A 143720-nucleotide genomic window follows, 5' to 3' on the forward strand; every position below is an offset into this window, starting at 1 on the left:
TCGTCTGCCTCAGCCATCTACACTCCACTGGGTAATCTGCCTCAGCCATCTACACTCCACTGGGTAATCTGCCTCAGCCATCTGTCCTCTTTAAGGTCATCTTTTTCAGCAATCTATGCTCCAAAGAGAAATCTGCCAGAGCCGTCTACCCTCCATAGGGTCGTCTGCCAGAGCCGTCTACCCTCCATAGGGTCGTCTGTCTGAGCCATCTACACTCCCTAGGATAATCTGCCTCAGCAATCTAGATTTACATTTTACATTTTAGTCATTTAGCAGACGCTCTTATCCAGAGCGACTTACAGTAGTGAATGCATACATTTCATACAATTTCATACATTTTTTTTTCTGTGCTGGCCCCCCGTGGGAATCGAACCCACAACCTTGGCGTTGCAAACACCATGCTCTACCAACTGAGCTACAGGGAATGCCCCATCTACCCTCCATAGAGTCATCTGCCTCAGCCATCTACACTCCACTGGGTAATCTCCTTGAGCCATCTACTCTCCAAAGGGTCGTCTGACTGAGCCGTCTACCCTCCATTGGGTCATCTTCCTTAGCCGTCTACCCTTCATAGGGTTGACTGCCTCAGCCATCTACCCTCCATAGGGTCATCAGACTCAGCCATCTACCCTTCATAGGGTTGACTGCCTCAGCCATCTACCCTTAATAGGGTCATCAGCCTCAGCCATCTACCCTTAATAGGGTGGTCTGCCTCAGCCTTCTTCCCTCCATAAGATCATCTGCCTGAGCCGTCTACCATCCATATAGTCGTCTGACCGAGCCGTCAACCCTCCAAAGGGTCATCTTCCTGAGCGTCTACCCTCCATAGGGTTGTCTCACTGAGCCATCTACCCTCCATAAGGTCATCAAACTGAGCCATCTAACCTCCATTGGGTCATCTGCCTTGAGCCATCTACCCTTAATAGGGTGGTCTGCCTCAGCCTTCTTCCCTCCATAGGGTCGTCTGGCTGAGCAGTCTATCCTCCATAGGGTCGTCTGGCTGAGCAGTCTATCCTCCATAGGGTCGTCTGGCTGAGCAGTCTATCCTCCATAGGGTCGTCTGGCTGAGCAGTCTATCCTCCATAGGGTCGTCTGGCTGAGCAGTCTACCCTCCATAGGGTCGTCTGGCTGAGCAGTCTATCCTCCATAGGGTCGTCTGGCTGAGCAGTCTATCCTCCATAGGGTCGTCTGGCTGAGCAGTCTATCCTCCATAAGATCATCTGCCTGACAAATCTACCCTCCATCAGGTCGTCTTACTTAGGTGTCTACCCTCCAAAGGGTCATCTGCTTCAGCTATCTACCCTCCATAGGGTCATCAGCCTCAGCCATCTACCCTTAATAGGGTGGTCTGCCTCAGCCTTCTTCCCTCCATAAGATCATCTGCCTGAGCCGTCAACCCTCCAGAAGGTCAACTGTCTGAGCTTTCAACCCTCCAAAGGAAGGTCTGCCTGAGCAGTTTACCCTCTATAGTGTTGTCTGCCTCAGCAATTTACCCTACATAGTGTCATCTAACTGAGCCATCTACCCTCCATATTGTCGTCTGCCTCAGCCATCTAGCCTCCATAAGATAATCTGCCTCAGCCATCTTCCTTCCACAGGGTAATATGTCTGAATCATCTACCCTCCATAGGCTCATCAGACTGAGCCGCCTACCCTTCATAGGGGCATCTGCCTCAGCCATCTACCTTCCATTGGATAATTTGTCTGAGCCATCAACCCTCCATGGGGTCGTCTGTCTGAGCCATCTACCCTCCACAGGGTTGTCTGCCTCAGCCATCTACCCTCCACAGGGTTGTCTGCTTCAGCCATCTACCCTCCATAGAGTCATCTGCCTCAGCCTTCTACCCTCGATTGGATCATCTGCCTCAGCCATCCATCCTCAATAGGGTCTTCTTCCTGAGCCATCTAATCCACAAGTTATGGAAATCTGCTTTTGTACTGCCTCTCCTGAAAGGTGGAGATCCCTCGCTACTTGCCAACTATCGACCCATATCAACGCTGTCTGTACTGTCAAAGGTACTGGAGTCCTTAGTTAGTAGGCAGCTAAAGGCCTACTTCCAAGAAAACATAATCTTAAATGGAATGTAATCAGGTTTTAGGTCTGGCCACAGCTCTGCTTCAGCAACATTGAAGTGTTTAAATGACATCCACTGTGCTCTTGATAAGAAGTTACATTGTGTGTCTGCCTTTATTGATTTGTCGAAGGCTTTTGACACCGTGGACCATGCTGTGTTAGTGCAAAGGTTAAAATGTTGTGGAATTACTGGTCATACTCTAGATTGGTTTATAAATTACCTATCAAATCGTACATAATGTGTAATGGCGGATGGTTGTAAATCTGAGTCCATAGAGGTGTGCTCAGGTGTTCCGCAAGGTTCTACTTTGGGCCCACTGTTGTTCATTTTGTATATCAACAACATTGGGGGATCTTATTGAAACAGAGGATGTTCATTTTTATGCAGATGATACTGTTCTTTATTCAAGTGGTAGTAGTTTATCTTTTGAAAATGCCCAAAGAGCATTTAACATCATACAACAGAATCTGTATGATTTAAAGCTGATTCTAAATTTGGGTAAAACAAAATGCATGGTATTTCAAATGCCAGGCATGTTACTAATCATGTCATTGCTACATTGGCTGGACAAACTATAGAGCAAGTTAAAGTGTACAAATATTTGGGTTGATGTGGGTTGATGATAAGCTGAGCTTCACTGTGCATGTAGAGAACTTGATAAGGAAGCTCAAGCTGAAAATAGGATTTTATTACCGGAATAAGGCTTGTTTTTCTTTGAGGCCAGGAAGGAGCTGGTACGATGTACATTACTGGTGGTTTTAGATTTTAGTGATGTTATATATATGCAGGCCTCAGCCACTACCCTGAGAGCACTTGATGCAGTGCATCATGCAGCCCACAGGTTCATTACAAATCAGAAACGTCTAACACATCATTGTGATCTCTACAGCGCTGTTGGCTGGTCGTCATTGACCTTGCGTAGGCTTAAACACTGGTATACACTGATTTATTAGGCCATATTGGGTAAAATGCCATTTCATCTCTGTTCTTTTTTAGTCAGGTCGGTAAATAAATATCAATTACGGTCCCATTCTGATTTGCTTTATAACAGTACCTAAAATTAGACCAGGTCATGGTAGGAATAGTTTTAGTTACTCGGCTCCGTGGTCCTGGAATTCTCTCCTGAACATTTTAAAATGTGATGATCTAGTATCATTGGTGGAGTTTAAACACTTGATCGATGTTTATATTCATAGAAGAGTGGAACTGTCTTTAGGACAACTGTGTTTAGTCAAGATGTTTGTGTTTTTAATGTAATACTGTATGTAATTGTTGAACTGTATGTGTGTTTATAGTTGTGTTTAATGTTGTGTTAGTGTACGTAAGTTGTTTTGTCTGAAACGTTGTTCCCCTTGCTGCTATTGGACCAGGTCTCTCTTGGAAAAGAGATATTATCTCAATGAGAAAAAACCTGTACAAATAAAGGTAAAATAAATAAATAAAATAAAATAAAAACTACCCTACATAGTGTCATCTAACTGAGCCATCTACCCTCCATATTGTCGTCTCCCTCAGCCATATACACTTCATAGGGTTGTCTGCCAGAGCCATCTTCCTTCCACAGGGTAATATGTCTGAGCCATCTACCCTCCATAAGATCATCTTCCTCAGCCATCTACCCTCCATAGGGTGATCTGCCTCAGCCATCTACCCTCCATAGGGTGATCTGCCTCAGCCATCTACCCTCCACTGGGTCATCTTCCTCAGCCATCTACCCTCCATAGGGTGATCTGCCTCAGCCATCTACCCTCCACTGGGTCATCTGCCTCAGCCATCTACCCTCCATAGGGTGATCTGCCTCAGCCATCTACCCTCCATAGGGTCGTCTGCCTCATCCATCTACCCTCCATAGGGTCGTTTCCTTCAGCCATCTACCCTCCATAGGGTCGTCTGCCTCATCCATCTACCCTCCATAGGGTCGTTTCCTTCAGCCATCTACCCTCCATAGGGTGATCTGCCTCATCCATCTACCCTCCATAGGGTCGTCTGCCTCAGCCATCTACCCTCCATAGGGTCGTCTGCCTCATCCATCTACCCTCCATAGGGTCGTCTGCCTCAGCCATCTACCCTCCATAGGGTCGTCTGCCTCATCCATCTACCCTCCATAGGGTGATCTGCCTCATCCATCTACCCTCCATAGGGTCGTCTGCCTGATCCTACAGGTACAGAATGAATTAACTGCCATGGCTTCTCCTCTCCAATGGGGATACAAGCCACTGGGAATAAGACTGATCCCCCAAGCCCTGATGGTGGGTATTCTGGGTAACAGCCTCCTCTACTGTGAAACCCTCCAGTCCATCTACTAACAGACACTGTTGAGTCATAGACTGATCCCCCAAGCCCTGATGGTGGGTATTCTGGGTCAAACACTGTTGAGTCATAGACTGATCCCCCAAGCTCTAATGGTGGGTATTCTGGGTAACAGCCTCCTCTACTGTGAAACCCTCCAGTCCATCTACTAAACAGGAAGAGAGTACTATCACTGTAGATCAGAAACAGTTCCTCAGAAACAGTATAGTGATACAGAAGGTGTCATACAGTAATGTAGGGCTGCCATGTAGTATCTCCATCTCTTCTGCTTCTCCTCCAGACACAGAACAGCAGGGGTCCCAGGGTGGAGTGGAGCAGGCTCAGTGTGCTATTGCCAAGGTACAACCAGTAGGTGGACATAAAGTGGTGATGAGTGGAACTCCTAAAAGCCAATGTTCTCTGAGTGATTCCCAATCTGAGTCCCATACTAACATTTTAAAGACATGTCTACCGCATGCATCTTCTCTTACTCCACACCTTGAACCCATAAGGCACCCTGGGTTAGAGAGGGAGATTCAGGTCTATAAGGCACCCTGGGTCAGAGAGGGAGATTCAGGGAACCCATAAGGCACCCTGGGTCAGAGAGGGAGATTCAGGGAACCCATAAGGCACCCTGGGTCAGAGAGGGAGATTCAGGTCTATAAGGCGCCCTGGGTCAGAGAGGGAGATTCAGGGAACCCATAAGGCACCCTGGGTCAGAGAGGGAGATTCAGGTCTATAAGGCACCCTGGGTCAGAGAGGGAGATTCAGGGAACCCATAAGGCACCCTGGGTCAGAGAGGGAGATTCAGGTCTATAAGGCACCCTGGGTCATAGAGGGAGAATCAGGTCTATAAGGCACCCTGGGTCAGAGAGGGAGAATCAGGTCTATAAGGCACCCTGGGTCAGAGTGGGAGATTCAGGTCTATAAGGCACCCTGGGTCAGAGAGGGAGATTCAGGTCTATAAGGCACCCTGGGTCAGAGAGGGAGATTCAGGGAACCCATAAGGCACCCTGGGTCAGAGAGGGAGATTCAGGTCTATAAGGCACCCTGGGTCATAGAGGGAGAATCAGGTCTATAAGGCACCCTGGGTCAGAGAGGGAGAATCAGGTCTATAAGGCACCCTGGGTCAGAGTGGGAGATTCAGGTCTATAAGGCACCCTGGGTCAGAGAGGGAGATTCAGGTCTATAAGGCACCCTGGGTCAGAGAGGGAGATTCAGGTCTATAAGGCACCCTGGGTCAGAGAGGGAGATTCAGGTCTATAAGGCACCCTGGGTCAGAGTGGGAGATTCAGGTCTATAAGGCGCCCTGGGTCAGAGAGGGAGATTCAGGTCTATAAGGCACCCTGGGTCAGAGTGGGAGATTCAGGGAACCCATAAGGCACCCTGGGTCAGAGAGGGAGATTCAGGGAACCCATAAGGCACCCTGGGTCAGAGAGGGAGATTCAGGGAACCCATAAGGCACCCTGGGTCAGAGAGGGAGATTCAGGTCTATAAGGCACCCTGGGTCAGAGAGGGAGATTCAGGGAACCCATAAGGCACCCTGGGTCAGAGAGGGAGATTCAGGGAACCCATAAGGCACCCTGGGTCAGAGAGGGAGATTCAGGTCTATAAGGCACCCTGGGTCAGAGAGGGAGATTCAGGGAACCCATAAGGCACCCTGGGTCAGAGAGGGAGATTCAGGTCTATAAGGCACCCTGGGTCAGAGAGGGAGATTCAGGTCTATAAGGCGCCCTGGGTCAGAGAAGGAGATTCAGGGAACCCATAATGCACCCTGGGTCAGAGAGGGAGATTCAGGGAACCCATAAGGCACCCTGGGTCAGAGAGGGAGATTCAGGGAACCCATAAGGCACCCTGGGTCAGAGAGGGAGATTCAGGTCTATAAGGCACCCTGGGTCAGAGAGGGAGATTCAGGGAACCCATAAGGCACCCTGGGTCAGAGAGGGAGATTCAGGTCTATAAGGCGCCCTGGGTCAGAGAGGGAGATTCAGGGAACCCATAAGGCACCCTGGGTCAGAGAGGGAGATTCAGGTCTATAAGGCGCCCTGGGTCAGAGAGGGAGATTCAGGGAACCCATAAGGCACCCTGGGTCAGAGAGGGAGATTCAGGGAACCCATAAGGCACCCTGGGTCAGAGAGGGAGATTCAGGTCTATAAGGCACCCTGGGTCAGAGAGGGAGATTCAGGGAACCCATAAGGCACCCTGGGTCAGAGAGGGAGATTCAGGTCTATAAGGCACCCTGGGTCAGAGAGGGAGATTCAGGGAACCCATAAGGCACCCTGGGTCAGAGAGGGAGATTCAGGGAACCCATAAGGCACCCTGGGTCAGAGAGGGAGATTCAGTAGTGGGAAATACAGATCGATAAACCAACAGTCAATGTTGAAGATTCTAATCTAGCACCCATTCCTCATTCCTCATGCTTCCCTGGGGCCACCTTCTATCATATTCATGGTGTCGTGTCTTTGGCTATGCCGGATTAAGTGATATGACATGCTAACCTATAAAATCCTTTCTCTGTAATTAATATTACCTGATTAAGCTAATCATGTAAATGTAATTAACTAGAAAGTCGGGGCACCACGGAAGAACGTTTATAGAGCCGTTATCTTCCGAATAAACTCTTAAAATACTTAGTCATATTTTACATCGATAGCAGTCAATATTAACCCTTATCTTATTTTCAGTCTCATAATGAAAGTTGTAAATTCTTGGCTATCTTCACGAACCCTGGCTAACAAGTTGAATCAGCAATACAAAATTGGGTTTAATTATTTATTTACTAAATACCTAAACTAATCACACAGAATTACAAATACACCGAATACAAATGATGTCATACATGATGGCTGGTTACACAAAGGAAAGGGGGTTGGGCTTGAATGAAAGAGCGGGAAGACTTAGGAACAAAGAAACAGCAGCTATGCTATCGTAAATACATTATCTTATGCATTCTAAATTACCGCCCATTTGGAAAAGGAAAATCCAATAAATATTTACTCTGAGCTGCGCTTCGGTAGATTGGTCGTAGATGCTGGCCGGGTTGGCCAACAGATCTTCCTGTCCTCGGAAGAATGTCTCTGGTGGTAAATTGGATACGTGGTGGTATCTTTGTCTGTCTGTTAGACTGGATCCGTCGTCCGTCCTTTCCTAGCCCCCGTCTACAGCGGCCGCTGCTAACTCAACGGCTAGGAAGTATCACTTCTGTAGTGAATAAGATCAAAGTTCATACCATTCGCCACCAAAGCTCACGCCGAGGTTGGCTTAGTTCTGTACTTGACGTGTGTCCTTCTAACGTAGAGGCTGCAGACCTCACGTACTGGAACATTGGTTATCTTTTCGTCAAAGGCTTATATAGTGGAGAGGAGGGAAGGATGTGTTTCATCGTTTATAACCCCTGTCTCTTCACAGGGGCGGGCCACTGATCAAGCAGGGCACTTTCCTTATGAAAACCCAATTCTCTCATTTGGAAGCTAAAATTACATTTAATCTCCTAACAAACAATTTCAATATCAAACATTTCAATTGCATAACAATTCCATGTGACTCTGATAACTAGAGGGTGTATACCTTCTCAGGTACAGTTTATGTCGTCCTGTCATCAGTCATAATGTCTCAGATGACAACCGAACTGACATCCATACTCATTACGTTCCCAAGCATATTTCCAACTGGTTTTATTACCAAAATATGGTTCCTTTCCCCCCACTTGTTTGATGTTCCCAGACTCTCTATATTTAACACAGGCTATTCAAGTCCTTCAGTAGGGTCAGAAAGAGAGGGGAAGGGAGAAAGGTATTTATGGGGGGGGGTCATAAACCTTACCCACAGGCCAACGTCATGACAACGGTGTTTTCAAGAAGCTCCAATCAAACCCAATGACAGAGGAGATAGTGTTGTCTGCTGTCCTGTTTGGGGAGGCGAGCGCCGACTTCATCTTGGAAGCAGTTAGAGCAACTGTTGAGGATTAGTAAGGAGGCCTTCCCCAATGCAATAGTCTATGTACCATTCTTGCATTACTCAGAAAGACTAGCTATCGATCAGCAGTGTCTGGTACAGAAGCTGAATAAGTCCATAGGGGAGAGATTAGATGTTTTAAATTACCTTAACAAACTCAGGTTTCGCACAGACCCCTGGGAACCGGTTCACTGGAGTAGGGATACTGCCTCTGTCCGGGTTAGGGTTTGGCCGGGGTAGACCGTCAATGTAAATAATCATTTGTTCTTTACTGACTTGCCTAGTTAAATAAAGGTAAAACTGAATGCTCTTACAAGTCCCCAACATTCTAACATTAAAAACCTCTCTTCCTCCTTCATGCTCAACCAAGCAGAGAGGTTCTAGAAAGAGGACTGACTTATGCCAACTCCTAAACTGGTGGACCGCGGGGAGCTCTGGAGGGGTCTTCACGTCTATCACAGAAGACTGAAATGATTAGACCATTTTGATTCCCAATACACCATTTCCAAACCCCTCACATTGGGAACCTCAGTTGGAGTCAGTGTCATACAGACCCTTATACGTAGGGATGTGGCTTCCTTTTCACAACTCAAACCCAGACCTGTAAATAAATGTAACCTTGCAAAGCAACAGAATCATGATCTAAAAACATTGAGCAGCAATCAGAATATTGTGATTAAACCAGCAGATAAGTGGGCACATATTGTTATAATGGATAATAGACAATTAGATAATGTCAAACACTATGTCCCATTGCTCCACTCAACACAACTGGAAACACAAAGATGAATCCAGGAGATAGTCAATAAACTGTATGAGGATAAGTATATTACGGATAAACAGATGGGCTACCTTTTTGGGACAGATTCTCCAAGACCAAGGCAGTTTTTCTTACTTCCTAAAATCCATAAATCTCCTGAGACGTGGACGGCTCCCTGCCGGTTCCCTGCGGGAGACCCATAGTAAGTGACTGTGACTCAGAATCTTATTGTATTGCTTAATATATAGATTTTATATCAATCCTCTATCTCAGAAACACTCCAGCTATGTTAAGGATACTAAGGAATTTGTCAACAGGCTGAATGGTTTCCAAGATGCCAGAAAATGCTTTTTTATTCTCCATTGATATTAATTCTCTGTACGTAAACATTGATAACGAATTAGATCTACAGGAAGTTGCAAATGCCTTTCAGATGTATCCTGACCCCAGTCGACCGGGGAGAGTAATCCTGAACCTGTTGGAGTTGAGCCTCACTAGAAACGACTTTGAGTTCAATGGGAAGTACTATCTCCAGATACATGGTACAGCTATGGGACAGAATGTTTTGCAAATGTGTATACACGTCTTTGGGAAGAAACTGCTTTCATCAAATGTAAGGCCGTACCATTGCTGTACCTTAGGTATCTTGATGATATTTTTGGACTGTGGGGAGGCTCCACCTCTGAATTCAGGGAAATCTTCAACATTTTAAACTCACGTCACTTATCAATATCCATTACACATCATTTGCACCAAAAAAATGAATTTATAGGTACACAGGTCTTTTTCATTCACAAGGAGGGAGAAACAAAAAAATGTGCAACTAAAGTTTTCTTTAAGTAAACAGAAACCTCCCTCACAAATGTAGTTTCCATCCAAAACACACATATAGGGGGGTCCTGATCAAATCACAACTTCTACGCTTCCACAGAATCTGTAGTTATAGAGGAGGTCACAAGAACACTCTTCTGAATGTGGTATAGATGTCGTTTAAGTCTGCATTCTAGTGTGTTTTGTGTCTCTTCAATATTGAGTTTATGATCAACAAGAACACTCTTCTCAGCCTTAAGGCCCAGCGGCGACTCCAGGCGGTTCCTGAGAGAGGTTAAGGCTGAGGTCAATCGGACCTTCCAGACCCACGGAACAGACTGTATCAGGTACAGAGGGATAACCCTGTGGTTCTGAGGCTCTGGTGTGGTTCAACTCTGAACTTAAATCTCCTTTTCAACAGGCTCAGAATGATTGTGAGGCCTTGAAAAATGTCAGGGTAATCTCAGGCTACAGGAGAAATAAGAACCTTAAGGACACTCTAGTCCATTCAAGCCTGAAAAATAAGAAACTGATATAGAATAAATATTTTACTCAAACAAAGTTTCTGTCCAATATATTTGGGCTTGGGGGCTCCAATCAGGCATAAAATCCAACTGGATACTGGAAATGTGGTTTTTGTGATTGAGTGCCTTGTTGATCATAAACTCAATATTGAAGAGACACAAAACACACTAGAATGCAGACTTAAACGACATCTATACCACATTCAGAAGGGTGATAGATCCACTATGTTGTATGTCCACTTTTGGCCTCATACAGAGAAGAACCTTATAATTCTTGGCCTGGAGACCAATATGGGGTGGAGGAAAACTCAAAGACAGATGCATTAGAACAGTAGGAACCATGAATCCTCTCTAGGCCTCATAGGGGGAACACTAAGTCATCCAGTAATTTGTCTCCATCTTGTGGCTGTTTTAGACAAGTGGAGTCTGGGATTTGTGAATTGGTTTAGGATAAAGCTGCAGATCCTATCGTGATGATTATTATCATCATTATTAATGAGCTGGATCCTTGTATAATTATGTATTATAAATGGTGTGATGGAAACCATTCTTTATATACCTTTTTTTAGTTTAAATGTGAATATTTATAGGAATTGAAATGTTCTGCCTCTTTTAGGGATTGAAAGCACTTCTGATTCATCATTCTTATTTAATACATGTTGGTGTGTTTCTAAATATACATGTATAGGTATTGTAGCTATCACCTGCCTAGTATATAGACCTTTCCTTTTGATGGACTGTTGTCTTGGAACTATTCTAACCCTACTCATTCCTGAGGCCTGAGTCCTAACCTGCCCGGCAACCTGCCCGGCAACTATACCGAACCCTACTCATTCCTGAGGCCTGAGTCCTAACCTGCCCGGCAACCTGCCCGGCAACTATACCGAACCCTACTCATTCCTGAGGCCTGAGTCCTAACCTGCCCGGCAACCTGCCCGGCAACTATACCGAACCCTACTCATTCCTGAGGCCTGAGTCCTAACCTTACCCTGCCTGGCTACTATACCGAACCCTACTCATTCCTGAGGCCTGAGTCCTAACCTGCCCGGCAACCTGCCCGGCTACTATACCGAACCCTACTCATTCCTGAGGCCTGAGTCCTAACCTGCCCGGCAACCTGCCTGGCTACTATACCGAACCCTACTCATTCCTGAGGACTGAGTCTTAACCTGCCCGGCAACCTGCCCGGCAACTATACCGAACCCTACTCATTCCTGAGGCCTGAGTCCTAACCTGCCCGGCAACCTGCCCGGCAACTATACCGAACCCTACTCATTCCTGAGGCCTGAGTCCTAACCTGCCCGGCAACCTGCCCGGCTACTATACCGAACCCTACTCATTCCTGAGGCCTGAGTCCTAACCTGCCCGGCAACCTGCCCGGCAACTATACCGAACCTTTGGGGGTAGAAGCTGCTGAGGAGCCTTTTGGTCCTAGACTTGGCGCTCCGGTACCGCTTGCCGTGCAGTAGCAGAGAAGACAGTCTATAACTTGGGTGACTGGAGTCTCTGACAATTTTATGGGCTTTCCTCTGACACCGCCTATTGTATAGGTCCTGGATGGCAGGATGCTTGGGCCCAGTGATGTACTGGGCCGTACGCACTACCCTCTGTAGCGCCTTACAGTCAGATGGCGAGCAGTTGCCATACCAGGCGGTGATGCAACTGGTCAGGATGCTCTTGATGGTGCAGCTGTAGAACCTTTTCAGGATCTGGGGACGCATGACGAATCTTTTCAGTCTCCAGAGGGGGAAAAGGTTTTGTCGTGCCCCCTTCAGGACTGTCTTGGTATGTTTGGACCATGATAGTTTGTTGGTGATGTGGACACCAATGGAACTTGAAGCTCTCGACCCGCTCCACTACAGCCCCGTCAATGTTAATGGGGGCCTGTTCGGACTGCCTTTTCCTGTAGTCCACGATCAGCTCCTTTGCTGTGTGTGTGTGTGTGTGTGTGTGTGTGTGTGTGTGTGTGTGTGTGTGTGCTCAGTGAACCAATGAAACCCAACTGAAGATTACCTCTTCACTTAAACCTAACCCTCTACTCATCAGCCTTAAACCTAACCCTCTACCCATCAGCCTTAAACCTAACCCTCCACTCATCAGCCTTAAAACTAACCCTCTACTCATCAGCCTTAAACCTAACCCTCTACCCATCAGCCTTAAACCTAACCCTCCACTCATCAGCCTTAAAACTAACCCTCTACTCATCAGCCTTAAACCTAACCCTCTACCCATCAGCCTTAAACCTAACCCTCCACTCATCAGCCTTAAACCTAACCCTCTACTCATCAGCCTTAAACCTAACCCTCTACCCATCAGCCTTAAACCTAGCCCTTCACTCATCAGCCTTAAAACTAACCCTCTACTCATCAGCCTTAAACCTAACCCTCTACCCATCAGCCTTAAACCTAACCCTCCACTCATCAGCCTTAAAACTAACCCTCCACTCATCAGCCTTTAACCTAACCCTCTACACATCAGCCTTAAACCTAACCCTCTACTCATCAGCCTTAAACCTAACCCTCCACTCATCAGCCTTAAACCTAACCCTCTACTCATCAGCCTTAAACCTAACCCTCTACTCATCAGCCTTAAACCTAACCCTCTACTCATCAGCCTTAAACCTAACCCTCTACTCATCAGCCTTAAACCTAACCCTCCACTCATCAGCCTTAAACCTAACCCTCCACTCATCAGCCTTAAACCTAACCCTCTACTCATCAGCCTTAAACCTAACCCTCCACTCATCAGCCTTAAACCTAACCCTCCACTCATCAGCCTTAAACCTAACCCTCTACTCATCAGCCTTAAACCTAACCCTCCACTCATCAGCCTTAAACCTAACCCTCCACTCATCAGCCTTAAACCTAACCCTCTACTCATCAGCCTTAAACCTAACCCTCCACTCATCAGCCTTAAACCTAACCCTCCACTCATCAGCCTTAAACCTAACCCTCCACTTATGAGCCTTAAACCTAACCCTCCACTCATCAGCCTTAAACCTAACCCTCCACTCATCAGCCTTAAACCCAACCCTCTACTCATCAGCCTTAAACCTAACCCTCCACTCATCAGCCTTAAACCTAACCCTCCACTCATCAGCCTTAAACCTAACCCTCCACTCATCAGCCTTAAACCCAACCCTCTACTCAAATTTTAAAAACAAGAATATGGTCTGCTTTGCTTAATATAAGATATTTTAAATGATTTATACATTTACTTTTGATACTTAAGTATATTTAAAAACAAATACTTTTAGACTTTTACTCAAGTAGTATTTTACTGTCTGACTTTCACTTTTATTTGAGTAACTTTCTATTAAGGTATCTATACTTTTACTCAAGTATGACATTGCGTACTTTTCCCACGACTGTCTGATGGTATAGCATAGGACATATACACTTTTATCAAATAAAATACACATTATTCAAGTACATATTACTGTACCCGTGCAGTATAACGTCTGAAAGCTAAAGACATGTTGTGTGTTGATGGGCAACATTTTAAAACATTAATTAACTTTCTTCCAAGCACGATGACAAACTACAAAGAGAGGAGGACACTGATAACATTTACAGACGGTACTTTGCGGGAGTTGTATATCTATTTCTGCAGAAAGGTTCATCTTAGCGACGCGGCTAAAAATAGGCGACCGCCAGAGTCCCCTTTCAGACACAAATAATATCTCCCTCATTCTTTTATTTTAAGACTTTTATTGGAACTTTTAATGAAGGTATAAATAAATATGGAAGTTTATTTTTGTCAAATCTTATAAATATATTTAAAATGTTGACTTCTATTGCAGTACAACAATATTTTTATTCAGGCATCTGATAACGCATCAACATCGACGCCATCTATGTTCTTAAAGGCCCATTTCCAGCTTGCAAGAAGCGAAAGTAAATGGGAATTTCTTACAACCAAAATACTCTGAGAGTGGTTGACTGAACAGTAATTAAGTTGTTTAACTCTCAACACACATGATGTTTGTCGCGGCAGAAAACACCCCAACGTCTTTTAAAGACTTTACCCTGATTATGGTGAGTCGGCGGACATGCTTCCTCTGTATTTATGCTCTATCATTGTGTCTAATTGGGTTCAACGTGTGCTGCACGCTTCTACTACAGTGTCTATTCTACTGTATTGTATCTAACCAGATGTCACATTGTCTGTCTACAGCCAGCAATCTCTGTTGGAAATGTGGGGCAACTGGCAGTGGACCTGATTGTTTCTACGCTCAACATGTGTCGAGTCGGATACATCCACACTGACTGTCTCATCCCTATGGCAGGGAACAACCCTTATGCTACATTCACCCCCGAGAACGCCAACGACCTCAGTACCAATGCAGAAGGTACACTAAATATACAAAACAGTGGAGGCTGGTGGGAGGAGATATAGGAGGACAGGCATATTGTTATGGCTGGAATGGAATAGATATTAAACATGGAAACCACATGTTGACTCTGTTCCATTCCAGCCAAAACAATGTGCCTGTCCTCCTATAGCTCCTCCCACCAGCCTCCGCTGATTCAAAAATATGTGGACACCCCTTCGAATTGTAGATTTGGCCATTTCAGGCACTATAAAATTGGGCACACAGCCATGCAATCTCCATAGACAAACATTGGCAGTAAACTGGCCTTACTGAAGAGCTCAGTGACTTTCAATGTGGCACCGTCATAGGATGCCACCTTTCCAACAAGTCAGTTAATCACATTTCTGCCCTGCTACATCTGCCCTGTCCCGGAGCGTAGTGGCCAACCTGTCCCGGAGCGTCCCGGAGCGTAGTGACTATCTGTCCCGGAGCGTAGTGACTATCTGTCCCGGAGCGTAGTGACCATCTGTCCCGGAGCGTAGTGACCATCTGTCCCGGAGCGTAGTGACCATCTGTCCTGGAGCGTAGTGACCATCTGTCCCGGAGCGTAGTTGGCACCTGTCCCGGAGCGTAGTGGCCACCTGTCCCGGAGCGTAGTGGGCACCTGTCCCGGAGCGTAGTGGGCACCTGTCCCGGAGCGTAGTGGCTTACCTGTCCCGGAGCGTAGTGGGCACCTGTCCCGGAGCGTAGTGGCCAACCTGTCCCGGAGCGTCCCGGAGCGTAGTGGCCCACTGTCCCGGAGCGTAGTGGCCCACTGTCCCGGAGCGTAGTGTCCCACTGTCCCGGAGCGTAGTGGCCCACTGTCCCGGAGCGTAGTGGGCACCTGTCCCGGAGCGTAGTGGGCACCTGTCCCGGAGCGTAGTGGGCACCTGTCCCGGAGCGTAGTGGCTTACCTGTCCCGGAGCGTAGTGGCCATTTCAGGCACTATAAAATCGGGCACACAGCCATGCAATCTCCATAGACAAACATTGGCAGTAAACTGGCCTTACTGAAGAGCTCAGTGACTTTCAATGTGGCACCGTCATAGGATGCCACCTTTCCAACAAGTCAGTTAATCACATTTCTGCCCTGCTACATCTGCCCTGGTCAACTGCATCCCACTGCTGGCTTGCTTCTGAAGCTAAGCAGGGTTGGTCCTGGTCAGGCCCTGGATGGGAGACCAGATGCTGCTGGTGTTGGAGGGCCAGTAGGAGGCACCCTTTCCTCTGGTCTAAAGAAATATCCCAGTGCCCCAGGGCAGTGATTGGGGACATTGCCCTGTGTAGGGTGCCGTCTTTTAGATGGTATGTTAAACGGGTGTCCTGACTCTCTGTGGTCACGGAAGATCCCTTAGCACTTATCGTAAGAGCCCGGTGTCCTGGCTAAATTCCCAATCTGGCCCTCATACCATCATGACCACCTAATCATCCCCAGTTTACAATTGGCTCCTTCATCCCCCTCCTCTCCCCTGTAACTATTCCTCAGGTTGTTGCTGTAAATGAAAATGTGTTCTCAGTCAACTTACCTGGTAAAATAACGGTTAAATAAATAAAAAGTGCTATTATTGTGAAGTGGAAATGTCTAGGAGCAACAACGGCTCAGCGGCGATGTGGTAGGCCACAACTTCCACCGAGTGGTGAAGCCGGTAAAAATTGTCTGTCATCGGTTGCAAACCTCCCTACCGAGTTCCAAACTGCCTCTGAAAGCAACGGCAGCACAATAACTTTTCATCAGGAAAAGTGTCCCGGAGCGTCCCGGAGCGTAGTGCACCTGTCCCGGAGCGTAGTGCCACCTGTCCCGGAGCGTCCCGGAGTGTAGTGCTACCTGTCCCGGAGCGTCCCGGAGCGTAGTGCCACCTGTCCCGGAGCGTAGTGTCCCCCTGTCCCGGAGCGTAGTGTCCACCTGTCCCGGAGCGTAGTGTCTCCCGGAGCGTAGTGTCCCCCTGTCCCGGAGTGTAGTGTCCCGGAGCGTAGTGTCCCCCTGTCCCGGAGCGTAGTGCCACCTGTCCCGGAGCGTAGTGTCCTACCTGTCCCGGAGCGTAGTGTCTCCCGGAGCGTAGTGGTCCACCTGTCCCGGAGCGTAGTGGTCCACCTGTCCCGGAGCGTAGTGGTACACCTGTCCCGGAGCGTAGTGGTCCACCTGTCCCGGAGCGTAGTGTCCCCCTATCCCGGAGCGTAGTGTCCCCCTGTCCCGGAGCGTAGTGTCCCCCTGTCCCGGAGCGTAGTGTCCCCCTGTCCCGGAGCGTAGTGTCCCCCTGTCCCGGAGCGTAGTGTCCCCCTGTCCCGGAGCGTAGTGGTTGCCTGTCCCGGAGCGTAGTGGGCACCTGTCCCGGAGCGTAGTGGGCACCTGTCCCGGAGCGTAGTGGGCACCTGTCCCGGAGCGTAGTGGCTTACCTGTCCCGGAGCGTAGTGGCTTACCTGTCCCGGAGCGTAGTGGCTTACCTGTCCCGGAGCGTAGTGGCTTACCTGTCCCGGAGCGTAGTGGGCACCTGTCCCGGAGCGTAGTGGCACCTGTCCCGGGCGTAGTGGCTTACCTGTCCCGGAGCGTAGTGGGTACCTGTCCCGGAGCGTAGTGGCCAACCTGTCCCGGAGCGTCCCGGAGCGTAGTGGCCCACTGTCCCGGAGCGTAGTGGCTCACCTGTCCCGGAGCGTAGTGGCTCACCTGTCCCGGAGCGTAGTGACTATCTGTCCCGGAGCGTAGTGGCCACCTGTCCCGGAGCGTAGTGGCCCACCTGTCCCGGAGCGTAGTGTCCCCCTGTCCCGGAGCGTAGTGTCCCCCTGTCCCGGAGCGTAGTGTCCCCCTGTCCCGGAGCGTAGTGTCTCCCTGTCCCGGAGCGTAGTGTCCCCCTGTCCCGGAGCGTAGTGTCCCCCTGTCCCGGAGCGTAGTGTCCCCCTGTCCCGGAGCGTAGTGTCCCCCTGTCCCGGAGCGTAGTGGCCCCTCTGTCCCGGAGCGTAGTGGCCCCTCTGTCCCGGAGCGTAGTGGCCCCTCTGTCCCGGAGCGTAGTGTCTCACCTGTCCCGGAGCGTAGTGGGCCACCTGTCCCGGAGCTTTAGGGGGCCCACCTGTCCCGGAGCGTAGTGTCCCCCTGTCCCGGAGCGTAGTGTTTACCTGTCCCGGGCGTAGTGTCTCCCGGAGCGTAGTGTCCCCCCTGTCCCGGAGTGTAGTGTCCCGGAGCGTAGTGTCCCCCTGTCCCGGAGCGTAGTGCCACCTGTCCCGGAGCGTAGTGTCCTACCTGTCCCGGAGCGTAGTGGTACACCTGTCCCGGAGCGTAGTGGTACACCTGTCCCGGAGCGTAGTGGTCCACCTGTCCCGGAGCGTAGTGGTCCACCTGTCCCGGAGCGTAGTGGCCCCCTGTCCCGGAGCGTAGTGTCCCCCTGTCCCGGAGCGTAGTGTCCCCCTGTCCCGGAGCGTAGTGTCCCCCTGTCCCGGAGCGTAGTGTCCCCCTGTCCCGGAGCGTAGTGTCCCCCTGTCCCGGAGCGTAGTGTCCCCCTGTCCCGGAGCGTAGTGTCCCCCTGTCCCGGAGCGTAGTGTCACCCTGTCCCGGAGCGTAGTGTCCCCTGTCCCGGAGCGTAGTGGCTTACCTGTCGCGGAGCGTAGTGGCTTACCTGTCGCGGAGCCGTAGTGGCTTACCTGTCGCGGAGCGTAGTGGGCACCTGTCCCGGAGCGTAGTGGGCACCTGTCCCGGAGCGTAGTGGCTTACCTGTCCCGGAGCGTAGTGGCTTACCTGTCCCGGGCGTAGTGGCACCTGTCCCGGAGCGTAGTGGCCAACCTGTCCCGGAGCGTCCCGGAGCGTAGTGGCCCACTGTCCCGGAGCGTAGTGGTTGCCTGTCCCGGAGCGTAGTGGTTGCCTGTCCCGGAGCGTAGTGGGCACCTGTCCCGGAGCGTAGTGGGCACCTGTCCCGGAGCGTAGTGGCTTACCTGTCCCGGAGCGTAGTGGCCACCTGTCCCGGAGCGTAGTGGCCAACCTGTCCCGGAGCGTCCCGGAGCGTAGTGGCCCACTGTCCCGGAGCGTAGTGGCTCACCTTTCTCGGAGCGTAGTGACTATCTGTCCCGGAGCGTAGTGGCCACCTGTCCCGGAGCGTAGTGGCCACCTGTCCCGGAGCGTAGTGGCTTACCTGTCCCGGAGCGTAGTGGGCACCTGTCCCGGAGCGTAGTGGGCACCTGTCCCGAGCGTAGTGGGCACCTGTCCCGGAGCGTAGTGGCTTACCTGTCCCGGAGCGTAGTGGCCAACCTGTCCCGGAGCGTCCCGGAGCGTAGTGGCCCACTGTCCCGGGCGTAGTGGCTCACCTGTCCCGGGCGTAGTGGCTCACCTGTCCCGGAGCGTAGTGACCATCTGTCCCGGAGCGTAGTGGCCCCCTGTCCCGGAGCGTAGTGGCCCACCTGTCCCGGAGCGTAGTTTGTCCCTGTCCCGGAGCGTAGTTTGTCCCTGTCCCGGAGCGTAGTGTCTCCCTGTCCCGGAGCGTAGTGTCTCCCTGTCCCGGAGCGTAGTGTCCCCCTGTCCCGAGCGTAGTGTCCCCTGTCCCGGAGCGTAGTGTCCCCCTGTCCCGGAGCGTAGTGTCTCCCTGTCCCGGAGCGTAGTGTTCCCCCCTGTCCCGGAGCGTAGTGGCCCCTCTGTCCCGGAGCGTAGTGGCCCCCCTGTCCCGGAGCGTAGTGTCTCACCTGTCCCGGAGCGTAGTGTCTCACCTGTCCCGGAGCGTAGTGGGCCACCTGTCCCGGAGCTTTAGGGGTCCACCTGTCCCGGGCGTAGTGGGCCACCTGTCCCGGAGCGTAGTGGCCAACCTGTCCCGGAGATTAGTGGCCAACCTGTCCCGGAGCGTAGTGGGCCACCTGTCCCGGAGCGTAGTGGCCAACCTGTCCCGGAGCGTAGTGGCCAACCTGTCCCGGAGCGTAGTGGCCAACCTGTCCCGGAGCGTAGTGGCCTACCTGTCCCGGAGCGTAGTGGCTTACCTGTCCCGGAGCGTAGTGGCTTACCTTTCCTGGAGCGTAGTGGCCACCTGTCCCGGAGCGTAGTGGCCAACCTGTCCCGGAGCGTCCCGGAGCGTAGTGGCCAACCTGTCCCGGGCGTCCCGGAGCGTAGTGGCCAACCTGTCCCGGAGCGTCCCGTAGCGTAGTGGCCAACCTGTCCCGAGCGTCCCGGAGCGTAGTGGCCTACCTGTCCCGGAGCGTAGTGGGCACCTGTCCCGGAGCGTAGTGGGCACCTGTCCCGGAGCGTAGTGGCCAACCTGTCCCGGGCGTAGTGGCCAACCTGTCCCGGAGCGTAGTGGCCACCTGTCCCGGAGCGTAGTGGCCAACCTGTCCCGGAGCGTAGTGGCCAACCTGTCCCGGAGCGTAGTGGCCAACCTGTCCCGGAGCGTAGTGGCCAACCTGTCCCGGAGCGTAGTGGCCAACCTGTCCCGGAGCGTAGTGGCCAACCTGTCCCGGAGCGTAGTGGGCCAACCTGTCCCGGAGCGTCCGGCAGTGGCTTACCTGTCCCGGGCGTAGTGGGCACCTGTCCCGGAGCGTAGTGGCTTACCTGTCCCGGAGCGTAGTGGCTTACCTGTCCCGGAGCGTAGTGGCCACCTGTCCCGGAGCGTAGTGGCCAACCTGTCCCGGAGCGTCCCGGAGCGTAGTGGCCAACCTGTCCCGGGCGTAGTGGCCAACCTGTCCCGGAGCGTAGTGGCCAACCTGTCCCGGAGCGTAGTGGCCAACCTGTCCCGGAGCGTAGTGGCCAACCTGTCCCGGAGCGTAGTGGCCAACCTGTCCCGGAGCGTAGTGGGTAACCTGTCCCGGAGCGTAGTGGGCCAACCTGTCCCGGCGCGTCCCGGAGCGTAGTGGGCCAACCTGTCCCGGAGCGTAGTGGGCCAACCTGTCCCGGAGCGTAGTGGCCTACCTGTCCCGGAGCGTAGTGGCCTACCTGTCCCAGAGCGTAGTGGCCCACTGTCCCGGAGCGTAGTTTTCCTGTCCCGGAGCGTAGTGTCTCCCTGTCCCGAAGCGTAGTGCTACCTGTAAAGGTGGGAATAACGGTCTGGGGCTGTTTTTCATGGTTTGGGCCGTTAGTTCCAGTGAAGGGAAATATTAACGCTACAGCATTTAATTTACATTGTAGGTGATTCGGTTCTTCCAACTTTGTGGCAACAATTTGGAGAAGGCCCTTTCCTGTTTCAGCATGACAATGCCCCCATGCACAAAGCGAGGTCCATACAGAAATGGTTTGTCAAGATTGGTGTGGAAGAACTTGACTGGCCTGCAGATAGCCCTGACCTCAACCCCATCAAACATCTTTGTGATGACTTGGAATGCTGTCTGCGAGCCAGTCCTAATCACCCAACATCAGTGCCCGACCTCAGTAATGCTCTTGTGGCTGAGTGAAAGTAAGTCCCCGCAGCAATATTCCAAAGTCTAGTGGAAAGCCTTCCCAGAAGAGTGGAGACTGTTATAGACGCAAAGGGTGGACCAACTCTCTATTGGGGCTCCCGAGTGGCGCAGCGGTCTAAGGCACTGCATCTCAGTGTTAGAGGCGTCACTACAGATCCTGGTTCGATTTCAGGCTGTATCACATCCGGCTGTGATTGGGAGTCCCGTAGGGCGGCGCACAATTGGCCCAGCGTTGTCCGGGTTTGGCCGGAGCAGGCCGTCCATTATAAATAAGAATTTGTTCTTAACTGACTAGTTAAATTAAAAACAAGCAGGTGTCCACATACTTTTGGTCTTGTAGTGAAATAGGGTAGTTGTCTATGTAACACTGTACTGTTAATGATCATAATATACAATAGTCATCGCTTCAGTCACATTGACATGGAATGAGATTCTCTCCTCTCTTGAACAGTGTACTCTTCTCCAGAGTTGAGGTTGGCAGTTCTTCAGATCAGAACCCCAATTATCCAGGTAACGTAACAGGTTGGCTTCATTTAACCCATTCTATTTGTAACAGAGTTAAGAATGTACCATAATCCTTAAAGGGGAAGCTCAACCAAAAACACTTCTGGTCCCTTTATAACACTTGTCTGGCTGTTTGTCAGTACCCCAGACCGTTTTTAGGGTCATTGTTTGAGTATTTAGATTTCTGTATTTTTATATCAACATGCTGAATTTCTAAAATCACCTAAAATGCTTTGAATACGGTGTATTTATTGTTACATAAATAAAGATTGGTGTCTCAGCATTGAATTGCCAAATAAATGTGTTTTAATGTAAAAATTATTTAAAAAACAAAGACCTATTTTGTGCGCAAAGGTCTTCCATATAAATCTGTAATCTGGTAAAAACTCTCATGGTTCTAAAATGGATAATTATAGGAGGCGGGACGAAGGAGCGTCTTACTATTGGTCTTCAAGAAAGGAAATCAGAACGAAAGGAAGTTAACAAAGATGGTAGCTAGCTAGGCTAGCGGTTAGTAGTCTGAAGTAAAGTAAGGCTAGGCTAGCGGTTAGTAGCCTGAAGTAAAGTAAGGCTAGCTAGGCTAGCGGTTAGTAGCCTGAAGTAAAGTAAGGCTAGCTAGGCTAGCGGTTAGTAGCCTGAAGTAAAGTAAGGCTAGGCTAGCGGTTAGTAGTCTGAAGTAAAGTAAGGCTAGCTAGGCTAGCGGTTAGTAGCCTGAAGTAAAGTAAGGCTAGCTAGGCTAGCGGTTAGTAGCCTGAAGTAAGGCTAAGCTAGGCTAGCGGTTAGTAGCCTGAAGTAAAGTAAGGCTAGCTAGGCTAGCGGTTAGTAGTCTGAAGTAAAGTAAGGCTAGCTAGGCTAGCGGTTAGTAGTCTGAAGTAAGGGCTAGCTGAGTAGCCTGAAGAAAGTAAGGCTAGCTAGGCTAGCGGTTAGTAGTCTGAAGTAAAGTAAGGCTAGCTAGGCTAGCGGTTAGTAGCCTGAAGTAAAGTAAGGCTAGCTAGGCTAGCGGTTAGTAGTCTGAAGTAAAGTAAGGCTAGGCTAGCGGTTAGTAGTCTGAAGTAAAGTAAGGCTAGCTAGGCTAGCGGTTAGTAGTCTGAAGTAAAGTAAGGCTAGCTAGGCTAGCGGTTAGTAGTCTGAAGTAAAGTAAGGCTAGGCTAGCGTTAGTCTGAGGCTAGCCGGTTAGTAGTCTGAAGTAAAGTAAGGCTAGCTAGGCTAGCAGTTAGTAGTCTGAAGTAAAGCAAGGCTAGCTAGGCTAGCGGTTGGTAGCCTGAAGTAAAGTAAGGCTAGCTAGGCCAGCGGTTAGTAGTCAGTAGTAAAGTGGCTAGCTAAGCGGGCGGTAGTAGTCTGAAGTAAAGTAAGGCTAGCTAGGCTAGCGGTTAGTAGTCTGAAGTAAAGTAAGGCTAGCTAGGCTAGCGGTTAGTAGTCTGAAGTAAAGTAAGGCTAGCTAGGCTAGCGGTTAGTAGCCTGAAGTAAAGTAAGGCTAGCTAGGCTAGCGGTTAGTAGCCTGAAGTAAAGTAAGGTTAGCTAGGCTAGCGGTTAGTAGTCTGAAGTAAAGTAAGGCTAGCTAGGCTAGCGGTTAGTAGCCTGAAGTAAAGTAAGGCTAGCTAGGCTAGCGGTTAGTAGCCTGAAGTAAAGTAAGGCTAGGCTAGCGGTTAGTAGCCTGAAGTAAAGTAAGGCTAGCTAGGCTAGCGGTTAGTAGTCTGAAGTAAAGTAAGGCTAGCTAGGCTAGCGGTTAGTAGTCTGAAGTAAAGTAAGGCTAGGCTAGCGGTTAGTAGCCTGAAGTAAAGTAAGGCTAGCTAGGCTAGCGGTTAGTAGTCTGAAGTAAAGTAAGGCTAGCTAGGCTAGCGGTTAGTAGCCTGAAGTAAAGTAAGGCTAGCTAGGCTAGCGGTTAGTAGCCTGAAGTAAAGTAAGGCTAGCTAGGCTAGCGGTTAGTAGCCTGAAGTAAAGTAAGGCTAGCTAGGCTAGCGGTTAGTAGCCTGAAGTAAAGTAAGGCTAGAGGCTAGCGGTTAGTAGCCTGAAGTAAAGTAAGGCTAGCTAGAGAACAGGGGTTGAGGGAACAGGGGTTGAGGGAACAGGGGTTGAGGGAACAGGGGTTGAGGGAACAGGGGTTGAGGGAACAGGGGCTGAGGGAACAGGGGTTGAGGGAACAGGGGTTGAGGGAACAGGGGCTGAGGGAACAGGGGTTGAGGGAACAGTGGAGGATGAGAAGCTGCTCACTGACATTGGTTTCACATGGATACGGTTATGCTGTCCAGTTTATGGTTATGCTGTCCAGTTTACGGTTATGCTGTCCAGTTTACGGTTATGCTGTCCAGTTTACGGTTATGCTGTCCAGTTTACGGTTATGCTGTCCAGTTTACGGTTATGCTGTCCAGTTTACGGTTATGCTGTCCAGTTTATGGTTATGCTGTCCAGTTTACGGTTAACTTGGGAGAGGAGAACTCTTTTTACTATCATATAGGTCCTTTCTGTTGCAGACAAAGTCCAAGAAGTTCTGTAAGCTGATGGTGTCTTGGATCAAAGCCAGCGGTTTCTCCAGAACTGTAGTACTGTCCAGCAGTCATGCTTACCAGAGGGATGACCAACAGCTACTGGGGTACACAACTGCTACCTACCAAAATTACTATATTCAACTAGACTTTTTTTCCATTTCATTTGTCACATGAATATATTGAGTGCATAGCAGAGAGCTCTGACTGACCAAATCCGACATAAAATATATAAAAAGTATTTCGATATCACTGTCCGTGTTCCAATATTCCACCAATGAACACGAAAGATGAAACCCTTGCTTGCAGCACTCCCCTGCGTTACCTGCAGACTCCCTCCATGCAGAAGGTGACTGGCGACCGGCTGAAGGAGATGGAGTGGAGGGAGATGGAGACGGTATCGACCTTCCCTGGAGTTACTGACTCAGAGCGGCGCCTCTACATACCTGGAGGGGGCGCCACTAAACGCCTCTTCACTGACAGGTACAGGACAGACTGACTGGGGTGTAGGTAGAGTCACCTCTGAACACTGATACGGGACCATATTGGTTTTTACCCATATGATGGTTAGGAGTGGGGCTAAGGCTGATTCTAGGTCTGGATACGGGGACAACTTCTCTTCTACCTTGAACTACAGGGGATGGGTTAGTGGGTGGTCGTAGACATTAGACATTACAGGCTATATCATCCTCACACGTGCAGTGTGGAACGTTGAACGCTACGTCTGATAAAGAGGAATATGCTTACCTTGCACAAAAAGTTCACTTAGGTGCACTATGCAGAAATCACCATTTCCTGGTTGTTAAAATTCTAATAGTTGTCATGTTTTCAGTTTGTGTCAAAACAAGCGAGTCTAGTTTAGAGAATCACTGTACCATCTAAACCGCTGTGAAATAGCTTTTCCATAACCATATTGTATTTTCAGATGTTTGAGGCTGGTTTACCGAACAGAAAGTAAAAGACACAAAAACTACATTTAAGAATGGGAAGTATAATATCTGCCGTGTCTTAGACTGGCTTTCAATGAGAATGACAAATGTATAACTCATGTGGATTTGGTTGGTCGCCCAAAAAGTTACGTATTGTGGCTTTAAGGTTTTCTCCATGTTGGCTCTCTGTTCCAGCTGGGCTGAGGACATTCCTCTCCATTTTGGCTCTGTTCCAGCTGGGCTGAGGACATTCCTCTCCATGGTGTTGTCTCTGTGTTCCAGCTGGGCTGAGGACATTCCTCTCCATGTTGTCTGTGTTCCAGCTGGGCTGAGGACATTCCTCTCCATGGTGTTGTCTCTGTGTTCCAGCTGGGCTGAGGACATTCCTCTCCATGTTGTCTGTGTTCCAGCTGGGCTGAGGACATTCCTCTCCATGGTGTTGTCTCTCTGTTCCAGCTGTGCTGAGGACATTCCTCTCCATGTTGTCTCTCTGTTCCAGCTGTGCTGAGGACATTCCTCTCCATGGTGTTGTCTCTGTGTTCCAGCTGGGCTGAGGACATTCCTCTCCATGTTGTCTGTGTTCCAGCTGGGCTGAGGACATTCCTCTCCATGGTGTTGTCTCTGTGTTCCAGCTGTGCTGAGGACATTCCTCTCCATGTTGTCTCTCTGTTCCAGCTGTGCTGAGGACATTCCTCTCCATGTTGTCTCTGTGTTCCAGCTGTGCTGAGGACATTCCTCTCCATGTTGTCTCTCTGTTCCAGCTGTGCTGAGGACATTCCTCTCCATGTTGTCTCTGTGTTCCAGCTGGGCTGAGGACATTCCTCTCCATGTTGTCTCTGTGTTCCAGCTGGGCTGAGGACATTCCTCTCCATGGTGTTGTCTCTGTGTTCCAGCTGGGCTGAGGACATTCCTCTCCATGGTGTTGTCTCTGTGTTCCAGCTGGGCTGAGGACATTCCTCTCCATGGTGTTGTCTCTGTGTTCCAGCTGGGCTGAGGACATTCCTCTCCATGTTGTCTCTCTGTTCCAGCTGGGCTGAGGACATTCCTCTCCATGTTGTCTGTGTTCCAGCTGTGCTGAGGACATTCTCTCCATGTTGTCTCTCTGTTCCAGCTGGGCTGATGACATTCCTCTCCATGTCGTCTCTGTGTTCCAGCTGTGCTGAGGACATTCCTCTCCATGTTGTCGTCTCTGTGTTCCAGCTGTGCTGAGGACATTCCTCTCCATGGTGTTGTCTCTGTGTTCCAGCTGTGCTGAGGACATTCCTCTCCATGGTGTTGTCTCTGTGTTCCAGCTGGGCTGAGGACATTCCTCTCCATGTTGTCGTCTCTGTGTTCCAGCTGTGCTGAGGACATTCCTCTCCATGTTGTCTCTCTGTTCCAGCTGTGCTGAGGACATTCCTCTGGCGGTGGTGCTGATCTTCTGCTCTGAAGGAGACAACATCCCAGATGCCTTCACTCTCCTGAACCACCTCAACACCTGGCTCCACCTAGTGGACCCTCCTGTAAGTGCTACCGTATGACTACAGCCAGATGGTGTTATGGTTGCTTGTGTATTTACATTTGAGTTATTTAGCAGACACTCCTATCCAGAGCAACTTAGTCAGTGCATTCAACTAAGTTAAGGAGGGAAAAACAAGTACATGTCACATTCATTGCAAGTTCACCCTTTGAAATAGTCACTATCAGCAGACTCATTTTATTTGTCACGTGCCGAATATAACCGGTGTGGACGTTATTGGGAAATGCCGAATATAACCGGTGTAGACGTTACTGGGAAATGCCGAATATAACCGGTGTGGACGTTACTGGGAAATGCCGAATATAACCGGTGTAGACGCTACTGGGAAATACCGAATATAACCGGTGTAGACGCTACTGGGAAATGCCGAATATAACCGGTGTAGACGCTACTGGGAAATGCCGAATATAACCGGTGTAGACGCTACTGGGAAATGCCGAATATAACCGGTGTAGACGTTATTGGGAAATGCCGAATATAACCGGTGTGGACGTTACTGGGAAATGCCGAATATAACCGGTGTGGACGTTACTGGGAAATGCCGAATATAACCGGTGTGGACGTTACTGGGAAATGCCGAATATAACCGGTGTGGACGCTACTGGGAAATGCCGAATATAACCGGTGTGGACGCTACTGGGAAATGCCGAATATAACCGGTGTGGACGTTACTGGGAAATGCCGAATATAACCGGTGTGGACGTTACTGGGAAATGCCGAATATAACCGGTGTGGACGTTACTGGGAAATGCCGAATATAACCGGTGTGGACGCTACTGGGAAATGCCGAATATAACCGGTGTGGACGCTACTGGGAAATGCCGAATATAACCGGTGTGGACGTTACTGGGAAATGCCGAATATAACCGGTGTGGACGTTACTGGGAAATGCCGAATATAACCGGTGTGGACGTTACTGGGAAATGCCGAATATAACCGGTGTGGACGCTACTGGGAAATGCCGAATATAACCGGTGTGGACGCTACTGGGAAATCCTTACTTATGAGCCCTTAACCAACAATGCAGAGTAAAAAAAAGAAAGTTAAACATCTGCTAAATAAACTAAAGTAAAAATAGACAATACAATAACGAGGCTATATACTGTGGGTACCGTTACCGAGTCAATGTACAGGTTAGTTGAGGTAATATGTACATGTAGGTAGCGGTAAAGTGACTATGCATAGATAATACAATGCTGCCACCTGTTTATGTCAATGTACGGTATGTGCGTGTGGCGTCAGTATGCCTGTGTGCTGGAGTATCAGTGTAGTGGGTTAGTCCAGTCAGTGTACATCAAGCCTGTGCTGGAGTCCCAGAAATAAGCAGAATAAAATAAGGGGGTCAATGTAAATAGTCTGATGGCTTGGGGGTAAGAAGCTGTTCAGCAGTCTGATGGCTTGGGGGTAAGAAGCTGTTCAGCAGTCTGGTGGCTTGGGGGTAGAAGCTGTTCAGCAGTCTGATGGCTTGGGGGTAAGAAGCTGTTCAGCAGTCTGGTGGCTTGGGGGTAGAAGCTGTTCAGCAGTCTGATGGCTTGGGGGTAAGAAGCTGTTCAGCAGTCTGATGGCTTGGGGGTAAGAAGCTGTTCAGCAGTCTGATGGCTTGGGGGTAGAAGCTGTTCAGCAGTCTGATGGCTTGGGGGTAGAAGCTGTTCAGCAGTCTGATGGCTTGGGGGTAGAAGCTGTTCAGCAGTCTGATGGCTTGGGGGTAGAAGCTGTTCAGCAGTCTGGTGGCTTGGGGGTAGAAGCTGTTCAGCAGTCTGATGGCTTGGGGGTGGAAGCTGTTCAGCAGTCTGATGGCTTGGGGGTAGAAGCTGTTCAGCAGCCTGATGGCTTGGGGGTAGAAGCTGTTCAGCAGTCTGGTGGCTTGGGGGTAGAAGCTGTTCAGCAGTCTGGTGGCTTGGGGGTAGAAGCTGTTCAGCAGCCTGATGGCTTGGGGGTAGAAGCTGTTCAGCAGTCTGGTGGCTTGGGGGTAGAAGCTGTTCAGCAGTCTGGTGGCTTGGGGGTAGAAGCTGTTCAGCAGCCTGGTGGCTTGGGGGTAGAAGCTGTTCAGCAGTCTGATGGCTTGGGGGTAGAAGCTGTTCAGCAGTCTGATGGCTTGGGGGTAGAAGCTGTTCAGCAGCCTGGTGGCTTGGGGGTAGAAGCTGTTCAGCAGCCTGGTGGCTTGGGGGTAGAAGCTGTTCAGCAGTCTGGTGGCTTGGGGGTAGAAGCTGTTCAGCAGTCTGATGGCTTGGGGGTAGAAGCTGTTCAGCAGTCTGATGGCTTGGGGGTAGAAGCTGTTCAGCAGTCTGATGGCTTGGCGGTAGAAGCTGTTCAGCAGTCTGATGGCTTGGCGGTAGAAGCTGTTCAGCAGTCTGGTGGCTTGGGGGGTAGAAGCTGTTCAGCAGTCTGATGGCTGGGGGGTAGAAGCTGTTTAGCAGTCTGATGGCTTGGGGGTAGAAGTTGTTCAGCAGTCTGGTGGCTTGGGGGGTAGAAGCTGTTCAGCAGTCTGATGGCTGGGGGGTAGAAGCTGTTTAGGAGCCTTTTGGTCCCAGACTTGGCGCTTAGGTACCGCTTGCTGTGCGGTAGTAGAGAGAACAGTCTATGACTTGGGTGGATGGAGTCTTTGACAATTTTTAGGGCCTTCCTCTGACACCGCCTGGTGTAGAGGTCCTGAATGGCAGGAAGATTGGCCCCAGTGATGTACTGGGCCGTACGCACTACCCTCTGTAGCGCCTTGTGGTGGGATGCTGAGCAGTTGCCACACCAGGTGGTGAAGCAACCAGTCAGGATGCTCTCGATGGTGCAGCTGTAGAACTTTTTGAGGATCTGAGGACCCATGCCAAATCTTTTCAGCCTCCTGAGGGGGAATAGGTGTGGTCGTGTCAACTTCACAACTATGTTGGTGTGTTCACCAAGGAACTTGAAGGTTTCGACATGCTCGATTTCACTACAGCCCCGTCGACGTGAATGGGGGCGTGCCCTCCTTTTCCTGTAATCCACGATCAGCTCCTTTGTCTTTCTCATGTTGAGGGAGAGGTGGTTGTCCTGGCATCACATTGCCAGGTCTCTGACCTCCCCCCTATAGGCTGTCTCATCGTTATCAGGCCTACCTCCGTCGTGTTGTCGGCAAACTTAATGATGGTGTTGGAGTCTTGCGTGGCTGTGGGAGGTACAGGGGGGGACTGAGCACGCATCCCTGAGAGGCCCTCGTGTTGAGGGTCAGTGTGGTGGATGTGTTGTTGCCTACCCTTACCACCTGGGGGTGGTCCGTCAGGAAGTCCAGGATCCAGTAGCACAGGAAGGTGTTTAGTCCCAGGGTCCTTAGCTTAGTGATGAGCTTTGTGGGCACTATGGTGTTGAACGCTGAGCTGTAGTCAATGAACAGCATTCCCTCGTAGGTGTTCCTTTTTCGAGGTGGGAAAGGGCAGTGTGGAGTGCAATAGAGATTGATTCATCTGTGGATCTGTTTGGGCGGTATGCAAATTGGAGTGGTCCATGGTGTCTGGGATGATGGTGTTGATGTGAGCCATGACCAGCCTTTCAAAGCATTTCATGGCTACAGATGTGAGTCCTACAGTGCGATAGTCATTTAGACAGGTGACCTTGGCGTTCTTGGGCACAGGCACTACGTTAGTCTGCTTGAAACATGTAGGTATTACAGACTCCGACAGGGGAGGGTGAAAATGTTAGTGAAGACACTTGCCAGCTGGTCACCGCATGCTCTGAGTACGCGTCCTGGTAATTTACATTTTAGTCATTTAGCAGACACTCGTATCCAGAGCGACTTACAGTAGTGAATGCATACATTTCATACATTTTTTCGTACTGGTACCCCGTGGGAATCGAACCCACAACCCTGGCGTTGCAAATATCATGCTCTACCAACTGAGCCACACGTAATCAGATCATCTGGCCCTGCGACCTTGTGAATGTTAACCTCTATGGGCTAGGTGGGACGCTAGCGTGCCACCCGTGGTGCACTCCATCAACAGCAGGTGCATTTCAAGAGCGGCAAATTTGAATCCAAATAAATGTCAAAATTCAAATTTTTCAAACATACAACTATTTTACACCCTTTGAAAGATAAACATCTCCTTAATCTAACCACGTTTTACGATTTCAAAAAGGTTTTACGGCGAAAGCATAAATTTAGAGTATGTTAGGACAGTACATTTACAAGAGTTGTGTGTAATGTTTTGTCAAGTCAAAGACAGGGTCACCAAAACCATAAAACCAGCTAAAATGGTGCACTAACCTTTTACAATCTCCATCAGATGACACTCCTAGGACATTATGTTAGACAATGCATGCATTTTTTGTTCTATCAAGTTCATATTTATATCCAAAAACAGCGTTTTACTATGGCATTGATGTTGAGGAAATCGTTTCCCTCCAATAACCGGCAGTCAAGTCAGCGTCACAAATTAAATAATTAAAATTAGAAAACATTGGTAAAATATTATATTGTCATTTAAAGAATTATAGATTTACATCTCTTGAACGCAATCAACTTGCCAGATTTAAAAATAACCTTACTGGGAAATCACACTTTGCAATAATCTGAGCACTGCGCCCAGAAAAATACGCGTTGCGATACAGACTAGACGTCATGTTGGGGAGATCTAAAATCGAAAATACTATGTAAATAATCCATTACCTTTGATTCTCTTCATCAGATGTCACTTCCAGGTATCACAGGTCCATAACGAATGTAGTTTTGTTCAAAAAAGCTCATCATTTATGTCCAAAAATCTCCGTCTTGTTAGCACATGATCTAAGCCAGCCGGACTTCTCGTCATGAACGAGGGGAAAAAATATATTTACGTTCGTTCAAACATGTCAAACGTTGTATAGCATAAATCATTAGGGCCTTTTTAACCAGAACATGAATAATATTCAAGGTGGACGAATGCATACTCTTTTATAACGTATTGGAACGAGGGTACCCAACATGAACTCGCGCGCCAGGTGTCTAATGGGACATCATCGTTCCATGGCTCTTGTTCGGTCAGATCTCCCTCCAGAAGACTCAAAACACTTTGTAAAGGCTGGTGACATCTAGTGGAAGCAATAGGAAGTGCCAAAATATTCCTCAGCCCCTGTGTTTTTCAATGGGATAGGTTTAAAGTCAATATAACACATCAGGTATCCACTTCCTGTCAGAAAATGTCTCAGGGTTTTGCCTGCCAAATGATTTCTGTTATACTCACAGACACCATTCAAACAGTTTTAGAAACTTTAGAGTGTTTTCTATCCATATATAATAAGTATATGCATATTCTAGTTACCGGGTAGGATTAGTAACCAGATTAAATCGGGTACATTTTTTTTATCCAGACGTGCAAATGCTGCCCCCTAGCCCTAACAGGTTAACCTGTTTAAAAGGTCTTACTCCCATTTGGCTACAGAGGGCGTGATCAAACAGTCGTCCGGAACAGCTGGTGCTCTCACGCATGGTTCAGTGTTTCTTGCCTCGACGCATGGAAGGCATTTAGCGCCTGTTAAGCTTGCTTCACTGGGCAGCTCTTTGTTGGGTTTCCCTTGGTAATCCATGATAGTTTGCCCTGTCACATCCGGCGAGCGTCAGTCGATGTAGTACAATTTGATCTTAGTCCTGTATTGATGCTTTGCCTGTTTGATGGTTCGTCGGATGGCATAGCGGGATTTCTTATTAGCGTCCGGATTAGTGTCCCGCTCCTTGAAAGTGGCATCTTTTAGTGCCGTGCGGATGTTGCCTGTAATCCATGGCTTCTGGTTGGGATATGTACGTACAGTCACTGTGGGGGCGAGGTCGTCGATGCACTTATTGATGAAGCCGGTGACTGATGTGGTGTACTCCTCAATGCCATCGAACCGCTTCCGTATTGAGCACATCACTGGTACTTCCTTTAAGTTTTTGCCTGTAAGCAGGAATCAGGAGGATAGTTATGGTCAGACTTGCCAAATGGCGGGTGAGGGAGAGTTTCTCTGTGTGGGAGTAAAGGTGAACGATATTTAAAATAAAAAATTAACTATCTAGTTGCACGTGACATGCTGGTAGAAATGACGTATAACACATTTCAGTTTCTCTGAATTAAAATCCCCGGCTCTAGGAGCACTGCATCTGGGTCAGCATTTTTTTGTTTGCTTATGCCCTTATTCAGCCCGTTGGTGGTAAATAGACAGCTACAAAGAATATAGATAAACTCTGTTGGTAAATAGTGTGGTCTACAGTTTATCATGAGGTACTCTACCTCAGGCGAGCAAAACCTTGAGACTTCCTTTATATTAGAGATTGTTCACCAGCTGTTGACAGACACACACACCACCCCCTCCCTGATCTTACAGGAGGCTGCTGTTCTGTCTTGCCGAGGCACAGAAAAAACAGCTAACTGTATATTATCCATGTCGTTGTTCAGCCGCGACTCTGAAACACAGGATATTAGTTATTCATGTCCCGTTTATACATTCCATCCTTCATAGGCCCAGACGCAGCCAAGGTGGAGGATACCAGCATCGTGGAGGCTTCTCTTTGGCAGTGGAATCCCCCCTGCACTCTTCTAAATCACCCAGTGGCATCCCCCCTGCACTCTTCTAAATCACCCAGTGGCATCCCCCCTGCACTCTTCTAAATCACCCAGTGGCATCCCCCCTGCACTCTCCTAAATCACCCAGTGGCATCCCCCCTGCACTCTCCTAAATCACCCAGTGGAATCTCCCCTTCCCCAACGCTCCTAAATCACCCAGTGGCATCCCCCCTGCACTCTCCTAAATCACCCAGTGGCATCCCCCCTGCACTCTCCTAAATCACCCAGTGGCATCCCCCCTGCACTCTCCTAAATCACCCAGTGGCATCCCCCCTGCACTCTCCTAAATCAACCAGTGGAATCTCCCCTTCCCCAACTCTCCTAAATCACCCAGTGGAATCTCCCCTTCCCCAACGCTCCTAAATCACCCAGTGGAATCTCCCCTTCCCCAACGCTCCTAAATCACCCAGTGGAATCTCCCCTTCCCCAACGCTCCTAAATCACCCAGTGGAATCTCCCCTTCCCCAACTCTCTCTTCAATCCCCCCCCCAGAGATTGGGGACTCGACCCAGATTATAGATGGGTCTGAATGCTTAGGAAATGGATAACACCATCTTTGGTGTTATGAGTCCAGGTTTATAGACCTGAAGTGTGCCTAGTGTTTGTCATTACCTACCCTGGTGATGAGAATCAATATTTACTGTCTGGTTATTAAAAGTATTAAATCATCTCTGGTGTCCAGTGTCAGTTAATGCAAGCTTTGTAGAGAATGTGTGCCCTTATAAGGGCACTACTTTTGACCTGGTCTATAGGGAATATGGTGCCATTTGGTACATAACCTTTGTTCATTCATGAAGCTGGTGTTGACACCCTCCATGAAAAATGATACAACAAATAGGTTGGAGAAAAAAAAGAGATTCATTGGCCTTGGTTCATTTTCTGTGAAGAACATGTAAAATAACACATTTTCATGGAGTGTACATTTGATATTGTGTGGGTGAAAACAAGTCAAATGAAACCGGCTTGCTGTGTGCTTTCACTGTCTCCTTCCTCCCTGGGCCTGCTGTTTCAACATAGCACCAACAACCTGCCTCCCTCTTTACCCTTCGTGTAGTTTCTCACACGCACTACAACGTCTTGCAGAAACCTGCACAATGTTATTACAATACATTTTTTGATACATTGTAAAAAAAAAGGCAGTATTTTCCCCACTCTACATTACATTTTACATTTTAGTCATTTAGCAGACGCTCTTATCCAGAGCGACTTACAGTAGTGAATGCATACATTTCATACAATTTCATACATTTTTTTTAATTTTTTATATATTTTTTTTCTGTGCTGGCCCCCCGTGGGAATCGAACCCACAACCCTGGTGTTGCAAACACCATGCTCTACCAACTGAGCTACAGGGAAGTTATTTGCTGTACCATTGCCAGGTACAGCAAATAAGTAGCTTTGCATGTGTAGCTCCTTAATCATGGCAGAAATCATCTCTACTCAAGAGGGCAGAGAGAAGCTAGTGTGGAAGGAGCATCTTCCACTTTGGAAGATGAAGAAATTGAATGGTCTTCTTCCCCAAGGAATGAGCCACCCTGCACGGCTGCCAATGTGATAAGGATGCGCCCAGGGCCGACGCAGATGACTGTTACTCAGGGGCGAAAAGCTGATATCAACTTTGGGGGGTACAATTACATGAAATGTTCCCCCCTGGGATTTCCACCCCTGCAGTTTCTCATGTTCAGGACATAGTCTTCTTTTGAACTGTTCATCCCAGACACCATCCAGAAAATCATTCTGCACTAATTTGGAGGGAAGGTGTGTTTTTGGTGAGAGATGGAACAAACCCATTTATATGCGTACTTTGGGATTATTACCCATGCTGGTGTTTTCAGATCCAATGGGGAATCCACAGAATCCCTGTGAGATGCAGAAACTGGTACATAGAGAATTTATTTCCAGGATTATGCGCTTCGCTAACCGAGACACCAGACCAGCTCGGCGGCAGAGAGACGAACTAGCTGCGATCAGATCAGTGTGGGACAAGTGGGTGGACCGCCTTCCCCTGTTTTACAACCCTGGTCCCAACGTTACTGTTGATGAGCAGCTTATGCCATTTAGGGGCCCCTTCATGCAGTACATACCGTCTAAACCCGCAAAATATGGGATCACGAGCTGGGCTACCTGTGATGCTGCTTCATCATATGTGTGGAACTTGCAAGTGTATTCGGGGAATCCAGATGGAGGAACCCCTGAGAAGAACCAAGGGATGTGGGTTGTCCTGGATGTGACACAGGGACTCCGTGGTCACAACATTACGTGATATAACTTGTTTACTTCACACAAGCTGGGACAGGAGCTCCTCAAGAGGAAACTGACGATGGTAGGAACAGTATGGAAAAACAAGCCAGAGCTCCCACCTCAGCTGTTGAATACACAGAGAAGACCTATCAATTCCTCTGTTTGTGTTCACGGTCGACTCGTCTCTAATATCCTACGTGCCAAAGAAAGGCAAAAATGTGGAACTCATGAGTACGCTGCATAGGGATGGGATAATCTGTGGCCAGGAACATCAAAAAACCAGAAATCATAATGGATGACAATGCCACAAAAGGAGACAAGCTGGTGACTGGCTACAGCTGCAGAAGAAGAACCCTACGCTGGCCGCTTGTGATAATCTTGGACATCTCGGCGTACTACGCGTTTGAACCCAGATTGGAACAGAGGGAAGCTCCAGAGACAGCTCTTTCTCCAGGAGCTGGGCAAGGCCTTGGTTAGACCTCAAATCCAGAGGAGGAAACATCCCAAGGACCCCAGCTTCTGCAGCCATCAGTAGGAAGATTCAGGAAGCTGGCGTCCCATCTGCCCGACCCACAGAACCAACTCCAATACAGGAAGTGTGAGTGATGTTGTTGCATGTGGGTATGTGACTCCCTACCTTGGCCTGATGGAACTATATATGTGAGTGAGATGTTAGTAAAATTCCTGAACAAAGTGTATCATTCTAGATTGCAGCCGGTAGCAACAACGAGAAGCGCTGCGATGTGTGTGGACCCAAGAAGGACAGGAAGACACAGTAAACATGCATCAAGTGCAATAAATACATTTGCAACACACACACAGTAAAACTCGGTCCCTCATGTGGTGTATAGACCAGCCTTAATGTCCGTTCAATGGGGATCATTTATCATTTCCATAATATACTGTATGTAAACTTTGTCGTTCAGTTCAAAGCAATAAACATCAATAGGGATGAAAACCTGGTTTCATTTATATTTGTTCCACCCATGTCTTGCTTGTAACTGATCTAAGCATTTTGGCCTAAATTGTTCTGGCTGTGTTCTAAAAACCCACTAATGTTGTGAATCCATCAGACGGGTGAATAACAAACAAGGGTTAAGAGAAAGGACTTGGCTACTGAGTTCTGGGCAGCATTGTAACCCGATACAGTCTTAAGATTGCAGAGTTTATGGGAAAAGACAGCGTTGGAATTCACTGATGCATGCAGGGTAAGCCAAGGTGTTTTCCAGATTCTGTTGCTAAGGAGTTTGGTCATGGATGTGAACGTTACTAAAACCCTTGAGTGTAGTCTGATGGTTGAAATTTAAACAAGCTAGTTGCTGCGTAGCCCAGCAATACAATTCAACTTAAAACAAAGTCAAAGGGTATTAAGCCATTTAAGGAAACTAGATAAAACCAGTTTATTCTTAGATTACACTTTTACATAAAGGAATTGTATACTTGACAATTCAAAAGAAACTGGTCATGAAATGTTGTTTTTGTCTTTTAAACCAAATACAATGCCTGTTTCCATTTTTGTACAATGAAAAATATTTTTCCACTTCTTAAAAAGTACAGTATGTACATCATGGAAACATTACATGTCACTCAACTCCTGTCCTCAGACATGGTAGGACATTTCAAGTCATTTCTTATAAAAAAATATAACATTTCATTTTGCCCTCTGAAAACACATGAACAGCATTACAGATTGGCAATGCATAGCAGGCCTAGTTCAGATCTCTGCCTTTTCAACTTAGATGCAAAGCAAAATAGAATGGACAACGTAAGAAGAGGTTAAAACAACCAAACTGGTGATGCATTATTGTGACTCCATTCCACTACGGGGTAGCGGAGGACGTCATAGCTGGTGTTTTAGAGGGGGGATAAAGAGGGAGGGGGAGAGAGGATATAGAGAGAGAGGGGGATATAGAGAGGGAGGGAGGGAGGGGGATATGGAGAGAGGAGGGGGTTATAGGGGGAGAGAGAGGGGGTTATAGGGGGAGAGAGAGGGGGATATAGGGGAGGGAGGTTATAGAGAGAGGGAGGGGGAGAGAGGGGGATATAGGGGGAGGGAGGGGGTTATAGGGAGAGAGAGGGAGGGGGGTTATAGGGGGAGGGAGGGGGCTTATAGAGGGAGGGAGGGGGTTATGGGGGAGGAGGGAGGGGAGGGGGTTATAGGGGGAGGGGGAGGGCTATAGAGAGTGGATAGAGAGGGAGGGGGGTTATAGAGAGAGGGAGGGAGGGGGGTTATAGGGGGAGGGAGGGAGGGGGTTATAGGGGAGGGAGGGAGGGGGTTATAGAGAGAGAGAGGGAGGAGGGGGTTATAGAGGGAGGGAGGGGGGATATAGAGAGGGGATAGAGAGGGAGGGGGGTTATAGAGGGAGGGAGGGGGTTATAGAGAGAGGTAGGGGGGTTATAGGGGGAGGGGGGTTATAGAGAGAGGGAGGGGGTTATAGAGAGAGGTAGGGGGGATATAGAGGGAGGGGTGGGGGGTTATAGGGGGAGGGAGGGGGGTTATAGGGGGAGGGGGGGGTTATAGAGGGAGGGAGGGGGTTATAGAGGGAGGGAGGGGGGTTATAGAGGGAGAGAGGGGGGTTATAGAGGGAGGGGGGGGATTCCTGTCAGCGTCATCTCAGCAGCCAGATCAGGAGGCGGCTGGGGTGGAGTCAGTTAGTGGTCGCTGGTTCTCGGCCTGTCACAACACAGAGAGGATGGGAATGGGGGAAAGATGGCCATTTCAGAACACAATATAAGGACATACCATTTAACAGACCACAAGAACAGATGTACTGCATGTAGGAACAGATGTACTGCATGTAGGAACAGATGTACTGCATGTAAGAACAGATGTACTGCATGTAAGAACAGATGTACTGCATGTAAGAACAGATGTACTGCATGTAAGAACAGATGTACTGCATGTAAGAACAATGCCTGGTTTAGTTTCACAACCCCAGACGGCTGTGCTTCCAGGTGATGTAACTCTGGGATTAAAAGGAGAGAGTCCTGTTAAAACTAACCAGGTAGTCGTTCTATAGCCTGGTTTCAGATCGGTTGATGGACTCTTACCAACTCCACCGCTGTCCTTGGCATGACAATGAGTGATAGCACAAACAGACTGGCACTCAGGCTAGCAGTTGTACATTGAGGAATTTGAAATGGAAGTACATGTTTTAGTGCTTGGTCTACTGTCATCATCAAGGCATGGATAAAACAGGAAGCAGTAAGCAGCTGTTATGGTTTAAAAAGCAGGAACTATCATCTGGAGTTGCCTTGTTAGGTGATATGGGATGTTGGGACCCAGATAAGTAACTGATGTCTGTTTGCCTATCCAGATTTCCACAACTAAAAAACAATAGTTAACAAGAAATGTACCTTTACCCAAAGGACTTGTAGCTGACGTTTCTAACGGTAACATGCTGTAACGGCACACATAGACATGATGACCAGGCTTTATCCGGACAACATCGATGCTGAACAACAGAAACCTTCAGGCCAATGTATCATCATGTGACTTCAGTGTCTCTTCCTATAATCAAGTCATTACACTCAGTCACGCAGAGTAGAGGAGCACAGATCTGGGACCAGGCTAGGATGAGTAGAGGAGCACAGATCTGGGACCAGGCTAGGATGACTAGAGGAAGAGTAGAGGAGCACAGATCTGGGACCAGGCTAGGATGACTAGAGGAAGAGTAGAGGAGCACAGATCTGGGACCAGGCTAGGATGACTAGAGGAAGAGTAGAGGAGCACAGATCTGGGACCAGGCTAGGATGACTAGAGGAGCACAGATCTGGGACCAGGCTAGGATGCCTAGAGGAAGAGTAGAGGGCACAGATCTGGGACCAGCTAGGTGACTAGGGAGCACAGATCTCAGGCTAGATGACTAGAGGAGCACAGATCTGGGACCAGGCTAGGATGACTAGAGGAGCACAGATCTGGGACCAGGCTAGGATGCCCACCTCTGGAGTAACAGCAGACCAACAGACAGCCATAAACACAGTCCACGGCATGCAGAGCACTCAGAGGGTAACTCAACAAGACATACCAACAGACAGGCATAAACACAGTAACACAAGAAAAGCAATCACAGAAACCTGACGTCACATAAAACCAAACCAGCACTGCTGACCAGAACAGATCAGACAAGCTGGGATCTTTACGATGACGAACACGTTGGGTTGTTCTTTAAAACCTGATAGTATTATAGAATCATCTCATGAGTCGGTACGGAAGTGGGGGTTGCTGTCAGAACAGGACAGTCACAGCGCCCCCAACAGGCCGGCACTGCAGCAGCCTGCACCACTTTGATGGCAAATGCAGCCAAAACTGTCCAAGAGAGGTTTAGGCCAGAGCCATACATTAGGAAATGGGGCGGCAGGGTAGCCCATAATGACATCACACTACCCCATAATGACAAAATTAAAACAGGTCTTTAGAAATTTGTGCACAAAAAAAAAACGTATTTACATAAGTATTTAGACCCGTTGCTATGAGACTCGAAATGAAGCTCAGCTGCATCTGGTTTCCATTGATCATCCTTGAGATGTTTCTACAACTTGATTGGAGTCCACCTGGGATTAAATTCAATTGATTGGACATGACTTGGAAAGACACACACCTGTCTATATAAGGTCCCACAGTTGACATTGCATGTCAGAGCAAAAACCAAGACATGAGGTCGAAGGAATTGTCCGTAGAGTTCCGAGACAGGATTGTGTCGAAGCACAGATCTGGGGAAGGGTACAAAAACATTTCTGCAGCATTGAAGGTCCCCATCATTCTTAAATGGAAGAAGTTTGGATCCACCAAGACACTTCCTAGAGCTGGCCGACCGGCCAAACTGAGCAATCGAGGGAGAAGGACCTTGGTCAGGGAGGTGACCAAGAACCCGATGGTCACTCTAACAGAGCTCCAGAGTTCCTCTGTGGAGATGGGAGAACCTTCCAGAAGGACAACCATCTCTGCAGCACTCCACCAATCAGGCCTTTATGGTAGAGTGGCCAGACGGAAGCCACTCGTCAGTAAAAGGCACATGACAGCCTGCTTGGAGTTTGCCAAAAGGCACCTAAAGACTCTCAGACCATGAAAAACAAGATTCTCTGGTCTGATGAAACCAATATTGAACTCTTTGGCCTGAATGCCAAGCATCACGTTTGGAGGAACCCTGGCACCATCCCTACGGTGAAGCATTGTGGTGGCAGCATCATGCTGTGGGGATGTTTCTCAGCGGCAGGGACTGGGAAACTAGTCAGGATCCAGGCAAAGATGAACAGAGCAAAGTACAGAGAGATCCTTGATGAAAACCTGCTCCAGAGCGCTCAGGACCTCAGACTTCCGGTTTGGAGCGAGCAGTCGCACCACGCTTTCGCTCCACAGGTAATATTCCACTTCGCTACATTACAACGGCTTGATTTGTTTGATCTGAGCAATTCTTCTTAGCTAGCTACATAGCCGTCTTTGTATCAAAGATAATTGTGTAGTTTAGAGTAACTGAGTAATTATCGAGGCTAGCTATCTTCGTCCTCCTAACGTAGTCAACACTGCTAGCTGCTAGCTAGCTAGTCATCACTGTTAGCTAGCCAACTTCTACCGACTAGCAGCACCGCAGAAACTATTACATTACAACGCAACGACTTGATTAGTGTGGTGTTAGTGTTAGTTAGCCAGCTACATAGTTGTCTGTGCTGTCTCTGTATCTAAGATAATTGTGTAGTTTGAGTTTGAGTATTATCGAGGTGTGCTAGCCAGCCGCGACGCGGCGCCAGACTTACTCAACACACCCATCATTAACCCACTGCCAGATAGCCATCCGTTACCGACTAGCAGCGCTGTAGTTACTAATACTTCACAACGGAACGATTTGACTAGTGCAGTGTTACCTAGCTAGCTACCTAGTTGTCTTTGTCATAGCTTGATAATTGTTAATTGATAATTGTTAGCTAGCCAGCCATCGAGGTTAGCTAGCCAGCTATTTCCGTCCCCCGCGACGCCATTTTTCCTAACCTAGCCAACTATTACCGACGAGCAGCATTGTTGAAACTAAATACACTACAAGGAACGTCTTGATTAGTGTTATGTTAGCTAGCTAGCTACAAAGTTGCTTTGTATCATGACAAGGTGTAGTACTGAAACTACCGAGGTTACCTAGCCAGCTACACGTTCAAAGTCAACAACGCAGCCACTGCTAGCTAGCCTACTCCACCAGCCAGCAGTACTGTATAATTTTTGTCAATAACATTTTTGCAACGTAAGCTTAACTTCCTGAACATTCGAGACGTGTAGTCCACTTGTCACTCCAATCTCATTTGCATTAGCGTAGCCTCTTCTGTAGCTTGTCTACTATGTGTCTGCCTATCCCTGTTCTCTCTCCTCTGCACAGGCCATACAAACGCTCCACACCGCGTGGCCGCTGCCGCTCTAACCTGGTGGTCCCAGCGCGCACGACCCACGTGGAGTTCCAGGTCTCCGGCAGCCTCTGGAACTGCCGGTCTGCGGCCAACAAGGCTGAGTTCATCTCAGCCTATGCTACCCTCCAGTCCCTAGACTTCCTGGCGCTGACGGAAACATGGATCACCACAGATAACACTGCTACTCCTACTGCTCTCTCCTCGTCTGACTACGTGTTCTCGCATACCCCTAGAGCATCGAGCCAGCGGGGTGGTGGCACTGGAATCCTCATCTCTCCCAAGTGGACATTCTCTCTTTCTCCCCTGACCCATCTGTCTATCTCCTCATTTGAATTCCATGCTGTCACAGTTACCAGCCCTTTCAAGCTTAACATCCTTATCATTTATCGCCCTCCAGGTTCCCTTGGAGAGTTCATCAATGAGCTTGACGCCTTGATAAGTTCCTTTCCTGAGGATGGCTCACCTCTCACAGTTCTGGGTGACTTTAACCTCCCCACGTCTACCTTCGACTCATTCCTCTCTGCCTCCTTCTTTCCACTCCTCTCCTCTTTCGACCTCACCCTCTCACCTTCCCCCCCTACTCACAAGGCAGGCAATACGCTTGACCTCATCTTTACTAGATGCTGTTCTTCCACTAATCTCATTGCCCCTCCAAGTCTCCGACCACTACCTTGTATCCTTTTCCCTCTCGCTCTCATCCAACACTTCTCACTCTCCCCCTACTCGGATGGTATTGCGCCGTCCCAACCTTCGCTCTCTCTCTCCCGCTACTCTCTCCTCTTCCATCCTATCATCTCTTCCCTCTGCTCAAACCTTCTCCAACCTATCTCCTGATTCTGCCTCCTCAACCCTCCTCTCCTCCCTCTCTGCATCCTTTGATTTCCTCTGTCCCCTATCCTCCAGGCCGGCTCGGTCCTCCCCTCCTGCTCCGTGGCTCGACGACTCACTGCGAGCTCACAGAACAGGGCTCCGGGCAGCCGAGCGGAAATGGAGGAAAACTTCGCCTCCCTGCGGACCTGGCATCCTTTCACTCCCTCCTCTCTACATTTTCCTCTTCTGTCTCTGCTGCTAAAGCCACTTTCTACCACTCTAAACTCCAAGCATCTGCCTCTAACCCTAGGAAGCTCTTTGCTACCTTCTCCTCCCTCCTGAATCCTCCTCCCCCTCCCCCCTCCTCCCTCTCTGCGGATGACTTCGTCAACCATTTTGAAAAGAAGGTTGACGACATCCGATCCTCGTTGCTAAGTCAAACGACACTGCTGGTCCTGCTCACACTACCCTACCCTGTGCTTTGACCTCTTTCTCCCCTCTCTCTCCAGATGAAATCTCGCGTCTTGTGACGGCCGGCCGCCCAACAACATGCCCACTTGACCCTATCCCCTCCTCTCTTCTCCAGACCATTTCCGGAGACCTTCTCCCCTACCTCACCTCGCTCATCAACGCATCCTTGACCGCTGGCTACGTCCCTTCCGTCTTCAAGAGAGCGAGAGTTGCACCCCTTCTGAAAAAACCTACACTCGATCCCTCCGATGTCAACAACTACAGGCCAGTATCCCTTCTTTCCTTTCTCTCCAAAACTCTTGAACGCGCCGTGCTTGGCCAGCTCTCTTGCTATCTCTCTCAGAATGACCTTCTTGATCCTAATCAGTCAGGTTTCAAGACTGGGCATTCAACTGAGACTGCTCTTCTCTGTGTCACGGAGGCTCTCCGCACTGCTAAAGCTAACTCTCTCTCCTCTGCTCTCATCCTTCTAGACCTATCTGCTGCCTTTGACACCGTGAACCATCAGATCCTCCTCTCCACCCTCTCCGAGCTGGGCATCTCCGGCACCGCGCACGCTTGGATTGCGTCCTACCTGACAGGTCGCTCCTACCAGGTGGCGTGGCGAGAATCTGTCTCCGCACCACGTGCTCTCACCACTGGTGTCCCCCAGGGCTCTGTTCTTGGCCCACTCCTATTCTCGCTATACACCAAGTCACTTGGCTCTGTCATATCCTCACATGGTCTCTCATATCATTGCTATGCAGATGACACACAATTAATCTTCTCCTTTCCCCCTTCTGACAACCAGGTGGCGAATCGCATCTCTGCATGTCTGGCAGACATATCAGTGTGGATGACGGATCACCACCTCAAGCTGAACCTCGGCAAGACGGAGCTGCTCTTCCTCCCGGGGAAGGACTGCCCGTTCCATGATCTCGCCATCACGGTTGACAACTCCCTTGTGTCCTCCTCCCAGAGTGCTAAGAGCCTTGGCGTGACCCTGGACAACACCCTGTCGTTCTCCACCAACATCAAGGCGGTGACCCGATCCTGTAGGTTCATGCTCTACAACATTCGCAGAGTACGACCCTGCCTCACACAGGAAGCGGCGCAGGTCCTAATCCAGGCACTTGTCATCTCCCGTCTGGATTACTGCAACTCGCTGTTGGCTGGGCTCCCCTGCCTGTGCCATTAAACCCCTACAACTCATCCAGAACGCCGCAGCCCGTCTGGTGTTCAACCTTCCCAAGTTCTCTCACGTCACCCCGCTCCTCCGCTCTCTCCACTGGCTTCCAGTCGAAGCTCGCATCCGCTACAAGACCATGGTGCTTGCCTACGGAGCTGTGAGGGGAACGGCACCTCCGTACCTTCAGGCTCTGATCAGGCCCTACACCCAAACAAGGGCACTCCGTTCATCCACCTCTGGCCTGCTCGCCTCCCTACCTCTGAGGAAGCACAGTTCCCGCGCAGCCCAGTCAAAACTGTTCGCTGCTCTGGCACCCCAATGGTGGAACAAGCTCCCTCACGACGCCAGGACAGCGGAGTCAATCACCACCTTCCGGAGACACCTGAAACCCCACCTCTTCAAGGAATACCTGGGATAGGATAAAGTAATCCTTCTAACCCCCCCCTTAAAAGATTTAGATGCACTATTGTAAAGTGGTTGTTCCACTGGATATTATAGGTGAATGCACCAATTTGTAAGTCGCTCTGGATAAGAGCGTCTGCTAAATGACTAAAATGTAAAATGTAAGGTTCACATTCCAACAGGATAACAACGCTAAGCACACAGCCAAGACAACGCAGGAGTGGCTTCAGGACAAGTCTCTGAATCTCCGTGAGTAGCCCAGCCAGAGTGCAGACTTGAACCCGATCGAACATCTGTGGAGAGACCTGAAAATATCTGTGCAGCAACACTCCCCATCCAACCTGACAGAGCTTGAGAGGATCTGCAGAGAAGAATGGGAGAAACACCCCAAATACGGGTGTGTCAAGCTTGTAGCGTCATACCCAAGAAGACTCAAGGCTGTAATTGCTGCCAAAGGTGCTTCAACAAAGTACTGAGTAAAGGGTCTGAATACTTATGTAAATGTGATATTTCAGGGGTTTTTTATGCAAAAATGTCTAAAAACCTGTTTTTGCTTAGTCATTATGGTGTAATGTGGGTAGATTGAGGGGGAAAAAACGATTTAAGCACTTTTAGAATAAGACTAATGTAACAAAATGTGGAAAAAGTCAAGGGGTCTGAATACTTTTCGAAGGCACTGAAATCTGTCAGACACTGTAGAGCAAGAAATATACTCTGGTTTCGGCTCAGGCTACACGCCATTCAGGCTAGGCTACACGCCATTCAGGCTAGGCTACACGCCATTCAGGCTAGGCTACACGCCCTTCAGGCTACACACTGACTGAAAGTGGCTTTGGATAGAATCATCTGCTAAATGGAATATATTATATATACATACAGTAGATAGATATACACTGAGCTACCAAACACTAGGAAGCTGCTGTCTGGAGACATTATACACTGAGATACCAAACACTAGGAAGCTGCTGTCTAGAGACATTATAGACTGAGATACCAAACACTAGGAAGCTGCTGTCTGGAGACATTATACACTGAGATACCAAACACTAGGAAGCTGCTGTCTAGAGACATTATACACTGAGCTACCAAACACTAGGGAGCTGCTGCCTAGAGACATTATACACTGAGATACCAAACACTAGGAAGCTGCTGTCTAGAGACATTATACACTGAGCTACCAAACACTAGGAAGCTGCTGTCTAGAGACATTATACACTGAGATACCAAACACTAGGAAGCTGCTGTCTAGAGACATTATACACTGAGATACCAAACACTAGGAAGCTGCTGTCTAGAGACATTATACACTGAGATACCAAACACTAGGAAGCTGCTGTCTAGAAACATTATACACTGAGCTACCAAACACTAGGAAGCTGCAGTCTAGAGACATTATACACTGAGATACCAAACACTAGGAAGCTGCTGTCTAGAGACATTATACACTGAGATACCAAACACTAGGAAGCTGCTGTCTAGAGACATTATACACTGAGCTACCAAACACTAGGAAGCTGCTGTCTAGAGACATTATACACTGAGATACCAAACACTAGGAAGCTGCTGTCTAGAGACATTATACACTGAGATACCAAACACTAGGAAGCTGCTGTCTAGAGACATTATACACTGAGATACCAAACACTAGGAAGCTGCTGTCTAGAGACATTATACACTGAGATACCAAACACTAGGAAGCTGCTGTCTAGAGACATTATACACTGAGATACCAAACACTAGGGAGCTGCTGTCTAGAGACATTATACACTGAGATACCAAACACTAGGGAGCTGCTGTCTAGAGACATTATACACTGAGATACCAAACACTAGGAAGCTGCTGTCTAGAGACATTATACACTGAGATACCAAACACTAGGAAGCTGCTGTCTGGAGACATTTAAGCCTTTTAACCACTGATCTTCTTATTTATGTTCCAGTAACAGGAAGAAACAAAAATAAAGGGAACACTTAAACAACTCAATGTAACTCCAAGTCAATCACACTTCTGTGAAATCAAACTGTCCACTTAGGAAGCAACACTGATTGACAATAAATTTCACATGCTGTTGTGCAAATGGAATAGACAACAGGTGGAAATGATAGGCAATTAGCAAGACACCCCCAATAAAGGAGTGGTTCTGCAGGTGGTGACCACAGACCACTTCTCAGTTCCTATGCTTCCTGGCTGATGTTTTGGTCACTTTTGAATGCTGGCGGTGCTTTCACTCTAGTGGTAGCATGAGACGGAGTCTACAACCCACACAAGTGGCTCAGGTAGTGCAGCTCATCCAGGATGGCACATCAATACGATCTGTGACAAGAAGGTTTGCTGTGTCTGTCAGCGTAGTGTCCAGAGCATGGAGGCACTACCAGGAGACAGGCCAGTACATCAGGAGACGTGGAGGAGGCCGTAGGAGGGCAACAACCCAGCAGCAGGACCGCTACCTCCGCCTTTGTGCAAGGAGGAGCAGGAGAAGCACTGCCAGAGCCCTGCAAAATGACCTCCAGCAGGCCACAAATGTGCATGTGTCTGCTCAAACGGTCAAAAACAGACTCCATGAGGGTGGTATGAGGGCCCGACGTCCACAGGTGGGGGTTGTGCTTACAGCCCAACACCGTGCAGGACGTTTGGCATTTGCCAGAGAACACCAAGATTGGCAAATTCACCACTGGCGCCCTGTGCTCTTCACAGATGAAAGCAGGTTCACACTGAGCACATGTGACAGAGTCTGGAGACGCCGTGGAGAACGTTCTGCTGCCTGCAACATCCTCCAGCATGACCGGTTTGGCGGTGGGTCAGTCATGGTGTGGGGTGGCATTTCTTTTGGGGGCCGCACAGCCCTCCATGTGCTCGCCAGAGGTAGCCTGACTGCCATTAGGTACCGAGATGAGATCCTCAGACCCCTTGTGAGACCATATGCTGGTGCTGTTGGCCCTGGGTTCCTCCTAATGCAAGACAATGCTAGACCTCATGTGGCTGGAGTGTGTCAGCAGTTCCTGCAAGAGGAAGGCATTGATGCTATGGACTGGCCCGCCCGTTCCCCAGACCTGAATCCAATTGAGCACATCTGGGACATCATGTCTCGCGCCATCCACCAACGCCACGTTGCACCACAGACTGTCCAGGAGTTGGCGGATGCTTTAGTCCAGGTCTGGGAGGAGATCCCTCAGGAGACCATCCGCCACCTCATCAGGAGCATGCCCAGGCGTTGTAGGGAGGTCATACAGGCACGTGGAGGCCACACACACTACTGAGCCTCATTTTGACTTGTTTTAAGGACATTACATCAAAGTTGCATCAGCCTGTAGTGTGGTTTTCCACTTTAATTTTGAGTGTGACTCCAAATCCAGACCTCCATGGGTTGATAAATTGGATTTCCATTGATTATTTTTGTGTGATTTTGTTGTCAGCACATTCAACTATGCAAAGAAAAAAGTATTTAATAAGATTATTTCATTCATTCAGATCTAGGATGTGTTATTTTAGTGTTCCCTTTATTTTTTTGAGCAGTGTATATAATATCATTGTGTATGTGTGCCATTCAGAGGGTGAAGGGCAAGACAAAAGATTTATGTGCCTGTGAATGGGGGTGTGGTAGTAGGTGCCAGGCGCACTGGTTTGTGTGTGTCAAGAACTGCAACGCTGCTGGGTTTTTCACACTCTACAGTTTCCCTTGTGTATCAAGAACGGTCCACAACCCAAAGGACATCCAGCCAACTTGACAACTGTGGGAAGCATTGGAGTCAACATGGGCCAGCATCCCTGTGGGGCGCTTTCGACACCTTGTAGAGTCCACGCCCCGACGAACTGCGGCTGTTCTGAGGGCAAAAGGGGGAGGTGGGCATGTGACAAGGGCACATCCACCTCTGGCCTGCTGGCCCCCCTACCTCTGAGGAAGCACAGTTCCCGCTCAGCCCAGTCAAAACTGTTCGCTGCTCTGGCACCCCTATGGTGGAACAAGCTCCCTCACGACGCCAGGACAGCGGAGTCAATCACCACCTTCCGGGGACACCTGAAACCCCACCTGCTAAATGACATAAATGTAAATGACTGGCTGGCTGGCTGACTGGCTGGCTGGCTGGCTGGCTGACTGGCTGGCTGGCTGGCTGGCTGGCTGGCTGACTGGCTGGCTGACTGGCTGGCTGGCTGACTGGCTGACTGGCTGGCTGGGGTGTAGGGTGAAGTTCCCCCTAGATGCTGAACTTCAGTCAGTTTTGTATTTTCCCCCACTAATGGTTAAGGTTAGGATATGGGGAGGGGAAGCTGATCCTAGATCTGTATGTAGGGGAAACGAGCCGTGGGTGGTTGTCTAGCTATCAGATGAAGCAGCAGCTCACAGAGTAATAAGAAGTACAATTTTACCATCTCATCTCCCCTGCAGCTATTCTGCTTATTGGAGCCCTTCCAGAACTAGCACACCTGATTCCACTAATAAGGGCTGGATGGTTAGTTGACCAATTAAAACCAGGTGATACTAGTCCAGAAATAGATATGTGGAATGGCTCGGGGTACTGGAGGAGAGGGTTGGGAAACACTACAAGAGAAATAAAATGTATTATCCCAAACAGGAAGCTATGTTATGTTGAGGTGACAGTAGAAATATAGTCTATACATGTTTTACACACAAACTATTACCCTTTAACACAGGAAGTCCTAGTGAACAGAAAAACAATAAAACAAATTGTCCCTGTGAATTAATCACCTTTCAATACAGACATGTTTGGATCCAAAACAATATCCTGGTTATTTCATGTGATGATGAAGGTCATTTAGTTAAAGGTACAGTGAGTGTAATGATAATGTATTTTAAAGGTACAGTGACAGTGAGTGTAATGATAATGTATTTTAAAGGTGCAGTGAGTTTAATGATAATGTATTTTAAAGGTGCAGTGAGTTTAATGATAATGTATTTTAAAGGTGCAGTGAGTGTAATGATAATGTATTTTAAAGGTGCAGTGAGTGTAATGATAATGTATTTTAAAGGTGCAGTGACATTGAGTGTAATGATAATGTATTTTAAAGGTGCAGTGACAGTGAGTGTAATGATAATGTATTTTAAAGGTGCAGTGACAGTGAGTGTAATGATAATGTATTTTAAAGGTGCAGTGAGTGTAATGATAATGTATTTCAAAGGTGCAGTGAGTGTAATGATAATGTATTTTAAAGGTGCAGTGACAGTGAGTGTAATGATAATGTATTTTAAAGGTGCAGTGAGTGTAATGATAATGTATTTTAAAGGTGCAGTGAGTGTAATGATAATGTATTTCAAAGGTGCAGTGGACAGATGAATCCTCACCTTTTTCTCTTCTTTTCAGAGTCTGTTATGCTGGGCTTCGTCTGCTTGGGGTCCGTGATCTTGGGGGTACAGTTAGACACCCTCTCATCGCGCGGTCTCTTGCGAGCACTGTCACAAAAGCAGCAAAAATGGATGCAAGTCAATCAAACCTTTTTGCCACTAAGTTTAGCATTCCAGCACCCTGATCAGAATAGAGGCAATCAATACAGAAAGCTTCTCCTTACATCCCCAGACTCTTTGGGACAGTTTCCCGTATCAAAATGTAATTCATGTCGAAAAAATGATTGAATATGTTTTAGTCAAGGAATACACCTAATCTGTGTCCAGGAAACCAGCCCTGAGAGAAGAGAAACACTGCAAAGACAACCAGCTAAAAGCAGCAGTGTCTCTTCTCTGACAGCACCTCATCCCTCATCCCTGTCCCCAGACAGTCTGTCTCTACGCCGCCAGACAGTCCGCCTCTACGCCCCCAGACAGTCCGCCTCTACGCCCCCAGACAGTCCGCCTCTACGCCGCCAGACAGTCCACCGCCAGACAGTCCGCCTCTACACCGCCAGACAGTCCGCCTCTACGCCGCCAGACAGTCTGTCTCTACACCGCCAGACAGTCTGTCTCTACACCGCCAGTCCACCGCCAGACAGTCCGCCTCTACGCCCCCAGACAGTCCGCCTCTACGCCGCCAGACAGTCCGCCTCTACGCCCCCAGACAGTCCGCCTCTACGCCCCCAGACAGTCCGCCTCTACGCCCCCAGACAGTCCGCCTCTACGCCCCCAGACAGTCCGCCTCTACACCGCCAGACAGTCCGCCTCTACACTGCCAGACAGTCCGCCTCCACGCCCCAGACAGTCCACCGCCCGTCCAGACAGTCCGCCTCTACACCGCCAGACAGTCCGCCTCACGCCCCCAGACAGTCCGCCTCACGCCCCCAGACAGTCCGCCTCTACGCCCCCAGACAGTCCGCCTCCACACCGCCAGACAGTCCGCCTCTACGCCGCCAGACAGTCCGCCTCTACGCCGCCAGACAGTCCGCCTCTACACCGCCAGACAGTCCGCCTCTACGCCCCAGACAGTCCACCCGCCAGACAGTCCGCCTCACGCCCCCAGACAGTCCGCCTCTACGCCGCCAGACAGTCCGCCTCTACACCGCCAGACAGTCCGCCTCTACGCCCCCAGACAGTCCGCCTCTACGCCCCCAGACAGTCCGCCTCTACACCGCCAGACAGTCCGCCTCTACGCCGCCAGACAGTCCGCCTCCACGCCGCCAGACAGTCCGCCTCCACGCCCCCAGACAGTCCGCCTCTCGCCCCCAGACAGTCCGCCTCACGCCCCCAGACAGTCCGCCTCTACGCCGCCAGACAGTCCGCCTCTACGCCGCCAGACAGTCCGCCTCTACGCCGCCAGACAGTCCGCCTCTACGCCGCCAGACAGTCCGCCTCTACGCCGCCAGACAGTCCGCCTCTACGCCCCCAGACAGTCCGCCTCTACGCCCCCAGACAGTCCGCCTCTACGCCGCCAGACAGTCCGCCTCTACGCCGCCAGACAGTCCGCCTCTACGCCCCCAGACAGTCCGCCTCTACTACACCAATACTCACTTAGCTGTGCTCTCGTCCACATCCTGTTCCTTATATGGTGACTCTGTCCCCGTCGTTCTCTCCCCCAGCTCTGCGTCCCCCCCCTCTTCCCCCCGGGACACCCGGCTGCCATTGTATTTCTCCAGGGGACACTTGGAGGGTGGCTGGGTAGGAAGAAGGGATTCAGAATCAGACACTGGGTCCTGGTCCTCTTTAGATAGCTCACGCCACATTTTCTGGAGGAAACAGAGAAAGAAGGAGAGAGAGAGAGAGAGAGATTAACTCAAATAGAACTTTGATGAAATCACTTGGCCTCTGAGCCAGCCGCCCCACAGGTGCTCGACATGTACTAGAGAGCAGTCCCCCATGATGTACTTGGCTCCTTACAGCTAGCTAGGTGTGGGGTTAGGGTTAGCTGTGTTACCTGTACAGAGCAGTCCCCCATGATGTACTTGGCTCCCTCCAGGACGGCCCTGTAGGAGAAACGTAGCTGGTCAGGAGTCTGGATCAGACCCATACGGAACTTCCTCATGTCCAGCAGCACAGCCTTGATGTCCACAGACGACGGGTCTTTCCTCTTGTCCATCTGACACCACAGAGACAGACAAAGACACCACAGGTTCAGTGGTTGAGTGCTGAAGACGTATTTGTTGGCTGTGAACGTTCCTTTTGCTTAAAAATGCTCATCATGCTTATTCCATTTAATCTAATTCAATACAACTATTTATTCCCTAAGGGGCAATTAAGAAAGGCAATTTAGGTTCGAAAAATATCCAGATATAATACAGTATAGAGACATCACTCTCACATAGTGTTTATAGCCAAGAGCTAGCTAACGGTCCTACAGGTAGTCTCTTCACTTTCCCCAGCTAGCTAACAGGTAGTCTCTCCACTCTCCCCAGCTAGCTAACAGGTAGTCTCTCCACTCTCCCCAGCTAGCTAACGGACTTACAGGTAGTCTCTCCACTCTCCCCGGCTAGCTAACGGTCCTACAGGTAGTCTCTCCACTCTCCCCAGCTAGCTAACAGGTAGTCTCTCCACTCTCCCCAGCTAGCTAACGGACCTACAGGTAGTCTCTCCACTCTCCCCGGCTAGCTAACGGACCTACAGGTAGTCTCTCCACTCTCCCCAGCTAGCTAACGGACTTACAGGTAGTCTCTCCACTCTCCCCAGCTAGCTAACGGACCTACAGGTAGTCTCTTCACTCTCCCAGCTAGCTAACGGACCTACAGGTAGTCTCTCCACTCTCCCCAGCTAGCTAACAGGTAGTCTCTCCACTCTCCCCAGCTAGCTAACAGGTAGTCTCTCCACTCTCCCCAGCTAGCTAACGGACCTACAGGTAGTCTCTCCACTCTCCCCAGCTAGCTAACGGACCTACAGGTAGTCTCTTCACTCTCCCAGCTAGCTAACGGTCCTACAGGTAGTCTCTCCACTCTCCCCAGCTAGCTAACAGGTAGTCTCTCCACTCTCCCCAGCTAGCTAACGGACCTACGGGTAGTCTCTCCACTCTCCCCAGCTAGCTAACGGTCCTACAGGTAGTCTATTCACTCTCCCCAGCTAGCTAACAGGTAGTCTCTCCACTCTCCCCAGCTAGCTAACGGTCCTACAGGTAGTCTCTTCACTCTCCCCAGCTAGCTAACGGACCTACGGGTAGTCTCTCCACTCTCCCCAGCTAGCTAACGGACTTACAGGTAGTCTCTCCACTCTCCCCAGCTAGCTAACGGACCTACAGGTAGTCTCTCCACTCTCCCCAGCTAGCTAACAGGTAGTCTCTCCACTCTCCCCAGCTAGCTAACGGACCTACAGGTAGTCTCTCCACTCTCCCCAGCTAGCTAACGGACCTACGGGTAGTCTCTCCACTCTCCCCAGCTAGCTAACGGTCCTACGGGTAGTCTCTCCACTCTCCCCAGCTAGCTAACGGACCTACGGGTAGTCTCTCCACTCTCCCCAGCTAGATAACGGACCTACAGGTAGTCTCTTCACTCTCCCCAGCTAGCTAACGGTCCTACAGGTAGTCTCTCCACTCTCCCCAGCTAGCTAACAGGTAGTCTCTCCACTCTCCCCAGCTAGCTAACAGGTAGTCTCTCCACTCTCCCCAGCTAGCTAACGGTCCTACAGGTAGTCTCTCCACTCTCCCCAGCTAGCTAACGGACCTACAGGTAGTCTCTCCACTCTCCCCAGCTAGCTAACGGTCCTACAGGTAGTCTCTTCACTCTCCCCAGCTAGCTAACAGGTCGTCTCTCCACTCTCCCCAGCTAGCTAACGGTCATCGTAACAAACAGTCAGGGAGAATCTAAAATTCCAAAAGAGATGCATAGAGAATTATTATTATATATATTTTTTATTTTAATGGCGAGGATATACAGTGCAGTCGGAAAGTATTCAGACCCCTTGACTTCTTCCACATTTTGTTATGTTACAGCCTTATTCTAAAATGTATTAAATTGATTAGGTAAAAAAAAATTTAAAACATCTAAACACAATACACCATAATGACAAAGCAAAAACAGGTTTTTAGACATTTAAAAAAAAAAATGAAATATCACAGTGTCATGACGTTGGCCTGTGGGTAAGGTTTATGACCCCCCCATAAATACCTTTCTCCCTTCCCCTCTCTTTCTGACCCTACTGAAGGACTTGAATAGCCTGTGTTAAATATAGAGAGTCTGGGAACATCAAACAAATGTGGAAAAGGAACCATATTTTGGTAATAAAACCAGTTGGAAATATGCTTGGGAACGTAATGAGTATGGATGTCAGTTCGGTTGTCATCTGAGACATTATGACTGATGACAGGACGACATAAACTGTACCCGAGAAAGTATACACCCTCTAGTTATCAGAGTAACATGGAATTGTTATGCAATTGAAATGTTTGATTTTGAAATTGTTTGTTAGGAGATTAAATGTAATTTTAGCTTCCAAATGAGAGAATTGGGTTTTCATAAGGAAAGTGCCCTGCTTGATCAGTGGCCCGCCCCTGTGAAGAGACAGGGGTTATAAACGATGAAACACATCCTTCCCCCCTCTCCACTATATAAGCCTTTGACGAAAAGATAACCAATGTTCCAGTACGTGAGGTCTGCAGCCTCTACGTTAGAAGGACACACGTCAAGTACAGAACTAAGCCAACCTCGGCGTGAGCTCTGGTGGCGAATGGTATGAACTTTGAGCTTATTCACTACAGAAGTGATACTTCCTAGCCGTTGAGTTAGCAGCGGCCGCTGTAGACGGGGGCTAGGAAAGGACGGACGACGGATCCAGTCTAACAGACAGACAAAGATACCACCACGTATCCAATTTACCACCAGAGACATTCTTCCGAGGACAGGAAGATCTGTTGGCCAACCCGGCCAGCATCTACGACCAATCTACCGAAGCGCAGCTCAGAGTAAATATTTATTGGATTTTCCTTTTCCAAATGGGCGGTAATTTAGAATGCATAAGATAATGTATTTACGATAGCATAGCTGCTGTTTCTTCGTTCCTAAGTCTTCCCGCTCTTTCATTCAAGCCCAACCCCCTTTCCTTTGTGTAACCAGCCATCATGTATGACATCATTTGTATTCGGTGTATTTGTAATTCTGTGTGATTAGTTTAGGTATTTAGTAAATAAATAATTAAACCCAATTTTGTATTGCTGATTCAACTTGTTAGCCAGGGTTCGTGAAGATAGCCAAGAATTTACAACTTTCATTATGAGACTGAAAATAAGATCAGGGTTAATATTGACTGCTATCGATGTAAAATATGACTAAGTATTTTAAGAGTTTATTCGGAAGATAACGGCTCTATAAACGTTCTTCCGTGGTGCCCCGACTTTCTAGTTAATCACATTTACATGATTAGCTTAATCAGGTAATATTAATTACAGAGAAAGGATTTTATAGGTTAGCATGTCATATCACGTAATCCGGCATAGCCAAAGACACGACAACATTCACGTAAGTATTCAGACCCTTAACTCAGTACTTTGTTGAAGCACCTTTGGCAGCGATTACAGCCTCAAGTCTTCTTGGGTATGACGCTACAAGCTTGGCACACCTGTATTTGGGGAATTTCTCCCATTGTTCTCTGTAGATCCTCTCAAGCTCCGTCAGGTTGGATGGGGAGCGTCGCTGCACAGCTATTTTCAGGTCTCTCCACAGATGTTCGATCGGGTTCAAGTCTGGGCTCTGGCTGGGCCACTCAAGGACATTCAGAGACTTGTCCCGAAGTCACTCCTGCATTGTCTTGGCTGTGTGCTTAGGGTCGTTGTCCTGTTGGAAGATGAACCTTCGCCCCAGTCTGAGGTCCTGAGCGCTCTGGAGCAGGTTTTCGTCAAGAATCTCTCAGTACTTTGCTCCGTTAATCTTTGCTTCGATCCTGACTAGTCTCCCAGTCCCTGCCGCTGAGAAACATCCCCACAGCATGATAATGCCACCACCATGCTTCACTGTAGGGATGGTGCCAGGGTTCCTCCAGACGTGACACTTGGCATTCAAGCCAAATAGTTCGATCTCGGTTTCATCAGACCAGAGAATCTTGTTTTTCATGGTCTGAGAGTCCTTTAGGTGTCTTTTGGCAAACTCTCAGCAGGCGGTTATGTGCCTTTTAGTGAGGAGTGGCTTCCGTCTGGCCACTCTACCATAAAGGCCTGATTGGTGGAGTGCTGCAGAGATGGTTGTCGTTCTGGAAGGTTCTCCCATCTCCACAGAGGAACTCTAGAGCTCTATCAGTGTGATCATCAGGTTCTTGGTCACCTCTGACCAAGGCCCTTGTCCCCCGATTGCTCAGTTTGGCCGGGTCTAGGAAGAGTCTTGCTGGTTCCAAACATCTTCCATTTAAGAACGATGGAGGCCACTGTGTTCTTGGGGACCTTCAATGCTGCAGAAATGTTTTGGTAATCTTCCCCTGTGCCCTGACACAATCATGTCTCGGAGCTCAACGGACAATTCCTTCGACCTCATGTCTTGGTTTTTGCTCTGACAGGTTCTGTCAACTCTGGGACCTCATATAGACAGTGTGCCTTTCCAAATCATGTCCAAGCTATTGAATTTACCACAGTTGGACTCCAATCAAGTTCTAGAAACATCGCAATGATGATCAACGGAAACAGGATGCACCGGAGCTCAATTTCGAGTCTCATAGCAAAGGGTCTGAATACTTAAAACCTGTTTGGGATAGGGGGCAGTATTTTCACGGCCGGATGAAAAAAACGATTTAAACTGGTTACTACTCTTGCCCAGAACCTGAGAGAATATGCATATTATTAGTAGATTTGGATAGAAAACACTCTGAAGTTTCTAAAACGGTTTGAATGGTGTCTGTGAGTATAACAGAACTCATATGGCAGGCAAAAACCTGAGAAGATTCCAAGTAGGAAGTGGCCTGTCGGCGAATTTGTAGTCCTTCTTTTGCTTCTCTATCGAACCTACAGTATCGGAGCTGTTACGTGGCACTTTCTAAGGCTTCTATTGGCTCTCTATAAAGCCTTCAGAATGCGGATTGAGGCGTCTCCTGTCTCTGGGCAGAGTAGAGGAGCTCAGTTTGTCAGTGGTCTGCCTAGTGACTAAGAGATTGGAGATGCGCGGTCCTGCGACCATGCTGTTTTTTCTTTTCGTCTTTGAATGAATACACAATTGTCCGGTTGGAATATTATCACTATGTTACCATAAAAATACCATAAAAATTGATTTTAACCTGTTAGGGCTAGGGGGCAGTATTGACACGGCTGGATAAAAAACGTACACGATTTAATCTGGTTACTACTCCTGCCCAGAAACTAGAATATGCATATAATTATTGGCTTTTGATAGAAAACACTCCAAAGTTTCTAAAACTGTTTGAATGGTGTCTGTGAGTATAACAGAACTCAAATGGCAGGCCAAAACCTGAGAAGATTCTGTACAGGATGTGCCCTGTCTGACCATTTCTTGGCCTTCTTTGCCATCTCTATCCAAAACAAAGGATCTCTGCTGTTACGTGACACTTCCTACGGCTCCAATGGTCTCTCAGAAGGCGGAAAAAAGCTGAATCGTGGCTTTGCAGGCTCTGGCTGAAACAAAGTAGCGCGTTTGGGTAGTGGCTGGTTACAGTACTGTGAGACTCAGGCTCGTGCCCGCGTCGACCGAATGCTTTGTTTTCTTTCCCCTGTTTACCTAAACGTAGATTCCCGGTCGGAATATTATCGCTTTTTTTACGAGAAAAATGGCATAAAAATGGATTTTAAACAGCGGTTGACATGCTTCGAAGTACGGTAATGGAATATTTAAAAAAAAATTGGTCACGAATTGTGCCATGCTCGTAACCCTGATTTACCATTTCGGATAGTGTCTGGAACGCACGAACAAAACGCCGCTATTTGGATATAACGATGGATTATTTTGGACTAAACCAACATTTGTTATTGAAATAGCAGTCCTGGGAGTGCATTCTGACGAAGACAACAAAGGTAATCAAACTTTTGTAATAGTAAATCGGAGTTTGGTCAGGGCTAAACTTGGTGGGTGTCTAAATGGCTAGCCGTGATGGCTGGGCTATCTACTGAGAATATTGCAAAATGTGCTTTCACCGAAAAGCTATTTTAAAATCGGACACCTCGATTGCACAAAGGAGTTCTGTATCTATAATTCTTAAAATAATTGTTATGTTTTTTTGTGAACGTTTATCGTGAGTAATTTCGTAAATTCACCGGAGGTTTGCGGGGGGCATGCTAGTTCTGAACGTCACATGCTAATGTAAAAAGCTGTTTTTTGATATAAATATGAACTTCATTGAACAAAACATGCATGTATTGTATAACATAATGTCCTAGGTGTGTCATCTGATGAAGATCATCAAAGGTTAGTGCTGCATTTAGCTGTCTTCTGGGTTTTTGTGACATTATATGCTAGCTTGAAAAATGGGTGTCTGATTATTTCTGGCTGGGTACTCTGCTGACATAATCTAATGTTTTGCTTTCGTTGTAAAGCCTTTTTGAAATCGGACAGTGTGGTTAGATTAACGAGAGTCTTGTCTTTAAAATGCTGTAAAATAGTCATATGTTTGAGAAATTGAAGTAATAGCATTTTCTAAGGTATTTGAAAATCGCGCCACGGGATTCAACTGGCTGTTGCGTAGGTGGGACGAATTCGTCCCGCCTAGCCCAGAGAGGTTAAACAGCGTTTGACATGCTTCTAAGTACGGTAAAGGAACATTTGGAATTTTTTTGTCTCGATATGCGCTCGCGCGTTACCCTTTGGATAGTGACCTGAACGCACGAACAAATCGGAGGTATTTGGACATAACTATGGATTATTTGGAACAAAAACAACATTTCTTGTGGAAGTAGCAGTCCTGGGAGTGCATTCTGACGAAGATCAGCAAAGGTAATACCATTTTTCTAACAGTAATTCTGAGTTTAGTGTGCGCCGAAGTTGGCGGGTGTCAAAATAGCTAGCCGTGATGGCTGAGCTATGTACTCAGAATATTGCAAAATGTGCTTTCGCCGAAAAGCTATTTTAAAATCTGACATAGCGATTGCATAAAAAAGTTCTGTGTCTATAATTCTTAAAATAATTGTTATGTATTTTGTCAACGTTTATGATGAGTAATTTAGTAAATTCACCGGAAGTTTTGGGTGGGAATGCATGTTCTGAACATCACATGCCAATGTAACAAGCTGTTTTTGGATATAAATATGAACTTGATTGAAAAAAACATGCATGTATTGTATAACATAATGTCCTAGGAGAGTCATCTGATGAAGATCATCAAAGGTTAGTGCTTCATTTAGCTGTGTTTTGGGTTTATGTGACATATATGCTTGCTTGGAAAATGGCTGTGTGATTGTTTTTGGCTATGTACTCTCCTAACATAATCTAACGTTTTGCTTTCGGTGTAAAGCCTTTTTGAAATCGGACAATGTGGTTAGATTAACGAGAGTCTTGTCTTTAAAATGGTGTAAAATAGTCCTATGTTTGAAAAATTACAATTATTGCATTTTTGAGGTTATTTGTATTTCGCTCCACGTTCTTCCATTGGATATTTGGCGAGGCGTTAGATGCAAGATTAAGTAAATAATGTATTTCAGTTTATTTTTGTGTGCAAACATTTCTGAAAAGCTGTTTTCACTTCGTCATTATGGAGTATTGTGTGTAGATTGATGCAATTAAAAAAAAAATGTAATCCTTTTTAAAATAAGGCTGTAACGTAACAAAATGTGGAAAAAGGGAAGGGGTCTGAATACTTTCCGAACACACGGACCTTGGTGAAGACCGAATGCGGCCCACGGGGGAAACGAGTTTTACATCACTGGTTTATAGTGTCGACTATAAGTGTAAGGGGGCAGGGCTTACCAGGACCAGACAGGTGTCAACCAATGAGAGGGTCCCTGAGCGGCCAATTCCAGCGCTGCAGTGCACTACCGCCGGTCCGTGGTCCGCCCCCAACGAGCCAGACTCCCGCACCTTGAACAGGAAGTTGAGGAAGGACGCCGGCGATTCTGGGACACCAAAGTCAGGCCAGGTGGTGTAGTGAAAGTGATAGATCTCTCTCTTCTCGCCCGTCTGGAAGACACAACAGAGGACAAAAGACATCGCTTGTGTCCCAAATGGCAACCTATTCCCTCGTACATTACTTTTGACCAGAGCCCCGTGGGTCCCGGTCTAAACTGCACCATAAATGGAATAGGGTGCCATTTGGGGCCCTACTGTACAAATGGACAGGAGCAGGATTGGACTCAATTCCATTTCAATTCAGGAAGCAAACTGAAATTCCAGTTCTCATCCTTGAAAATAATAGATAGTAGAACACTGCATTGACCCTAACCCTGGAGATAGTGGAACACTGCATTGACCCTAACCCTGGAGATAGTGGAACACTGCATTGACCCTAACCCTGGAGATAGTGGAACACTGCATTGACCCTAACCCTGGAGATAGTAGTACACTGCATTGACCCTAACCCTGGAGATAGTGGAACACTGCATTGACCCTAACCCTGGAGATAGTGGTACACTGCATTGACCCTAACCCTGGAGATAGTAGAACACTGCATTGACCCTAACCCTGGAGATGGTAGAACACTGTATGCGGTCCCTGGGAAGGAAGGGAGGACGATAAACTGAAAGTTACCGACACTGACATTTCCCTCCTCTAACCAAAGCAATTTTACTGACGTCCGTAATTTCGATGATTAGGCTACACAACGTTCCTGCAGACATTTTGGTTCTAAAACCATTATTTGCCCTAAACCTGCTTCTTGCATAGAAAGTATCTGCCCTGTCTCACTGTAGGCTCTCACTCCCTCTCCCCCTTTGCACACGGAGTGAAGGGAGGCATGCATTTACTGTTGTTAAAAAAAGAGGAGAGTCTCAGCTTTATGAGAGTATAGAAAGTATTTCTCAACACTCAATGTTAAGGAAATAACACCACTTTACTGAGTATGTAATTGAGATGATGCACCGGCGATACGAATTCTAGCCATTTGTTTATTTGTAGGACATTAAATGTGCTGTTAGATCAACTGCATGGCTATTTAGCAATAGCTATATGCTACACAATTCACCCCCTGAGGGAGTGGGGACTCAAAACACTTGATTCCCCACTTCCTCAGATGGTGAATTGTGTCGCATATAGCCATGGCCAGCAATATGCACAAAAACAGGCAGGCACATGCCTGAACATGTAAGATGAAATAGCTGACTAATTTCATGTCTTACTTGACACTGGAAAAAGTCATTCTAGAGCCATGCCGCTAATGGTTTAAATAAGACGAGCTGGGTTGGAGAGGCCTCTGCTGCTACCTACTGTAGTAACAGCTGGAGGTCGACCGATTAAATCGGAATGGACGATTAATTAGGGACGATTTCAAGTTTTCATAACAACCGGTAATCGGCATTTTTGGACACCGATTATGGCCGATTACATTGCACTCCACGAGGAGACTGCGCGGCAGGCTGACTACCTGTTACGCATGTGCAGCAAGGAGCCAAGGTAAGTTGCTAGCTAGCATTAAACCCATCTTATAAAAAACTAATTCAGTCACTAGTTAACTACACATGGTTGATGATATTACTAGTTTATCTAGCTTGTCCAGCGTTGCATATAATCGAATCACAGCCTACTTCACCAAACGGGTGATTTAACAAGCTGTCGTTGCACCAATGTGTACCTAACCATAAACATCAATGCCTTTCTTAAAATCAACACACAAGTATATATTTTTAAACCTGCATATTTAGTTAATATTGCCTGCTAACATGAATTTCTTTTAGCTAGGGAAATTGTGTCACTTCTCTTGTGTTCTGTGTAAGCAGAGTCAGGGTATATGCAGCAGTTTGGGCCGCCTGGCTCATTGCAAACTGTGTGAAGACCATTTGTTCCTAACAAAGACTGTAATTAATTTGCCAGAATTTTACATAATTATGACATAACATTGAAGGTTGTGCAATGTAACAGGAATATTTAGACTTAGGGATGCCACCCATTAGATAAAATACGGAACGGTTCTGTATTTCACTGAAAGAATAAATGTTTTGTTTTTGAAATGATAGTTTCCGGGTTTTGACCATATTAATGACCTAAGGCTCGTATTTCTGTGTGTTATTATGTTATAATTAAGTCTATGATTTGATAGAGCAGTCTGACTGAGCGGTGGTAGGCACCAGCAGGCTCGTAAGCATTCATTCAAACAGCACTTTCCTGCATTTGCCAGCAGCTCTTCGCTGTGCTTCAAACATTGCGCTGTTTATGACTTCAAGCTTATCAACTCCCAGTCAAAACTGTTCGCTGCTCTGGCACCCCAATGGTGGAACAAGCTCCCTCACGACGCCAGGACAGCGGAGTCAATCACCACCTTCCGGAGACACCTGAAACCCCACCTCTTCAAGGAATACCTGGAATAGGATAAAGTAATCCTTCTAACCCCCCCCCTTAAAAGATTTAGATGCACTATTGTAAAGTGGTTGTTCCACTGGATATCATAAGGTGAATGCACCAATTTGTAAGTCGCTCTGGATAAGAGCGTCTGCTAAATGACTTAAATGTAAATGTAAACTCCCGAGATTAGGCTGGCAATACTAAAGTACCTATTTGAACATCCAATAGTCAAAGGTATATGAAATACAAATGGTATAGAGAAATAGTCCTATAATTCCTATAATAACTACAACCTAAAACTTCTTACCTGGGAATATTGGAGACTCATGTTAAAAGGAACCACCAGCTTTCATATGTTCTCATGTTCTGAGCAAGGAACTTAAACGTTAGCTTTTTTACATGGCAAATATTACACTTTTACTTTCTTCTCCAACACTTTGTTTTTGCATTATTTAAACCAAATTGAACCTGTTTCATTATTTATTTGAGACTAAATAGATTTTATTGATGTATTATATTAAGTTAAAATAAAAGTGTTCATTCAGTATTGTTGTAATTGGTATCGGCTTTTTTTGGTCCTCCAATAAATCGGTATCGGCGTTGAAAAATCATAATCGGTCGACCTCTAGTAACAGCAGAGGCATACAGTAGGCATCCTGATAAATAAGAATACACCATTTTCCCTTATATCCCAGCACATAAACCAAGAAGGCAATTTTCTTATGTTGAATTGTACTTTACATGGTGAAAAATACACATTGATTTCATTGTATATCCCATCAGGGGCAAATCTAGATCACATCCACACAGGAAGTATTATTTTAGCAGGTGACCTAAATCATACATTCGATAAGATTAACACACGTAGCAATAAAAAAGGCACATTTAGGGAGCCTCCAAAGAGGCAAAAAATGTAATCTCTACAAATAATTTATAGGACACATGGAGATTACTATTCCCAACTCCAAAATACTATTCCTTCTTTTCTCAAAAGGTAGAAAAGCTATTCAAGAATTGACAAAAAAAAAAAATTCTCCAAAAATTCACTCAACAATTTACTGGATTCAAAAAAAAGTATGATACAGTGATAACGGATCATTCTCCGTCATCGTGCTTAAAAACCAAGAGAAAATAATCTTCTGAACCCAAAATTGTATAACAACTAGGTAAACAAATGTAGACAGAGGACAGACAGAGAAAAGCCGACCCCTGATACAATTTGGGATGCCTTGAAGGTGTACATTAGGGGAATGATAATTTGGGATGCCTTGAAGGTGTACATTAGGGGAATGATAATTTGGGATGCCTTGAAGGTGTACATTAGGGGAATGATAATTTGGGATGCCTTGAAGGTGTACATTAGGGGAATGATAATTTGGGATGCCTTGAAGGTGTACATTAGGGGAATGATAATTTGGGATGCCTTGAAGGTGTACATTAGGGGAATGATAATTTGGGATGCCTTGAAGGTGTACATTAGGGGAATGATAATTTGGGATGCCTTGAAGGTGTACATTAGGGGAATGATAATTTCATACTCGGCAAAAAAGTTAAATCTGATTTAGAAATTTAAATGAAAGAAAATCAATATCTTAGAAAAAGCCCATAAATCTTTACAAGGTAAAGAAGTAAATATAATTTCTGAACTTAAGCAGGAATATAATCTTTTACTTTTGAAGAGAGCCAACAACTACAGGTTAAACTCAATTAAAGCTACTTAATGGAAAATAAACCTGGTAAATATCTCGCAGCTCTCACAAAATGAACACATAGTAAACCAATTGTAATTTTTTTTAAACTAAAGATACAAAAGTGGTAATTAGAAACAATGCGATTAATTAACATTTTAAAAGCTTCTATGAAAATGTATATCAATTAGAATTAAACAGTTTGACAGATCCGATAGCCTTCTTAGACTAAACAACTCCGAAGCAAATATCAACAGACAAACAAAAGCTTAAAACCGTGATCACTCAAGAAGAAATATTAGATACTGTTAAAACATTTGCATGGAGGAAATCACCAGGAATGGATGGCTTTCCCAAAGAATTCTATTCAACATTTTGGGACAAAGTAGCCCCCCTATTTACACAAATGTCAACACACGTCACACAATTCAGTACTTCCTAGTCCCATGTATCAAACTGTTATTTCAGTTAAATTGAAACCAGGAAAATCTGGAGTCCCCTTGCTGATTATAGACATAACTTCAATAAATTGTGACAAAATTATAACAAAGCTTATAAGCAATAGAATGGCAAACGTTTTACCAGACTTGTTACATATCAAACAAATGTTTCAGTTTAATACAACAAGCTAAAAAACAAGATGAAGTTTAATTCAATTATGGCTGTTGATGCCAAAAAGGTTTTTGATCGTCTTGAATAGCCTTCTGTATTCAAAACTTTGGAAGCTTTCAACTTTCCAGCTGAAATAATACATTTAATAAGACATATTGAATAAATGTCCTAAAGCAAAAATATACACAAATAATATATTATCTGGTGGAATTGCTTTAGAAAGGGGGACAAGACAGGGATGTCCTCTCTCCCCCTTCCTGTTTGCACTGGCAATTGAACTGCTTGCAGAAAGAATTACACAGGACACAAACATAACAGGTATTGATAAACATGAATTTGAACTAAACTTATTTGCAGATGATCTCCTGATATACCTGACAAATATTGAAAACTCAATGCCCCCCTTGCTAAAAATATTTTCAGAATACTCAAATCTCAGGATATAGAAAAACAGCAATCCTTTCAGTAGACCACAAAAAATATGAACTACATAGGATGCTTAATAAGTGCTGTTATAATCTCCACCCGGCACAGCCAGAAGAGGACTGGCCACCCTTCATAGCCTGGTTCCTCTCTAGGTTCCTTCCTAGGTTTTGGCCTTTCTAGGGAGTTTTTCCTAGCCACCGTGCTTCTACACCTGCATTGCTTGCTGTTTGGGGTTTTAGGCTGGGTTTCTGTACAGCACTTTGAGATATCAGCTGATGTAAGAAGGGCTTTATAAATAAATTTGATTTGACAAAAAACAATTATATGAGATAACTTTCCTCCATTACTCAACAATATGAAAGCAGATCTAACTAAATTGAATAATCTTCCCATAAATCTTACAGGTACAATAAACCTCTTTAGACTGGCTGCCAAAGTTTTGGTATTTATTTTCGGTAATACCAATTAGCCACAAAGACATTCTTTTAAAAAATTATACTCGGTCATAAAACTTTATATATGCAAATAAAATTCATAGAATAAAAAGGAAAGTTTAACATCTTCCTAAGTCTGAGGGTGGTTTTAACCTTCCAGATTGTAATTGTATGAACTCGCTACCCAAGGCTTTTACTTGCGACATATAGTTAAATGCACTAAAGAGGAACAATGGGTACATATTCAAGATGCGCATGCTCATCCCCAGAATCTTTTTCCGTGTCTATTTTCAAAAGGATAAATCTAAAAACATTAACAATTTCATAGTTAAGGACACTATAAACATATTCTACAAGAACCAATATCACTCCCTAAAAACACAACCTTATGGAACAATCATTGGATAGCTTTCCAGAATTCACAGATAAATTAGAAAATAGATTTCTTTACATGATAGAATGTAGATAGTTTCAAATATATACAACTTTAAAAAGTTACATATACCTACATTTTGATTTGAAATATGTTAGACATCAGAGCATCCTCGAAGGAATCTTATTTGAGTTAGAAAATGATGTTCATATTATAGGGAAGATATCCAAAACCTTGCAGTCTATACAGCTGACAATCTTTTAGATTTTTTTTGTGGAAACAAGACTTAAAAAGAACTGCTGTTTGGACAAGATGGAGGGAAAGTTGGAGAATAACTAACGAAATTACAGTTAACAAAAATGTACGTTAAATCCAGTATAAACTAATGAATAGAATGTATTATACAAGAGACAAAATTCATAAATTCTACAGCACAATGGCAGAGTCATGTCTTAAGTGTAAAACTAAAAATTACTCAATAATTCATACCTTCTGGGAATGCTACAAAGTCCAAAACGTTATGGATGGAGCTAGAAAGTTGGCTGTCAGAAGTATTACAACGTAAACGTACTTTTAATACATCTGTCTGCATATTTCAAGAAGTGGCATATGGGGGTATAGTGAGATACCCAATGGACTGGACAATTCTCTTCTTATCACTCATCTTGGAAAAAAGGTCTACTAAAAACTTGGACATCAATCATGGAAAATTAGTCTAGAGCCCTGCCACTAATGGAAAATATGTATTTTATCACTATATTACTTATTGTCCATGTCGCCCAGCTCTAATAGAGATGTATGGAAACAATCTCTAATGCATCATATTCACACCATTTTAAATATATGACTCATGAGCATTCTGCTACTCCAGCACCTTGATCTTGCGTCAGTTTTAAGTTGTAGATCACACTGACCTGATCCTAGATTACACTCCTGCATTACTCAGACTTCCACCATGTTAAAGAGACTCACCTTATCATTTTGCAGCTCCAGCACTCTGGTTGTGTAGTAGGACTTGACGTCTTCTGAAACCAGCGTTATCAGGAAATGTGTATCTCTAAACGACATCGCATGCTCGTTCTGCGTTGGCCAATACTGAGCACACTTTTCCTGTCAGGCGGGAAATACAGAAGACAGTCAGTCAGTCAGCCAGCCAGTCAGCCAGTCAGCCAGTCAGTCAGCCAGTCAGTCAGTCAGCCAGTCAGTCAGCCAGTCAGCCAGTCAGCCAGCCAGCCAGCCAGCCAGCCAGCCAGCCAGCCAGCCACCTTAGTTGAACAGTGAAGTCATGACACAAAAGAGAAGTGTTTCCAGTCTGAATAAGCACTATAAGTCCCATGTTTTATTATTATTATCAAAGTATGTGTAGCCCAGCATTCTACTTAATGCAGTGACAGTCCCTATAAAGACTAAAGCTACAAGGTTTCACTACATTTGATTTGCTACAAGTCCTTCTAAAATATGGACAACCGGGTTATGTAATGTCATGCTATTAAAAGGCATCTGTCGGCCGTAACAAGACTGAATAGAACCTCATGACACCAATATTCCCCCCCCTGGCTCCTCCCCTTCCAGGAAGAAGGGAAACTAAACTCATGACCCAACACCTACTGCTGCTACTCTGACACGAGAGGACGTGAAGGGGAGGTCGGCTCAAGTCGAATCTGAGGCATAAAAGCCTGTGGTTGGGGAACTGTCAGGTCCCCTCTCACAGACCTACAGTAGTACAGACCTAACTGTCATCTCAACACCTCCCACCACCAGACCAGGAATTCACTCTCTAAACCACACAGAGTAGGAGGAAATACCACTCCACAGAAAGTGGCTTTCACTCTCCCCACCTTACCAAAAATAGTGTGATCTGTGTACCACATGTAGGCAATACTAGAAGATAGTAGTTATGTACTCACGGATCCCTTCTCTATGACTCTGTTCATCATTATAACAGCCTTCTCTACTCACGGATCCCTTCTCTATGACTCTGTTCATCATTATAACAGCCTTCTCTACTCACGGATCCCTTCTCTATGACTCTGTTCATCATTATAACAGCCTTCTCTACTCACGGATCCCTTCTCTATGACTCTGTTCATCATTATAACAGCCTTCTCTACTCACGGATCCCTTCTCTATGACTCTGTTCATCATTATAACAGCCTTCTCTACTCACGGATCCCTTCTCTATGACTCTGTTCATCATTATAACAGCCTTCTCTACTCACTGATCCCTTCTCTATGACTCTGTTCATCATTATAACAGCCTTCTCTACTCACGGATCCCTTCTCTATGACTCTGTTCATCATTATAACAGCCTTCTCTACTCACGGATCCCTTCTCTATGACTCTGTTCATCATTATAACAGCCTTCTCTACTCACGGATCCCTTCTCTATGACTCTGTTCATCATTATAACAGCCTTCTCTACTCACGGATCCCTTCTCTATGACTCTGTTCATCATTATAACAGCCTTCTCTACTCACGGATCCCTTCTCTATGACTCTGTTCATCATTATAACAGCCTTCTCTACTCACGGATCCCTTCTCTATGACTCTGTTCATCATTATAACAGCCTTCTCTACTCACTGATCCCTTCTCTATGACTCTGTTCAGCATTATAACAGCCTTCTCTACTCACGGATCCCTTCTCTATGACTCTGTTCATCATTATAACAGCCTTCTCTACTCACGGATCCCTTCTCTATGACTCTGTTCATCATTATAACAGCCTTCTCTACTCACTGATCCCTTCTCTATGACTCTGTTCATCATTATAACAGCCTTCTCTACTCACGGATCCCTTCTCTATGACTCTGTTCATCATTATAACAGCCTTCTCTACTCACGGATCCCTTCTCTATGACTCTGTTCAGCATTATAACAGCCTTCTCTACTCACGGATCCCTTCTCTATGACTCTGTTCATCATTATAACAGCCTTCTCTACTCACGGATCCCTTCTCTATGACTCTGTTCATCATTATAACAGCCTTCTCTACTCACGGATCCCTTCTCTATGACTCTGTTCAGCATGATGACAGCCTTGGTATTCTGTTCCCAGATCATCAACCAGAAGTGACCACAGGTGTTCCTCAGAGGACCCTGTGGATGACGCACAGACACAGACAGAAACCCATTAGCTAACCAAGATTACGCATTGGGAAATGTATGTGCATTTGGGGGTCAGTCAAGTATTAAATAATACAAGATATCAACAGATCTATTTGTAACTTTTCAGGCTTAGAAACATCATTCATAACTCCTCTCCTTCCAGTTCTCTGCTGCTAATGACTGGACCGAACTACAAAAATCTCTGAAACATTTATCTCCCTCACCAGCTTTAAGCACCAGCTGTCAAAGCAGCTCACAGATCACTGCACCTGTACATAGCCCATCTATAAATAGCCAAAACAATTACCTCATCCCCTACTGTATGTATTTATTTTGCTCCCTTGCACCCCAGTATCTCTACTTTGCACATTCACCTACTTGCACATCTACCATTCCAGTGTTTAATTGCTATATTGTATTTACTTCGCCACCATGGCCTTTTTTTTGCCTTTACCTCCCTTATCTCACCTCATTTGCTCACATTGTATATAGACTTGTTTTTGTACTGTATTATTGACTGTTTGTTTGTTTTACTCCATGTGTAACTCTGTGTTGTTGTATGTTGTCGAACTGCTTTGTTTTATCTTGGCCAGGTCGCAATTGTAAATGAGAACTTGTTCTCAACTAGCCTACCTGGTTAAATAAAGGACTTGTTCTCAACTAGCCTACCTGGTTAAATAAAGGTAAAATAAATAAATAAAATAAATGTAATATCCCACCACCAGGTCAGAGTGCAAACAGATTGTTTTAGTCAATGTGGTAACATTTAGTTCCTCCCCTCAAAGCCTTCATCCATTTCCTGTTTTCCAGTCATTGCTCTGTATCATCATCACTGTGGCTGTGGTTAAACAGATCTACCATAACAACCTGTATCATCATCACTGTGGCTGTTGTTAAACAGATCTACCATAACAACCAGTAACAACACCCCTGTGGTTAACCAAAACCGTCATAACAACATCACTGTGGCTAAACAGAACTTTCATAACCTGTGTTCTGTGATTTACTCACTGTTAATCAAGTGTTAGTTCTGTTAATCAGTGTTTTGTTAACGAAGGGTTCTGTTATTTAAGGGTTCTATTTTTCAAGTGTTCTATTAATCAATTGTTAGTTCGGTTAAGTGTTCTGTTAATCGTTAGTTTGGTTAATCAAGTGTTCTGAGAACCAAGTGTTCTGTTAATCGTTAGTTTGGTTAATCAAGTGTTCTGAGAACCAAGTGTTCTGAGAACCAAGTGTTCTGTTAATCGTTACATTGGATAATCAAGTATTCTGTTAATCAAGTGTTCGTTCTGAAATTCTTCGGGACCGGTGTCCCTTCCATGGGACAGTTGAGCTAACATATGCTAATCACATTAGCCTGAGGTTGTAAGTAACAAGAACATTTCCCAGGACATAGACATATCTGATATTGGCAGAAAGCTTAAATTCGTGTTAATCTAACTGCACTGTCCAATGTACAGTAGCTATTACAGTGAAAGAATACCATGCTATTGTTTGAGGAGAGTGTACCATTTGGAACATGAAAAGTTATTAATAAACAAATTAGGCACATTTGGGCACTCTTGACACAAACTTTTGAACAGAAATGCAATGGTTCATTGGATCAGTCTAAAACTTTGCACATACACTGATGCCATTTAGTGGCCAAAATCTAAATTGCAGCTGGGCTGGTATAATACACTATGGCCTTTCTCATGCATTTCAAACATGATGGTACAATACAAATACAAAAGAACGGTTAATTTTTTTCTTTGTATTATCTTCTACCAGCTCTATTGTGTTATATTCTACTACAATCATTTCACATTTCCACAAACTTCAAAGTGTTTCCTTTCAAATAGTACCAAGAATATGCATATCCTTGATTCAGGGCCTGAGCTACAGGCAGTTAGATTTGGGTCATTTTAGGGGAAAATTGAAAAAAAGGGGCTTGTTCTGTTAATCAAGTAATCAGAGAATCAAGTGTTAGTGCTGTTCATCAAGTGTTCATTGTGTTCACCAAGTGTTAGTGCTGTTCACCAAGTGTTAGTGCTGTTCATCAAGTGTTCGTTGTGTTCACCAAGTGTTAGTGCTGTTCATCAAGTGTTAGTGCTGTTCATCAAGTGTTAGTGCTGTTCATCAAGTGTTAGTGCTGTTCATCAAGTGTTAGTGCTGTTCATCAAGTGTTAGTGCTGTTCATCAAGTGTTAGTGCTGTTCATCAAGTGTTAGTGCTGTTCATCAAGTGTTAGTGCTGTTCATCAAGAACTGATATAGAAGTCAGACGTAGTTGGAAAGAAACAATACAAAGAGGAAAACATACTAGAGGGCTGTAGATGGGTGCAATAAAAACAAAATAGACAAAAACTGAACGGACAACAATAAGAAGAGAACGGACAACAATAAGAACATGGACAAGTCACCTGAGTTAAAATGTAGCTCCTCTGGGCCTCCTCCATGACCACCAGGCTGGCGTTGATGTAGTCGTTCTCTGTGTTCTCCAGTTTAACTCTGCTGTGATCAACTACACAGACAACCACAGAGGAGAGAAGTAATATATGAACAACATATCCAAGTGAAAGACAAGTTCATGTACGTATTGTATTGCTGCAAAATGAATTGCCTCATTGAGGACAAAGTTCTCTGAATCTGACGTTGGTATCATACTGCAAATCAATGTGGTACAGTTCAAGACAACAACAACAAAACCTTTTAAAGAACAAGATATAAAGGAGTATGAAGTCACTTACATGGACTGACATCTCTGTATCTGTTCCGGTTGCGATTTTCTGGATATTTAGCAACTTTTAAAGGGCATTCATGGGACTGATTCCGTATTTCCTGCAAACAAACGGTTTAGTCATCACAGACTAATAGACTATGAATTGTTCCTCTATAGGCCTACTGTACCATGAGGTTTTCTTTAGACACACAAGGTCAGGCTACTTTAGATATTCACAGAATCAGACCATGTTTAGCTACTGTAGATCCTCCGGTCACACTTGCTGATAGGATGGACGATGCTGTGGGAACTCAATGGATCCTTATGTATTACTGGTAGGATAATGGTTTAGGTTTGGGGGACTATTTTTAGTAGTTTATGAATAGTGGATGTCTGAAGAGCAGGAACTGATCGGGAATAATCTCATCCCTAAAAATGACCATGACATAAAGGCAGGTTTCATCAGCACAACTGACTGGTCAAGGAGGGGAAACAAACTTACGGAGAAAGGCAGTTCATCATCTTTAAGAGTGTCGTTAAAAAGATTAAACACAGCGGATTGCTATCAAATCATGATAACACAATTTGCCACACTAGGCAGCAACCAATGGATGTTTAAAATGGTTAAAACCGTTGACCAACAAATGCAGGAAATAGTTGTAATCTGCGATTCCCCACATAAACACTTGTGCTAACTAGTTGGAACCACCAGCAAGGGTCTGAAGCTGTTGACAAACGATGTGTTTGTAGCTGTCAATCTAATCTTACTATGGATAAGAGAACAACCGTCAGCCAAATAGCTAGCTAGCTAGATAAACCTCTTAGCGAGGGATATCGTTAGTAACCGCATGCATGCACACGCTAAAAACTCCAGATTGCTGACACTCGGCTTTGGAGTCTTGCTGAGTATTGTTGTGCGACATCACCGAAAAGAGATGTCTAAAGACAGTAAAGTAAAAAGCAACAAGAGAACTAAGCAATAAACATCCGTGCGTATTTCTACAAATAGCTGCTATTTGCGTGCGTAAATAGCAGCTGACACTGGTGCTGCTAGCTGCATCAGCTAAGCTAACAGACAGGCTAACAGCTAGCTAACTTACTATGTATAAGTTCTGCCACCGGCCCTCTGAATCCATGTCCTCAAAGTCCTGGTCCATTTTTAAAGTGTTATTTTATCAATATGGATGATAACTAGAAATGATTTAAGTCATTACTTGTTTTAAAACAAAACCATTCGACAAAAAAAAAAAAACGATACAGACTTTGTCAGTGTAGTTGACGTCTAATACGGGCGTGATGTGCGCATGCGCCAAAAGGGTCCTTCGGTATCGTTTTCCCTACTTACCACAGCCACAAAGTCATAAATTCTGCCCATTTCTACAATTTCTCCTTTTAAACTGTGATTTTAAATCTAGCCTTAACCAAACTGCTAACATTAAGCCTAACCTTAAATTAAGACCGAAAATCTATTTATTTGGATGCATTTTTTACGTTATTGACTTTGTGGCTGTGGTAACTGGAGGAAACCGGTATCTTTCAAAAACAAAGATTTTTTATGTCATTCGAGATAATAAATGCTCACTTTAAGGCACATAGTGACTGCGGCCTGGTTTCGAGAGAATAATTAATTCATATAGTTTGGGACTATGATATAGTTTGCATCGGCACAATTGGGCAGTCAAATATTATGAAGATAGAGGTGGCGTATTTAAGCTAAAGCTTGGCAGTGAAACGACTTTTTTATAAAAATGGCGCCGACCAACGCAACCTGTCCCATAGTATAGTAAACTCACATGTAACGTGGTTTATTTGTTGCTACATTTATCGAGCAGACTTTTCCCCAAACAGCAATGTTTGTCGCTCGAAGTATTGCAGCGGACCACAAGGATCTTATTCATGATGTTTCATATGATTTCCATGGCCGGAGAATGGCAACTTGCTCTAGTGACCAAAGTGTCAAGGTAAAGAAAGCTCTGAACTAGTTAGCCAGCTAACAACAACAAACCAATCATTTTGAATCCACTGATCTTACATTTACTTTCTAAGTACAAGCCAGCTAGTTAGTTCTTCTTGGCAAACCCATCTGTTTGAAATAACCCTGTCCCTTCTGTCCATCATTTAAGGTGTGGGACAAGAGTGACAACGGAGAGTGGAACTGCACAGCCAGTTGGAAGGTAATGTTTCTATTCCGTTTCACTGCCAGTTGGAAGGTAATGTTTCTATTGCCTTTCACTGCCAGTTGGAAGGTAATGTTTCTATTCCGTTTCACTGCCAGTTGGAAGGTAATGTTTCTATTCCGTTTCACTGCCAGTTGGAAGGTAATGTTTCTATTGCGTTTTACTGCCAGTTGGAAGGTAATGTTTCTATTGCGTTTTACTGCCAGTTGGAAGGTAATGTTTCTATTGTCTTTCACTGCCAGTTGGAAGGTAATGTTTCTATTCCGTTTTACTGCCAGTTGGAAGGTAATGTTTCTATTCCGTTTCACTGCCAGTTGGAAGGTAATGTTTCTATTGCCTTTTACTGCCAGTTGGAAGGTAATGTTTCTATTGTCTTTCACTGCCAGTTGGAAGGTAATGTTTCTATTCCGTTTTACTGCCAGTTGGAAGGTAATGTTTCTATTGCCTTTTACTGCCAGTTGGAAGGTAATGTTTATATTGTCTTTCACTGCCAGTTGGAAGGTAATGTTTCTATTGTCTTTCACTGCCAGTTGGAAGGTAATGTTTCTATTGTCTTCCACTGCCAGTTGGAAGGTAATGTTTCTATTGTCTTTCACTGCCAGTTGGAAGGTAATGTTTCTATTGTCTTTCACTGCCAGTTGGAAGGTAATGTTTCTATTGCGTTTCACTGCCAGTTGGAAGGTAATGTTTCTATTCCGTTTCACTGCCAGTTGGAAGGTAATGTTTCTATTCCGTTTTACTGCCAGTTGGAAGGTAATGTTTCTATTCCGTTTCACTGCCAGTTGGAAGGTAATGTTTCTATTGTCTTTTACTGCCAGTTGGAAGGTAATGTTTCTATTCCGTTTCACTGCCAGTTGGAAGGTAATGTTTCTATTGTCTTTTACTGCCAGTTGGAAGGTAATGTTTCTATTGTCTTTCACTGCCAGTTGGAAGGTAATGTTTCTATTGTCTTTCACTGCCAGTTGGAAGGTAATGTTTCTATTGTCTTTTACTGCCAGTTGGAAGGTAATGTTTCTATTCCGTTTCACTGCCAGTTGGAAGGTAATGTTTCTATTGTCTTTCACTGCCAGTTGGAAGGTAATGTTTCTATTGTCTTTCACTGCCAGTTGGAAGGTAATGTTTCTATTCCGTTTCACTGCCAGTTGGAAGGTAATGTTTCTATTGTCTTTCACTGCCAGTTGGAAGGTAATGTTTCTATTGTCTTTCACTGCCAGTTGGAAGGTAATGTTTCTATTGTCTTTCACTGCCAGTTGGAAGGTAATGTTTCTATTGTCTTTCACTGCCAGTTGGAAGGTAATGTTTCTATTGTCTTTCACTGCCAGTTGGAAGGTAATGTTTCTATTGTCTTTCACTGCCAGTTGGAAGGTAACGTTTCTATTCCGTCTTTCACTGCCAGTTGGAAGGTAATGTTTCTATTGTCTTTCACTGCCAGTTGGAAGGTAGCTAGCTAAGGCTTCTGTGCATTTTCAGTTTATCAGTATGACCATCACAATTAGACTAGGGATGCACCAATATGACATTTTGGCCGATACCGATATTTTACTTGCCAAAAAACCGATACCGATAATCAATTAAAACAATGTGCAGCCTTTTAAGCATTCTAGTACAGTTAAATAGTTGAAATACACACAGTGACCAAAAAGTTATTTTGTTAGGCATTTATGCATGTCCCCATTACCAGTAAAATCAAAACCCATTTCTTTCACTTATTTGCTGTACTGTTTCGTCGTTCATTTGTTTAATTCTCAACCAGGATTTCATCATACGTGTCAAGCAGTGAAGTTTCAGCTCTGTCTGTCTGTGGCTTCTTCTGTCGTGTGTCCTCTTCCCCGGTGCGCACTGTCACTGTGTCCGTTTCCATCTTGTCCAGCTGTGTCTGTAACATTTCACGTAAACCCTGTTTCTTGTCTGCACCAAAGTAGCAGTCCTTGTACCTAGCATCGAGCATGGTGGCGACCCAGTAAAGAGGCTCAGAGAGAATGACACCGAATTGCTTGTTTACAGCCTCTAGTAGAGTACTTTTCCAAGTTTTAACCCCACGGTCTGTGTCAGCAGTTTTGTTGAGCAGAGGGTATCGCGTCTGCTGCAGACGCAGTTCATCAGCTTATTTCTCCAGTCAGTTGTTCGAATGGAGCTAGGTGTGTGTTCATGTTTTCAATGAGAGTCCACTGGTTTGTCCGCAGGTAACTCCTAGTCGGCTGCGTAAACACCAAGCACTCGTTTTTGTTCCAGCAGGCTCTCCATGTAAAAAGTACTGTTCCATCTGGTGGAAACGTCTTGCTTAAGCCTTTTCGTTTTCACTCCAAGCTGCTCCTGTATTGCTTGCAGGCGGCTGTATGCTAGCTGTGAGTGTTTAAAATGATTTTCCTACCTGTTGCCACTGTCAGATATGCTGCGTTGGGCCAAAACATCTTCGTTCACAGCCAGTTGCAACGTGTGTGCCATGCATGGCAAACTGGCCACTCCGCATTGTTCCAAAGCCTTTGTCATGTTACGTGCATTATTACGTAGCACAGCGTGTACTTTGTTCTTGGAGATTTTCCAAGTTTCAAACATGTTCTCAAATGCCATTGAAAATGCCAGCAGCGGTATGAGAACCACCCCATTCTTGAGCATGCAATACGGCTTTCCTCAGTATGAAATCCTGGTCGACCCACTGTGCTGTCAGACTCAGCATGCTCATGGGACTGACATCGCTGGTCCAAATGTCAGTCGTGAAGCTAATAGCAGTGACGCCCATAGCAAGTAGCTCATGGATGTGCGTTTCAACAATCCTGTGTAACTCCGGTAGGGCAACATCTGAAAAATAGCGCCTACTTGGTAGTGTGTACTGGGGGCCCGAGGTGCTCGACCAGTCGGCGAAAGCCGACATCATCCACGACAGAGAACGGTTCATTGTCAAGGGTAATGAATTCCATTATCTTGGCGTTAATGGATTTTGCCTTAAAGTTGTCCTGCTGAAATTTTCTTACGCTTTCAAATGACTGCTCGACTTGAACTTGTTTAGTTGTTGGAAGTGTGCGCTTAGTTTATTCTGCTTTTGTTATAAGTAGTTGCTGAATGTCTGGGGGTGATGCGCTTTCAAATGAGTAATTTGGTTTGTGGTATAGAAAGATTTCACTTTCTCCCCTCCTGAAATAATAGCAGCACAAACATTGCCTATGGCCTTTTTGTTATCTTCCTTTGAAACTAACAAAATAGATCAATACAGCAGACATTGTGGGCTAGGTTAGGAATGCTGTGTTGCATGTGTAGCGTCATCTACCTACGTTATACAGGTAAGCATGTCAGCTTCCACATCGGTTTTGCACATCGGCGTTAAACTATACATAGAGCCGATACCGATTTTGTCATTGTTGGCTAATATCGGCCGATTCCGATATGCTTACCGACTATATTGTGCATCCCTAAATTGGACACATTTCACAAGAGACAAACGCAGTATAATTTTTCTGCTGAAGAAAAGTCATAACTAATTAGGCTACATAAAGAAGTAAGAGTCAAATATACATTGCCTTTTGTATTTCAATCAATTACAATTTTTGATTGTTGGCTGCTAGGGACTTCTCATACTTTGATTCACTTTTCTCTGTCTGCAGTGACCTAATTGTCCTGCACGGATGTGATCAACTGACTATGACAGAGGCTTGAATACTGCACTTGCACCAAATATTTTTTATAACTTAACCAAGATAGACCACAGGTTGTTGTTTCCAATGGGACAAATGAGTCATGGTTGGCAGAGCCAAGCACTCGCTAGCAATATCCCATTGGCGCGTTCTAGTATGGATCTACATATTTCCGTTAGCGAACGCCTACTGTGAAGTGCGCGTTTACAATAACTCAATTTGCGTTTGTGCTCCTAAACAGCTTGCTTTAAAAAAACATGTAAAAAACTATTTTGCAAAGGGTAAAGTCTATAATACATAGTCCACTCTGTTTATAACAGATTATAGTTTTTGAAACAGAACTTTATTGAGATCAAATGTTTAATTGATGAGAATTTGCAGAATGTTGGCCAAAATCCACTGCCTGCCAGTGGGCTTCCTCTCACTACCATATTTGGCAGTGAGTGGAACCGCCAACTGGATGCTTCACGTTTATACATCCTGTGAAATATGTCTCATTGTACTATCTGTGCTAGCACCACCATGTTTGTATTCTTCAATGTTGCTAGAATTACCTAATGTATGCTACAGGAAGGCAACAGGCCTCGGCCTAACTATCCCTTTTTGATTGGATCCATTTGGGCAGTGTGCGAATTACGCAATGACATCCGGGGGGTCTCTATTTATGAATTTGATAATAGACGTCATTTAAATAAAAATATTACCTTTTTAAAGTGGCATGAACACAGCCAGTCATGATATTTTCATCTGATTGTCAAATAAATCACTTCAAAAAGTAGGCTACCTGTGCGTGTTCGTCCACTCCAACATTCCATCATCCAAACTGCTTGTATAGCCAGCCTACTCACGCCATTTGAAGAATGGAAATAGACATCTCTTACAAAACACCAAAAAGTGTGCCCAATGACATTCAGCCATTGATTAGGCCTACATTAATTGATGTCTTGCAGACAAATTGATGTCTTTTGTAGCCTGGAAAGTCCATAATTCATGAGTTAATGCTTAGTCTTCACATATCGTGACATAAAACACTACCTTTCTTCCCTTACATTTATCACAGTGTTATGTCATTATTAAGCTTTTAACAATTTACTTGAACTTTGAAATAAACATACTTAAACCCTGTACGAATCACGGATCTGCACTATGTAACAGTGTAACTATGCGTAATAGAGGTCGACCGGTTAATCGGAATGGCCGATTTAATTAGGGGCGATTTCAAGTTTCCATAACAATCGGTAATCTGCATTTTTGGACACCGATTATGTCCGATTGCATTGCACTCCATGAGGAGACTGCGTGGCAGGCTGACTACCTGTTATGCGAGTGTAGCAAGGAGCCATGGTAAGTTGCTAGCTAACATTAAACTTATCATATATAAAAACAATGAATCTTAACATAATCGCTAGTTAACTACACATGGTTGATGATATTACTAGTTTATCTAGCTTGTCCTGCGTTGCATATAATCGATGCGGTGCCTGTTAATTTGTCCTTGAATCACAGCCTACTTCACCAAACGGGTGATTTAACAAGCTGTCGTTGCACCAATGTACCGAACCATAAACATCAATGCCTTTCTTAAAATCAACACACAAGTATATATTTTTAAACCTGCATGTTTAGTTAATATTGCCTGCTAACATTAATTTCTTTTAGCTAGGGAAAATGTGTCACTTCTCTTGTGTTCTGTGTAAGCAGAGTCAGGGTATATGCAGCAGTTTGGGCCGCCTGGCTCGTTGCGAACTATGTGAAGACCATTTGTTCCTAACAAAGACCGTAATTAATTTGCCAGAATTGTACATAATTATGACATAACATTGAAGGTTGTGTAATGTAACAGCAATATTTAGACTTAGGGATGCCACCCGTTAGATAAAATACGTAATGGTTCCGTATTTCACTGAAAGAATAAACGTTTTGTTTCCGGATTTGACCATATTAATGACCTAAGGCTCGTATTTCTGTGTGTTATTATAATTAAGTCTATGATTTGATATTTGATAGAGCAGTCTGACTGAGCGGTGGTCGGCAGCAGCAGGCTACTAAGCATTCATTCAAACAGCACTTTCCTGCATTTGCCAGCAGCTCTTCGCTGTGCTTCAAGCATTGCGCTGTTTATGACTTCAAGCCTATAAACTCCCGAGATTAGGCTGGCAATACTAAAGTACCTATTAGAACATCCAATAGTCAAAGGTATATGAAATACAAGTGGTATAGAGAGAAATAGTCCTATAATAACTACAACCTAAAACTTCTTACCTGGTAATATTGAAGACTCATGTTAAAAGGAACCACCAGCTTTCATATGTTCTCATGTTCTGAGCAAGGAACTTAAACATCAGCTTTTTTACATGGCACATATTACACTTTTACTTTCTTCTCCAACACTGTTTTTTCATTATTTAAACCAAATTCAACATGTTTCATTATTTATTTGATACTAAATTGATTTTATTGATGTATTATATTAAGTTAAAATGTGTTCATTCAGTATTGTTGTAATTATGTGTGTGTGTGTGTATGTATGTATGTATGTATATATATATATATATGTATATGTATATGTATATGTATATATATATATATGTATATATATATATGTGTATGTATATATGTGTATATTTCTCTCATCTTTTCCCCAAAAATTGTAAAATCGTCCGATTGATCGGTATCGGCTTTTTTTGGTCCTCCAATAATCGGTATAGGCGCTGAAAAATCAGAATCGGTCGACCTCTACTGCGTAACATTTCATTATGTTTCAGCGTGAAAAGTTCTCAAGGGCACACAAATCCAAAATAATGTAGGCCTATGCCATTGCAAAATCGAATGCTTCTAACTGAATTTTAACCTCATCTGAGAGTCACGGCCTACTGTCCTTAACGTATACTAGTTGGATGGATTGGCTGTGCATTAGTGTCTAACGGTAGGCTAGCTGTCTAGTGTCCCGTGTGGCTCAGTTGGTAGAGCATGGTGTTTGCAACGCCAGGGTTGTGGGCCAGTACGGGGGAAAAATAATTTACAATTTTTTTTTTAAATGAAATGTATGCATTCACTACTGTAAGTCGCTCTGGATAAGAGCGTCTGCTAACTGACTAAAATGTAATGTAAAAATGTAAAGACATGTTTTGTTGTATGTTTAAAGCGGAGGTGGTGGAGGCAGGGCTGTTGATGACGTCTTCTTTATTCTCTCTGTCCAGACCCATAGTGGATCAGTATGGAGGGTGACCTGGGCCCATCCAGAGTTTGGTCAGGTGCTGGCCTCCTGCTCCTTCGACAGGACCGCTGCTGTGTGGGAGGAGATCGTTGGGGAGTCCAATGACAAACAGAGAGGACTCAGTCACTGGGTGAGAATTGAGAAGGAAAGAGCCAGTTAGAGGACAAGTTTACCCAAAATCCAGAAACTCCCAAGTGATTTAGTTTTCCCCCTCTTTTTATTATTTTATTTTATCTTTATTTAACCAGGTAGGCCAGTTGAGAACTAGTCCTTTATTTAACCAGGTAGGCCAGTTGAGAACAAGTCCTTTATTTAACCAGGTAGGCCAGTTGAGAGCAAGTTCTCATTTACAACTGCGACCTGGCCAAGATGAAGCAAAGCAGTGCGATTTAAAACAACACAGAGTTACACATGGAATAAACAAATGTATAGTCAATAACACAATAGAAAAATCTATATACACTGTATGCACATGTAGTAAGATTAGGGAGGTAAGGCAATGAATGGGCCGTGGAGGCGAAGTAATTACAATTTACGATTAACTCTGGAGTGATAGATGTGCAAATGGAGATACTGGTGTGCAAAGAGCTAAATAAATAGATAACAGTATGGGGATGAGGTAGTTGGGTGGGCTATTTACAGATGGGCTATGTACAGTGATCGGTAAGTTGCTCTGACAGCTGATGCTTAAAGCTAGTGAGGGAGATATGAGTCTCCAACTTCAGTGATTTTTGCAATTCGTTCCAGTCATTGGCAGCAGAGAACTGGAAGGAAAGGCGGCCAAAGGGGGAATTGGCTTTGGGGGTGACCAGTGAAATATACCTGCTGCAGTGCATGCTACGGGTGGGTGCTGCTATGGTGACCAGTGAGCTGAGATAGCAAAAGACTTATAGATGACCTGGAGCCAGTGGGTTTGGTGACGAATATGAAGCGAGGGCCAGCCAACGAGAGCATACAGGTCGCAGTGGTGTGTGTATTTGGGGCTTTGGTGATAAAACGGATGGCACTGTGATAGACTGCATCCAATTTGCTGAGTAGAGTGTTGGAGGCTATTTTGTAAATGACATCGCCGAAGTCAAGGATCGGTAGGATGGTCAGTTTTACGAGGGTATGTTTGGCAGCATGAGTGAAGGATGCTTTTTTGCGAAATAGGAAGCAGATTCTAGATTTAATTTTGGATTGGAGATGTTTAATGTGAGTCTGGAAGGAGAGTTTACAGTCTAACCAGACACCTAGCTATTTGTAGTTGTCCACATATTCTAAGTCAGAACCGTCCAGAGTAGAGATGCTGGACGGGCGGGCAGGTGCTGGTAGCGATTGGTTGAAGAGCATGCATTTAGTTTTACTTGCATTTAAGAGCAGTTGGAGGCCACGGAAGGAGAGTTGTATGGCTTTGAAGCTCGTCTGGAGGTTAGTTAACACAGTGTCCAAAGAAGGGCCAAAAGTATACAGAATGGTGTCGTCTGCGTAGAGGTGGATCAGAGAATCACCAGCAGCAAGAGCGACATCATTGATGTATACAGAGAATAGAGTCGGCCCCAGAATTGAACCCTGTGGCACCCCCATAGAGACTGCCAGAGGTCCGGACAACCGGCCCTCCGATTTGACACACTGAACTCTGCCTGAGAAATAGTTGGTGAACCAGGCGAGGCAGTCATTTGAGAAACCAAGGCTGTTTAGTCTGCCGATGAGGATGTGGTGATTGACAGAGTCGAAAGCCTTGGCCAGGTCGATGAATACGGCTGCACAGTATTGTCTTTTATTAATGGCGGTTATGATATCGTTTAGGACCTTGAGCGTGGCTGAGGTACACCCATGACCAGCTCAGAAACCAGATTGCATAGCGGAGAAGGTACGGTGGGATTCTAAATTGTCGGTGATCTGTTTTGTTAACTTGGCTTTCGAAGACCTTAGAAAGGCAGGGTAGGATAGATATAGGTCTGTAGCAGTTTGGGTCTAGAGTGTCTCCCCCTTTGAAGAGGGGGATGACCGTGGCAGCTTTCCAGTCTTTGGGGATCTCAGACGATACGAAAGAGAGGTTGAACAGGCTAGTAATAGGGGTTGCAACAATTGCGGCTGATAATTTTAGAAGGAGAGGGTCCAGATTGTCTAGCCCTGCTGATTTTAGGGGTCCAGATTTTGCCGCTCTTTCAGAACATCAGCTATCTGGATTTGGGTGAAGGAGAAATGGGGAGGCTTGGGCAAGTTGCTGTGGGGGGTGCAGGGCTGTTGACCAGGGTACTGGTGGCCAGGTGGAAAGCATGGCACAGACCTGGATAGTAGGACAGAACTCTGCAGGCTATCTCTGCAGTAGATTGCAACTCTGCCCCCTTTGGCAGTTCTATCTTGTCAGAAAATGTTATAGTTAGGGATGGGAATTTCAGGGTTTTTGTGGCCTTCCAAAGCCAGGATTCAGACACGGCTAGGACATCCGGGTTGGCAGAGTGTGCTAAAGCAGTGAATATAAGAAACTTAGGGAGGAGGCTTCTAATGTTAACATGCATGAAACCAAGGCTTTTACAGTTACAGAAGTCAACAAATGAGAGCACCTGGGGAATGGGAGTGGAGCTAGGCACTGCAGGTCCTGGATTAGCTCCACATCACCAGAGGAGGAGGAGGAGTAGGATAAGGGTACGGCTAAAGGCTATAAGAACTGGTCTGGTACGTTCGGAACAGAGAGTAAAAGGAGCAGGTTTCTGGGCGCGGTAGAATAGATTCAAGGCGTAATGTACAGACAAAGGGTATGGTAGGATGTGAATACAGTGGAGGTAAACCTATGCATTGAGTGACGATGAGAGAGGTATTGTCTCTAGAGACATCAATTAAACCAGGTGAGGTCACCGCATGTGTGGGAGTTGGGACAAGAGGCTTAGCTGAGGCATATTGAGCAGGGCTGGAGGCTCTACAGTGAAATAAGACAATAATCACTAACCAAAACAGCAATGGACAAGGCATATTGACATTAGGGAGAGGCATGTGCAGCCGAGTGATCATTGGGTCCAGTGAGTAGCTGGACACGGCGATTCAGACAGATAGCGGGCCGGGACTAGCAGAAGGGATGTCGCGACGGAAGAAGTCTGTTGTAGCCCCTTCGTGTGGTTACGTCGGCAGACCAGTCGTGATGGATCAGCAGGGGTCCGTGTAGTAAAAGGATCCAGGCCAATTGGCAAAATAGGTAAAGTAGCTAAACCTAACGCCTGACTTTGTGGATAATAATCAATGTGTTCACAAGCAAACTAGCTGCTCCTCTGCATCATCATTATGCTCCTCCATCTCGAAGAATTGTAGTCACATCAAATCAAAGTTTATTTGTCACGTGCGCCGAATACAACTTACAGTGAAATGCTGAATACAACAGGTTGTAGACATTACAGTGAAATTCTTACTTACAGGCTCTAACCAATAGTGCAAAAAAAGGTATTAGGCGAACAATAGGTAGGTAAAGAAATAAAAACAACAGTAAAAAGACAGGTTATAAAAGTAGCGAGGTTAGTCAGGCTGATTTTGAGGTAGTGTGTAGATTTGGTTAAAGTGACTATGCATATATGATGAACAGAGACTAGCAGTAGCATAAAAGAGGGGTTGGTGGGTGGTGGGACACAATGCAGATAGCCCGGTTAGCCAATGTGCGGGAGCACTGGTTGGTCGGCCCAATGGAGGTAGTATGCACATGAATGTATAGTTAAAGTGACTATGCATATATGATAAACAGAGACTAGCAGCAGCAGCATAAAAGAGGGGTTGGGGGGCACACAATGCAAATAGTCCGGGTAGCCATTTCGTTACCTGTTCAGGAGTCTTATGGCTTGGGGGTAAAAACTGTTGAGAAGCCTTTTTGTCCTGGACTTGGCACTCCGGTACCGCTTGCCATGCGGTAGTAGAGAGAACAGTCTATGGCTGGGGTGGCTGGGATCTTTGACAATTGTTAGGGCCTTCCTCTGACACCGCCTGGTGTAGAGGTCCTGGATGGCAGGCAGCTTGGCCCCAGTGATGTACTGGGCTGTACACACTACCCTCTGTAGTGCCTTACAGTCGGAGGCCGAGCAGTTGCCATACCAGGCAGTGATGCAACCAGTCAGGATCCTCGATGTTGCAGCTGTAGAACCTTTTGAGGATCTGGGGACCCTCCAAATCTTTTTAGTTTCCTGAGGGGCAATAGGCTTTGTCGTGCCCTCTTCACGTCTTGGTGTGTTTGAGTGCAGTTCGCAGCGTTTGAGTGCAGTTGCCACAACTGCAGCACCAGTTTGTGTTGATCCTGGGAATGGGTTGTGGCTGTGGACCAGCCTACTGCTGCAGAACCGGTCTGTGTTGATCCTGGTTGGGGTTTTAGTCTGTGTTGATCCTGGTTGGGGTTTTAGTCTGTGTTGATCCTGGTTGGGGTTTTAGTCTGTGTTGATCCTGGTTGGGGTTTTAGTCTGTGTTGATCCTGGTTGGGGTTTTAGTCTGTGTTGATCCTGGTTGGGGTTTTAGTCTGTGTTGATCCTGGTTGGGGTTTTAGTCCGTGTTGATCCTGGTTGGGGTTTTAGTCCGTGTTGATCCTGGTTGGGGTTTTAGTCCGTGTTGATCCTGGTTGGGGTTTTAGTCTGTGTTGATCCTGGTTGGGGTTTTAGTCCGTGTTGATCCTGGTTGGGGTTTTAGTCCGTGTTGATCCTGGTTGGGGTTTTAGTCCGTGTTGATCCTGGGATTTGGGGTTTTACGTCCGTGTTGATCCTGGGAGTTGGGGTTTTACCCCGGTCCGTGTTGATCCTGGTTGGGGTTTTAGTCCGTGTTGATCCTGGTTGGGGTTTTAGTCCGTGTTGATCCTGGTTGGGGTTTTAGTCCGTGTTGATCCTGGTTGGGGTTTTAGTCTGTGTTGATCCTGGGAATGGGTTGTGGCTGTGGACCAGCCTACTGCTGCAGCACCGGTCTGTGTTGATCCTGGTTGGGGTTTTAGTCCGTGTTGATCCTGGTTGGGGTTTTAGTCTGTGTTGATCCTGGTTGGGGTTTTAGTCCGTGTTGATCCTGGGAGGGTTGGGGTTTCTACACCGGTCTGTGTTGATCCTGGTTGGGGTTTTAGTCCGTGTTGATCCTGGTTGGGGTTTTAGTCCGTGTTGATCCTGGGAATGGGTTGTGGCTGTGGACCAGCCTACTGCTGCAGCACCGGTCTGTGTTGATCCTGGTTGGGGTGGCTTGAGCGGCCATCTGAAGCTCAATTTGCCTAAATTTGCCTCGTCCGAATACTCAGGCTCAAATGAATACGGTTGGTCGCCCCTCCAGTACTTTCTTCTTCACTCACTAGTATTTAGTCAAACTTATTTGTAGGTTGTTGTTAACTTACTATAACTAATGTGTAACGCTGTCTTCACTGATCCGCCAGAATCAACATCTGTGAATAAGGGCACAAGGTGCTGATTCTATGAAGCAGGGATTCCCCCCGAGGCTGTTGTTACCCAATACATTTACATTTGACATTTTAGTCATTTAGCAGACGCTCTTATCCAGAGCGACTTACAGTAGTGAATACATACATTTCATTTTCATTTCATGCATTTAAAAAAAAAATTTTTTTTACTGCTGTGGCAGTTGGCTACATAAAATAATCACATGTTTTAGGTGGAGAAGTACACATTTCCTGACTCAAAACCGATAGTACTTTTGACAAAAATAGCTCATTCGGCCGTACCCTTTAAATAAAACAACAAATTTGTCCACACTTCAGGGATTTCTGAATCATGAATTCACTGGCAACGGAGCAGAGCGAGGCCTGCATCCAGCAAGAGCAGCTGTTTTTGCAGCTGTTTCAGTACAGCACCACAGGGGGAGAGGGAAAACTCCACTGAACTCGTTTCAATGTATGGAACCACTTAAGAGTTTCTGGATTTTGGGTCAACTTCTCCTTTAACAGAGAGGACTCAGTCACTGGGTGGAAGGTAGTCTAGATCAGTTAGTAGAGAGGGCTCAGTCCCTGGGTGGAAGGTAGTCTAGATCAGTTAATAGAGAGGACTCAGTCCCTGGGTGGAAGGTAGTCTAGATCAGTTAGTAGAGAGGGCTGAGTCACTGGGTGGAAGGTAGTCTAGATCAGTTAGTAGAGAGGGCTGAGTCACTGGGTGGAAGGTAGTCTAGATCAGTTAGTAGAGAGGGCTGAGTCACTGGGTGGAAGGTAGCCTAGATCAGTTAGTAGAGAGGACTGAGTCCCTGGGTGGAAGGTAGTCTAGATCAGTTAGTAGAGAGGGCTGAGTCACTGGGTGGAAGGTAGTCTAGATCAGTTAGTAGAGAGGGCTGAGTCACTGGGTGGAAGGTAGCCTAGATCAGTTAGTAGAGAGGGCTGAGTCACTGGGTGGAAGGTAGCCTAGATCAGTTAGTAGAGAGGGCTGAGTCACTGGGTGGAAGGTAGTCTAGATCAGTTAGTAGAGAGGGCTGAGTCACTGGGTGGAAGGTAGTCTAGATCAGTTAGTAGAGAGGACTCAGTCCCTGGGTGGAAGGTAGTCTAGATCAGTTAGTAGAGAGGGCTGAGTCACTGGGTGGAAGGTAGCCTAGATCAGTTAGTAGAGAGGACTGAGTCCCTGGGTGGAAGGTAGTCTAGATCAGTTAGTAGAGAGGGCTGAGTCACTGGGTGGAAGGTAGTCTAGATCAGTTAGTAGAGAGGGCTGAGTCACTGGGTGGAAGGTAGCCTAGATCAGTTAGTAGAGAGGGCTGAGTCACTGGGTGGAAGGTAGTCTAGATCAGTTAGTAGAGAGGGCTGAGTCACTGGGTGGAAGGTAGTCTAGATCAGTTAGTAGAGAGGGCTGAGTCACTGGGTGGAAGGTAGCCTAGATCAGTTAGTAGAGAGGACTGAGTCACTGGGTGGAAGGTAGTCTAGATCAGTTAGTAGAGAGGACTCAGTAACCGGGTGAGAGCTGTGGAGAAGGGGAGAGTCTAGCTCGGTGAACAGAGAGGACTCAGTAACCGGGTGAGAGGTAGAGTCTAGATCAGTTAGAGACAACCCAGCCCAGAGTGTCGACTGGCCCCGGGGGACATCTAACCCTTACCCAGCCCTCCTGTCCCTCTCCCTGTGCGTCTCCCCCTCACACTCCTATCTCTTTCCAGATCAAGAGGACGACTCTGGTGGACAGCAGGACGTCGGTGACGGACGTGAAGTTTGCTCCTAAACACATGGGTCTGATGCTGACCACGTGCTCGGCGGACGGGGTTGTGAGGATCTACGAGGCTCCGGATGTGATGAACCTCAGCCAGTGGTCCCTGCAGCACGAGATCTCCTGTAAACTCCGCTGCTCCTGTATCTCCTGGAGCCCCTCCAGGTTCGGTCCTCCTATGGTGCCACATGATCATTTAGCAAACCATACTCAGATTTATCAGAACAAACTTGCATTCAACACATAGGTATGTTTGAGATATGTAGGCGGTACCGATCCAACAGACCCATTGTCTCTCTGTGTACACCTGTGTGGAAATGAGGACAGTAATGAGTGGTCTGAGCGTAGAACATTGTTCTGACCACTAGGTGGCGGTCAACACCACAGTGGTTCTGTTTCTTGTTGCTATGTTAAGAAGCAGGAAGGAGTGGAAACTCCCAGGCTCCATTGTGGCTGCATGTTGAAACACAAAAGTGCTTGAGCCAATCATCAGGGGCGACGTTAGTTTGTAGAGTATAACTGTGTGGCTGCATGTTGAAACACAAGGAAGAGACAAACCTGCTATGCCTGGAACATCATCATCCTCCTATGGTTGTGCTTGCAGCTCCCGTGCCCACGCCCCCATGATAGCAGTGGGCTCTGATGACAGCAACTCATCATACAGCGGGAAAGTTCACATCTATGAATACATTGAAAACACAAGGTTTGTATCATGGTAGCACCACCTCTCATCATCTCGTTTGACACGTCTGTGCCTTACCTAATGGCATTGCTATCTAACAGCTACCTACACCTTGCCCTGAAGCATGGCTGGAGACCTAGGCTGTGTCCCAAATGTCACCTAGTTTCCCTATGGACCCTGGTCAAATAGGGTGCCATTTGGTACTCCACTATAGGGGCCATGTCTCAAACAACCCGGGACTCCACTATAGGAGCCATGTCTCAGGGCAAACACCCCGGGGCTCCACTATAGGGGCCATGTCTCAAACAACCCGGGACTCCACTATAGGAGCCATGTCTCAAACAACCCGGGACTCCACTATAGGAGCCATGTCTCAGGACAAACAACCCGGGACTCCACTATAGGAGCCATGTCTCAGGACAAACAACCCGGGACTCCACTATAGGAGCCATGTCTCAGGGCAAACAACCCGGGACTCCACTATAGGAGCCATGTCTCAGGGCAAACACCCCGGGGCTCCACTATAGGGGCCATGTCTCAAACAACCCGGGACTCCACTATAGGAGCCATGTCTCAAACAACCCGGGACTCCACTATAGGAGCCATGTCTCAGGACAAACAACCCGGGACTCCACTATAGGAGCCATGTCTCAGGACAAACAACCCGGGACTCCACTATAGGAGCCATGTCTCAGGGCAAACAACCCGGGACTCCACTATAGGAGCCATGTCTCAGGGCAAACAACCCGGGACTCCACTATAGGAGCCATGTCTCAAACAACCCGGGACTCCACTATAGCAGCCATGTCTCAGGACAAACAACTCGGGACTCCACTATAGGAGCCATGTCTCAGGACAAACAACCCGGGACTCCACTATAGGGGCCATGTCTCAAACAACCCGGGACTCCACTATAGGAGCCATGTCTCGGGGCAAACAACCCGGGACTCCACTATAGGGGCCATGTCTCAAACAACCCGGGACTCCACTATAGGGGCCATGTCTCAAACAACCCGGGACTCCACTATAGGAGCCATGTCTCAAACAACCCGGGACTCCACTATAGGGGCCATGTCTCAAACAACCCGGGACTCCACTATAGGGGCCATGTCTCAAACAACCCGGGACTCCACTATAGGAGCCATGTCTCAAACAACCCGGGACTCCACTATAGGGGCCATGTCTCAGGGCAAACAACCCGGGACTCCACTATAGGAGCCATGTCTCAAACAACCCGGGACTCCACTATAGGAGCCATGTCTCAGGACAAACAACCCGGGACTCCACTATAGGAGCCATGTCTCAGGACAAACAACCCGGGACTCCACTATAGGAGCCATGTCTCAGGGCAAACAACCCGGGACTCCACTATAGGAGCCATGTCTCAGGGCAAACAACCCGGGACTCCACTATAGGGGCCATGTCTCAAACAACCCGGGACTCCACTATAGGAGCCATGTCTCAAACAACCCGGGACTCCACTATAGGAGCCATGTCTCAAACAACCCGGGACTCCACTATAGGGGCCATGTCTCAAACAACCCGGGACTCCACTATAGGGGCCATGTCTCAAACAACCCGGGACTCCACTATAGGGGCCATGTCTCAAACAACCCGGGACTCCACTATAGGGGCCATGTCTCAAACAACCCGGGACTCCACTATAGGGGCCATGTCTCAAACAACCCGGGACTCCACTATAGGGGCCATGTCTCAAACAACCCAGGACTCCACTATAGGGGCCATGTCTTAAACAACCCGGGACTCCACTATAGGAGCCATGTCTCAAACAACCCGGGACTCCACTATAGGGGCCATGTCTCAGGGCAAACAACCCGGGACTCCACTATAGGGGCCATGTCTCAAACAACCCGGGACTCCACTATAGGGGCCATGTCTCAGGGCAAACAACCCGGGACTCCACTATAGGGGCCATGTCTCAAACAACCCGGGACTCCACTATAGGGGCCATGTCTCAGGGCAAACAACCCGGGACTCCACTATAGGGGCCATGTCTCAAACAACCCGGGACTCCACTATAGGGGCCATGTCTCAGGGCAAACAACCCGGGACTCCACGATAGGGGCCATGTCTCAAACAACCCGGGACTCCACTATAGGAGCCATGTCTCAGGACAAACAACCCGGGACTCCACTATAGGAGCCATATCTCAGGACAAACAACCCGGGACTCCACTATAGGAGCCAAGTCTCAGGACAAACAACCCGGGACTCCACTATAGGAGCCATGTCTCAAACAACCCGGGACTCCACTATAGGAGCCATGTCTCAGGACAAACAACCCGGGACTCCACTATAGGGGCCATGTCTCAGGACAAACAACCCGGGACTCCACTATAGGGGCCATGTCTCAGGACAAACAACCCGGGACTCCACTATAGGGGCCATGTCTCAAACAACCCGGGACTCCACTATAGGAGCCATGTCTCAGGACAAACTGCCACTATGTTGTGATTGAATGCATGGAGTCTGAATGGCTTCTTCCAATGGTCTGTTGTTGTAGAAGGGAAGTATATGAATCCCATGTTTTATTGATTATTATAATAATTTTTATCAGGAAGTATGCTAAGGCAGAACATCTGATGACGGTTACCGATCCAGTCCATGACATTGCCTTTGCTCCCAACTTGGGACGCTCTTTTCACGTGCTCGCCATCGCCACCAAAGACCTACGCATCTTCAAGCTGATACCAATGAGGTGAGTTTATTTGTTTAGAGGACATGCAGTAGTAATATCTCTTCTGAGACAGGATTCACAACCAGCCAGGTCACAGTGGAGCATCATCATGCTGGTTAGTGTTTGCAGTGCAAGTCATTTCCAGGCTGACTCGGTGTGACTTCTTAACTGATGTTTCTGAAGTGGCCATTGTATCTCTTATCACTGACTTACCCCTAAACAAATATCCGTCTTGATTGTCTGATGTCCCGATCACGTCCCTGTTTCTACAGGAGAGAGGTCACAGCATCCTGCTGGTCTCTGTGTTTCTACAGGAGAGAGGTCACAGCATCCTGCTGTTCTCTGTATTTCTACAGGAGAGAGGTCACAGCATCCTGCTGGTCTCTGTGTTTCTACAGGAGAGAGGTCACAGCATCCTGCTGTTCTCTGTATTTCTACAGGAGAGAGGTCACAGCATCCTGCTGGTCTCTGTGTTTCTACAGGAGAGAGGTCACAGCATCCTGCTGGTCTCTGTGTTTCTACAGGAGAGAGGTCACAGCATCCTGCTGGTCTCTGTGTTTCTACAGGAGAGAGGTCACAGCATCCTGCTGGTCTCTGTGTTTCTACAGGAGAGAGGTCACAGCATCCTGCTGGTCTCTGTGTTTCTACAGGAGAGAGGTCACAGCATCCTGCTGGTCTCTGTGTTTCTACAGGAGAGAGGTCACAGCATCCTGCTGGTCTCTGTGTTTCTACAGGAGAGAGGTCACAGCATCCTGCTGGTCTCTGTGTTTCTACAGGAGAGAGGTCACAGCATCCTGCTGGTCTCTGTTTCTACAGGAGAGAGGTCACAGCATCCTGCTGGTCTCTGTATTTCTACAGGAGAGAGGTCACAGCATCCTGCTGGTCTCTGTGTTTCTACAGGAGAGAGGTCACAGCATCCTGCTGGTCTCTGTATTTCTACAGGAGAGAGGTCACAGCATCCTGCTGGTCTCTGTGTTTCTACAGGAGAGAGGTCACAGCATCCTGCTGGTCTCTGTGTTTCTACAGGAGAGAGGTCACAGCATCCTGCTGGTCTCTGTATTTCTACAGGAGAGAGGTCACAGCATCCTGCTGGTCTCTGTGTTTCTACAGGAGAGAGGTCACAGCATCCTGCTGGTCTCTGTGTTTCTACAGGAGAGAGGTCACAGCATCCTGCTGGTCTCTGTATTTCTACAGGAGAGAGGTCACAGCATCCTGCTGGTCTCTGTGTTTCTACAGGAGAGAGGTCACAGCATCCTGCTGGTCTCTGTGTTTCTACAGGAGAGAGGTCACAGCATCCTGCTGGTCTCTGTATTTCTACAGGAGAGAGGTCACAGCATCCTGCTGGTCTCTGTATTTCTACAGGAGAGAGGTCACAGCATCCTGCTGGTCTCTGTGTTTCTACAGGAGAGAGGTCACAGCATCCTGCTGGTCTCTGTGTTTCTACAGGAGAGAGGTCACAGCATCCTGCTGGTCTCTGTGTTTCTACAGGAGAGAGGTCACAGCATCCTGCTGGTCTCTGTGTTTCTACAGGAGAGAGGTCACAGCATCCTGCTGGTCTCTGTGTTTCTACAGGAGAGAGGTCACAGCGGGGTCGTCTGGTCCCACTAAGCTGGAGGATCTGATCTTGGCCCAGTTTTACCCTATCCTCTAACCCTATCCTGCTTGTCCCACTAAGCTGCAGGTTCAGATCTTGGCCCAGTTTTACCCTATCCTCTAACCCTATCCTGCTGGTCCCACTAAGCTGCAGGTTCAGATCCTGGCCCAGTTTTACCCTATCCTCTAACCCTATCCTGCTTGTCCCACTAAGCTGCAGGTTCAGATCTTGGCCCAGTTTTACCCTATCCTCTAACCCTATCCTGCTGGTCCCACTAAGCTGCAGGTTCAGATCCTGGCCCAGTTTTACCCTATCCTCTAACCCTATCCTGCTTGTCCCACTAAGCTGCAGGTTCAGATCCTGGCCCAGTTTTACCCTATCCTGCTGGTCTCTGTGTTTCTACAGGAGGGAGGTCACAGCGGGGTCGTCTGGTCCCACTAAGCTGCAGGTTCAGATCGTGGCCCAGTTTGACAACCACAACTCCCAGGTGTGGAGAGTCTCCTGGAACATCAGCAGCACCCTGCTGGCCTCCTCGGGGGATGATGGCTGTGTCAGGCTCTGGAAAGGTAGAGTGTATATACCTGGTGTTAGTGTAGACCTGGTGTTAGTGTAGACCTGGTGTTAGTGTAGACCTGGTGTTAGTGTAGACCTGGTGTTAGTATAGACCTGGTGTTAGTATAGACCTGGTGTTAGTATAGACCTGGTGTTAGTATAGACCTGGTGTTAGTGTAGACCTGGTGTTAGTATAGACCTGGTGTTAGTATAGACCTGGTGTTAGTATAGACCTGGTGTTAGTATATACCTGGTGTTAGTGTAGACCTGGTGTTAGTACAGAGCTAGTGTAGACCTGGTGTTAGTGTAGACCTGGTGTTAGTGTAGACCTGGTGTTAGTGTAGACCTGGTGTTAGTATAGACCTGGTGTTAGTATAGACCTGGTGTTAGTGTAGACCTGGTGTTAGTATAGTCCTGGTGTTAGTACAGAGCTAGTGTAGACCTGGTGTTAGTACAGAGCTAGTGTAGACCTGGTATTAGTATAGACCTGGTGTTAGTACAGAGCTAGTATAGACCTGGTGTTAGTACAGAGCTAGTGTAGACCTGGTATTGGTACAGAGCTAGTGTAGATCTGGTATTGGTACAGAGCTAGTATAGACCTGGTATTGGTACAGAGCTAGTATAGACCTGGTATTGGTACAGAGCTAGTGTAGATCTGGTGTTAGTACAGAGCTAGTATACATCTGGTGTTAGTACAGAGCTAGTGTAGATCTGGTGTTAGTACAGAGCTAGTGTAGACCTGGTATTGGTACAGAGCTAGTGTAGACCTGGTATTGGTACAGAGCTAGTGTAGACCTGGTATTAGTACAGAGCTAGTATACATCTGGTGTTAGTACAGAGCTAGTGTAGATCTGGTGTTAGTACAGAGCTAGTGTAGACCTGGTATTGGTACAGAGCTAGTGTAGACCTGGTATTGGTACAGAGCTAGTGTAGATCTGGTATTGGTACAGAGCTAGTGTAGATCTGGTATTGGTACAGAGCTAGTGTAGATCTGGTATTGGTACAGAGCTAGTGTAGACCTGGTATTGGTACAGAGCTAGTGTAGATCTGGTATTGGTACAGAGCTAGTGTAGATCTGGTATTGGTACAGAGCTAGTGTAGACCTGGTATTGGTACAGAGCTAGTGTAGACCTGGTATTGGTACAGAGCTAGTGTAGATCTGGTATTGGTACAGAGCTAGTGTAGATCTGGTATTGGTACAGAGCTAGTGTAGATCTGGTATTGGTACAGAGCTAGTGTAGATCTGGTATTGGTACAGAGCTAGTGTAGATCTGGTATTGGTACAGAGCTAGTGTAGACCTGGTGTAGACCTGGTGTTAGTGTAGACCTGGTGTAGACCTGGTGTTAGTGTAGACCTGGTGTTAGTGTAGACCTGTGTAGTGTAGACCTGGTGTTGGTGTGACCTGTGTTAGACCTGGTGTAGACCTGGTGTTGGTGTAGACCTGGTGTTGGTGTAGACCTGGTGTTGGTGTAGACCTGGTGTAGACCTGGTGTTGGTGTAGACCTGGTGTTGGTGTAGACCTGGTGTAGACCTGGTGTTAGTGTAGACCTGGTGTAGACCTGGTGTTAGTGTAGACCTGGTGTAGACCTGGTGTTAGTGTAGACCTGGTGTTGGTGTAGACCTGGTGTTGGTGTAGACCTGGTGTTGGTGTAGACCTGGTGTAGACCTGGTGTTAGTGTAGACCTGGTGTTAGTGTAGACCTGGTGTTAGTGTAGACCTGGTGTTGGTGTAGACCTGGTGTTGGTGTAGACCTGGTGTAGACCTGGTGTTGGTGTAGACCTGGTGTTGGTGTAGACCTGGTGTTGGTGTAGACCTGGTGTTGGTGTAGACCTGGTGTAGACCTGGTGTTGGTGTAGACCTGGTGTTAGTGTTAAATGTTTTCACAGTTTCAGCCCCCCTCAGGTTCTCTATTAGGCTGTTCCACAGGCTGGGGGCATAACAACTAAAGGCTGCCTCCATGCCTCTTGGTCCTAGGTCCTGGCCACTCACAGGCATCCAGTGCAGAGACCATTAGAACACCAAACGTGTTTACTTATTTTTTTCTTTAAGCTATGGCTTTTTTTCTGGCCACTCTTCCGTAAAGCCCAGCTCTGTGGAGTGTACGGCTTAAAGTGGTCCTATGGACAGATACTCCAATCTCCACTGTGGAGCTTTGCAGCTCCTTCAGGATTATCTTTGGTCTCTTTGTTGCCTCTCTGATTAATGCCCTCCTTGCCTGGTCCGTGAGTTTTGGTGGGTGGCCCTCTCTTGGCAGGTTTGTTATGGTGCCATATTCTTTCCATTTTTGAATAATGGATTTAATGGTGCTCCGTGGGATGTCCAAAGTTTCAGATATTTTTTTATAACCCAACCCTGATCTGTACTTCTCCACAACTTTGTCCCTGACCCGTTTGGAGAGCTCCTTGGTCTTATTTAGGGGCTTCATAGCAATGGGGGTGAAGACATATGCACACACCACTTTTCTTTTTTTTTAATCTTCACGAATTTGGACTATTTTGTTTGTCCAATACAGGAAATCCAAATAAATAAATGAAAAACATTTAAATTACAGGTTGTAATGCAACAAATAGGAAAAATGCTTTATATACGTAGTAGTGTACAGTTGAAGTCTGAAGTTTACAAACACTTATGTTGGAGTCATTAAACCTCGTTTTTCAACCACTTCACAAATTTCTTGTTAACAAACTATAGTTTTGGCAAGTCGGTTAGGACATCTACTTTGTGCATGACACAAAAATTTTCCAACAATTGTTTACAGACAGATTATTTCACTTATAATTCACTGTATCACAATTCCACTTGGTCAGAAGTTTACATACATTAAGTTGACTGTGCCTTTAAACAGCTTGGAAAATTCCAGAAAATGACATCATGGCTTTAGAAGCTTCTGATAGGCTAATTGACACCATTTGAGTCAATTGGAGGTGTACCTGTGGATATATTTCAAGGCCTTCCTTCAAACTCAGTGCCTTTTGCTTGACATCATGGGAAAATCTAAAGAAATCAGCCAAGACCTCAGAATAAAAATTGTAGACCTCCACAAGTCTGGTTCTTCCTTGGGAGCAATTTCCAAACGCCTGAAGGTACCACGTTCATCTGTACAAACAATAGTACGCAAGTATAAACACCATGGGACTACGCAGCCGTCATACCGCTTGTTCTTTGGTGCGAAAAGTGCAGATCAATCCCAGAACAGCAAAGGACCTTGTGAAGATGCTGGAGGAAACGGGTACAAAAGTATCTATATCCACAGTAAAACGAGTCCTATATCAACATAACCTGAAAGGCCGCTCAGCAAGGAAGAAGCCACTGCTCCAAAACCGCCATAAAAAAGCCAGACTACGGTTTGCAACTGCACATGGGGACAAAGATCGTACTTTTTGGAGAAATGTCCTCTGGTCTAACGAAACAAAATTAGAACTGTCTTGTTGTGGGTTTGATTCCCAGGAACACCCATACATTAAGAAAAATGTATGCTCACATGACTAAGTTGCTTTGGATAAAAGCTTCTGCTAAATGGCATATATTATATAAGACAAAAAAAGTATACAGTAGGTGTGTCAAAGATGTCAGCCTTCCCATCCATCCTTTTGACTCTGCTCTCTCCTCTTTCTCCCTGTCCTTTGTCATCTCTGTGTCGATCTCTCTCTCCCCAGCCAACTACATGGATAACTGGAAGTGTACGGCCATCCTGAGAGGAGATGGTAGCCCAGTGGCTGGCTCTTCCAGTCAGGCTGCAGTCCCCAGTACAGCAGGGGGACCACAACACGCCCCGCTGCAAGCATCCTCCGCTGGAAGGTAGGGTCTGATTGGTTGATTGATTTGGAGAAGGCTGTTCCAGCCTGTGACAGCACATGCATTAAAATGCTGGAGGATAAAAACACAATAGAGCTGTGAGGGTTATTTCCATTGTGGTCCTCTAGGTTCATCCAAGCATGTTACACAATATTAACCAGTAATAAATTAATAATTTAATTTATATGAATGATCAGAGCATTCTAGGAAGTCCTTGAGGCTTTCCGAGAACTAACGTTTGCATTCTGTTTGATTTCCTCTGTTGTGAGTCATTTTGTATGGAGAGGAATGTACTGTGTATAGATGTAGAGCTATGATTTATGAAGGTCTAGTTTAGAAAATACACAACTGTTGAGTGTCTAATCATTAGTTTCGTCAGTTCTTTGACTATAGACACTCATTGTTTAAGTTGTAATTGACACGTTCAAGTAATACTTGGAATTTGTCTCTGTTAGTAAAATACCTATGAGTCAGAACATGATGTTCCAGTGTGAAACCATGTCTGGCTGATAGATGATTGGTTTGCTTTTCTTGTGTTTCCTTTAACAGAAAGAAAGCTCAGCTGATGCCTGGCTAACGGAGTGGCTTGATGATGCTGCTTGTTGCATGAACACACACACACACACACACACACACAGAGGAATGGAAAGATAACTCCCTCACCCTGCAGACCAACCTCCCAGAAACACCTCTGAACCCTTTTTTATACTAATCAAGAACCACACGGACTCCTAGATCAGGGTTCCAGATCAGGGTTCTAGATCAGGGTTCTAGATCAGGGTTCTAGATCAGGGTTCTAGAGTGGGTTTTATGTCAGTATTGACTTATGCTAGTGAATGAAGTATCCTGATGGTTTATCTGACTGGGTGGGGTTTATGGGGCGTCTGATATTTTGCAGGAGAACTCCATGGGAGTATGGGTTATGGTTTAGGTATGGTGAGAGAGGGAGCCACTGGTGATATTGGGGTGGGCTCTAAGACATAATGGGTGGGTTTAGAGTAACTCTCCAAAAATGCCCTGGTTTTACAGAAATCCAGGTTGAAACAATTCTTGGAATTAGAGAATAAACAGGAAATCCCAGAACCTTTTTTTCCTTGAAAACCAGGGAACTTTTGGAAAGTTAGCAGAGTTTTGCAACCCTAAGTGGGTTCCAGTGAGTTCTAGGTAATATTATGGAGGGTTCTGCATAATGTAAATGACCCTGTGGATGAGGTGGTTCTGCCTGCCTGGTGGATGAGGTGGTTCTGACTGGTGGATGAGGTGGTTCTGCCTGACTGACTGGTGGGTGATGAATAATTTATGAAAAACAATTAATTCTGTATAATAAAGTTTGTTTAATCCAGTGTTTTCAGTCTCTTGGTGCATGGTGTTCAAGTGTAGACTGATGTTTCATACTCATTTGCATTTCATTTTTCATTCACCTATTCAATCAATCTTTTTCCAAGCGTCCAGAAGACGCTTGGCATTGCACATGGTGATCTTAGGCTGGTGTGCGGCTGCTCGGCCACGGAAACCCATTTAATGAAGCTCCCAAGGGAACAGTTCTTGTCCTGACGGTGGAACTTGGTTCTGAGCGTTACTGACTATTTTTATGCTATACGCGCTTCAGCACTCCCGTTCTGAGCTCGTGTGGCCTACTTCACGGCTGAGCAATTGTTTCTCCTAGACATTTCCACTTCACAAATAGAAGCGCTTACAGTTGACCGGGGCACCTCTAGCAAGGCAGGCATTTGACAAACTGACTGGTTGAAAAGGTGGCATCCTATGACAGTACCACATTGAAAGTCACTGAGCTCTTCAGTAAGGCCATTCTACAGTGGTGTAGAAATTCTAACCAAAAGGAAGAAGAGACTGCAGATTCTTCAAAACAACTTTTTATTGTAAGATTTGCAAATCTGGAGCTGGTGAACAGTCACACAACAGTGCAGCGTTAAGAGCCCAACAAACAGAGTTGGGTCTCGGCTTTTACAACCTTTGTCTACGTGTCAGTTTAGCAGGTGTGTGAGATCATGATGGGAACATAGCGTACAAACAAGTGATAACGGCAGTTTTGTTACCTCTTTCTGATGATAAAATTGTCGCTGGTCAGGCTCCGTAGACGAGCACATCGTGCACCGCTCCCGAGCATACTACTCGCCAATGTCCAGTCTCGTGACAAGGTAGACAAAATCCGAGCAAGGGTAGCATTCCAGAGAGACATCCGAGACTGTAACGTTCTTTGTTTCACGGAAACATGGCTCACTCGAGACATGCTATCTGAGTTGGTACAGCCAGCTGGTTTCTTCACGCATCGCGCCGACAGAAACGAGCATCTCTCTGGTAAGAAGAAGGGCGGGGGTGTATGCCTTATGATTAACGAGACGTGGTGTGATCATAACAACACACAGGAACTCAAGTCCTTTTGTTCACCTGACTTAGAATTCCTCACAATCAAATGCCGACCGCATTATCTACCAAAACAATTCTCTTCGATCATAATCAGTCGTGTATATCCCCCCCAAGCAGACACATCGACGGCCCTGAAAGAACTTCATTGGACTCTATGTAAACTGGAAACCACATATCCTGAGGCTGCATTTATTGAAGCTGGGGATTTTAACAAGGCTAATCTGAAAACAAGGCTCCCCAAATTCTATCAGCATATCGGTTGTGCTACCAGGGCTGGCAAAACCCTGGACCACTGTTATTCTAACTTCCGCGACGCATATAAGGCCCTCCCCCGCCCTCCCTTTGGAAAATCTGACCACGACTCCATTTTGTTGCTCCCAGCCTATAGACGGAGACTACAACAGGAAGCTCCCACCCTCAGGTCTGTTCAACGCTGGTCCAACCAATTGGATTCCACGTGGAATTGCTTCGATCACATGGACTGGGATATGTTCCGCATTGCGGCAAACAACATTGACGAATACACTGATTCGGTGAGCGAGTATATTAACAAGTGCATCGGTGATGTTGTACCCACAGCGTCTATTAAAACATTCCCCAACCAGAAACCGTGGATTGATGGCAGCATTCGTGCAAAACTGAACTCACGAACCACTGCTTTTAATCAGGGCGACGTGACCAGAAACATGACCGAATATAAACAGTGTAGCTATTCCCTCCGCAAGGCAATCAAACAAGCTAAGCGTCAGTACAGAGACAAAGTGGAGTCGCAATTCAACGGCTCAGACACGAGAGGTATGTTGCAGGGTCTACAGACAATCACAGACTACAAAAGAAAAACTAGCCTCGTCGCGGATCACGATGCCTTGCTCCCAGACAGACGAAACAACTTTTTTGCTCGCTTTGAGGACAATACAGTGCCACTGACACAGCCCGCTACCAAAACCTGCGGGCTCTCCTTCACTGCAGCCAACTTGAGTAAAGCATTTAAACGTGTTAACCCTCGCAAGGCTGCCGGCCCAGACGGCATCCCCGGCCGCGTCCTCAGAGCATGCGCAGACCAGCTGGCTGGTGTGTTTGCAGACATATTCAATCAATCATTATCCCAGTCTGCTGTCCTCACATGCTTCAAGAGGGCCACCATTGTTCCTGTTCCCAAGAAAGCTAAGGTAACTGAACTAAATGACTACCGCCCCGTAGCACTCACTTCCATCATCATGAAGTGCTTTGAGAGACTAGTCAAGGATCATATCACCTCCACCCTAGACCCACTCCAATTTGCTTACCGCCACAATAGGTCCACAGACGACGCAATCGCCATCACACTGCCCTAACCCACCTGGACAAGAGGAATACCTATGTAAGAATGCAGTTCATCGATTACAGCTCAGCATTTAACACCATAGTACCCTCCAAACTCGTCATTAAGCTCGAGACCCTGCGTCTTGACCCCGCCCTGTGCAACTGGGTCCTGGACTTCCTGACGGGCTGCCCCCAGGTGGTGAGGGTAGGTAACATCATCCCGCTGATCCTCAACACTGGGGGCCCACAAGGGTGCGTGCTCAGTCCCCTCCTGTACTCCCTGTTCACCCATGACTGCGTGGCCATGCACGCCTCCAACTCAATCATCAAGTTTGCAGACGACACTACAGTGGTAGGCTTGATTACCAACAACGACGAGACGGCCTACAGGGAGGAGGTGAGGGCCCTCGGAGTGTGGTGTCAGGAAAATAACCTCACACTCAATGTCAACAAAACAAAGGAGATGATCGTGGACTTCAGGAAACAGCAGAGGGAGCAGCCTCCTATCCATATCGACGGGACAGTAGTGGAGAGTTTTAAGTTCCTCGGCGTACACATCACGGACAAACTGAAATGGTCCACCCACACAGACAGCGTGGTGAAGAAGGCGCAGCAGTGCCTCTTCAACCTCAGGAGGCTGAAGAAATTCGGCTTGTCACCAAAAACACTCACAAACTTTTACAGATGCACAATCGAGAGCATCCTGTCGGGCTGTATCACCGCCTGGTACGGCAGCTGCTCCGCCCATAACCGCAAGGCTCTGCAGAGGGTAGTGAGGTCTGCACAACGCATCACCGGGGGCAAACTACCTGCCCTCCAGGACACCTACACCACCCGATGTCACAGGAAGGCCAAAAAGATCATCAAGGACAACAACCACCCGAGCCACTGCCTGTTCACCCCGCTACCATCCAGAAGGCGAGGTCAGTACAGGTGCATCAAAGCTGGGACCGAGAGACTGAAAAACAGCTTCTATCTCAAGGCCATCAGACTGTTAAACAGCCATCACTAACTCAGAGAGGCTGCTGCCAACATACTGACTCAACTCCACCCACTTTAATAATGGAAAAATTGATGTAATCAATTTATCACTAGCCACTTTATATGTTTACTTACCCTACATTACTCATCTCATATGTATATACTGTACTCTATACCATCTACTGCATCTTGCCATCTTGATGTAATGTATCACTAGCCACTTTAAACAATGTCACTTCATATAATGTTTACATACCCTACATTGCTCATCTCATATGTATATACTGTACTCTATACCATCTACTGCATCTTGCCTATGCTGTTCGGCCATCACTCATTTATATATTTTTATGTACATATTCGTATTCATTCCTTTACACTTGTGTGTATATAAGGTAGTTGTTGTGGAATTGGTAGATTACTTGTTAGATATCACTGTGTGGTCGGAACTAGAAGCACAAGCATTTTGCTACACTCGCATTAACACCTGCTAACCATTTGTATGTGACCAATACATTTGATTTGATACAGGTTTAAGGCTCATACAGCGCATGTGTATAAGAGTTTTTGTGATTTTTTTCCACCATAATTGTCAATGTTTGTCTATGGAGATTGCATCGCTGTGTGCTCGATTTTATACACCTGTCAGCAACGGGTGTGGCTGAAAATGGCTGAATCCACTAATTTGAAGGGATGTCCACATACTTTTGTATATACAGTATGCCTTCCACACCCATCAACACACAGCCAGACTATGATTTGGCCTGTCATGCCAAATAATGCCCCTCAGCCAAAACTATTAGCGGACGTTGCTATATCAACGGTGTGACGACCTAATGACTTGAATTTTGGAGCTCATTACAGCCTAAATGCCGTTCTTTTCATCCCCACTATGCAAAAAAAGGCTGATTTCTGCGACAATTTCGCTGTTTCAACAAGTTTTGTTTAGCTAATCAAATGTAAACCTTCTTCTAACTACTTTTGGGTAACTTGTTAACATTACAAAATGAAATCCATGTCTTAAACGTTGCAAAGAAATCTGCTTGACACATTCATGTTACTTACCTCACGAAGTCAGCTAATTTCCACTCCATTCATATGCAAATGTATTTGATTCATACACTGCCTTGTCTGGCTGTCGTGTTTTTATTTTAACCTGCTCTTATCTACACTGAAATAATATCATTTCACTAGTCCTCAATTATAATATATTATTTGTCTCACATAGCTCATTAGTACACCCTTGTGGTTGAATATATATGTGCAGTATCTATTGTAGATCCTCAGATACAACAATGGATTATTTATTATATATTATTATTATATATTAACTGATAAAAAGACAGACCGTTCTCTCTGCTACCGCACAGCAAGCGGTACCGATGCACCAAGTCTGGATCCAACAGGACCCTGAACAGCTTCTACCCACAAGCCATAAGACTGCTACATAGTTAGTCCAGGTAGCTATTAGTTAACTACTTAAATATCCATACTGAACAAACATATTTGTATTTATTATGGATCCAAACTAGCTGCCTTTTCCTGGGGTCCAGTAAAATTAAGGCAGTTTATACAATTTTAAAAACATTACAATATATTCACAGATTTCACAACACACTGTGTGCCCTCAGGCTCCTACTCCACCACTACCACATATCTACAGTACTAAATCCATGTGTATGCATAGTGTGTGTGTGTATGCATGTGTCTGTGCCTGTGTTTGATGCTTCATGATGATTGATGCTTTTGATGCTTCGAGTTCCATGTAGTCATGGCTCTATGTAGTACTGTGCGCCTCACATAGTCTGTTCTGGACTTGGGGACTGTGAAGAGACCTCTGGTGGCATGTCTTGTGGGGTATGTATGGGTGTCTGAGCTGTGTGCCAGTAGTTTAAACAGACCTCTGGTGGCATGTCTTGTGGGGTATGGATGGGTGTCCAAGCTGTGTGCCAGTAGTTTAGACAGACAGCTCGGTGCATTCAACATGTCAATACCTCTCATAAATACAAGTAGTGATGAAGTCAATCTCTCCTCCACTTTCAGCCAGGAGAGATTGACATGTATATTATTAATATTAGCTCTCTGTGGACATCTAAGGACCAGCCGTGCTGCCCTGTTCTGAGCCAATTGCAATTTTCCTAAGTCCTTTTTTGTGGCACCTGACCACACGACTGAACAGTAGTCCAGGTGCGACAAAACTAGGGCCTGTAGGACCTGCCTTGTTGATAGTGTTGTTAAGAAGGTAGCAACTAGGGCCTGTAGGACCTGCCTTGTTGATAGTGCTGTTAAGAAGGTAGAAACTAGGGCCTGTAGGACCTGCCTTGTTGATAGTGCTGTTAAGAAGGTAGAAACTAGGGCCTGTAGGACCTGCCTTGTTGATAGTGCTGTTAAGAAGGTAGAAACTAGGGCCTGTAGGACCTGCCTTGTTGATAGTGCTGTTAAGAAGGTAGAAACTAGGGCCTGTAGGACCTGCCTTGTTGATAGTGCTGTTAAGAAGGTAGAAACTAGGGCCTGTAGGACCTGCCTTGTTGATAGTGCTGTTAAGAAGGTAGAAACTAGGGCCTGTAGGACCTGCCTTGTTGATAGTGCTGTTAAGAAGGTAGAAACTAGGGCCTGTAGGACCTGCCTTGTTGATAGTGTTGTTAAGAAGGTAGAGTAGGGCTTTATTACAGACAGACTTCTCCCCATCTTCGCTACTACTGCATCAATATGTTTTGACCATAAGTTTACAATCTAGGGTTACTCCAAGCAGTTTAGTCATTTCAACTTCCTCAAATTCCACATTATTTATTACTATTATTAATATTATTAATATTAGAAATATTTAGGACTAACTTATTCCTTGCCACCCACTCTGAAACTAACTGCGGCTCTTTGAGTATTGCAGTCATTTCAGTCGCTGTAGTAGCTGACGTGTATAGTGTTGAGTCATCCACATAGATAGACACACTGGCTTTGCTCGTTATAAATGCAACATTCAACAATTTCAAAGGTTTTACTGAGTTAGTTCATATAAGGAAATCAGCCAATTGAAATAAATTCATTAGGCCCTAATCTATGGATTTCACGACTGGGAATACAGATATGAATCTGTTGGTCACAGATACCTTTAAAAAAAGGTAGGGGCGTGGATCAGAAAACCAGTCAGTATCTGGGGTGACCACCGTTTGCCTCATGCAGCGCGACACGTCTCCTTCACATAGAGTTGATCAGGCTGTTGATTGTGGCCTGTGGAATGTTGTCCCACTCCTCTTCAATGGCTGTGTGAAGTTGCTGGATATTGGCGGGAACTGGAACAAGCTGTTGTACACGTCGATCCAGAGCATCCCAAACATGCTCAATGGGTGACATGTCAGGTTAGTATGCAGGCCATGAAAGAACTGGGACATTTTCAGCTTCCAGGAATTGTGCACAGACCCTTACATTTTAGAGTGGCCTTTTATAGTCCCCAGCACAAGGTGCACCTGTGTAAGGATCATACTGTTTAATTAATCAGCTTCTTGATATGCCACACCTGTCAGGTGGATGGATTATCTTGGTAAATGAGAAATGCAAACTAAAAGGGATGTAAACATATTTGTGCACAAAATTTGAGAGAAATAAGCTTTTTGTGCGTATTGAAAATTTCTGGGATCTTATTTCAGCTCATGAAACATGGGACCAACACTTTACATGTTGTGTTTATATTTGTGTTGATCCTTTTTGCACTAACTCTTGACTCATCACATTCGCTGCTGTTACTGGTTATTATCTATCCTGTTGCCTAGTCACTTTACCCCTACCTACAGTATACTGCTGTTACTGTCTATCTATCCTTTACCCCTACCTACAGTATACTGCTGTTACTGTCTATTATCTATCCTTTACCCCTACCTACAGTATACTGCTGTTACTGTCTATTATCTATCCTTTACCCCTACCTACAGTATACTGCTGTTACTGTCTATTCTATCCTTTACCCCTACCTACAGTATACTGCTGTTACTGTCTATTATCTATCCTTTACCCCTACCTACAGTATACTGCTGTTACTGTCTATTATCTATCCTTTACCCCTACCTACAGTATACTGCTGTTACTGTCTATCTATCCTTTACCCCTACCTACAGTATACTGCTGTTACTGTCTATTATCTATCCTTTACCCCTACCTACAGTATACTGCTGTTACTGTCTATTATCTATCCTTTACCCCTACCTACAGTATACTGCTGTTACTGTCTATCTATCCTTTACCACTACCTACAGTATACTGCTGTTACTGTCTATTATCTATCCTTTACCCCTACCTACTGCTGTTACTGTCTATTATCTATCCTTTACCCCTACCTACAGTATACTGCTGTTACTGTCTATCTATCCTTTACCCCTACCTACAGTATACTGCTGTTACTGTCTATCTATCCTTTACCCCTACCTACAGTATACTGCTGTTACTGTCTATTATCTATCCTTTACCCCTACCTACAGTATACTGCTGTTACTGTCTATTATCTATCCTTTTTCCCTACCTACAGTATACTGCTGTTACTGTCTATTATCTATCCTTTACCCCTACCTACAGTATACTGCTGTTACTGTCTATTATCTATCCTTTACCCCTACCTACAGTATACTGCTGTTACTGTCTATTATCTATCCTTTACCCCTACCTACAGTATACTGCTGTTACTGTCTATTATCTATCCTTTACCCCTACCTACAGTATACTGCTGTTACTGTCTATTATCTATCCTTTACCCCTACCTACAGTATACTGCTGCTACTGTCTATTATCTATCCTTTACCCCTACCTACAGTATACTGCTGTTACTGTCTATTATCTATCCTTTACCCCTACCTACAGTATACTGCTGTTACTGTCTATCTATCCTTTACCCCTACCTACAGTATACTGCTGTTACTGTCTATTATCTATCCTTTACCCCTACCTACAGTATACTGCTGCTACTGTCTATTATCTATCCTTTACCCCTACCTACAGTATACTGCTGTTACTGTCTATTATCTATCCTTTACCCCTACCTACAGTATACTGCTGTTACTGTCTATCTATCCTTTACCCCTACCTACAGTATACTGCTGTTACTGTCTATTATCTATCCTTTACCCCTACCTACAGTATACTGCTGTTACTGTCTATTATCTATCCTTTACCCCTACCTACAGTATACTGCTGTTACTGTCTATTATCTATCCTTTACCCCTACCTACAGTATACTGCTGTTACTGTCTATTATCTATCCTTTACCCCTACCTACAGTATACTGCTGTTACTGTCTATCTATCCTTTACCCCTACCTACAGTATACTGCTGTTACTGTCTATTATCTATCCTTTACCCCTACCTACAGTATACTGCTGTTACTGTCTATTATCTATCCTTTACCCCTACCTACAGTATACTGCTGTTACTGTCTATTATCTATCCTTTACCCCTACCTACAGTATACTGCTGTTACTGTCTATTATCTATCCTTTTTCCCTACCTATATGTACATATCTACCTCAATTACCTTGTACCCTTGCACATCGACTCAGTACTGGTACCCCGTGTATATAGCCATGTTATCGCTACTGATTGCATATTTATTCCTTGTTATTATGTCTCTCTGCATTGTTGAGAAGGGCCCGAAAGGAAGCATTTCACTGTTAGTCTACATTTGGTGTTAAAGAAGCATGTGACAAATAACATTTTATTTGAATTTAATGGTGTTGTAAATGGTGTTGTAAATGGTGGTGTTGTAAATGGTGTTGATGTTAATGGTGTTGCAAAAGGAAATGTCAGTTTGACATTAAGGCTTCCTCCTCCAAATGTCGCCAACATGGTTCAGACTGCACCAATAACACCGTTATATTTGAGTATTTCAGCTGAAAACCTAGAAAACCGTGTAGCACATCTCACTGTGAATAGTTATGTTTTAATTGGCAAGCCAATGGAGGACAAGTACTTTTTAATATTTCAGATACATCTCTCAATATAACATTGTAAAAACAACAATAACCTTCTTGTAACATGAGCCAGTGTGAATATTGTGGTTGTGACTGACTGGGGACCTTAAAGTGTTTAATAGTCTACTTCTGCAGTGAAACAATTCAAAGCCCACTCCTCTACCACACATACCATGTTCTTCTGGAATCACTCCTTCATCTAAATATTTCCCAGAAAATATAGCACCCATTTTTCAACATATGTATTTTTCTACATTTAACTCCATATACCTATTTTTCTCCTTACCAGATCCATTGTAACCTATTGGAGCAGGTGCAGCAGCTTACCATTTGCAGTCAAGCAGACATGGAGGTGTTAAGAGAAATGCTTTGACGTTATGAGTATGTAGTGTCTGAGGAAGTCAGTTTAGGGCGATGTGTCCACCCATCCTTTAAGGGCTATAGTGGCCATATGAACATATATTTAATCATATCCAGGAATTAACATGATATCTACTCCGGCTTCTTTCTGAAAGACACTTTGTCTTTGGTCTCTTGGAGTTTCTCTGCCAACTTGTCCTTGTTATCCCCAATCCTCCCCGACAGACGATCTCTGGTCTCTTCCATCTTCTCAGAGAACCTGTCCTTGGTCTCTTCCATCTTCTCAGAGAGGCGTTCTCTGGTCTCCTCCATCTTGTCCTGCAGATACTCCTTAACAGGCGGTGGGGTGGTCATGTGGCCATGTTTACGGAGGTACCTGATCGAGAGGGATGTCCCCCCTAATGTCACGGTGTACCTGGCTGGGGTGGCAATCTGACAATAAACAACATGGACATTGTGGGTAATGTGATTTGATGTGTAAAGATTAATGTGGTGATTTAGCTCAAGAACAACACTCATAAGAACTGCCATAGTCCAACATGCAATGAGATGAGCATTCTTACCTTGTACATGGCGTACGCAGTCAGTGCATAGCCGCTCTGGGAATGCTCCAACAGCTTAACAAGCTTCTCCGGGAATCCAACATACTCCAGAAACGGAACCACATTTATACCCCTAAATGGTAAATTTAATATGGTTAATTTTCTATGACACATCAAGTGTCAACAACTAAAATAATGACCATCACTGGGCCCACCCTAGTCTGAGCCTAAATAAAGCAGGCCAGGCGTACACTATTAAACAATCAGGGTTGTCTATCTAAATGAGACTCAGCGGTGTCTGTGTCAGGCAGTAACCGCAGGTTGACCTGGGATGGAGAAAAGCCCATTATCACTAATGCCCATATGGAGAGGAGAAACAGGAACAGCCTCAGAAAAACATCTCACATTGTACATGAATGTTTGTCTTTGTCCCTTCTTCTCATTTCAGTTTGCTAAGTAATATTTTGATATTGCTGTACAACTGTATTACTCGTAACTTTCTGCATGGCAGCGTAGCAAAGAACTGCTTGTTGTAATTAACTCGTTCCTTATTATGTACTTTGTATTTCATGCTGCATTTTTGTGATACAGAGCTCCCTTGCAAAAGAGACAATTTAACTTCCCTACATAGATAAAGATTAAATAAAACTTACTGCATGGCAGCATAGTAAAACGTCCCGAACCACATGGAGGAGGTGATGAGGTGAAGGGGAATCATGACCTTCCCATACTGCTTTAGAGTCCTCCTGAACCTCTGGACCAGCCCAATGGACCGGTCCCCCAGGATATCTTCCTGGCCTGGGTCAGCTTGGCTCTGGTCCTCTTCCGTGGTGGACTTACGGGGTGCTGTGGTCCACACTGCTCCTGATGTGCTCACCCAGCGTGGGCTGGGGATGAGGCGAGCGTTCCTGAGGAAGGAGGAGGCCATCCGTGGACCCAAGATAGTGGACGGCTGCAAGGTAACTGGGCCCAGAAGCATGGAGCGCAGGGCAGCTGATTGCCACAAGGCTCTCTGGTTAAAGAGATGCTGCATCTTCTTACTGTTGCTGCCTCTGTAGCAAAACCACACACTATATTAGACACTTGGTTCCAATGAGCGTTTTTGTATTCACACGTTTTATTCAACAACATAGCTAAAACCAATCACTATTGATGTGATCAGAAAAGTTCCATTTTTTTCTCAACAATGGATGACATTAACGCGACTAGTGTAATACTTGGTGCATGTTGAATGTGTAAAACAGTCATCCAGAACAATGCCATAGCTACCTTAGTTGAATAACGGTTCAATAAAGTTGATCCAGTTGCTGAAGTGGAAGACAAGCAAAGTTATCTAGGATAACCATCCAACTCAATGTTCTATCACTCACTCATGTTCAATGGACTTCTATCAAGGTATTTAACCACCATCTCATGTAGCACGCTGGTCGCTACATAAATCAAAGCATGGATTGCATTTAAAGATAGGCAACACCTTGATCAGCCCGACAATGTTGTTGCACCAACGTTGCATAATAAATTCTGCAATCAAACTTTTTCATTATGTAATCCACTTGGTGGATATTTGTGCATAACAGTTCATCATTCACCATTTTCTACGATTTCTGTCAAGTCTACGCCTACAATTGGATGCATACTTCCGATTTCACAGAACGCACTGCAATTGCTTCTGCAACCCAATACTGCAAGGCAAACGCAGCGCTCCATTGGAAGTGAATGTACTTGTGTACCAAAACTCAATGATCGAGTTACGCACGTCGTTGGCTAACTAGTTAGCAATATTTTAATTTCATTTAACCTTTATTTAACTAGGCAAGCCAGTTAAAAAACAAATTACTATTTACAATGAAGGCCTACCCGGGCCAACACCTCCCATAACGCGGACGACGCTGGGCCAATTGTGCTATGTCCTATTGGTCTCCCGGTCACGGTCGGTTGTGATACAGCCCGGGATCGAACCAGGGTCTGTAGTGACGCCTCTAGCACTGAGATGCCGTACCTTAGACTGCTGCGCCACTCGGGAGGCCCCAAACATCGCACAACGTTGATGGCAACACACAATGTAAGCCACCAACAAAACGTACATTTATCATCATATATTTAAAGGAACGTACTTGACAATCCGACATGGTGTTTCGTTCTTTCAACCCAGCCTAAAGTTTAGATTTGTCCTTCTGGCATACAGCAGAAAATCCTCACGTCGCATACATATTACGTCAAGTGATAGGCCCGCAAGGATTTGTGGGAAGAGTAGTCCAGACATCCGGCAGCTCTGCACCGCCAAACACGCCACTGACGTTTGTTTCGGTTTCTACAAAATTGAAAGCATCACTTGATCACCAAAACACAACGAAAACACATGTTGATTTTCTTCACATATTACATCATGTGTTCCCCTATAGCTAACAGATAATGTGAGGAAAAAGTACTATTCCATAATGTCAGTCATCAGAAAGCATCCGTTGTCCCTCCGGGCCAGTAGGGGGCGGGATACCGTGTGTTGCCGTTGGAAACTACAAAATGACGACCGTCGCAAACGCTTAATGGCGGAAAACTCAAGTGAGTGGGAACACTGTGGTTTTTCCAATGTTATGTGGTGTTGTAGCTAAATGTACAGTGCCGTTCGTTAGCTAGCTTTTATCCATAATGTTTTCAACACGTTGAAATAATTACATTGTACTTACTCTTTGCACCAAGCTACTTGTAAGTGTGTGTTTTTCCATATGTGTAAATGATGCTATCCAGGATGAAATATTGTTAGCCAGCTAACTGTTAGCTTGCTACTGTAACCAACGTTAGTTAGTTAGCTAGCTGGTGCTACTTCCACTGAAACTAAGTTACACATTGTTGTTATTGATCTGTTTCCAGTTTAGAAGTTGCTCATCTCATATACAGAACACAAACAGCTTTCAACTGGCACTTTTATACTGTCTAACTAGCTAAATAATGTAGATACGTTTGAAAACCAAGTACTGGTAATGTTAGCTTAGATACATTTCACTAGCATATAGCGTTAGCTACCTTGTTCTGTGAAAGTAAATAACATCTTGATTTTACAAATTATTTGCAGAAATTTACTGAAGTTGAACGTGCCATTGCAATCATTTTGACAAAACACTCCTGCCAAAGTTGACTCTTCTCTGACCAGTGGAGATGGCAGAGGTTGATCAGGCTGTGGATCTGTCCAAGACAGAGACAGGAGAGGGTGGGAATGGGCATCTGTCTTCCAGTGCAGACCGAAACAGTGGGTCCAGTACAGGACAGAAGTCTACCACCAAGAGGAAGCATGAATATGAGGAAGAGGACGACAGCTCTCCAACTAAGAAACAGGTAAGAAATTGATGAATTATAAAGGATCTGAACTTGTTTAATTAGAGAACTATTGAATGATATATCAGTGAATCATCTCCCTCTCTCTCCCCCCGGGTTCCAGCATGGTCATGGAGAGAAGGTGGCGACTCACTACAACACTCTCCAGGAGACCGGCCTCGCTGCCAGGAGCCAGAGCAGAATATTCTACATGAGGAACTTCAACAACTGGCTTAAAAGTGTTCTAATTGGTGAGATTATAAAACTACTATTAAAAATGTTTTCACTGTTCATCTGCTAGCTGATTTAAATATTTTGCACTCAGTTAGTCTTTGTGGTCTTGATATCTTGTAAACTAGTGGTCCCTCCCAGGTGAGATCCTGGACACTGTGCGTCAGAGCCACAGAGAGCTGTCTGTTCTGGACCTGGGCTGTGGGAAAGGTGGAGACCTGCTCAAGTGGAGGAAAGGACACATTAGCCGGTTGGTCTGTGCAGGTATGTACATGACAATATTTAGCCATTTTTTTTTTCTGTCTGAGTAACAGTCAGCATGATTACAAAAAGCTTGTTCCCAACCACATCTAGGATCTTTCTCAGTCTTCCCTCGATTGCTTGTGTCCTCTCCTCGCTGGTGTCCTCTCCTCGCTGGTGTCCTCTCCTCGCTGGTGTCCTGAGCAGTAGGTAGAGAGGACATGAGAAATAGGGGAAGGCCTGTTGAAAAGAAACCTTGGGGTGAACTACTGTTTATTCTCCGTATGTTGTGTTGTCAGACATAGCAGCAGTGTCGGTGGAGCAGTGCCAGGTTCGTTATGAGTGTATGAGGAAGAGGGGGCATCCTAACGAACGCATCTTCTCTGCAGAGTTCATCACAGCCGACTGTACCAAGGTACAGACACCCCCTCTCTCTACACATACAACACATGTCACATTATCCTATTGTAGAGGCACCGTGTCACATTATCCTATTATAGAGGCACCGTGTCACATTATCCTGTTGTAGAGGCACCGAGTCACATTATCCTATTGTAGAGGCACCGAGTCACATTATCCTGTTGTAGAGGCACCGTGTTACATTATCCTATTGTAGAGGCACCGAGTCACATTATCCTGTTGTAGAGGCACCGAGTCACATTATCCTGTTGTAGAGGCACCGAGTCACATTATCCTATTGTAGAGGCACCGAGTCACATTATCCTATTGTAGATGCACCGAGTCACATTATCCTGTTGTAGATTCACCGAGTCACATTATCCTATTGTAGAGGCACCATTCATTCACAACATTCTTCCAACCTCTCAATACCACCAACATTGCATGGTGGTATTTAATCTGTTTCCCCTCTTTCTTCAGGAGCTGCTGACAGACAAGCTGAAGGATCCTAAGATGGAGTTTGATGTGACCAGCTGTCAGTTTGTGTACCACTACTCCTTCGAGACGCAGCAGCAGGCGGACCTGATGTTGAAGAACGCCTGTGAGAGGCTGAGACCAGGAGGGTACTTCATAGGCACCACACCAGATGCATATGAACTGGTGTAAGTAGATACTTCATAGGCACCACACCAGATGCATATGAACTGGTGTAAGTAGATACTTCATAGGCACCACACCAGATGCATATGAACTGGTGTTAGTGGACCTGCTGGTCTGATGGTTACTGTCAGTGGCCAGACGACATGATATCTACCTGCTGGTCTGATGGTTACTGTCAGTGGCCAGACGACATGATATCTACCTGCTGGTCTGATGGTTACTGTCAGTGGCCAGACGACATGATATCTACCTGCTGGTCTGATGGTTACTGTCAGTGGCCAGATGACATGATATCTACCTGCTGGTCTGATGGTTACTGTCAGTGGCCAGATGACATGATATCTACCTGCTGGTCTGATGGTTACTGTCAGTGGCCAGATGACATGATATCTACCTGCTGGTCTGATGGTTACTGTCAGTGGCCAGATGACATGATATCTACCTGCTGGTCTGATGGTTACTGTCGGTGGCCAGACGACATGATATCTACCTGCTGGTCTGATGGTTACTGTCAGTGGCCAGATGACATGATATCTACCTGCTGGTCTGATGGTTACTGTCAGTGGCCAGACGACATGATATCTACCTGCTGGTCTGATGGTTACTGTCAGTGGCCAGATGACATGATATCTACCTGCTGGTCTGATGGTTACTGTCAGTGGCCAGATGACATGATATCTACCTGCTGGTCTGATGGTTACTGTCAGTGGCCAGATGACATGATATCTACCTGCTGGTCTGATGGTTACTGTCGGTGGCCAGACGACATGATATCTACCTGCTGGTCTGATGGTTACTGTCGGTGGCCAGATGACATGATATCTACCTGCTGGTCTGATGGTTACTGTCAGTGGCCAGATGACATGATATCTACCTGCTGGTCTGATGGTTACTGTCAGTGGCCAGATGACATGATATCTACCTGCTGGTCTGATGGTTACTGTCAGTGGCCAGACGACATGATATCTACCTGCTGGTCTGATGGTTACTGTCAGTGGCCAGATGACATGATATCTACCTGCTGGTCTGACGGTTACTGTCAGTGGCCAGATGACATGATATCTACCTGCTGGTCTGATGGTTACTGTCAGTGGCCACATGACATGATATCTACCTGCTGGTCTGATGGTTACTGTCAGTGGCCACATGACATGATATCTGTCTGATGGTTACTGTCAGTGGCCAGACGACATGATATCTACCTGCTGGTCTGATGGTTACTGTCAGTGGCCAGATGACATGATATCTACCTGCTGGTCTGATGGTTACTGTCAGTGGCCAGACGACATGATATCTACCTGCTGGTCTGATGGTTACTGTCAGTGGCCACATGACATGATATCTACCTGCTGGTCTGATGGTTACTGTCAGTGGCCAGATGACATGATATCTACCTGCTGGTCTGATGGTTACTGTCGGTGGCCAGATGACATGATATCTACCTGCTGGTCTGATGGTTACTGTCAGTGGCCAGACGACATGATATCTACCTGCTGGTCTGATGGTTACTGTCAGTGGCCAGACGACATGATATCTACCTGCTGGTCTGATGGTTACTGTCAGTGGCCAGACGACATGATATCTACCTGCTGGTCTGATGGTTACTGTCAGTGGCCAGACGACATGATATCTGTCTGATGGTTACTGTCAGTGGCCAGACGACATGATATCTACCTGCTGGTCTGATGGTTACTGTCAGTGGCCAGACAACATGATATCTACCTGCTGGTCTGATGGTTACTGTCAGTGGCCAGATGACATGATATCTACCTGCTGGTCTGATGGTTACTGTCAGTGGCCAGATGACATGATATCTACCTGCTGGTCTGATGGTTACTGTCAGTGGCCAGATGACATGATATCTACCTGCTGGTCTGATGGTTACTGTCAGTGGCCAGATGACATGATATCTACCTGCTGGTCTGATGGTTACTGTCAGTGGCCAGACGACATGATATCTACCTGCTGGTCTGATGGTTACTGTCAGTGGCCAGACGACATGATATCTACCTGCTGGTCTGATGGTTACTGTCAGTGGCCAGACGACATGATATCTACCTGCTGGTCTGATGGTTACTGTCAGTGGCCAGATGACATGATATCTACCTGCTGGTCTGATGGTTACTGTCAGTGGCCAGATGACATGATATCTACCTGCTGGTCTGATGGTTACTGTCAGTGGCCACATGACATGATATCTACCTGCTGGTCTGATGGTTACTGTCAGTGGCCAGACGACATGATATCTACCTGCTGGTCTGATGGTTACTGTCAGTGGCCAGACGACATGATATCTACCTGATGGCTTGTGTTCTTTTCCTCCTCAGGAAGCGTGTGGAAACCTCAGACTCCAACTCGTTTGGTAACGAGGTGTTCAGCGTGACGTTTCAGAACAAGGGAGCCTACCCTCTGTTCGGTTGTCAGTATGACTTTAATCTGGAGGGGGTGGTCAATGTCCCAGAGTTCCTGGTTTATTTCCCTCTGTTTGAAGAGTAAGTGTTGTGACGTTTTGGTGAAGTGAATCCCCCTGCTTGTGAAAATAGAAGTAGATGTCATTACCAGGGGTTGGAACTGAAATTCATTTCCAATCGTTTCGTTCTGAACAGAACCACTTTTTTTCGGTACCATTACACTGTTCTGACAGGTTCCCAGGCTTTTAAAATATCGGTATTAACAGGTTCCCAGGCTTTTAAAATATCGGTATTAACAGGTTCCCAGGCTTTTAAAATATCGGTATTAACAGGTTCCCAGGCTTTTAAAATATCGGTATTAACAGGTTCCCATGCTTTTAAAATATCGGTATTAACAGGTTCCCAGGCTTTTAAAATATCGGTATTAACAGGTTCCCAGGCTTTTAAAATATCGGTATTAACAGGTTCCCAGGCTTTTAAAATATCGGTATTAACAGGTTCCCAGGCTTTTAAAATATCGGTATTAACAGGTTCCCAGGCTTTTAAAATATCGGTATTAACAGGTTCCCAGGCTTTTAAAATATCGGTATTAACAGGTTCCCAGGCTTTTAAAATATCGGTATTAACAGGTTCCCAGGCTTTTAAAATATCGGTATTAACAGGTTCCCAGGCTTATAAGATATCGGTATTAACAGGTTCCCAGGCTTTTAAAATATCGGTATTAACAGGTTCCCATGCTTTTAAGATATCGGTATTAACAGGTTCCCAGGCTTTTAAAATATCGGTATTACCAGGTTCCCAGGCTTTTAAAATATCGGTATTACCAGGTTCCCAGGCTTATAAAATATCGGTATGGATGACTTTCATTCCAGGTTCTGTTTCACTTCATTAAACATTTTATTTTCCGGTTTTCTGTTCTGTTGCCTGAGCTGGTAACCATTTCCAGCCCCTGGGCATAACGATTGTTTTTAACATTTTGTAGGAAGGCAGGGAACTGTCTTGACTTGGTATTTTAGTCATATTGTAATGTTAGAAGATACCAGAAGATGGTGGACAAAGCATGACATGGAATCAGTCATGCATCTGGCAAAACTTTACCTCACAAACAGAAAGGTTTCATTGATAACGTCTTTGTATTCAAAGGTAAATACATTTTATAGTTGCTCTATGTTATGATCCCAAGGTAAAGTGTCACAATGTCTGATTCTTGTAAATATACTTTAGATTATATTACCAGAGAGCTAAACTAGTGTTTTCTATTGACAGGATGGCCAAGAAGTACAACATGCGTCTGGTGTTTAAGAAGACGTTCTCCCAGTTCTTTGAGGAGCACATAAAGAACGACCAGCACAAGATGTTGATGCAGAGGATGCAAGCGCTGGAGGTGAGGATCAATATATAGTACCAGTCTAAAGTAGACACACCTACTCATTCAAGGGTTTTTCTTTACTTTGACTATTTTCTACATTGTAAAATAATAGTGAAGACATCCAAACTATGAAATAACACTCATGGAATCATGTAGTAACCAAGAAACTGTTAAACAAATTAAAATATATTTGAGATTCTTCAAAGTAGCCACCTTTTTGCCTTGACACATTTGCAAACTCTTGGCATTCTCTCAACCAGCTTCACCTGGAATGCTTTTCTAATAGTCTTGAAGGAGTTCCCACATATGCTGAGCACTTGTTGGCTGCATTTCCTTCACTCTGCGGTCCAACTCATCCCAAACCATCTCAATTGGGTTGAGGCCAGGTCATCTGATGCAGCACTCCATCACTCTCCTTCTTGGTCAAATAGCCCTTACACAGCCTGGAGGTGTGTTGGGTCATTGTCCTGTTGAATAACAAATGATAGTCCCACTAAGTGCAAACCAGATGAGATGGCGTATCGCTGCAGAATGCTGTGGTAGCCATGCTGGTTAAGTGTGCCTTGAATTCTAAATTAATCACTGACAGTGTCACCAGCAAAGCACCATCATACCTCCTCCTCCATGCTTCGCGGTTGGAACCACACATGTGGAGATCATCAGTTCAACTTCTCTGCTTCGCACAAAGACACGGTGGTTGGAATCAAATCCAAAATTTGGGCTCATCAGACCAATGGACAGATTTCCGCCGGTCTAATGTCCATTGCTTGTGTTTTCTGGCCAAAGCAAGTCTCTTCTTCTTTCTTTAGTAGTGGTTTCTTTGCAGCAATTTGACCATGAAGGCCTGATTCACGCAGTCTCTTCTGAACAGTTGATGTTGATGTGTCTGTTACTTGAACTCTGTGAAGCATTTATTTGGGATGCAATCTGAGGCTGGTAACTCTAATGAACTTATCCTCTGCAGCAGAGGTAACTCTGGGTCTTCCTTTCCTGTGACGGTCCTCATGAGAGCCAGGTTCATCATAGCACTTGATGGTTTTTGTGACTGCACTTGAAGAAACTTTGAAAGGTCTTGACATTTTCCAGATTCACTGACCTTCATGTCCTAAAGTAATGATGGACTGTCGTTTCTCTTTGCTTATTTGAGCTGTTCTTTTCATAATATTTGACCAAATAGACCTATCTTCTGTATACCACCCCTACCTTGTCACAACACAACTGATTGGCTCAAACGCATTAAGAAGGAAAGAAATTCCACAAATGTACTTTTAACAAGGCACACCTGTTAATTGAAATGCATTCCAGGTGACTACCTCATGAAGCTGGTTGAGAGAATGCCAAGAGTGTGCAAAGCTGTCATCAAGGCAAAGGGTGGCAACTTTGAAGAATCTCAAATATAAAATGTATTTTGTTGTTTAACACTTTTTTGGTTACTACATGATTCCATGAGTGTTATTTCATAGTTTGGATGTCTTCACTATTATTCTACAATGTAGAAAATAGTCAAAATAAAGAAAACCCTGGAATGAGTAGGTGTTCTAAAACTTTTGACCGGTAGTGTACATCAATAGATGAATCAGTTATCTGGACTGATCAATGAAACAGAAATCAAGAACCATGAGGAACCAGGATCTTTGCAAGAAGGTTATTGTATTCAAGACAACATATTAAATGTCTGCAGGTGGGGAATTCAAATTGCTGAGACGGTTCCTCAAGTGCTGTTCACTTTCTGCTTAGTATCCCTTCTTTACATTCCCTGTGGTGTCCAAGTGTATTTGCATCAAGTCCACACTGCTTTACCCAATTAGCACTAGCAATAGTCTGCTAAATGTAGCCTTTGCCCACAGTGGCGTCTCATGTTCATTCATGCAGAATAATTAGTGTAATGCTTGTTAGGTAATGATATGACTCTCTGGTACAGACACACCAGTACCTCTGGTAATGATATGACTCTCTGGTACAGACACACCAGTACCTCTGGTAATGATATGACTCTGGTACAGACACACCAGTACCTCTGGTAATGATATGACTCTCTGGTACAGACACACCAGTACCTCTGGTAATGATATGACTCTCTCTGGTACAGACACACCAGTACCTCTGGTAATGATATGACTCTCTCTGGTACAGACACACCAGTACCTCTGGTAATGATATGACTCTCTGGTACAGACACACCAGTACCTCTGGTAATGATATGACTCTCTCTGGTACAGACACACCAGTACCTCTGGTAATGATATGACTCTCTCTGGTACAGACACACCAGTACCTCTGGTAATGATATGACTCTCTCTGGTACAGACACACCAGTACCTCTGGTAATGATATGACTCTCTGGTACAGACACACCAGTACCTCTGGTAATGATATGACTCTCTGGTACAGACACACCAGTACCTCTGGTAATGATATGACTCTCTGGTACAGACACACCAGTACCTCTGGTAATGATATGACTCTCTGGTACAGACACACCAGTACCTCTGCTAATGATATGACTCTCTGGTACAGACACACCAGTACCTCTGCTAATGATATGACTCTCTAGTACAGACACACCAGTACCTCTGGTAATGATATGACTCTCTAGTACAGACACACCACTACCTCTGCTAATGATATGACTCTCTGGTACAGACACACCAGTACCTCTGGTAATGATATGACTCTCTGGTACAGACACACCAGTACCTCTGGTAATGATATGACTCTCTCTGGTACAGACACACCAGTACCTCTGGTAATGATATGACTCTCTCTGGTACAGACACACCAGTACCTCTGGTAATGATATGACTCTCTCTGGTACAGACACACCAGTACCTCTGGTAATGATATGACTCTCTCTGGTACAGACACACCAGTACCTCTGGTAATGATATGACTCTCTGGTACAGACACACCAGTACCTCTGGTAATGATATGACTCTCTCTGGTACAGACACACCAGTACCTCTGGTAATGATATGACTCTCTCTGGTACAGACACACCAGTACCTCTGGTAATGATATGACTCTCTCTGGTACAGACACACCAGTACCTCTGGTAATGATATGACTCTCTGGTACAGACACACCAGTACCTCTGGTAATGATATGACTCTCTGGTACAGACACACCAGTACCTCTGGTAATGATATGACACTCTCTGGTACAGACACACCAGTACCTCTGGTAATGATATGACTCTCTCTGGTACAGACACACCAGTACCTCTGGTAATGATATGACTCTCTCTGGTACAGACACACCAGTACCTCTGGTAATGATATGACTCTCTCTGGTACAGACACACCAGTACCTCTGGTAATGATATGACTCTCTCTGGTACAGACACACCAGTACCTCTGGTAATGATATGACTCTCTCTGGTACAGACACACCAGTACCTCTGGTAATGATATGACTCTCTCTGGTACAGACACACCAGTACCTCTGGTAATGATATGACTCTCTCTGGTACAGACACACCAGTACCTCTGGTAATGATATGACTCTCTCTGGTACAGACACACCAGTACCTCTGGTAATGATATGACTCTCTCTGGTACAGACACACCAGTACCTCTGGTAATGATATGACTCTCTCTGGTACAGACACACCAGTACCTCTGGTAATGATATGACTCTCTGGTACAGACACACCAGTACCTCTGCTAATGATATGACTCTCTAGTACAGACACACCAGTACCTCTGGTAATGATATGACTCTCTAGTACAGACACACCAGTACCTCTGCTAATGATATGACTCTCTGGTACAGACACACCAGTACCTCTGGTAATGATATGACTCTCTGGTACAGACACACCAGTACCTCTGGTAATGATATGACTCTCTCTGGTACAGACACACCAGTACCTCTGGAAATGATATGACTCTCTCTGGTACAGACACACCAGTACCTCTGGTAATGATATGACTCTCTCTGGTACAGACACACCAGTACCTCTGGTAATGATATGACTCTCTGGTACAGACACACCAGTACCTCTGGTAATGATATGACTCTCTGGTACAGACACACCAGTACCTCTGGTAATGATATGACTCTCTGGTACAGACACACCAGTACCTCTGGTAATGATATGACTCTCTGGTACAGACACACCAGTACCTCTGGTAATGATATGACTCTCTCTGGTACAGACACACCAGTACCTCTGGTAATGATATGACTCTCTCTGGTACAGACACACCAGTACCTCTGGTAATGATATGACTCTCTCTGGTACAGACACACCAGTACCTCTGGTAATGATATGACTCTCTCTGGTACAGACACACCAGTACCTCTGGTAATGATATGACTCTCTCTGGTACAGACACACCAGTACCTCTGGTAATGATATGACTCTCTCTGGTACAGACACACCAGTACCTCTGGTAATGATATGACTCTCTCTGGTACAGACACACCAGTACCTCTGGTAATGATATGACTCTCTCTGGTACAGACACACCAGTACCTCTGGTAATGATATGACTCTCTAGTACAGACACACCAGTACCTCTGGTAATGATATGACTCTCTAGTACAGACACACCAGTACCTCTGGTAATGATATGACTCTCTCTGGTACAGACACACCAGTACCTCTGGTAATGATATGACTCTCTCTGGTACAGACACACCAGTACCTCTGGTAATGATATGACTCTCTCTGGTACAGACACACCAGTACCTCTGGTAATGATATGACTCTCTCTGGTACAGACACACCAGTACCTCTGGTAATGATATGACTCTCTCTGGTACAGACACACCAGTACCTCTGGTAATGATATGACTCTCTGGTACAGACACACCAGTACCTCTGGAAATGATATGACTCTCTCTGGTACAGACACACCAGTACCTCTGGTAATGATATGACTCTCTGGTACAGACACACCAGTACCTCTGGTAATGATATGACTCTCTGGTACAGACACACCAGTACCTCTGGAAATGATATGACTCTCTCTGGTACAGACACACCAGTACCTCTGGTAATGATATGACTCTCTGGTACAGACACACCAGTACCTCTGGTAATGATATGACTCTCTGGTACAGACACACCAGTACCTCTGGTAATGATATGACTCTCTGGTACAGACACACCAGTACCTCTGGAAATGATATGACTCTCTCTGGTACAGACACACCAGTACCTCTGGTAATGATATGACTCTCTGGTACAGACACACCAGTACCTCTGGTAATGATATGAAGTGAAGGTAACACAGTTCCAATGCAAACTGGACAGAAAAGCTGTACTTTAGATGAATGCAATGCAAAGGTCACACTAATTTATTAAAGCAAACTTTATGATTTGATGAATCAGGAATTGTTTCAATGATGTCCCATAGCTTTTGACACGAGGATTAGACCATTCTTCACATAGCATGTGTCTGTAGCATCTGAAAACAAGATCTTCACTAGCCCGGAGCGACAGCCTTCAAATTGATAATGTCCACATTAATGCTGTCCTGTTTAGGGCTTCCGCAGAGAAAGAGGAGTTCTTAACATCAGTAACCAAGGACAAGTCTCTGTGTATGACTGTATTCTAGACGCACTGAGTCTGCGGCCACATGTTGTGACTCAATAGAACTTGGAAGTCGCTGTAATTTTGTTGTTGTGTCAGTCTTTCCCGACAGACAACAAGAACAAGTCATCCTCAGACAACCTGGATGATTATGGTCACGCCAAGGAGAAGGCTGACAGCCCCAATGTCAAGCTGCCGCTGGTAAGAGAATGAATGTCTGGGGACCTGTTTTCATATTGACAAGCACAGCTCCATGACTAAAACAGATATTTAGATGCAGTGTTTTCAGTGTAAACTTAAACCACAAAGTATGTAGAAAAGATAACGGAACAATATATTTTTCAGTATAAGATCATCTTCAAGAACTAACAATCACCAAAATAAAAAACTGTCAGTCAGGGAGAGTCTGAAACACATTTCATGGCATCCATTGATTTAGTGATTAATGTTTGAGTCACTCAGACAGCATAAGAACACTGCAAAATGTGTACAATTGCAGGAAATTGCTATTGCAATCTGCTATTTAAATACCTATTTGGGCTGTTAAATTAATGATATATTCTTCAAGAATCAATGGTTATAACTTATAAATTCCTCATGAGATTAGTTCAACTGTCGTACCCCATCAGAACCCAAAATATAACCTTGTTTTCTCTAAAGTAAATAATACAATTGTAAACAAACACTCTATAGCCCCAAAACATGGTTAAAACTATACTTTTGATCTCATGGTTGATCAGCCCTTGGATCCATCGATCTGTCTATTCATTTTTGTGGTTACTATTCTCCAGCTCCATCCCTCAGCTTTTTACCAAAACAAGTGGAGGGATGTACAGAAACATTAGACTATTCAATGCTTGACCATCTACAGAAACATTAGAATATTCAATGCTTGACCATGTACAGAAACATTAGACTATTCAATGCTTGACCATGTACAGAAACATTAGACTATTCAATGCTTGACCATGTACAGAAACATTAGAATATTCAATGCTTGACCATATACAGAAACAGCATTGTGACCATTATGCATTGCCTCTTGTCTGTTCTGTACAGGGAACATTGAGCAAGTCTGAGTGGGAGGCAACAAGTATGTACCATGGGTTTTGTTTCTAACCTTTTTGTGTGTTATTTCTAACCAGTCATGTTAATTGCTTCTGCTAACAGTTAGTCATTAGTTCACGATTGACTCTTCAGGTAACAATTCTAAGTATTAATCTACTGTTTCTAATCTAACTTTACAGTGTAGTAAACTTCAGTAAAGGCTGAAATGTATTGTTTCACAGATAAAGATCTATAGATGAATGTATGTTACATAATGTTTACTTCATAAGTCTGTCTGTTGTAGAGACTTAACGAAGTAGTGTTATAAATTGTTACATGGCTTGGTCCTGGATATTAGGCATAGTACTGTCATAATGATATCTCTACAGAATCTCCTATAGGACAATATTCAACTTTTAAAGGCCCAGTGCACTCAAAAATGTGACTTTCATATATATGTCCACACTATGAGGTTGGAATAATACTGTGACATTGTGAAAATGGTATGGTATAAGAGCTGTTTGAAAAGACTGTTTGAAATTTCAGCGTGTTTTGGCGGGATGTAGTTTTGGCTTGCCTGGTGACGTAGTGGGGTCATCCATGTGTATATTATATATAACTCGCATGCGACCAATGAATCGACTATCTAATTAATATAATTAAAGTCTAATATCTGATTCCATTTAACATTATAGTAAAACCATGCGCAATCAAGTATTATGCATTTGCCGACTAAGATCAAGAAATGGTCATGAGAAGCAAATATCAAAGCTTTGTATTATTTAATAACTTAATCAAATGAATGGACACATACAAAGCAATACTGACATTAACAAAGCATAATTATAGGCATATACACTGAACAAAAATATAAACGCAACATGTAAAGTGGTGGTCCCATGTTTCATCAGCTGAAATAAAAGATCCCAGAAATGTTCCATATCCACAAAAAGCTCATTAATCTCTAATTTTGTGCAGAATTCTGTTCACATCCCTGTTAGTGAGCATTTCTCCTTTGCCAACATATGACACACCTGTCAGCTTCTTGATAATCCATCCACCTAATTAAACAGAATGATTATTACACAGGTGCACCTTGTGCTGGGGACAAAAGGCCACTCGAAAATATGCAGTTTTGTCACAACACGATTCCACAGATGCCTCAAGTTTTGAGGGAGCGTGCAATTGGCATGCTGATTGCAGGAACATCCACCAGAGCTGTTGCCAGAGAATTAAATGTTAATATCTCTACCATAAGCCACCTCCAATGTCGTTTTAGAGAACTTGGCAGTACGTCCAACCGGCCTCACAACCGCAGACCACGTGTATGGCGTCGTGTGGGTGAGCGGTTTGCTGATGTCAATGTTGTGAACAGAGTGTCCCGTGGGGTTGTGGTATGGGCAGACATGAGCTACGGACAACCAACATCTTTGCATTTTATCGATGGAAATGTGAATGCACAGAGATACCGTGACGAGATCCGGCCATTCATCCGCCGCCATCACCTCATGTTTCAGCATGATAATGCACAGTCCCATGTTGCAAGGATCTGTACACAATTCCTGGAAGCTGAAAATGTCCCAGTTCTTCCATTGGCCTGCATTCTCACCAGACATGTCACCCATGTTTGGGATGCTCTGGATTGACGTGTAAGACAGTGTTCCAGTTCCCGCCAATATCCAGAAATTTCGCACATTGAAGAGGAGGTGGGACAACATTCCACAGGCCACAATCAACAGCCTGATCAACTCTATGTGAAGGAGACGTGTCGCGCTGCATGAGGCAAACGATGGTCACACCAGATACTGACTGGTTTTCTGATCCACGCCCCTACCTTTTTTTAAGGTATCTGTGACCAACAGATTCATATCTGTATTCCCCAGTCATGTGAAATCTATAGATTAGGGCCTAATGAATTTATTTCAATTGACAGTTTTTTTTGCTTATGAAGTGTAACTCAGTAAAAAAAAAATAATTGTTGCATGTTGTGTTTATATGTTCAGTATAGGTCCTAGGTTAGGTCCTAGGTTAACTTACAAGACCAAGCATGAAAAAAGAGACCTAGGAAATGAGAATTCCTGGATGGACTCGATACAGGAGAAGAGACAGAACAATGGGGTTTCATTCCATTTAGAACATTTGAAGGTGTAACTTTTCAACCCAAATAGAAGTGTATGAAACAAACCAAGGCTACTGTATATAAATAGCTATATGGTGGTAGTCAAGCTGAGGTGAATCAATTAACATTGTGATTAGCTCGGGAGCTAACGTCAGAGGGTGGGATGGCTGACTGGTCCTTGGGCATTGTCTTTGGCCATGCGGCTAGAGGTGACCGAGAGCTGTTAAATTAGGGCCGAGCCTACAGTAACATCACCAGCCGGTAAATTAGTTTATAGACCAATAAGAGGGTTCCAAACCTCTCTGCCAATGACAGCTAGTTTTCGGGTTTTCCCCTCCCCACTCAGATCACTAACAGACAGTCATAGCAAAATTCTTGCTTGAGAAATTGCTCTTGCTAAGAAGCTATTTTTGTTTCAAAATCACAGTAAAGTACACTATATATACAAGTATGTGGACACCCCTTCACATTAGGGGATTCTGCTATTTCAGCCACACCAGCCACACACACAGCCATGCAATCTCCATAGACAAACATTGACAGTAGAATGGCCAACTGTAAGTGCTGTTATTGTGAAGTTGAAACGTAAAAATTGTCTGTCGTCGGTTGCGACACTCACTACCGAGTTCCAAACTACCTCTGGAAGCAGCGTCAGCACAGGAACTGACGTCGCCGCCATTGTACTCTGGAGCAGTGGAAGCGCGTTCTCTGGAGCTTCACCATCTGGCAGTCCAATGGATGAAGCTGTGTTTGGCGGATGCCAGGAAAACGCTACCTGACCCAATGCATAGTGCCAACTGTAAAGTTTGGTGGAAGAGGAATAATGGTCTAGGGCTGTTTTTCATGGTTTGGACCCATTAGTTCCAGTGAAGGGAAATCTTAACGCTGCAGCATACAATGACATAGACGATTCTGTGCTTCCAGCTTTGTGGCAACAGTTTGGAGAAGGCCCTTTCCTGTTTCAGCATGACAATACCCCCGTGCACAAAGCTTTTTAGTTTTAAAATAACAAAGCGACCTTTGAATAATTAGTGTAAACAATAAAATAATCTGTTCTATTTCGGAAATTAGATTCACAAATGAATGCGACTGTTTTTAGTCTTTGCTGTAATGAAGGCTTTACAAAAATACGAACACTCTGGTACACATCATTTATTTTGTGTTTGTTCCAAACTGTTCCAGCACCTGTTTGGCGCACCATAATATGTGCTTGCTCCTTCTTTTTCTTGATGTGATTATGATACGCTATAGGTCAGGTCCGATTGGTCCATGTGATGCATACATGTGTCACATAAAGAGAGCAAGGGTTGAGGGAATAGGGAATGTTTTTCCTAAACAAATGAGGAATTTCGGCAACACAACTTTTCAGTCAGAAATGGCTGTAATTATATTGCAGCTTCAGCAACACGGACAGCACTTTAAACACTGTTGGAGTTCTGTGGTGGTTGCTGCAGCAGGGAGGAGAGACAATGGGTGCTAGTCACACAGTCACTTCCTGTCATTTCTTTTTTTACACAGCGCAGCAAGTCTGAGCGTCGGACTCCCTCTAGTAATTTCTGTCTTTAATTATTTCATCAAACCGTGCTCTTAATGCATCAGACAAGCTCAGGGCATATAGTTGATTTGGTTAACCCAGGATGTCTATATAGAAAAATAGACGTTTTAAAAATGTTGACCAATCGATTGGTTGAAAGAACAGACGAGACTCGGTCAACCAAGATTTTTTTGTCTGGGACAGCTTTGATTTATTTGATGTTATATGATGTACTGTACAAACATCAATGTTCCATGTCCCCTAAATTAATGGGATTTTAGTTGTTGATATTCATATCAATGGTCCATACAGGAGATACAGCCCAAATTCTCTAAATGTGGGCATATCAGAACCATTAAGCATTGTTCACACTGACAGTTTGAAGTGACTTAAATCTCATTTTGTTGAATACCTGATTTAAAATCTGATATTTTTCCTACAGTCTGAACAGCCAAAAAGCACATGGAATCGGATATTTTCATACGTGGTTTGAAATCAGATACAAATCTGATTCATGGCCATGGGACTTGTCTGAACGGTTAAATCAGATTTATCTGTCGCGTTTTTTAGACTGTTTATCATATCGTAGCTTGCTAGCTACTCTGTTTACAGTTTTGACAATACATGTATGTGGTAGCTAACTGGCTTGTTAATTGTTAACAAAAACTAATTAATAAATGTGTTAGCAAGCTAAACGGCTAGCTAGCTTGTTGACTGTTGTGGCTAGCCCCCCAAAAAGTTGAAAGTTTGATCATCTTTGAGGCTTTGAGTGTTCTTCCACTATGATCTCGAACAAAGAAAGAAAGAACAGGAGATAAATGCTGGGAATGTCTTTATAAATGAATCGCTTTAATTATGAGTTGAGCTTGAGAAATAAAAATAGTAGCTCTTTTAAATCGTGACCATCAAAACTGTTTTTAACATACATTTAGAATGATTTGTTGTGCAATGACTGCTTAAAAGCACGTTTATTTTTATTTTATTTCACCTTTATTTAACCAGGTCGGCAAGTTGAGAACAAGTTCTCATTTACAATTGCGACCTGGCCAAGATAAAGCAAAGCAGTTTGACACATACAACAACACAGAGTTACACATGGAGTAAAACAACATACAATCAATGGTATAGTAGAAAAATAAGTCTATATACAAAGTGAGCAAATGAGGTGAGATAAGGGAGGTAAAGGCAATAAATAGGCCATGGTGGCGAAGTAAATTTAAAGTTTACACCAGTACCAGCATTTTGAGGAGTTGCTTTCACGCTGTCTGACAGGTGCTCCTCCAACTAGGCTGTGTGATAAACAAGAATCATGAAAACTAATGAAAATACACACGCGCCAATTTAATTCCACTAAATTATGCAAATGAACCCTATAGACTGAACGGTGTAATGTATTTTCAGCAGCTAACCAATTAACGGTTAAACGTTAACATCCCATAACCTTAGTGTGATTGTTTCTTTTTGACCATTTGAATAAAAACACAAATAGTTTCTTAGCAAAGAGCAATTTCTCATGCAAGAATTTTGCTATGATTATTTGGGAGTGGTCTGACTGGGGAGGAGAACTGAAAACTAGCTGTTATTGGCAGAGAGCTTTGGAACTCTCTTTCTTATTGGTCTATTAACTAATTTACTGCCAGGTGATGGAACCAGGCAGGTCAAAACTCCATCCCACCTAAACAGGCTGAAATTATAGGCAGTCTTTTCAAACAGCTCCTAAACTAAAAGGGCATTATCATTTTCACAATTTCACAGTATTATTCCATCCTCGGTGTGGAATAGGAATATCAGGTTTTTGATCTATTAACGTCTCACGTGTATCAACCTGTATACAGGGCATTCGGAAAGTATTCAGACCCCTTCACTTTTTTCACATTTTCTTACATTGCAGCCTTGTTTTAAAATGGATTAAATTCATGTTTTTCCCTCATCAATCTACACACAATACCCCATAATTACAAAGCGAGAACAGATTTTTGGACATTTTTGCAAATGTATTACAAATAAAAAACAGACCGTATTTAAGTATTCAGCCCCGTTGCTATGAGGCTCCAAATTGAGCTCAGGTGCATCCTCTTTCCATTGTTCATTCATGAGATGTTTCTACAACTTGATTGGAGTTCACCTTTGGTAAATTAAATTGATTGCACCTGATTTGGAAAGGCACACCTGTCTACATGTCAGAGAAAAAACCAAGCCACGAGGTTGAAGGAATTGTCCGTAAAGTTCAGAGACATGATTGTGTCGAGGCACAGATCTGAGGAAAGGTACCAAAAAAATGTCTGCCGCATTGGTCAAGGTGTCTTGGAACCCGATGGTCACTCTGACAGAGCTCCAGAGTTCCTCTGTGGAGAACCTTCCAGAAGGACAACAATCTCTGCAGCACTCCACCAGTCAGGCCTTCATGGTAGAGTGGCCAGACTGAAGCCACGCCTCAGTAAAAGGCACATGACCGCACGCTTGGAGTTTGCCAAATGGCACATAAAGGACTCTGACCATGAGAAACAAGATTCTCTGAACTGATGAAACCAAGTTAACTCTTTGGCCTGAATACAAAGAGTCACGTCTGTAGGAAACCAGGCACCGCTCATCACCTGACCAATACCATCCCTACAGTGACGCATGATGGTTGCAGCATTATGCAGTGGGGATGTTTTTCAGCGGCACGGACTGGGAGACTAGTCAGGATTGAGGGAAAGAGGGAAAGATGAACGGAGCAAAGTACAGAGATCCTTGATAAACCTGCTCCAGAGCGCTCAGGTCCTCAGACTGGGGTGAAGATTCACTTTCCAACAGGACAACGACATTAAGCACACAACCAAGACAATGCAGAATTGCTTCGAGACAAGACTCTGAATGTCCTTGAGTGACCCAGCCAGAAACCGGACTTGAACCCGATCGAACATCTCTGAAGAGACCTGTTAAAAGCTGTGTCCAACCTGACAGAGCTTGAGAGGACTTCAGAGAAGAATAGGATAAACTCCCCAAATACAGGTGTGCCAAGCTTGTAGCGTCATACCCAAGAAGACTTCAACAAAGTACTGAATACTTATGTAAATGTAATACTTACGTAAAAAAAAATTTAAATACAAAATTTAAATTAATTTGCAAAAATTTCTACAAACCTGTTTTTGCGTTGTCATTATGGGGTATTGTGATGTCATTATGGGGTATTGTGTGTAGATTGAGGGGGGAAAAAACTATTTAATCAATTTTAGAATAAAGCTGTAGCGTAACAATGTAGGAAAAGTGAAGCAGTCGGAATACTTTCCGAATGCACTGTATAAATTATAACACAAGTAAATCACGTTTTTGACTGCACTAGGCCTTTAAGCAAGAACATGTAAGTCAATATTATTGGTTGGACCAAATTCTTCTGCTCTGACTTGTGACACTGCAGTGGCTTGTCTGCTAATGAGTTGTTTTAATTCAATTATGTTTGATTAATATCTCTTTTAAATGCACTAGCTAATGAGGACCCTGTTAAATTTAACTCTTTCTTCCATCTCTCTCTCCATCACTCTCTCTCTCAGGCATATACCTGGTGTTTGCATTTGAGAAAATGTCCTGAATGCCAGAGAAGAGAACCCCAGTTTGACAGGTCGACTCGTCAATATTACACTGTTTTTTTGTTTGGTGTGTTTGGGGGGGGGAGATTTTTTTTTTTAAGAACTGACTTGCAGCCCACTCTGAGGTGCTTTGGGCAGAGCATGGTAAAAAAAAAATGTAGTTTTTAATGTTTTCTTGTTGTGAAATCTTATTGGTTTGAGTAAGCTTGTGTTGGCCTATCTATCCATCCATCAATCTATCCTCTGGTTCTTATTATATCAGCTACAGCCAGACTGTTATCATCTGTAGCTCATATCTGTCCAGTTTTTACTTCACCTTTCTCCTGGTCATTTAACCTAGTGATGTGCCTTCTCCTGGTCATTTAACTGGAGTGATGTGTATTATACAACGGGTGGGTCTAATCCTAAATGCTGATTGGTTAAAAGCGCATTCCAGCCGGTGTCTATTCCACAAGTTACCACCGGCTAAATCTATGACGTTAAAATGCCTATTTACTCTGTTCCATCTGACTGCGCAATCCACTGTCTCATCAGCCCAGCCAGGCAATTTATAAACTTGATCTCCACTATAAAAAGCATCTAGACATTATCTCACATTTCTTTTAGACTAACATTTCGTTTTCAACGGTCCTTTAAGAGTTTCAGTAACATGCTATTTATTATTTAAGTGATAATGACCTCAAAGCCGGTGTTTTGAAGGTATATTGGCATGGTTTGCTGGCCCGAGACAACACACCCGTGCCAATATGTCCTCCAAACACCGCCTTTGAGGGTATTATCACTTCAATAATAAATAGGATGTTAACTGAAACTTAAATGACATTTGAGGATGCATAGCACAGGCATCAAAGTAGTCGTATACATTTTCACATTTCAGAATTGCAAATGATGGGCAGCTTTGGGTACTGGCTCCAACACAAATTTCTACCAGATTTTGACAATTTCCAGGTAGAAGCCTATTTCTCGGGCCCATAACATGCAAGTCTGTTACAACAGGATGTTATATCAGTGGTACTCTGTCCTATAAAGGTGTCTGCAGTCCAGTCTCACTGCTGAATTGATTCTTCAAGAGGATTAGATCAGTGGATCGATGCTGGTTCGAAGTAGGAAGACCTTCTAGAGGTATTTTAAGGCTCAACTATGATTCAGGTAATCATCCTGAAGACCTAATCAACACATCAAACCTTTATGTAACCCTATGTTGATTACCTGGTGTATGTATACCTTCTGTCTATTCTCTATCTAGTGCACTACTATTGACCAGGGCCCATTGGCCCCCCCAAGGAATTTAGCTAAAATGAGTTGAATTGAGGAAACCTGTTCCAAAGTATTCCCACAAATAAAAAATAAAAAGAACATGTGATCGTCTCTCAATGTAATCAAGGTATGAAATGATTGTCATGTTCAATTACAATGTATTTTTGGGCCTGTGGCTAAATCTAGTTGCCTACCCCTGATACAGTATATTGCGACATCAGAATTTGACATTGTGAAAGCAGTTAGCTATTCATGTTTTCATATTTAATGGTCTATTTGTTTGAAAAGGGTAATCTGACAAAAGCACTGGTTCCATTTTGTTTCCGCTGGTCCTGGGGCCCTTGTTAAGGTCAACAGCATCATGAACTTTACCCAGTACAAGGACATTTTAGCCAAAAACCTGGTTGCCTCTGTCAGGAGGCTGAAACGTGGCCGCAGAGTGGATCTTCCAGCAAGACAATAACCTCAAGCTCACATTAAAATACACAAAGAAATTGTTAATTGGCCACAAAATCAACAGCAATGGCCATCTTAGTCTCCAGACTTGAAACCCACTGAAAACCTGTGGTTTGATGTGAAGGGGGCAGTCCATAAGACCAGACAAAGGATATCAAGGATCTGGAAGGATTCTGTAAAGAGGAATGGTCTAAGATCCATCCCAATGTGTTCTCCAACATAAAACATTTAAAAAAGGCTCAGGGCCGTTATCCTCGCAAGGTGAGGTATTGAAAATGGGTGTCGGTAATTTTGGCACTATCATTTCTGAGCATTTGTATTAGTATAAAATATCATTTACAAATGTTTTTTAGCATACAAGACAAGCTCAGGCTATCCTGGTCTGGGGTATGTGGCATCGCTCTCTATTGGCCGCAGAATCAGACATAGTCTCAAACGTGGAATGCTTAGAAAATAAAACATTTTAAATATTTGATTCATAGGTTTTCCTTGAATGTTCTTCATGCATCCATGAACCAACCATGAAAGCCCTCTGTAATAGTCACTGCATTCTTCATCTACTTCAAACATAGACATTAACATTTACAGTGCATTCGGAAGGTATTTTTCCACATTTTGTAACATTACAGCCTTATTCTAAAATGGATAAAGATGTTCCCTCAATCTACACACATTTCCCCATAATGACAAACTGAAAACAGGTTTTTATACATTTTGTAAAATAAAAACACAGAAATACCTTATTTACATAAGTATTCAGACATTGCTATGAGACTCTAAATTCACTCAATCAAATGTATTTATATAGCCCTTCTTACATCAGCTGATGTCACGAAGTGCTGTACAGAAACCCAGCCTAAAACCCCAAACAGCAAGCAATGCAGATGTAGAAGCATGGTGGCTAGAAAAAACTACCTAGAAAGTCAGGAACCTAGGAAGAAACGTAGAGAGGAATCAGGCTCTGAGGGGTAGCTAGTCCTCTACTGGCTGTACTGGGTAGAGAGGAACCAGGCTCTGAGGGGTGGCCAGTCCTCTTCTGGCTGTGCTGGGTAGAGAGGAACCAGGCTCTGAGGGGTGGCCAGTCCTCTACTGGCTGTACTGGGTAGAGAGGAACCAGGCTCTGAGGGGTGGCCAGTCCTCTACTGGCTGTGCTGGTTAGAGAGGAACCAGGCTCTGAGGGGTGGCAAGTCCTCTACTGGCTGTACTGGGTAGAGAGGAACCAGGCTCTGAGGGGTGGCCAGTCCTCTACTGGCTGTACTGGGTAGAGAGGAACCAGGCTCTGAGGGGTGGCCAGTCCTCTACTGGCTGTACTGGGTAGACCAGAGGAACCAGGCTCTGAGGGGTGACCAGTCCTCTACTGGCTGTGCTGGGTATAGAGGAACCAGGCTCTGAGGGGTGGCCAGTCCTCTACTGGCTGTGCTGGGTATAGAGGAACCAGGCTCTGAGGGGTGGCCAGTCCTCTACTGGTGGACTGGGTAGACCAGAGGAACCAGGCTCTGAGGGGTGGCCAGTTCTCTACTGGCTGTACTGGGTAGACCAGAGGAACCAGGCTCTGATGGGTGACCAGTCCTCTTCTGGCTGTACTGGGTAGACCAGAGGAACCAGGCTCTGAGGGGTGGCCAGTCCTCTACTGGCTGTACTGGGTAGACCAGAGGAACCAGGCTCTGAGGGGTGACCAGTCCTCTACTGGCTGTACTGGGTAGACCAGAGGAACCAGGCTCTGAGGGGTGACCAGTCCTCTACTGGCTGTACTGGGTAGACCAGAGGAACCTGGCTCTGAGGGGTGACCAGTCCTCTACTGGCTGTACTGGGTAGACCAGAGGAACCAGGCTCTGAGGGGTGACCAGTCCTCTACTGGCTGTACTGGGTAGAGAGGAACCAGGCTCTGAGGGGTGACCAGTCCTCTACTGGCTGTACTGGGTAGACCAGAGGAACCAGGCTCTGAGGGGTGACCAGTCCTCTACTGGCTGTACTGGTTAGAGATTATAAGTGTACATCGCCATTTAAAGCCAGATTGTTCTGGCCTTAGGTTGGAGTCATTAAAACCCTTATTTTTTTCAACCACTCCACAAATTTCTTGTTAACGAACTATGGTTTTGGCAAGTCGGTTAGGACATCTACTTTGTGTATAACACCAGTCATTTTTCCAACAATTGTTTACAGACAGATTATTTCACTTATAATTCACTGTATCACAATTCCAGTGGGTCAGAAGTTTACATACACTAAGTTGACTGTGCCTTTAAACAGCTTGGAAAATTTCAGAAAATTATGTCATGGCTTTAGAAGCTTCTGATAGGCTAATTGACATCATTTGAGTCAATTGGAGGTGTATCTGTGGATGTATTTCAAGGCCTACCTTCAAACTCAATGCCTCTTTGCTTGACATCATGGGGAAATCAAAAGAAATCAGCCAAGACCTCACAAAAAAAATTGTAGACCTCCACAAGTCTGGTTCATCCTTGGGAGTAATTTCCAAATGCCTGAAGGTACCACGTTCATCTGTACAAACAATAGTACGCAAGTATAAACACCATGGGACCACGCAGCCGTCATACCGCTCAGGAAGGAGACAACAGTTTGCGACTACACATGGGGACAAAGATTGTACTTTTTGGAGAAATGTCCTCTGGTCTGATGAAACAAAAATATGACCGTTTGGCCATAATGACCATCGTCATGTTTTGTTTGGAGGAAAAAGGGGGAGGCTTGCAAGCCGAAGAACACCATCCCAACCGTGCAGCACGGGGGTGGCAGCATCATGTTGTGGGGGTGCTTTGCTGCAGGAGGGACTGGTGCACTTCACAAAATAGCTGGCATCATGAGGACAATTATGTGGATATATTGAAGCAACATCTCAAGACATAAGTCAGGAAGTTAAAGCTTGGTCGCAAGGGGGTATTCCAAATGGACAATGGCCCCAAGCATACTTCCAAAGTTGTGGCAAAATGGTTTAAGGACAACAAAGTCAAGGTATTGGAGTGGCCATCACAAAGCCCTGACCTCAATCCTATTGAACATTTGTGGGCAGAACTGAAAAAGCGTGTGCGAGCAAGGAGGCCTACAAACCTGACTCAGTTACACCAGCTCTGTCAGGAGGAATAGGCCAAATTGACCTAATTTATAGTGGGAAGCTTGTGGAAGGCTACCCGAAACGTTTGACCCAAGTTAAACAATTTAAAGTCAATGCTACCAAATACTAATTGAGTGTATGTAAACGTCTGACCCACTGGGAATGTGATGAAAGAAATAAAAGCTGAAATAAATCATTCTCTCTACAACCTCTACAGTTCTGAGATTTCACATTCTTAAAATAAAGTGGTGATCTTAACTGACCTAAGACAGGGAATTTTTACTAGGATTAAATGTCAGGAATTGTGAAAAACTGAGTTTAAATGTATATTGCTAAGGTGTATGTAAACTTCCGATCCTGCATGTCAGGAAGCTTGTCCCCAGTGATGTACTTGGCCGTTTGCACTACCCTCTGTAGCACCTTACGGTCAGATGCCGAGCAGTTGCCATACCAGGCAGTGATGCTACCGGTCAGTATGCTCTCGATGGTGCAGCTGTAGAACTTTTTGAGGATCCTGGTACCCATGCCAAATCTTTTCAGTCTCCTGAGGGGCAAAAGGTGTTGCCGTGCCCTCTTCACAACTGTCTTGGTGTGTTTGGACCATGATAGTTGGTAATGTGGACACCAAGGAACTTTAAACTCTCGACCCGCTCAAATTCAGCCCCATCAATGTTAATGGGCGCCTTTTCCTATAGGCCATGATCAGCCCCGTCGATGAGAATGGGGGCGTGCTCGCTCCTCCTTTTCCTGTAGTCCACAATCATCTGCTTTGTCTTGCTCACATTGAGGGAGAGGTTGTTGTCCTGGAACCACACTGCCAGGTCTCTGACCTCCTCCCTATAGGCTGTCTCATTGTTGTCTGTGATCAGGCCTACCACTGTTGTGTCGTCAGCAAACTTAATGATGGTGTTGGAGTCGTGCTTAGCCAAGCAGTCATGGTAGAACAGTGAGTACAGGAGGGGACTAAGTACACACCCATGAGAGGCCTCAGTGTGGCAGATGTGTTGTGGCCTACCCTTACCATCTGGGGGCGGCCTGTCAGGAATTCCAGGATCCAGTTGCAGAGGGAGGTGTTTAGTCCCAGGGTCCTTAGCTTACTGATGAGCTTTGTGGGCACTATGGTGTTGAACGCTGAGCTGTAGTCAATGAACAGCATTCTCACATAGGTGTTCCTTTTGTCCAGGTGGGAAAGGGCAGTGTGGAGTGCGATTGAGATTGCGTCATCTGTGGATCTGTTGGGGCGGTATTCGAATTGGAGTGTGTATAGGGTTTCCGCTATGATGGTGTTGATGTGAGCCATGACCAGCCTTTCAAAGCACTTCATGGCTACCAACGTGAGTGCTACGGGGCAGTAATCATTTAGGCAGTTTACCTTCGCTTTCCATGGTTTCTGGTTGGGAAATGTATGTATGGTCACTGTGTGAACGATGTTGTCAATGCACTTATTGATGAAGCCGGTGACTGATGTGGTGTACTCCTCAATTCCATTGGATGAATCCCGGAACATATTCCAGTCTGTGCAGCAAACCAGTCCTGTAGCTTAGCATCCGCGTCATCTGACCGCTTCCGTATTGAGCGAGTCACTGGTACTTCCTGCTTTAGTTTTTGCTTGTAAGCAGGAATTAGGAGGATAGAATTATGGTCAGATTTGACAAATGGAGGGTGAGGGAAAGCTTTCTATGCGTCTCTGTGTGTGGAGTAAAGGTGGTCTAGAGTTTTTTTTTTATTCCTGTAGTTGCACATGTGGCATGCTGGTAGAAATGGATATGGATACATTTGCCTGCATTAAAGTCCCCGGCCACTAGGAGCGCTTCTTCTGGATGAGCATTTTCTTGTTTGCTTATGTCCTTACACAGCTCGAGTGCGGTCTTAGTGCCAGCATCGGTTTGTGGTGGTAAATAGACAGCTACGAACAATATATATGAGAACTCTCTTGGTAGATAGTGTGGTCTACAGCTTATCATGAGGTTTTCTACCTCAGGTGAGCAATACCTTGAGATTTCTTTAATATTAGATATCGCGCACCAGCTGTTATTGACAAATTGACACACACCACCTCCCCCTGTTCTTACCAGACGTAGCTGCTCTGTCCTGAGGATGGTAAGTTGGTGTTAGAAGATATCCCTCTGGTGGTGTGGGGGCTGTGCTGCCTGTTTGGCACCCCGCCCTCCTCCGTCTTTTCTTCACGCTGATGATGGGGATTTATCTTTTGCGTCGGACTCATTAAAGAAAAAAATCTTTGTCCAGTTCATTGTGAATAATGTCCGGAAGCTCTTTTCGATCATAAGAGGCGGTAGCATCAACATTATCTAAAAAATGAGTTGAAAATAAAAAAATAGCACAGTTGGTTAGGAGCCCGTAAAATGGTAGCCATCCCCTCCGGCACCATTATAGATGTTTGATTGTTAGCTTGTGGTGGCTAAGATTAGTTGAAGTTTGTAGTGGCTGTTTAAAAAGAAAACTGAACAATGGATTACAGTCCATAGACAACATTCAGGGTGAGCAACCATCTAACATCAAGTTGTATAAAAGTGAACTACAAGTCCTAAACATTCTACATTAACTGTAATATCTTGTGTTTCAGTGAGATGTATTGGTAGCCATGAATGTCTGAATATAAACTTCAGGTTATAACATGTTGTAACGGTTTTGAATTGAGGTTATAATTTATAGGGGTGCCAGGTAGGTTGTGCCTACCAGAGAAAATATTAGTTTGATAGGGAATGAGTCCCATCTGGTCCGTCAAGTCTACACCAATACAAAGGACTCATGTAAAAGTCAGGATGGAAATACACTTTTCATAAACCCTTAAAACAATGGAAATAACTTCAAAACTACTGTATTCTTTTGCGTGGTTGTATTAACAACATAAATGATCACACACCCACACATATAACAATATACAATAATGAGCTTTAAACAGCTCTGGTTCCTCCAGAAATGTCCTGTACCTCGGGCCTAAAAAGAGTCCCGCCCGGTAAACAAGTTCAGGGAACTCAAGTGACCTTAGTCACGCAATGGTTGTCCGTCATACAGTGTAGCGTAAACCCAGTGTCAATCATACAATGAAAAGAACAAATATTTTACCACACATTTCAATAAATCCTCAACTACAACTAACTACATAAATCATCACAGTATACATCACCCCAAAACAAATGAAATACCGTATACAAAAAAGGTTGTAGTCAGTCGGTCAGTCAGAGAAGCCAATCCGCCGACAGATCTCCAGCGAAGAAAGGCCACGAAAACCAACGGAGGTGTAGTCCACAGATGCAAGAGTGGATCCGATCCTGGGTAGATTTTCTATTAGGCTCTACAAAGCACACTTTTACAGCAACACAACAAACGGAAGAGAGAAGCTTCAGAACTGAGGGTCGAACACATCCTCATTCATGTTTCCATCACAACTCCACTTTTGCGCAGCTGATGCTGGCTATTTAATTGGGAATTAAAGGGGAAGCGCCCTATTGGAAGAAGCACTAATTAATTGAGAATTAAAGGGAAAGCGCCCTATTGGAAGGAGAAGCACTGAGACGGTTCAGAAACATTCAGGGCCGTCACACACCCCCTCCCCTGGAAAAAGCCGACCATTGCCCTGGAAGGCACATCTTGGTCGGGGAAACCGAGAAAGGTCTCTTCATCACTTTCCTCTACAAAAATATTCATTACTTTTTGGCGCTCATGCTCCTCAGCCGAGGGGTCACAGGCCTGAAGGCGTGAGACTTCTAGATCTGGGAATCCGAGAAAAGTCTCCTCACTTTCCTCTTCAAAGATCTCCAGGACCTTGCGGCGCTCAATCTCCTCCAATTCCTCAGCCGAGGGGTAACAGGCCTTAAGGCGTGAGACATGGACAACGCGCATATCTTCACCTGTGTCCTCTTTCACCACTCGATAGTTCAAAGGGCCGCTCTGCTCCACAATCCTATATGGTCCTTGCCATTTAGGAGCGAGCTTGGCCGAGAAGAATTGTTCAGCTTTTGAATAAGGATGAGAGCGAAGCCACACCAGATCACGAAGCTGGAACTGCATGTCTCGTCTCTTCTTATCATAATTTCTCTTCTGCCTGAGTCGAGCCTGGATCATGTTCTTTGAGACAAGAGCTCTCAAGTCGTGGAGATGGACTACCTGGTCATAGCAAGCAGCGTCTGGAGTAACCTGCTGGGTCTGTAGCACCATCTCCAAGGGTCCTCGGAGGGGACGACTCAGGTTCAGCTCTGCAGGTGTGACTCCAGTGGACTCTTGCACAGCAGAATTCAGGGCAAATCGAAACTCGTGAAGGTGCTTGTCCCAGTGTTTGTGCTGGGTCCCTACATAGGAAGCAACCATTGTCTTCAAGGTTCGATTAACTCTCTCAGTGAGGTTGGTCTGTGGGTGATAGGCCGTGGTCAACTTCTGTCTCAGGTTCCATCTTTGGCAGGTCTCCTCAAAGAGATCAGAGACAAATTGGGAACCTCGATCAGACAGGATGTAATCAGGCACTCCCCAGCGAGTCAGGATCTCTTTCGTAAGGATGTTAGAGACTGTCCTTGCTGTGGCCTGACGCAGGGCAAAGAGCTCCACCCACTTGGAATAGTAATCAACAAAAACAAGCATGTACACATTCTGATTGGAGCTTCTAGGAAATGGACCCATCAAATCCACTCCTAACATTTCCCAAGGTCGGGTAACCACAGTTTGCTGCAACTTGCCAGCAGGCTTTCTACCTTCTGGTTTGTACATTTGACAAACCTGACAGTTTCGGATGTGTGACTTCACATCCATGCTCAGATGTGGCCAGTACAGTAATGCTTGCAACCGCTTGTAGGTTTTGAACCTGCCCAAATGACCAGCTAACGGGTCTTCATGGAAATGTTGAAGCAGTTGAAGGCGTAGAGTTTCAGGTATGTACATTTGGTATAGTGTTCTGTGAGGTAGTTGTACAACTCGGTAGACTTTGTCTTCAATGATGGTCAGCTTGGTGGTAGGATTGACGATCTTTTCTCCATCTTCCAGGATAGTCTGGTACAAAGCCTGTACTTCTGGATCATCCTGTTGGGCTTTCCAAATGGCCTCATCAGAGATGGGAAAGTCAGTTTTGGGTGAGTCTCGACTGCTTGACAGGACAGTAGCACATGTAAGATGAGGGCCACCATTACCACCAGCAGGAGCTCTGGATAAGGCATCTGGAACAGTGTTGTATTTTCCTTTCTTGTATTCTACTACAAAGGTGAACTCTTGCAACCGTAGAGCCCATCTGATAAGTCTGGTGCTTGGTTTGTTCGTCTTGAACACCCACACAAGGGAGGAATGGTCAGTGACCACAGTGAAGTGTCTTCCCTCCAGGTAGTACCTCCACTTTTCCAAAGCCCAGACAACTGCAAGGCACTCTTGCTCGGTTGTGGAGTAGTTCCGTTCTGCTCCATTCAATGTTCGACTGGTGAACGCTAGCACTTCTTCAGTGCCAAGTCCAGTCTGTTGGACTAGGACAGCACCAAGTCCAACATCACTTGCATCAGTGTAAACAACAAAAGGGCAATCAAAGTTGGGATGACCCAAAATGGGAGGTGTGACGAGGTGTCGTTTTAGGGTTTCAAAAGAGGGACGGCAGAGTGCCAGACATCGGAATTTCGCACCTTTTCGCTTCAATGTGTTGAGGGGTTCTGCCACCTGGGAGAAGTTCAACACAAACCGATGGTACCATCCAGCCATCCCAAGGAACCGTTGAAGGGCCTTGAGTGTGGTTGGGACAGGGAAATCTTGTACCGCCTTGGTCTTTTCGGGATCCACATGAGTGCTGTCAAAAGACACAATATGGCCAAGGAACTTCAGGGAGGTTTGGCAGAAGTTGCTCTTCTTCATGTTCAATGTCAGACCAGCTTCCCTTAGCTTGTCCAACACTGCTTGAAGATCTTGAAAATGTTGTTCTCTGGTCTGGGAGTAGATAATTATATCGTCCAGGTAGACGAAACAGATCTTCCCTTTGAGCTCACCTAACGCAATCTCCATGAGTCTTTGGGAAGTGGCAGGTGCATTCTTTAATCCAAAAGGCATCACCTTAAAGGAAAACAAGCCCTCAGCACAGACAAAAGCAGTCTTGTCCTTGCTTTCCTGGTCCATCTCAACCTGCCAACAGCCACTATTGAGGTCAAGGGTAGTGAACACAACCGCGCCAGACAATGACTCCAGGATCTCTTGGATGGTGGGAAGAGGATAGGCATCAGTCTGGGAAAACTTGTTGGTCTTCCTATAGTCCACACAAAATCTAAGACCACCGGTCTTTTTTGGGATGAGGACAACAGGAGCAGCCCAAGGAGAGGATGAACGTTCAATTATATTTTGTGTCAACATATCATTAATGAGTCCTTTTTGGATGATTAGCTTTGCTGGGGACAAACGATATGGCTTCTGCTTGATCGGCATTTCCTGTGTAAGGAATATTTTGTGCTTCAGGAGCCCGGTACGTCCCAGCTTTGAAGTACATACATCAGCGTTATTCTGCAGCTGTTCCAACAGCCTTAACTCCTCTGGCTGTTCTAGTTGCCCTCTTCTCACAGCCTGTAAAAGGAGATCATCAGAAGGATTATCAAGGGTTAGTGGTACCGGAGCAATGGCAGAGAAGACTGCCACATTTGGACCCCAATCATGTAACTTTGTAGCTTCTGACTGGAAGAAATGTTTCTTGCTCGGATTGTATGGAAACCAGTAGCAATTGTGTGCGATATCAATCTGGACACCACTGAAGTACATGAAATCAATTCCCAACACGACAGGAAAAGCAAGGTTCTTGGTTTGTAGGATAACAGAAGGAATCATATAGGAGTGGTTACACAGGTGGAACTCTACCTCACTCCATCCAAGTGGTCGTTTAGCCTCACCATCAGCCAGATAGAGTGGACCTTCTGTCCACGGCTTCAAGTTGTATTGTGGACCTTTAACCTCCTTCCACAGTTTCTCATTGAGCAGTGTGTAGGATGACCCGGTGTCCAGGATGGCTCTTCCTGTCCATGGACCTATGGACAGGGGTAACACCAGTTGGTGCGGTATTAACTGAAAGGAAGGGGATGTCAATGGGGGGGCGTAGGCAGTGACTCTTGGGGTTTGAACTCTGGTCAAAGCACCCAGAGTAGGATGGTCGTCCTGCGAAGTGAGTTCGGTGTGTTTGCCTGTTGTGATTTGTGGTTTCTGGAAGAGTTTACTTGATATGGTCTTGGACATGTAGCTGAAGAATGTCCCTTTTGGCTACATCTCCAACAGAACATGGGAGGGGTCTTGGCTGGAGACTCTGGCTGTTGTTGATGGTCTGGCTTGGGTGTCTGTTTCTTTCTCTGTTCATATTGCTGTTGGTATTCTCTGTCCTTCTCGAACTGCTGTCCCAGGCGAACCAGTCCATCAACAGTGGTGACTCTTTCTCTGAGTTGACTGGCTAGTAGTGGGTTGATGTTCTTCAAGATCAATTTAATGACCTCTTCCTCCTCAATACCAGGTTTCCACCTTCTGCACAGGGAGTGGTAACCGTATGCAAAGTCACGGATACTCTCCTTCTCTCTTTGCACTCGATTCCTGACTCTGTCTGCCAGCTCATCTGTGTAGTCCTCAGACAGAAATGCAGAGGAAAACTTGGCCTCAAAGTCAGCCCAGGAGGTAGTGGTGAGACGTGCCACATCCCACCAGTCTCGAGCTGTACCATGCAACACATTCCTCAATGTGCCAAGGAGTTCTTCGTCAGCCAGGGGATTGAGGCCAAGAAAGTCACGACATCTTTCCAGATACATTAGCGGATCAGGACTGTCATCTTTTTTCCCAAAGGTGGGAAATTGCAATTTAATGGGCATCGCCCCCACATGACATCTACTCAAATCACCATGAACAAAAGAGCTAGGAGGGATTGAGGAAGTAGAGGGTGAGGGAGTTAT

The 143720-nt window shown here is 45.5% G+C and overlaps 5 protein-coding genes across 10 annotated transcripts; 3 read left to right on the forward strand and 2 right to left on the reverse strand.

The window, feature by feature from the left end:
• The first annotated feature begins 14238 nt into the window (after positions 1–14238).
• On the forward strand, positions 14239–33769 carry psmg2 (proteasome (prosome, macropain) assembly chaperone 2). 3 transcript variants are annotated; one of them, XM_045695153.1, is made up of 8 exons: positions 14239–14449; positions 14589–14763; positions 21571–21629; positions 24095–24213; positions 24416–24589; positions 26417–26537; positions 32996–33076; positions 33111–33769. In XM_045695153.1, exons 1-7 carry the CDS (start codon positions 14390–14392, stop codon positions 33074–33076), a joined length of 789 nt encoding a protein of 262 aa, XP_045551109.1. In that variant the 5' UTR covers positions 14239–14389; the 3' UTR covers positions 33111–33769. The 3 variants fall into 3 exon arrangements, with proteins under 3 accessions (XP_045551109.1, XP_045551108.1, XP_045551110.1); XM_045695152.1 differs by having other exon boundaries at positions 32996–33769; XM_045695154.1 differs by lacking the exons at positions 26417–26537; positions 32996–33076; positions 33111–33769 and adding an exon at positions 25492–26394.
• Positions 33770–37864: 4095 nt separating this feature from the next.
• ptpn2b (protein tyrosine phosphatase non-receptor type 2b) lies at positions 37865–72942 on the reverse strand. Its single transcript, XM_014143264.2, has 10 exons — positions 72733–72942; positions 71661–71751; positions 71334–71434; positions 68826–68924; positions 66799–66936; positions 59771–59980; positions 51877–52038; positions 51474–51688; positions 49881–49988; positions 37865–38014 (listed from the first exon to the last, which is right to left on the reverse strand). The coding sequence occupies exons 1-10, from the start codon at positions 72787–72789 to the stop codon at positions 37993–37995; spliced, it is 1203 nt and encodes a 400-aa protein (XP_013998739.1). The 5' UTR covers positions 72790–72942; the 3' UTR covers positions 37865–37992.
• Positions 72943–73080: 138 nt separating this feature from the next.
• seh1l (SEH1-like (S. cerevisiae)) lies at positions 73081–98435 on the forward strand. Of its 2 annotated transcripts, XM_014143262.2 has the most exons (9): positions 73172–73593; positions 73756–73806; positions 80639–80785; positions 87721–87932; positions 88372–88470; positions 91027–91167; positions 93146–93306; positions 96950–97091; positions 97638–98435. In XM_014143262.2, exons 1-9 carry the CDS (start codon positions 73483–73485, stop codon positions 97663–97665), a joined length of 1092 nt encoding a protein of 363 aa, XP_013998737.1. In that variant the 5' UTR covers positions 73172–73482; the 3' UTR covers positions 97666–98435. The 2 variants fall into 2 exon arrangements, with proteins under 2 accessions (XP_013998733.2, XP_013998737.1); XM_014143258.2 differs by lacking the exons at positions 93146–93306; positions 96950–97091; positions 97638–98435 and adding an exon at positions 91419–93134 and having other exon boundaries at positions 73081–73593.
• A 9224-nt stretch (positions 98436–107659) lies between these two features.
• On the reverse strand, positions 107660–110952 carry fam210aa (family with sequence similarity 210 member Aa). Of its 2 annotated transcripts, XM_014143268.2 has the most exons (5): positions 110727–110952; positions 109882–109919; positions 109266–109664; positions 108634–108745; positions 107660–108502 (listed from the first exon to the last, which is right to left on the reverse strand). In XM_014143268.2, exons 3-5 carry the CDS (start codon positions 109643–109645, stop codon positions 108203–108205), a joined length of 792 nt encoding a protein of 263 aa, XP_013998743.1. In that variant the 5' UTR covers positions 109646–109664; positions 109882–109919; positions 110727–110952; the 3' UTR covers positions 107660–108202. The 2 variants fall into 2 exon arrangements, with proteins under 2 accessions (XP_013998743.1, XP_013998744.1); XM_014143269.2 differs by lacking the exon at positions 109882–109919 and having other exon boundaries at positions 110727–110834.
• Positions 110953–111053: 101 nt separating this feature from the next.
• Positions 111054–132395, forward strand: rnmt (RNA (guanine-7-) methyltransferase). 2 transcript variants are annotated; one of them, XM_014143265.2, is made up of 11 exons: positions 111054–111171; positions 111683–111942; positions 112046–112172; positions 112294–112416; positions 112692–112807; positions 113272–113453; positions 115779–115943; positions 117129–117246; positions 122870–122971; positions 123830–123863; positions 131004–132395. In XM_014143265.2, the coding sequence occupies exons 2-11, from the start codon at positions 111766–111768 to the stop codon at positions 131039–131041; spliced, it is 1182 nt and encodes a 393-aa protein (XP_013998740.2). In that variant the 5' UTR covers positions 111054–111171; positions 111683–111765; the 3' UTR covers positions 131042–132395. The 2 variants fall into 2 exon arrangements, with proteins under 2 accessions (XP_013998740.2, XP_013998741.2); XM_014143266.2 differs by having other exon boundaries at positions 111163–111315.
• Positions 132396–143720: the final 11325 nt, after the last annotated feature.

This window comes from Salmo salar, chromosome ssa14, assembly GCF_905237065.1.
Source record: "Salmo salar chromosome ssa14, Ssal_v3.1, whole genome shotgun sequence".
NCBI classification, from domain to species: Eukaryota; Metazoa; Chordata; class Actinopteri; order Salmoniformes; family Salmonidae; genus Salmo; species Salmo salar.

Excerpts from the sequence above, each read along its gene's own strand:
- ptpn2b (XM_014143264.2), bottom strand. The coding sequence starts at position 72,789 with ATGGACCAGGACTTTGAGGACATGGATTCAGAGGGCCGGTGGCAGAAC. Across the intron at positions 66,937-68,825 it reads GAGTCATAGAGAAGGGATCC|GAAAAGTGTGCTCAGTATTG; the intron begins GTGAGTAGAGAA and ends CCCGCCTGACAG. Across the intron at positions 51,689-51,876 it reads TGGGGGACTGCTCTGTACAG|AAAATGTGGCGTGAGCTATC; the intron begins GTAACACAGCTA and ends TGTTTCCTCCAG.
- psmg2 (XM_045695152.1), top strand. The coding sequence starts at position 14,390 with ATGATGTTTGTCGCGGCAGAAAACACCCCAACGTCTTTTAAAGACTTT. Across the intron at positions 24,590-26,416 it reads AAACGCCTCTTCACTGACAG|CTGTGCTGAGGACATTCCTC; the intron begins GTACAGGACAGA and ends TCTCTGTTCCAG. Across the intron at positions 26,538-32,995 it reads TCCACCTAGTGGACCCTCCT|GCCCAGACGCAGCCAAGGTG; the intron begins GTAAGTGCTACC and ends CATCCTTCATAG.
- seh1l (XM_014143258.2), top strand. The coding sequence starts at position 73,483 with ATGTTTGTCGCTCGAAGTATTGCAGCGGACCACAAGGATCTTATTCAT. Across the intron at positions 73,807-80,638 it reads ACTGCACAGCCAGTTGGAAG|ACCCATAGTGGATCAGTATG; the intron begins GTAATGTTTCTA and ends CTCTCTGTCCAG. Across the intron at positions 87,933-88,371 it reads ATCTCCTGGAGCCCCTCCAG|CTCCCGTGCCCACGCCCCCA; the intron begins GTTCGGTCCTCC and ends TTGTGCTTGCAG.
- rnmt (XM_014143265.2), top strand. The coding sequence starts at position 111,766 with ATGGCAGAGGTTGATCAGGCTGTGGATCTGTCCAAGACAGAGACAGGA. Across the intron at positions 112,173-112,293 it reads GCTTAAAAGTGTTCTAATTG|GTGAGATCCTGGACACTGTG; the intron begins GTGAGATTATAA and ends GGTCCCTCCCAG. Across the intron at positions 113,454-115,778 it reads CCAGATGCATATGAACTGGT|GAAGCGTGTGGAAACCTCAG; the intron begins GTAAGTAGATAC and ends TTTCCTCCTCAG.
- fam210aa (XM_014143268.2), bottom strand. The coding sequence starts at position 109,645 with ATGCAGCATCTCTTTAACCAGAGAGCCTTGTGGCAATCAGCTGCCCTG. Across the intron at positions 108,746-109,265 it reads TTTTACTATGCTGCCATGCA|GGGTATAAATGTGGTTCCGT; the intron begins GTAAGTTTTATT and ends TTTACCATTTAG. Across the intron at positions 108,503-108,633 it reads CTGCGTACGCCATGTACAAG|ATTGCCACCCCAGCCAGGTA; the intron begins GTAAGAATGCTC and ends GTTTATTGTCAG.